We start from the raw sequence: 144179 nt of genomic DNA on the forward strand, positions 1-144179 counted from the left end.
TAGAATGGTGAGTAGCTTATCTACATATAAAAGGCAAATGCATTCTGGCTCTTCAAATGGCTGTGTACAGAAGAAAAAAATGCACAGAAAATGATAAACAAAACATATTGTTCTCTTAATTTGATGCAATTGAATCGAATGTCTTAAGAGTTACTTTTCATTTTATGTAAGTGAAAGTTAAATTTTTCATGATGTACTCTTAGAGCAGAGCCAGTATGCTGAACCAATGTGGATCACTGAATAGCTCTATCAAAGAGTGCCTCATCCAATTTTTTAAAGCTGATTTTGTAATAGGAGATGCCACCAAAGAGCTTTCAAAGTCACATCCAGAAAAACAAAACAAAAACACAATGACTCCAAAGCACTTCTGTCAAATGCATTGAGCTATGGGTGCCTGGTTTGGACATAATGCTTAGCCATACTTTTTTTTTTTTTTAACCATGGCTGGTTGAAACTACCAGGATCTGGTTCACAGATATTCAAACAAACTGCGGTTCCTTTGATCTAATGTTGGTTTGTTGTTCACCCATCTCCTCTGTGAATACCTTGCTGTTATACCTTGCTCTTTGTGTTGCCCAAGGATTGGCATGGTATCACTGAATTATTGATTATTTTATTATTTATTTGTGGTATTTATGTATCGCTGAATATATTAAAATCCCTTAGCAGTTCGCAATAATAAAATACATTTAGTTATAGTATTAAAAACACAACATTAAAAGCACAACACCAGTTTGCTTCCCATTGGCTGCTTGCAGAAACAGAGCAGGGAACATAAACAATTTGTTCCTTAAGGGTATGGACTCGATGGCCTTCTGTGGCTCTATGAATCTGTGATATTCAGCTGCTCTTAGCATGTCCCTATATAATATACAGTCCCAAAGCCCCCTCCCTTCCCCTTTCCTAGACAAGACTTGCTAGCTCTCTTTGTTAACCCTTTCCTTCCAACTCTCCTGAAGAAAAATCCTTCCTGCTCTGGCCAGTCTTTCCCCAGTACAAACTTTTTACTGGTGAGGAAGCAGAAGGTGTTAACAACTACTTGGGTCCTTAGGATCCAAAGGAGTGGGTAGTTGCAGATTAATGGGGTAGTGGAAGTGTTTGTGCACTGTGTTCCCTTTGAAGTGCTAATGTTGTCCTGAGATGCACTTTCGATTAACTCCTTCCAATACACATTTTATTTCTGAGGGATATTGTGGTTGAGGTTTAACTTTAAACTTCATACTGGCTACTAAGGAGGGAGGGTGTGGCCAGACATCTAAAGAGGCTGAGGATCATGTGGGACCAGCTCTTATAGGCTCGGCCACACCCAGACCGAAGGGGCGTGTGTGTGCATGCAATGCATGTGTGCCTCATCTATTTGGCTCCTTCCTGCCTGCAAAAATGATCCCTGCCAAAGTCGTACCAACTGGTCAGGAATAGGACTTGCTTGGGGTGGGAATTCTGCTTGGGGTGGTTAAGACTTTCTTGTTCTAGCAGACACTTAATCTTTAATATAAAATCCTCCAGTTCTTAGCATGACTCAGCCAATATGGTTGGCTGGGGCATGCTGGGAGTTGTAGGAATTTTTATGTCTAAACATGCATAGGATTGTGCCCTTAATGTTTTTAAGGTTTTAATGCTTAGTACTTTGATACTTTCATTGTTGTAGCCATTGCTTTCATTGTTAGTTTATTGTTGATCTGATGGTTTTTGTTTTGTTTTTAATTCTTGTAAAGCATTCTTAGGGCTTTCTAATCCATATGAGCTTGACATTCTTGCAATAATTAAAAGGTAAGTATAGAACTGGATTATTTTAGTACATCACGCTGGAGCATAATGAAAGAAGTATTCTTTGCCATATCTAGCAAATAATGCAAGAAATACATAAGTATGCACTGACATACTCTCGAGGGCACAAGGGGGAAAATTCCTTCATTTCTCCATCCTTCATGCTACTGCTGGAACATCAACATTCGACAAGTAAGCAAATAGGAGGGGAGAAACCACCCTTTGGTGGGCTTAAGCCAAATACTTCTTGAGGGTTATTTTTGTTTGTTTGTTTTTGGAGAAAATACATGAATAATAATAAAAGCAAGTACAGCATTTGGCAGCTGTTTTAGTGGTGATTTGGAAGTTGCATTGCAGATGTACATGAGAATGAAACGATGCTGGGGGATGCAATTGCTATGAACATGTTAGAGTTCAACTCTCAAGATAGCACATTTAGCACATTGCAGTGTTCCCGTCTGTTATGGAATGGAAAACTTGATATATTGTCATGTCGACTTAGTGCAGTCCATTGCCTTTACTACATAGTGTTTCCCATTAATTTTTTGGGTGTGTGGGGGTGAAAAGAAACCAATGTTTCATTGCTTTTAAACATTAAAATGAACAAAACTGTTAAATGCAAAGGCTAGATATTTTCTGTGTTTCCTCGATCAAAAAGGGACAGAAATAACATTTAATATTCTTATTGTAATACTAAAGGGTTAGAATCTGCCTGTGTAGGATAGTAGCTGATGACATCCTATCCCGCTCAGGGACATTGTATAGGGGAAAAGATGGCTGCCCCCATGGATACATTTTTCCGTATGATGTCCCTGTGAGGGACAGGACTTCATCACATACTGTCAGTCCAAGAAGCGTTTTCAGATGCATTTTGAATGTGCTCAGCAGTCGTACTGTGCCTTGTAGCTGCTCCAAGGTGCTAGAAGACAGGGCAGGAAACCTGGCACCCTCTAGGCATTTTGGACTAGAACTCCCTTATTCCCTAACCTTTGGACAAGCTGGGTGGGGCTTATGGGAACTGTAGTCCAAAACACCTGGAGAACATCAGGCTGCCTATCCTGCACTAGAACCTGTAAAAAAAGAAAAGAAATGAAAATGAAAAGGAAGTCCACTTCATAAATGTCTAAGAACCATGGCTTTAGCAAGTTTTACCAGCAATGTAATATCTGCCATTGCTCAGTTTAACCTAAGTGCTCACCTACACCAAGCAGGATATTCCACTATGAAAGCAGTATGAAAGTGGTATATAAAAGGCAGGAGCCACACTGCTGCTTTATAGCGGTATTGAAGTGCACTGCAGGATTTACAGTATTGCTTTATAGTGGTACTGAAGTGCACTGACAACTGTTGGAGCCCATGACACATCTACACCAAGCAAGATATAACACTGTGAAAATGGTACGAAAGTAATATATGGTATGTGTCAACGGGCCCCAACAGTCGTCAGTGCACTTCAATACCACTATAAAGCAGTAGTGTGGCTCCTGGCTTTTATCTACCGCTTTCATGCCACTTTCATAGTGCAGTATCCTGCTTGGTGTAGACTAGACCATAGTCCTGGAATGTGGGGGACAAGAGAACCAAAGGGAAAACAAACGTAAACTGTGCATTTTTAACTGTGCATATTTATTGTTTTATACTGTATGTTTTTATCTGTACGCCGCTCTGAGATTGTAATGATATAGGTTGGGATATAAATGTTTTAAATAAATAAAAATAAATAAATAAATAAATAAATAAATAAAAAGCATGCTCCTCCACCCACCTCCACCCTGATAGTGAGAGCATAAGAAAAGGTGGTTTGTCCAGCTTGAATTTTCCCTTGTTTATGTCCTAGGATGGCTCTGCCTGTCCACTACTTTCAGGCAAATTAGATTTTCCAGTGAGTATTTCCCTTTTGTAACTGAGTGACAGATCTGACCTTTAAGGAAGTGGGGGAAATGTTTGCTGGTCTAGTTTACCAGCAGTAATGGATGTTTTAGAATACTGACAAATGATAGGAAACGTGATATTGACTGTTCTATAATAAAACGTTATGGTGAGGCTTCCCTCTTCTAAATGTTAGTGTGTTGAAAGTGCAAATGCAAGTTTGGTTTTCCTGTTGGCAACTGTATGCAAGGGTGGGAAGAGGAGGGAGAAAACACAGAAGAAACGCGGAAGATAAGGCCCAAGCAGTAACAGAAGTATCTCTCGTAACACAATGATAAACAATACAATAAGGCTTCCATTCACTTTAAATAAAGGGGCTTTCATTCAAAAGTTCCCAACCCGATCCCTATCAGCGCCAGCAACAATTCATCAGTTGCGCTGTGTGGAAATGCCATGTTTTGGTAACACATTTTCCTAAGCCTTTTGCTTTCTTTATTAGCCAACTGAGTACACAATTTCCACAGAGGTCTTCTAAACATGTGTGCCCTACTCTGAGTGCTATCATATTTACCTGCAGGATCACAAAGACGTTCCTGGAATGCACAGATGTTGCTCTGGTTCAGTGCCATGATTCATATCATGGCATCTTAATCACCTGCTTCTAGGCTGCCACTTTCAAAGTTAGTCTGTTGCAAGAAACAACAACAAATAGCCTTGTAGCACCTTAAAATGAGCAAATATGTTATGGCACCAATTTCTTCTAGAGTAAAGTTTGCTTTGTGAGATGCATTCTGCTGGCACTGGAGTTAGGATGGTATTTTGTGAGTAGGGTTTAGGAATAGTGGAGAAATTCATTCAGTTCATATGTTAATATGAATTTACCTAATTTCACAATTTTGAACCACTATGTGAATTGAAACTCAGTTATCCTTTGAAATGGGCACTTCTCCATATTTTGCAATGGAGTTCTCAATCAAAAGATGTGTACCAAATGCATAGTTTGGGGAAATAGCAATAAAATGCATTTTATTAGGAAAATTGCTTGAAAAATGTATATATGTTAGACCAAAAAATAAAATAAAAAATGCATGTTTGAATGCAGGAACATGTTCATGAATTTCCATTTTCATGAAAAAAAATTCTCAAAGTTCAGGATGAATAGAACTTAAGATGGTAGAAATTCCCAGAGTTCAAAATGAACCAAATTTCAGATTGGGAAACTGAAATTGACAGATTCATCCATCCTTAGTAAGGATGGGTGAGAATTTCATTTGGTCCTTTTTTATATATATTAACTTACCAAAATTTAACATTTCTTCATAATCTGGATGGAAAGAATTTAAGATTTATAAACGTTGACTGTGGGAGAAAATGAAATTGGAAAATTGTCCATCCCTGCATGAGTTCCCATATTTGGTCCTGTGACCTGAAGTTCTGCACCCTTGATCTATGCAAATGTCCATGGAATAGGTGGGCAGGCAAGAGAGGAGGGAGGCCACTGGTGTGGGCACTTTGCCCCTTCTATATGTGGCACTCCCTTCATGTGAAAAATGTGTCAACAGTGCTCAAGCATTTCAGCAAAGCCCAGGCCTAATAATGGCTTAGAAATTACTTAAGGTGTAGGGAGTAAAGCAAGAGTCTGTGAGTTTCTGGACCAAGGCCTACTTTACAGTGTATATTTTAATATTTTTGAGACTAGTATCCAAAACAAAGTGAATGTACTAAAAAATAATCCATCAAAATGAATAGGACCGCTTTCCAGGAACTTATATTTAGAATAGGGTGTAGGGGCAAGCATTGTACCTTATGCTTGCTTTGTACATTTATGAGAGATACTGCAAATCACCCCAAAGCATCTAAAAAAAAACAAAAACAAGTTATTAACAGCAAGTCATATAGTATTATTTGGATAGATATAGAAAAACTGAACATTTCAGAAAGAAAAGAAGACCAACAACTTTGTTTATTTATTTATTGCATTTATTGCATTTTTATACTGCTGAAGCTCTCTGGGCGGTTTTTTTAAAAAATATATTTTTAGAATAATGGCAGGTTTTAATAGAGCTGTATTTTGTACTGTATTTTGGCAAGTCTCCCTTATGGTGGACATCACTTAGTTCTGAAGGATTAACATAATTTGTTTGGCCTTTTATGACAATAGGTTTACCCTGCAGTGTTTAATGAAGTTTGAGGAAGACAGAGTAAATTCCATGGACAGTTTATACTGGGCAGAGGAAATCAATGTGGATTTTCAAAAAGGAAGTCAGGCGTACCTAACTTGATTAACTTCAGAGTCAGGGACAATGGCAGAGGGCAGGTTGACACATTAGACACAAACTGTTTGGAACCCAAGACGTCTTTTGATCAGCATAGCATAAAAGACGTTTTGAGTGTGGCGAGGCTTGGTGGATGGCCTAGCTTTTGTCACAGTATTAGAAGTTGAAAGATGTTTGACAAGACGTTTAGATCTCCAGATAAAATTAGGAGGGCTAGTCCACATATAAAAGGGAAGAATTATTGAAATAGAAGGAACTGCTCTTTAATGTACAAAACAAGACTCCCAAGTAATGAGGAAAGTGGTGGTGGAGGAGGAAATTGTGGAGGGATTATGCCTTAAATGGTCACAAAGCTGCAAAACACTGATTAGAAAGATAGTATCAAATGTCTGGCAAAGATGCAGGGAATAAAAGGAGGCTGTTTAAACAATCCAAGGAGTTATAAAGTAACTAAAGCTAGTCCCAGATATTCATTGCTAATAAATTATCTGGAGAGTCTAGCTTTCTCCCACACCCACATCCAGCTAACCGTTACCATGGAAGAAATGGCTAATACAAGATCCCCTTTGCTGTGATAACAGGCTGCTGAATTGAAAACTTCCCAAGCCTTAATAAAGGATATTTCAGTGCAAGAGGAGTGACAATCCAATCGGTTCAAGGTTATGGGGAGGTTAAGATTTAAAGTCACGGATTGTATACAGCTCATTTCCCTCCACTGTCAAAAGGTTCTTTGATCCAGTGGTGGCTACACCAGTTGAATGGGGAGGGAAGTCATTTTTGATTATTGTTCCTTCGCCTGCATCCCCGGCACCACTTACCACACTGTTTTGAAGGTTTTAGTTGCCTGTAGAGGGAGGAGAAGATTTCAAAAATGACCTTGTACTCTTTTCTACTGATGGAAACCTCCAATGGATCAAAGACCCTTCCATTAGCAGAGGGACACCAAATGAAAAGAACCCAATGCTTTTACAAAATGTACAGAACTACTTTTATATGGAGATAATTATAACCTGTACAAAGATGCTTTACTACAGTAAAGAAGATTTTCTTTAGGGTTTTGCTTGCTTGCTTGCTATTGCAAGAACGGAAGAGTGGTTTGCCAGCCGTAGTCCACCAAACTGATAGACCCGCTTCAAGTCTCACCACAGATTCCTTTTGTGTATTTATTTGTTTATTTATTTATTACATTTCTATACCGCCCAATAGCTGGGGGAAATCCCTCTTTTTCAACTAGTTTCACATTTGTAAAATGGAAATGGTGTTCACATAGATGCTGATCCAGCAACAGAAATCGTTATCTATACCTAAATCAGATGCACTTGCAGATCACAATGCTCATCTAGACCCCTCTGAACTGACTGGCAGGACAGGAAGTGCCTTTTCTGATATGCATCGTGTTGTATCTGTTCTATACCAATCAACATAAAAGAAACACTACAAAAGGCCATGTTTGGCAGAAAAAGGAAATATGCTGAATTTATTGAGTACAATCACACACACACACACACATCATATTTACCAAATTGTTGTCTATGAACTATGGGTGGCCAATCCTGTAGCACAGAAAACTGGAGCTGAGTACAGGCTGTCATACTGAGCTGCTGTGATGAAGCAGTGATAAGTTGCTCAATGGCTCTTTGTTTCAGTTGGTCTTTTATACTCATTTTCTTGTCATTTTGGGGTAGATCATAAGGGTTCTTCCATGCTCCTTGTAAACTATTTATCAGAGGTTCCTAGCAATGCACAGACAGATTCAACATCATCAGCAGATAGGATCTTGATTGTCTTTCTTCTTCTGCATAGTGCCAGGATCTTACTTTTCCTCTGAGCTCCTCTTGTATTCCTTACACTGATCTGTAGATTCTCACATGTCTTCTTTCAAGGCCTCTTATCTCTTCTTGTAACTTCCAAATACGTTAGATATGTTTGTCTTACCAGTGCCTTGGGCTTCTACATAGTCAAAATTCTGTACCGGTTCATATTGATAAGTGCCTCATGCCTCTACTTACTCACACATTTTCTCACAATCAAAATTCATAGTTTTATAGGCACCTGTTTTCCTACCACATGTTTATACCCAATTATTGCTAGGGTATGCATCACGATGTGAAGAATGCAGTCATTATGTAACAGAAATATACTGCAACACCAGTCCAGTTGTTGCATGCATTTAATTACAATCTATAGTTGGATTGAGGACGAGGTTGATATCAGTATGGACAAAATTAAGATCATAAACCGAACTAGAGAGCCTTCTATGTTGACATTTCCCTCTCCTTTCCCAATGGTATATTTTTGCATTTTTGTTTTTCCTTGGAAAGAGGGGAGATGGCACAAAGGCAAGCTATCAAGTGCTCACTCAAAGAAGTGCCATTCTGCCATGCCCGGCATCGCCTGGGCATGGGGAGGCCTTTGTGGGTGTGAGTCGTGCCCGCTCGCCATTGGCTGGGCACCATAGGGCCACGAGACAGGGAGGGGATGAAGAAATCTTAAAAGAAAGACTCACCCCTCTCAGCTTGTTCTTTGCAGCGCGGCTCCCTCCCTCCCTCCCTGTAGTCAGTGTGGGCTTGCTGGTTGCCATTTGGGGCTGAGTAGGAATTTTTTACTCATGTACTGACTTGTGCGTAAGTTTTTTTGCCTACCCCACACTGTAAGACAGCTTGGGAGTAATAAATAGGTTAATCTGATTCAATTTGGTCACATTGTGTCTGGCGCTAGGTACAGGCATCCAGAGGGATCGCAAATTGGTGAGCATTCACAGGCTCTGTTCAAGGTGACTGGTAAGATCTGAGGCTCCCAGCTTTGAGCCCTGCAGCCTAGCTAGGGAGATAAGACTTACCTTTGGGGCCAACCCTAGTCAACCACTCTGAACCTTGTGGTCTGAGTTGGGGGTGACAAAGGAAGGTCTCCCTATCCCACAAGGGGCAGGCCCGTGGGAAGGCGAATGGTCCAGTGCCTGCCCATGGGCTACAAATGGCTCGCCCGACCTGAAGGTCCTGCAAGCAGGCCATACTGGATGCCTGATAGGATTTTCACCCCTTTGTAGATTATTAAGTAAATGAGGCCCTGTTTAAACCCAGCTATTGTTGTCTGCCTCATTATTTCTCGACCTATGCACCACAATGCTTGGGATGGGGAGCATCATAATTTTTTTTCAGAGAATTATCTTGTTAGTGTAACTAAATGTACCATTGCACCATGCAAATTGTATTATTCAACCAGCATCTCCTCCCCAATCAACACAGCTTGGGGGGAAAAACAGTTGGAAATAATAAAGAGAATTGAAGCGAATAATGAAGATACTCACAAAGTAAAAGTCTAATTGGTTGAATTGTCTGGTCACGTAGTTCCATTCCGCAGATATCAATGAGAATATCATGAGAAATTTATTAAAGAATAAGAAAAATGTGTAGAAAGCAATTAAGTTTGTAATTCAGTGAGAGTTCCTACAAGAGTTTCATTAAGAGTTTTCTTTACGAGACAGTAAAGTACTCTGGTAAACCTGAACGCCAACTGCACTTGTGTCAACTGTTGTTTTACTATTTTAGCCAAAAAATGAGCTTGAGCTTAATTCATAACATGTCTGCTCATTAAATTAACCTGGGTATTTTTTTCTTCACAGCCAGATAATTACAAGCTCTGTGGTATGATATCATTTTAATATATTGATTGTGATAGATCGATAGAATACACACACACAGCAATGCATTAACATATTTATGGCAATACTTAATTTATTGTATTTTTTCAAATATTTAGTAATTATATTTAATAGCAGCTGTAATGTAAAAGCTGTGAAAGCAATAAAGTGGTTCACATCTGTTTAAGTTTTTTTTTAAAAAAAAAGTTATGATGGGTCTTTGTATCAAACCTCAGGGTATACAAAAACAATCAGTGAGTGAATAAAAGGAAGGCACTGTTATTCTTGAAGTGAAGTTGTTGGATGTCTTTCAAATTATTATGCCAGGCCAGATATTTTTTGCATAATGAGAACATCTTTCATGTGTCAGAACAGGTTTTGATTATAACTAAATAAGCCAAAGCAGGGATATGCTGATAAGGTGACCTTTAATGTAAAGTTTGGGCTGAGTTATCTAAAAGTATTTTTTAGAAGAGATCCACATTTGGCTGGTGATAGAGAGGCACATAAAACAAAAGGCATTTGTAACTCGAGATATGAGTAGGAGAATTCCATTATATCGGTCCTCACAAAATAATGAGGATGGATATAATGGCATTCTAAAAAAAAAAAAAAAGGAAGGATGAATCATAGTGATGAGTCATTGCCAATATCCACAATTCAAAAAAAGAAGAAGTGAATATGACATGAAAACTATTTATTTACAGCACAGTACACAATACACCTGGTCTTCAAGTCCAATGGCATACAGTGGTTTAATCTAACTGCCTAATAGTTTTCATAAAGTATCCTATGAGATAACCTCTATTGTCCTCCGCTCCTTTATTCCTGAACAATTATCTCCAGAATATGGAATGATGCGAAGGTGGTACACCATGCAATTCAGATCCTGATGAAGAAAAGCTTAGAGATGAAAGACAGGAACAGAAAACCCATGTACTTATTGATGGGTTTAAAGAACTAGAATAATTCTGTTACAGAGCTCCTAGCTTTCAGTGGCCTTGGCTCAGTTCTTTTTCTGTTTTGCTTTGTGAAGGTAAAGCCCTTAAATAGGGCTTTAAATTACTTGAAGTAAATACATATCTACACATTCCTTTGTTATGCAGATTACTAAGGTGAGTACTAAGTGCCCTTCCATCTAGTATGGCCAACAAGTAGTTCTAACAATCACTGAGATAAAATTTATATTTCAAGGCCACAATCATATTTCTGGTACTTGGGAATAAGTCCCTTTGAACTCAGTGGGATTTACCTTTGTGTAAAGATGCATGGGGCTCGCTCTGTGTTTTTCCCCTTTCAAATTTATACAGTAGATTTCTTGTATACATGTAATCTAGTCACCTATCTTTCCAACTGAATGCTGTTATTATTATTATTATTATTTATTTATATAGCACCATCAATGTACATGGTGCTGTACAGATAACACAGTAAATAGCAAGACCCTGCCGCATAGGCTTACAATCTAATAAGTTGTAGTAAACAATAATGAATGAAGGAATCCATTTCATTTTTATCTTGTATTTATGGTTTTAATTTATTTCTATACTCCCCAGAGAATGATGGTTATAGGGTAGTTTAAAAATATAATAAAGACATAAATAAAATATTTTCCCCCTTTGGCAAACTTTAAAAAAACAGAGTCTCCCTTTCCATCTCTTAGGCCCTTTCTACACCCAAGGATTATCCCAGGAAAATGGAGGGATCGTCCCTGCCTGCTCCTGGGATCCCCTGTGTGTCATTTGGATGCACAGGGATGATCCTGGGACAATCCCGGGGAGAAAAAGCAGGGGTAGAAACGGTCTTACAGTGCAATCTTAACTACTTAAGCATGTCTACTTAGCAGTAAATCCTATGGAATTTGATGGGGTTTACTCACAGGAAAGTGTGCATAGGATTGCAATCACAAAGAAGTAAAGTTTCAGTTTTTTACCTGTACTATAATCTTGACCATCCTATTTTCTTCACTTGTTATTTATGCAACAGTTTGTGTAGGCTCTGACATTAGTTACTTTCTTCCACTGCCTTTGTCTCAAGTCCACATAGATGGCTGATGCTATCTCAGTTAGAAATTGAATCGTCTGGGAGATTTTATTTCTGCTTCTAATCATTTACTTACAGCTCTGTGGATGGCAGCGTTTGGCAAACATCAATTCTTCTTGTTTTCTCTTCTGTTTGAATGAAAGTAATTATGTTTACAACAAATTAAGCATCATATTTTTCTCCTTTTGGTGTTCAGTAGAGTCTGATTCATCTTCAGCAAGTATTTAGACTGTTCCTGCCTTTCATTCTAGCAGCAGGCATAAAATGGGATATAAAAATAAAAGGAATTCTAGTATATGGGTCTGGTTATGTGTAGTTTGTGGGAATAGCTTTGCTAGACTTGAATGTTCAGAGATCTGATCCATTTGGAATGGCTGGTAAGGACCCGAGCGCCCCTCAGACAACAACAGATATCAACATGTTTTTCATGTGGAAGGTCAGGCATTCAACTCCTGGCTTTCTCCATCATAGGAAGAATCTTGGGTAGCAGAGTTGAAAATAGATCTTGGCTTGAGACAGTGGATTTTGCAGCCAATCACAGCAGATAGCTTTGTGCTAAGTGATGCAATTCTTCAATGGTTCAATACATATTCTTCCCTTTCTCACTTTTCCCTCTGCCCATTTTTTTATTCTAAGCCTTGGGGTTCTGACATGTCAGATCTGTAAAGATAGTGCTACATAAAGAATAAATAATTATCATTATTACCGTAATCAAGCTACTATTCATGATAGCCCCCAAGATCACAGGCATCATGTTTCTGAATGCCAGTCACTGTGGAACAACAGTCATAAAGGGCAACAGACCCTCATATCCCAATGTTGGGCTCCCCATAGGCATATAGTTGTTCACTGTGGGAAGCAGGGCTAGGTAGGTCCTGATTCAGCAGGACTCTTCTTATATGCCTGTATTCAGACTAAAAGTAGCAGGCTAATATTAATAACTCTTGGTGCTCATTCGCTCACAAGACTATCAAAATTGTTAAGATGCTTTTACAACAGAAAGAAAGTTGAAATTTGGTGCACTTAGATCCTAAATGCAGCAGCTAGACTGCTGGCTGGTATATCTTACAGAAACGATAATAACACCGGAATTGGAATTGCGCTGTCTGCCAATATGTTTCCGGTCAGAATTCAAGGTGTTGGTAATGATGTTTAAAGCCCTAATCAGCTTGGGACCTCGATACTTGAGGGACTGCCTCTCCTTATATGTGTCTGCCTGAGACTTGAGATCTGTTGGAGGAGCCCTCCTCTACGTCCAACCAATGTGAGACATACACTATGGTGGGACACGGGAGATGGCTTTCTCTGTTGTGGCACCCCAACTGTGGAATGCCTTTAGAGGCCCGACTGGCACCGTCTCTGGCCTCATTTCGGCACCAAGTTAAAACACAGCTTTTTAATGAAGGCTTTGATAACTAAATTCACCAAGCCTGTACATAGTTTTAATTGTTTTAATTGGTTTTTACTGTTTTAAAATTCTGTATTGGTTTTAGCTTATGAATGGTTTGATTTGTTTTTAGCTGTGTATATTTATTGTTTTATATTGTTTGTATGATTTTATCTGAATGCCTCCCTGAGATCCTTGTGATATACGGCAGGATACAAATGTCTTCATAAATAAATAAATACTTTATTTCACAATGCCATCACTTCCTCTAACATGAAATAAGTGGACTCAAAGTATAAAAATGCCCCTGGCACACTATCCCATCCTTTTATTTATCAGTGGAGGTCAGTCTGACCCTTACTTTAGAAAAACTTGCCCCATGACTGTTTACAGATCTAGTACTCCTCAGTTTTCCAAAATTGTTTCTTGTGCTCTGCCAAAAGTTCGTTGCACATTTTTTCAAGCATTCTTAATCAATTTTAGAGAAAAGATATTGGGGGTGGGAATACTCAAAGGAGCAGACAAAATTGAAGAACATTTCATGGGGGATGGTGTGGGGTTACAGTATTTCTCTTACCTAATTTATGAGGTGGCTGAGGAGTGTGATTGTCCTGCCTTGCGTTGTACATCTATGTCTCCAGCAGCCACCCCAGCTTCCCACAATCAATTAAAGTTCAGGGGAAGCATTGCTAACAGTGACCCCACCTCCAATTTGTTTAAATATATATTTAGGAGAATTTCTCCTCTCCCTGGAGAAATTTGGGTGGAGAATTTCAAAAGGCCATTTGCATTTTTTTAGAAATGCAATATATAAAGAAATAACATAATTATAGAATTCATAGGATAGAGCAAGATAAAAATGGAAAGAAACAAAATGAAAAGGGGGGAAGACTACAGTGATCTATCCTAGAGGTTTTTATATATGGCAGGATTATCTTCAGTATGAAGATTTGTCCCTCTGTATCTCAGCCAGTGTTTCAACTCTTATTATTTCTTACAAGTGGCTTGGTTAAGATCAAGGCAGAAAATGAAAGAGCAGTTCTTGTTGTCATAGCCAGACAGGGAGACTATCTTGCAAGCAGAGCTCCCATGTCATAAACCATGAAGACTGACGTTGTAGAATTTTCTTGAGGTGAAAATGTAGTTTTCCATCTTGGTTGTAAAAATCTGAAAACACTAATTCTATAGCCCTTCAGAGTGTCCAAAATGCAACTCTCTACATCATTTTGTAATCCTATAAGGAATTCCTGTGAGATGGTAAGTTCTGTAAGGCCACCTAGTGAATTCAGAGCAGATGCAAAGAACTGGCTACTTCCTGGTTCCAGCTTAGCTACTATGCTACACTAGGTGTAGCACCTACATGATAAAAATGAACAAGACAGATGCATCATATTTCTGTTTCCTCTTCTAAATCTTTGTGCACTTTTTATAATGGGATATGATAAGAAGTGAAACTTAATCATTTACAACTTTATTTAATGAGGAAGAGGCCATGAGAATTGCTTCTCATTTACCACTGAGATCAGTCCCTTGGTCAATGCCAGCTGTCTAACATAATTTCTTACAGACTCTGGTTTCCTCTTCTGTAAACCTTCCAGGAGAAGTTTCTTTGTGCCAGGAGAAAACAAATGCCTTTCTCTGCTTCAGTGGTGTTTCCAGATGTTCTTCTTGTTGCTACATATGGACAGTGCTTTTCTCTCCCATTAAGTATGTTGCGGAAGGTTGCATATTCCTCTAAACCAAAAACAAAAGCACTAAGAAATGATGGAATAGTTCCAAAGGCTTTTAAACTGTAGATTAAAGTTATTTAAATGAGCATCTTTTTTTAAAAAAAGAAAAAAGCTCATTGAATAATTCCAATTGCAGATGATGATATTACCCAAAATGTAGTTTTCGGAATCAGCATGAAGACAAGGTAGTGTCTTAGGGTGAAGCAATACAGCAGTGAGCATGTGGGGACAGGGATTGCAGGAGGTTAGGAAGGAAAATTTAGGCCTTCCCCCCCCCTCCCCGGCTGTGGTCCTCATGAAAATCCCTCATTTGAATAATAATAATAATAATAATAATAATAATAATAATAATAATAATAATTTGTTACCCACCTCTCCCTCTGTATCGAGGCAGGGTACAACACAAATAAAAACACCATAAAATATATATAAAACTAATTCAAACATTTAAAACCAGTGCATAATTAAAAGCAGCACACCATTAAAAAAGTCATCTTAAAATTCAGCTGGGTAGGCCTGCCGGAAGAGATCAGTCTTTATGGCTTTTTTTAATTTCTGGAAGACTGTTAAATTGGTGAATCTCTCCCGGCAAGCCATTCCACAAACTGGGAGTGGCAGAAGAAAAGGTCCTCTGGGTAATAGTTGTCAGCCTTGTTTTTGTTGGCTGGAGTAAATTCTTCCCAGAGGACCTGAGTGTGCAAGGTGGATTGTACGAGAGAAGGCGATCCCGCAGGTAGCCTGGACCCAAACCATGTAGGGCTTTATTTATTTATTTATTTATATAGCACCAACAATGTACTTGGTGCTGTACAAAATATACAAATAAAACAGCGATACCCTGCCTAGAGGCTTACAACCTAAAATCACATTAAAACATATGAAGGGGGAAAGGGGTTCACAAAACAGAAATAAGAGAATAATCATAGTAATATAAGAACAGTAAATCAAACCAAAATACCAAAAGCTATTGAAAACAAATGAGTTTTCAAATGTGTTTTAAAATCTACAATGGAACTCGTGATACGTAGTTGCTCTGGAAGAGCATTCCAAGCAAACGGGGCAGCCAGAGAGAATGGGCAAAGCCGGGCAAGAGAGATAGAGACTCTTGGGCAGGAGAGCAACATAACATTTGAAGAATGGAGGGTACGAGGGGGATGGTAGAGTGAAATGAGAGAGGAAAGATAAGAAGGTGCAAGACCATGACATGCTTTGAATGCCAGCAAAAGAAGCTTATACTGAATTCTATATGGGATCGGAAGCCAATGAAGAGATTTCAACAAAGGAGAAACATGGTCAAAACGACGAGCCAAGAAAATAATCTTGGCTGCAGAATGATGAAGAGAGACCAAAGAGGAGAGATGAGCATAAGGAAGACCAGTCAAAAGAAGATTACAAAAGTCCAAACGGGAGATAACCAAAGCATGGACAAGGGTCTTAGCAGAAGATTCAGATAAGAACGGACGGATCCTAGCAATGTTATATAGGAAAAAACGGCAGGACTTGGCTACAGCCTCGATATGTGAGGAGAAAGAAAGTGAAGAATCAAATATGAAGCCAAGACTACAAGCTTCTTCCACAGGATAAAGTGTGACATTATTAACAGTAACAAAGAGTGAAGAGCGAGGGAATGGTTTGGGAGGGAAGACAAGCAAAACTGTTTTCACCATGTTTAGTTTTAAGCAAAGCTGAAGCATCCAGGCTGAGATATCAGACAAACAGGCTGAGATCCTAGCCTGAACGTCAGAAGAAAGTTTGGGAGAAGAGAGATACAATTGTGTATCGTCTGCATATAGGTGATATTGGAGGCCATGAGAATGAATAAGATTACCTAACAATAACATGTATAAAGAGAACAACAAAGGGCCAAGTACTGAGCCCTGTGGCACCCCAACTTGTTGGGGAAAAGAAGAAGACAAGTGGCCATTAGCACACACCCTAAATGAGCGACCTGCGAGATAGGAAGCAAACCAGTCATAGACAGATTCACGGAATCCAAGGTCATATAGGGTAGCCAATAGGAGGTCATAATCAACCATATCAAAGGCCGCAGTAAGATCCAAAAGAATAAGAACTGAAAACAGGCCTTTAGATTTGGCAATAAGAAGCTCATTGGTAATCTTAGTAAGAGCTGTCTCAGTAGAATGCAGAGGACGGAAGCCAGACTGAAAAGGATCAAAGGCCAAGGAACTAGAAAGAAAATGAAGACAACGGGAATAAACCACTCATTCCAAGACTTTTGACACGAATGGCAGCAGAGAAATAGGGCGATAATTGGCAAGAGAAAACATATCGAGAGAGGATTTTTTTAGAATGGGGGATACTGAAGCATGCTTAAAGGCAGAAGGACATGTGCCAGAAGACAAAGAAGTGTTAATAATGTGGAGTAGGGAGGGAAGAATGGTAGATGTAAGATTGATAAAGATGCGAGAAGGGATAGCATCAAGAGGGCAGGTGGAGGGCTTCAAAGAATGCATTATACTAGTAAGTTCATCAGCAGCAATCAGAGGAAATGCAGAGAAAATTACAGGGGGAACTGGAAGTTGAGTAGTGAATGTTGGGGGAGAGATAGTAATAGCGAGCTCAGAGCGAATTGTTTGGATTTTGTTGTTGAAAAAAGTAGCAAAACCCTGAGCAGACAAGGAGAGAGGAACGGAGGGTGGGCTGGGTTTCAGAAGGGTGTCAAATGACGTAAAAACCTGCTGAGGGCGCTTGGCTTGAGACTGAATAAGGAGGGGGCGGAGCTGGACGCCATGACGGGTAAGATTTCTCCTTGAGACTCCCGTACGGGGGCGATCTGAGAACTTAATTATCTCATTCAAAAAGGCATGGGTCGTCAATGAAACTGAAGAGAAAGGACTGTGATTTTTAAGTGAGGGTGAAAATCTTGTTTTTAGAAGCAGAATCAGTTTAAGGAGGGAGAAAAGCAGCCCGGTGTCTCTGGCTGTAAATTAGTCAGACGGAATGGAGGGGGGAGCGATGAAAATGAAACTGGCTTTGTGAATGTCAGAGCTCTTCCGTCTCCCAGTCTGATAAAGACGGTGAATTACACCCCTTATCTGAGAAGAATGTCTAATTGGCAGTAAATTCACCCTTTAAAAAGCATTGAAGGAGGAAGTGTTTATCTGCGTAGAAAAAGAGACGGTGCGGATTGTATACGGGACATTAAGTGAGAGTCAAAAATAGATCCATGCCGAATGTTAGAAAATAATAATAAAAAAAAACCCTGGGAAGGCTACAAAACGCCCCTCTACTCATAATTTGGCACGTCTTGAGAAACTGTCTACAGAAGAAGTTACACAAAGTAGTGGAAGTGGAAGCGAGTGGGACAGTTCTGTCAAGATGGCGGAGAAACCTGGCACGGTGCCAACTTCAACTACAATGGAAGATCTGAAGAGGCTGATTTTGAACAGTACAGCAACACTGAGTAAGAAGATGGATGAAAATGCTAAGAAGGCAGATAAGAGGATGGGGGTACTCGCAGACAAGATCGCTCAGAATGATAGAGCTATAAAGATGCTAGATGCTGAAGTAAAATTAGTGGAGAAAAGGCAGGATGTCTTTGAAAAAGGCTGTGAGGTGAAGTTCCAAGAACAAGAATTAAAGCTGATCCAATTGCAAGATCAGGACCGACGTTCCAACGTACGAATTAAACACTTTGTTGAAGAACCAGCAGAGGATTTGAAAAAAATAATACTGAAATGGTTCAATGATATGATGCCTGATCTGGATATAAAAGACTGTGACCTGGAAAGGATCCACAGAGTGGGAGAAGCAAATTACAGAGGAACCAAGGACATTCTTGTGAAATTTGGCAGTTATTACAAAAAGGAGCAAGTGATGAAGAAATTGAGGTCCATGGCTATGATAAAATATAAAGGCAAAGCAGTGCAAGTATTCAACGATCTTTGTCAGCAAACACTCCAATGGAGACGCAGCGTTAAGCAAATAACTGAAACGTTAACAAGAAGCACAATAAAATATGCTTGGGGTTACCCTGTTTTCTTAAAGTTTTCATGTGGTGGGAGTCAATACAGAGTAACCTCTTTGGATCAAGGCAAGGAGTTGCTGAAGAGTCTAGGTTTATCTAAGGAAGCAAGTCTTGGAGCTGAAGCTGGAAACGGAGCTGAAGCGGGGGCGTCTGGGATGGGGTAAAATGTTGAATGGTTATGAGATAATCATACATAAAAGCTGTTAAGTATAGAGATCTTGCCTCTCAGGCGGAGCTCCGCCTCCCCCCCTTAAGGTAGTTAATGGCCGGAGTGGTAGACTTACGGGGATATGGGGGTGGGAAGGAGGTGGGGGGTGGGATGGGAGATTGGGGGGGTTTAATAGGGTGGGAGGGAGGGAGTTGAAGGGGGGTTTAGGGTTTGTGTTTTTTGTTGTTTATGTTTATGAGATGCAGAGCACACGGGATCGGAAGAAGAATCAAAAGAGTAAATATGGATAAAAAAATTAAAGTATCAACGCTTAATGTTAAAGGTCTGGGGGCAGTCGTGAAAAGGAGGAGAATAGAACAAATGTTAAATAAAGAAAGATCTGATATTATTATGATGCAAGAAACACACCAAAAATTTGATGGCGTAAACAAAATACGGACAAAGTGGTCAGTCTATTATGAAAAGTCATTAGGGACTTCAAAAAAAAATGGAGTGGCAATTTTGATTTTTTAAAAAAGTGGATTTATATTAAAAACTATAAAAAAGGATGATAATGGTAGATATCTTATGATAAAGGGACAAATTGAAAATGAATCATATACATTAGTTAATGTTTATGCCCCCAATGAGAGACATGGAGAGTTTTTTATGGAATTATTTAAAGAAATAGAGGAGTTTAGGGAGGGGCATCTTATTTTAGCTGGGGATTTTAATATGGTAATGGATAATAGAGTGGATAGGTCAAACCCCACTAATGCAGAAAAGAGAAATAATATTACTATATTGAATAAACTAGTAAAAGAAAAAGATTATGTAGATTGTTGGCATTTACTGAATGAGTCGAATCCGGGCTTCTCCTACTACTCCTCAGTTCATCATATATACTCTAGAATAGATTATATATTGGTTTCAAAAGAGTTTGCAAGTAAGGTATGTAAAATGGAAATGGGGGTAATAAAGGTAACAGACCATGCATTGCTAAGTTTAGAGTTCACAGTTAGAAAGAATCATAAAGAAGCGTTTAGGTGGAAATTAAACACAAAACTTTTGAAGTACAATAAAGGGGTAGAAAAAATGCAAAGAGAACTGACAGAGACTTGGGAAATTAATGAGAAGGGAGGAACGTCAAGGGCAGTAGTTTGGGATACCATGAAGGCAGTAACAAGAGGGATATGTATTAGAGAAATGTGCAATTTAAGGAGGCAACAAATAGCAGAGCAGGAAAAATTGGAGGAAGAGATTAAGAAATTGGAGAAAGATTATTGGCAATTTAAAAATAAATATAAATTAATAGAAATACAAGCAAAGAAAAAGCAATTAGAAAATTTAAATTTAGAAGAAGTTCAGAAAAATTTAATATATATGAAAAGGGAGTATTTTGAAAACAGCGATAGAAACTCTAGATTGCTTGCCAGACTCACACAAAAGGAAAAAGCCTGGGATGGGATAGGAATTAGGGGTGTGCACGGACCCCCCGCTCTGCTTCACTTGCAGATCCGCCATTTTCCGGATTGGGCCGCTCCGCCCCGCCCCCGCTCCGCCCACTTCCGCTCCGCTCCGCCCGGAGCTCCGGATCCGGATCCGGAGCTCCGTTTCCCCCCCCATAGGCTTGCATTGAAAGCTAAAAAATTATACAACTTTTTTTCTGTTCAAGTTAGAAACCTCATGTTTGGCACCATGACACCTCATGGGGATATACACACGCATGCCAAGTTTCAAAGCAATCCCATCATCCCCTAATTTTTGGCGAATTTTTGAAAATCGGGCACCCCACACACAACATCCCTGCGAGGTGGGCAGGGGAGGAGGGAGGGAAGGCAGGCAGGCATGCAGCTGGCATTTCTGGGGGCATAAGGAAGTGAGCCAAGGATAAGCCAGTAATGCATATAAAATGGAATAAATCAATCAATAAACAAAGGAGGGGTGGAATTAAAAGCAGCAGTGTTGCTCAATAAACAACAAGAAGAACTTTTTTTAAAAGGCTATATCTGTCTTTTACCAGCAATAGGGGGACGTGCCCGGGGGAGGGGGAAGTAGCTGCCAGTTCAAGACACTGACAGCCACAGCTCCGAGAAGAAGTAAAACGCTCACTTCGACTCAGAACAGGCATTGCTCCACCACTGAAAAGTGACCATTCACTTCAACTCATGAGAGGCATTGCTCCACCGTTTTACTCTCTTTGGAAGGCTCTATGGCCTTCCAGTGCAGGAGAGAGTGGGGGCACGTCCACGATGAGATGCCCTAGGGGAGCTCATCCCCTTGCACCACATCGATTCAGTTGTTCACCAAGGTTAGGGTGGGGAGCAGTGCTGTGTTTCTATCTCTTATTCTTGGCTTAGTATATGATTTCAGGTTGTGTTTGTGCATTTGGTGGGGCTACTGTGTTAAAAAACACGGGGAAAAGCCCGTTCAGATGAAGAAAGAGAAGTTTCCCAGAATCCCAAGTTACCTGTTTTGCCTATGCCCTCCTCCAACTTTGGGATCATCATGACCGGGAGCTGACTCTGCCCCTCAGCCCTTTGAAAAAGGTATTTTTCCCGCCGATTTTTTAAAAATGTCTAGCCCGCGACCCGTACGATGCAGAAAGTTGAGAGTGGTCTCAAAATGACCCCCATCCACGACTCTCTGTGCACAAGAATTTTCAGAACGATAGCTTAAACCCCCCCCAGTTATCCCCGATTCTTTCCCTCAATGCAATCCTATGGGCGAAAAGCCGAAAACGCAGTTTGAGCCGCGCGATTGACCCGATTTTCACAAAAACATTGCACGTGAACCACAGCACGCAGAAAGTTGAGAGTAGTCTCAAAATGACCCCCATCCACGACTCTCTGTGCACAAGAATTTTCAGAACGATAGCTTAAACCCCCCCCCCCAGTTATCCCCGATTCTTTCCCTCAATGCAATCCTATGGGCGAAAAGCCGAAAACGCAGTTTGAGCCGCGCGGTTGACCCGATTTTCACAAAAACATTGCACGTGAACCACAGCACGCAGAAAGTTGAGAGTAGTCTCAAAATGACCCCCATCCACGACTCTCTGTGCACAAGAATTTTCAGAACGATAGCTTAAACCCCCCCCCAGTTATCCCCGATTCTTTCCCTCAATGCAATCCTATGGGCGAAAAGCCGAAACACAGTTTGAGCTGCGCGGTTGACCCGATTTTCACAAAAATATAGCACGCGACACGGACAACGCAGAGAGGTGAGAGTGGTCTCAAAATGACCCCCATCCACGACTCTCTGAGCTCAAGAATTTCCAGAGCGATAGCTTCAAAAACAACATAGTTATGCGCGATTATTTGCCGCAATGCAATCCTATGGCGAAATGTTTTCAAGATGGCGACCGGAGCGCTCCGCCTGAACTCGGAGCTCCGAAAAATGGTCGCTTCTCTTCGCCTTGCTTCTAGGGGGTCCACGGTCCGCTCCTACTCCGCCTCTGGGTAAGGCGGAGCAGGCCAATCCGCTACTGCTTCTACGCTCCTAATCGGAGCGGAGCACATCCCTAATAGGAATATTGAAGGATAAACAAGGGAATTATTGTCATACTAGCTGTACCCTGCCACGCGTTGCTGTGGCTAAGTCTGGTTAAATTGAAAAGAAAGAAAAGACAAAGCGGATGTTTCTAATATGTTTAATTTCACAATGCTTGTGGATATACAATATTTTTAGTTGTTCCATTGTCTGTGTAGATATAGAGATTGTCTGGTTTGCCGACTCTAGAACACGCAACGTATAATTGTCCATGTGAGAAGCAATCTGTGTCTAGATCTAAACCGCACAATTCTAAAGATTGGCCCTGAGCTTTGTTGATGGTGATTGCAAACGCCAATCGAATTGGGAATTGCAATCTCTTAAATTGAAATGGCATATCTGTTGGAATCATAGGAATGTGAGGAATGAGGACATCTTCACCTTTGAAAGGTCCTGTCAAGATTGATCTCCGACTATAACAATTGCCACTTCGTCTATAGTTGGAGCATTGAATCTTCACACATGTTCTCCAGCAGGCGTTTTGTCAGCATGAATAACAATCTTGTGTGTATCAGATGGCATCATGTCAATTGCTGTTTTGAACAAATGTACTAAATTTTTTTTTTCGTGAAGTAGCTGTTGCAGTTTTGAAACGATGGACCTTTTTATGCCGGTATAAATTCCGCAGCGTGCATTCAATTCATCATTGCCATCACCAATGAAATACATTTGTAGGAATTTATGTTGACTATCTTGAAACGGAAGGAAGGAGCCGGCTTTATGATAAATTTGTCCTTTGACTTTGAAAGTTGGCATAAATGGAGCTGTGATGATTTCTGCGCCAAACGACATCATTTGGAAGCAAGAGTTGTATTTCCTGATGTTAGATAGGAAATGCTTTGATTCTGCGGTATATCCGGCAAGCAAAGTTTGTAATGGCTCTGGTGGTTCTCCAAGTTGAGGCAGTTTAATTTTTCCAGCAGCGCAACACATTCCTTTTGTTTCTCCATTAAATTTAAGAGCCTTGCAATAAGGACACACTTCAGTCATAGTGCTGATGAGAACATGCCACCTCAAACTATAATCATCAGCTGGGTTGTACCGGAATGCAAGGCGATTGTAATCGTGTGATTGTTTACCACGGAGTCGTGTTTGACGCTGATGTGCTGTTTCTCGTTGACGTCTTTCAGCCACTCTCAGCCTGTCGCGTTCATTCTGTTGAGAACAAAGCAGATCTGAAGCTGTAGAATGTGATTGCTGTGCTCGCAACCGTGCATCCTCAAGTCTGGCTGAACGTTGCTTGGCTGGTTCCTTGGCACGTATTTGAGGCATTCTTTTTCTTTTTTTCTCGTTTACTGATGCCCGTTCTTTCTCAGTCTGATTTGCAATTTCTCGTCGCAGTGCTTCCGCTCTGCGAGTACGACAACCTAAGTGTGATCTTCTGCGAGGCATTATTTGGATGAAGTAAAGCAGATTGTTTGGTTTTTTAAAAAGGATGTTTTTACGGTGAGGAGGTTAGTGGAAACTCCTGGCAGTTACCTTTCTTCAGAACGTGTAACTGTCACAGGTGTGACATCTATATTCACTCAGCCAATTGCGAGAGTACATGCAAATAGGAGAGGAGGCAGAGGCAGCGGATTAGCCTACTGGTTGGTGATGTCACAATGATCAGCAGGACTGGTTTTGAGGAGGCCTATTTCTTCGATTTTAAGACAAACCTTTGACCCCATAGAGAACATAGTTACATAACGCTCGTGTATTCGAACGCAACGCTGTGTCAAAATTTCAAAGCAATCGGTGAAGAACTTTCAGAGATATAATGACAGTAACGAACGGTCTTTTTCATTTTTATTTATATAGATAATGAAGGGTAAAATAAAAATTTTCCAAGAATTTTATCAAGAATTGTATAAGGGTAAGGACACTCAAAAACAGAAGTTGGAAGCTTATATAGAAAAGTATATAAAGAAGGGAATAAAAATAGAACATAAAGAGTTAATGGAGAAGGTAATAACGCAGAGAAGTAGAAGAAGTAATTGAGAATTTGAAAGTGGGTAAATCACCGGGGGTAGATGGTTTAGGCTCAGAATATTATAAGGTTTTTAAGACATTTTTAGTATCGAAATTATTGAAGCTGTACAACTCCATATTGGAAGGAGAAAGAACACCAGAATCATGGGAACATTCATTAATAATTTTAATACCAAAACCAGATAAAGATTTGACTGTCTCTGATTCATATAGACCTATTCCATTAATAAACCAAGATGCTAAAAAAAATTCAATTATTTTAGCAAGGCGGTTGAACAAATTTATAGATGAATACATAGGGGAGGATCAATGTGGATTTATAGCAGGCAGACAAATGCACAATTTAGTGGGAAGAGTTTTAAATTAGGGATGTGCTCCGCTCCGATTAGGAGCGTAGAAGCAGTAGCGGATTGGCCTGCTCCGCCTTACCCAGAGGCGGAGTAGGAGCGGACCGCGGACCCCCTAGAAGCAAGGCGAAGAGAAGCGACCATTTTTCGGAGCTCCGAGTTCAGGCAGAGCGCTCCGGTCGCCATCTTGAAAACATTTCGCCATAGGATTGCATTGCGGCAAATAATCGCGCATAACTACGTTGTTTTTGAAGCTATCATTCTGGAAATTCTTGTGCACAGAGAGTCGTGGATGGGGGTCATTTTGAGACCACTCTCAACTTTCTGCGTTGTCTGGGTCGCGGGCTATATTTTTGTGAAAATCGGGTCAACCGCGCGGCTCAAACTGCGTTTTCGGCTTTTCGCCCATAGGATTGCATTGAGGGAAAGAATCGGGGATAACTGGGGGGGGGGTTTAAGCTATCGTTCTGGAAATTCTTGTGCACAGAGAGTCGTGGATGGGGGTCATTTTGAGACCACTCTCAACTTTCTGCATCGTACGGGTCGCGGGGTATATTTTTGTGAAAATCGGGTCAACCGCGCGGCTCAAACTGCGTTTTCGGCTTTTCGCCCATAGGATTGCATTGAGGGAAAGAATCGGGGATAACTGGGGGGGGGTTTAAGCTATCGTTCTGAAAATTCTTGTGCACAGAGAGTCGTGGATGGGGGTCATTTTGAGACCACTCTCAACTTTCTGCATCGTACGGGTCGCGGGCTAGACGTTTTTAAAAAATCGGCGGGAAAAATACCTTTTTCAAAGGGCTGAGGGGCAGAGTCAGCTCCCGGTCATGATGATCCCAAAGTTGGAGGAGGGCATAGGCAAAACAGGTAACTTGGGATTCTGGGAAACTTCTCTTTCTTCATCTGAACGGGCTTTTCCCCGTGTTTTTTAACACAGTAGCCCCACCAAATGCACAAACACAACCTAAAATCATATACTAAGCCAAGAATAAGAGATAGAAACACAGCACTGCTCCCCACCCTAACCTAGGTGAACAACTGAATCGATGTGGTGCAAGGGGATGAGCTCCCCTAGGGCATCTCATCGTGGACGTGCCCCCACTCTCTCCTGCACTGGAAGGCCATTAGAGCCTTCCAAAGAGAGTAAAACGGTGGAGCAATGCCTATCATGAGTTGAAGTGAATGGTCACTTTTCAGTGGTGGAGCAATGCCTGTTCTGAGTCGAAGTGAGAGTTTTACTTCTTCTCAGAGCTGTGGCTGTCAGTGTCTTGAACTGGCAGCTACTTCCCCCTCCCCCGGGCACGTCCCCCTATTGCTGGTAAAAGACAGATATAGCCTTTTTAAAAAAGTTCTTCTTGTTGTTTATTGAGCAACACTGCTGCTTTTAATTCCACCCCTCCTTTGTTTATTGATTGATTTATTCCATTTTATATGCATTACTGGCTTATCCTTGGCTCACTTCCTTATGCCCCCAGAAATGCCAGCTGCATGCCTGCCTGCCTTCCCTCCCTCCTCCCCTGCCCACCTCGCAGGGATGTTGTGTGTGGGGTGCCCGATTTTCAAAAATTCGCCAAAAATCAGGGGATGATGGGATTGCTTTGAAACTTGGCGTGCGTGTGTATATCCCCATGAGGTGTCATGGTGCCAAACATGAGGTTTCTAACTTGAACAGAAAAAAAGTTGTATAATTTTTTAGCTTTCAATGCAAGCCTATGGGGGGGGAAACGGAGCTCCGGATCCGGATCCGGAGCTCCGGGCGGAGCGGAGCGGAAGTGGGCGGAGCGGGGGCGGGGCGGAGCGGCCCGATCCGGAAAATGGCGGATCTGCAAGTGAAGCGGAGCGGGGGGTCTGTGCACACCCCTATTTTAAATGTAATACAGGTGATAAATAAGTCTAAGGTTAAAGCTGGAATTTTGGCATTCGATATTTTTAAGGCTTTTGACTGTTTGAGCTGGCAAGCTTTAAAGATGGTGTTAAATAAAATGGGATTTGGAAATAAATTTAAAGCTATAATAGAACAGTTGTACTCTCAAAATACAGCTGTAGTGGTAGTGAATGATGGTGTGACGGATAAGATACGACTAGCCAGAGGGACAAGGCAAGGATGTCCACTCTCGCCGGTCCTGTTTGTAATGGTAATGGAATTATTGGCGAATGCAATACGAGAAGATGAGGAGATCGAAGGAATAGGTAGTATGAAAAAAATTAAATTGAATATGTTTGCAGATGACACACTGCTAACCATTAAGAATCCAATAGAAAAGATGGGGAGAATTAAACAGCAATTGAGAGAATTTGAGGATATTACTGGGTTAAGAATAAACTGGTCCAAATCAGAAATGATGTTGTTTAATTATACTAAAAAGGAAGAGAAGGATTGGGAAGAAAAGGGAAGAGAAATGAGAGTTAAGAATCAGATTAAATATTTGGGAATAAAAATTACGCAGAAGTTAGAGAGTTTAGAGGAAGAGAATTTAAATGTGTTAAAAAAAGAAATTTTAGCAAAATTGGAAAAATATAAAAGATTAAATTTATCCTGGTTTGGAAGAATAGCATTAATAAAAATGAAGATTTTAGCAAAGATTAATTTTGTGTTTAGGATGCTACCAATAAAAATTTCAGAATTAGAGATAAAAAGTTGGCAAAGTATTATAAATAATTATTGTAATGGTGATAAGAAAGCGAGGGTAAATAAAAGTAAATGGTATTTAAGTCAAAAAAAGGGAGGATTGGGTCTCCCAAATATTAAACTATATTATGTAGCTAACAGATTAAGACATATTGTGGAGGCAATTACAGGAATAGGAGAATTAGATTGGATGGAGGATAAAACTACAAGTAATATAGAGATTAATTTGGAAAATGTATTTTTTAGGGAAGGGGAAAAAATGGGTAGAAAGTATAGATAACCCGCTTTTGAGGTCTCACTGGGAAATTTGGAGTAAATATAAAGGGGAGCTGCTTCCGAGCAGCTCCCCTTTGTCACCGGTAATAATGTTAAAGAATTTCCCGGAGGAATTAAAGAGTAGATTAAGTAAAGTTTTAATAGAAAAAAATAAAATGAAATTAAGGGAATGGTTAAGAGGAATGAATACAAGAGAGGATCTGGAAGAGGTCCTTAAAGATAAAAAATTAACTTGGTTAAATTATTGGCAATTAGAACAGTGGACTAAAAAGTGGGTAAGAGATAACGGAGATTGTAGGGAATTGACGAAGTTTGAGGAATTAATAGTTAAGTAAGAAAATGATAGGGAGAAAAGAACAGTGTTAAAAGGGTTGATGAGTGAAATATATAGAATACTGGTGGAGAAAGGGTTGATGGATAATTCAGGCAAAATGGTTTGGGAGACAGATTTGAATGTACAAATAGGACAACAGGGCTGGGAGGGACTATGGAAACAAAGAGCGTTGAGAAATATGTCAGTAAGAATAAAAGAGAATTATTTAAAAATTATATGGAGGTGGTACCTAACTCCGGTTAGATTGAATAAGATAAATAATTAGCAATCAGCAAACTGTTGGAGAGGATGTGGGGGTAAAGGAATGTATTTACATATGTGGTAGGAATGTAACTATGTTCAAAGATTTTGGAAGATGGTGTTTTTGGAGATTGAAGAAATTGTGGAAATGAAGATAGAACGAACACCAAAAGTTGCATTACTGTCACTATTTGAAGATTTTAAATGTAAAAAGGAAATCAAGGAATTGGTAACGAATTTGCTGACTGCAGCAAGATTGATTGTAGCTAGGAACTGGAAGATTCAAGGGGATTATTCTATTGAAGAATGGTATAAAGAAGTATGGGATATAGCTATTAATGATAAATTGACATGTAATATTAAATGGAGAAGAGGTTTAGCTAAATCAAATGATTTTGAAGGAATTTGGAAACAGTTCCTAATATTTGTGTTTTCTAAGGGAAGTGGGAAACCACCAGCAGAAGAAAGTATGAGATTTTGGAATCAGGAATGAGATCCCGAGGTGGGGGGTGCACTTGTATGTTAATTTTGATTATGTTATTTAGATAAGATATTATGTATTCAACATTTCAATATTATGTACTATGTTATTTTTTTTAAAATTTCTTTTTGTGATAATGTAAATGTGTATGTTTAAGTATTGTAGGAAAAAAAAATATATATATAAAAAAAGAGAGAGACTGAACGCGAGAAGGTGATAACCAACACTTTAAAGGTGATAACCAACACTTTGTACTTCGCCCGGAAACTAATTGGCAGCCAGTGAAGAGATTTTAAGACTAATGTGATGTGGTCACCCCTAGGTGTACCGGTGACCAACCTGGCTGTCATATCTTGCACTAGTTGAAGTTTCCGGACTAGGCACAAAGGTAGCCCTGTGTAGAGCATATTGCAGAAGTCGAGCCTCAAAGTTACCAGCGCATGCACTACCATCTTTAGGTCTTCTAACTCTAGGAAGGGGCGCAGCTGGCGTATCAGCTGAAGCTGATAGTAGGCACTCCTGGCCGTCGCATCTATCTGGGCTGTCATTTGGAGCGACGGATCCAGGGGGAGTGTAACCCCATCCAGAACTGGTTGACACACCTCCAAACCCAGGTTATGACCTTTGACAGCAAGCACCTCCGTCTTGTCTGGATTCAGCTTCAGTTTGTTTTTCCTCATCCAGCCCATTACCGCATATAAGCATTCATTCAGAGGAGACACACTATCCTTAGCTGACGCTGCTGTCGAAGGCATAGAGAAATATATTTGGGTTTCATCAGCATACTGATGAACCCTGCCCCATGCCTCCGGATGATCTCTCCCAGCAGTTTCATGTAAATATTAAATAGCATTGGGGAAAGGATGGCATCTTGTGGTACACCACATGGCAGCTCCATCTATACATATTAACTAGCAGGTGCAATTTTTAGGCAAATCTCTGCCCTCCATTGCCTTTTTTTTGAGGGGGAGAAGATTCATAAATGGCTATTCTAAGTGATACTCATTCCAAGAAACAACAACCCTCTCAATAAAGAACAAACTGCAAGGCTTACAATAAGTGGTCTCCTATGCCCTCAGTGGCCTAACTAATTTCAAAGAGGGGACATATAAAGGAAGTAAGATTAAGCAATAAAGGGAATCATTTTACAGCTAGAAATGCAAAGTGAAACAGAGTGCTAAACAGAGAGTAACAGACAGCAATTAATTATGGTTGCTCTCTTGCTTTATCTGTCCCAATGCACAGTGTTGAAGGACCTGTGATACTTAACCTGCCGTGTTATATTGCTTTAACTCTTTATGTTCTGAGTTACTGCTTAAACTGCTATAACTCTATTTCTTCTCCTTAGGGAAATGTTTCTCTGCAAGCAAAACATTATTATGGACATGGTAGTAAAACTATGGGGATTAAGCCAAACAATTTGCATGAGCCAGGTGTTTGGGCACTCACATCCAAATGACAATTTTTCTCAGAGAGACAAGCTATTTGGCAACTTAATATATGTTTATGGTTTGATACTTGCTGGCATCCCTGTGTATTTGTTACACACGAATTCTTATTACACAGCTACTCATTAAAGAGAGCCACACATCAGGGTAGCAATCTTTTAAATTGCTTAAGTGTGAGAATGATTCACGGAACTTAAAACAGTCAGCCATTTAATTGTGGGGCAGATGTGCTGATTATTCATTCGATTCTGATAAAAGATCCTGATTAAACCTATTCCTTAACCAGTTAAGGTAGAAAACACTAATTAAATTTAGTTTGATACCTAGGACATTACTGGGACAATCAAACCCAACATTCTTAAATCAAAGTAACACTGCTTTACGGCTCTAGGTTGCAGATAATGATTATTATGACTTTAAGAAAAATGAATGGAGGGTTGTTGTTTTTTATGTGAAGCCAATGAATGAGTTAGGTTTAATCTGAGTGTCACTTCCAGATCCCTAGGGTCCTGTGTGAAGTTCTGGCCCCTGGGGTTCAGTGTGTAAATCAAGCTACCTAGGTATCTAGCCTAGCCTGTCCACTGGTTCCATTTTCACCATAAATGTATCCAATTAACCTGTTGCCACCATGTACTTAACTACAGAGCAGAAGGACTCTCCTTGACCATGCAGATAAAGGCCAAAACAAAGGGTAGGTTATCTGACTATTGAATCTATCAAGACCAGAACACAAGTTTGTTTGTTTGCTTGTTTGTTTAGTATTGTATTTATTTAGGGAAGATAAAGTCACATAATAACACACGGGAAGTAATGTTTCTGCCTACGAAACTGACCCAGATATCTGACTATCTTTTTTTACTAGCTATCTGGACCATGAGTCTTGAACGTATCTCATCCTTTTCAACTCCACTTCTAACTCTTCCAACAGTCCTACCCAACTTTCTCTGCTAACTTTCCCTCGATCCCTCCCCTTGTGATGCTTGCTCTCACTATTCCATCTCACTCTTCTGCTGTCACCTTTGTGTTCCAGTCATATAACTGCAGCACACGTCAGTTTTACCTTATGTTGCTCAGATGGGTTGACAGAATGTGTGAACTGGGCTATCAGAAATGTGGTTGGCAGCAATTTCAGTAATTGTGGTGGGCAGGGGGAAAGTTGATGGCTACTTGCCATGGGTACATGCAAAATAAGTAGACTTACCAAAGGCCACAATGTTGTCCTGTATTTGTCCCTGCTCACACAGTCTTCGTCAAAGCTAAGAAGCTAGTATTTCTGTTAGTTTGAAAATGTATCGATCTATTGTTGGCATAACATTCTTCCTCAGTCTCTTAGCCAAATTTAACAATCCCGAAGTGCAAATAGAATCATGCATTCCCTTTTCCAAGTTCCTACAACATGAATTCCCAGCATTCCTTTGGTGGCTTTAATAGCTGTATTGAGTTAACTATGGTTAACCTTCCCAAGGCTAAAACAGATATTTCTTTACATCTGAACAGACATTACTTCAAATATCTGCATAGCTGCTATGTCTTCCCCCCCATTTTTACTCTAAGTGCAAGGGATCACAACACTAGTATGAGTGGTAGAGGGACTTTTAAGATATATATCAGGGTGCCTGCACCTTCTCTAGAGTAAAAAGAAAAAAAAAGAAAGAAAGAAAAAGATGTAACACAGATTTAAAATTATATTGATTTTTGGCCTCCAGATTTCCTTTTAACCAGGATTAATAATTGTGGTTTCAAATCCTTGTTTAAACTGTGAACTCTCTCTAACTCCAACTATAGTTAAGTATGGATGGATGAGAATTTTGTTTCAGTTCATTTTTTGATAAGAATTTACCACAGTTCACAAATTTCATACTGAGGTGGTCAGATAGAACATGTGTGTGTGTGTGTGTGTGTGTGTGTGTGTGTGTGTGTGTGAGAGAGAGAGAGAGAGAGAGAGAGAGAGAGAGAGAGAGAGAATCAATATGGAAGAAGCCAAAACTGACAGATTCTTCCATTAAGACCCAGGGCTTTGAGTGCTTAGCTCTTAAAATTTTGAGTTAGAATCCTTGTTTATTAAATTGTGTTAATGCTGAATTAGGATTGCCACTTCCTTTTTTCTAAAAGGCTCTTTATCTTTAATAGCTATATGGCAAGCAGGTACAGCATGACCCTCTCCATGCATGGAATACTTGAGATAGTAAATTGGCAAGTGCATGAGTGAAAATTTTGTTTCAGTTCATTTCTGCTAAGAATTTGCTAAAATGCACACATTTGTTTGTATTCCAGATGGAAAGAACTTGAGATTGAAAAAATGCTGAATGTGGGACAAGGCAAAATTGACAGATTTGTCCATCCCTATGGTTAAGGATAGTACAGAAACAATCCTTAAGCATGATCAAAGGTTACCAAAGGTTACTAAGAAGTCAGGACTGCTACATATTACCCTCACTGTTTCCAGAAGGTCACACACCTTGCTGGTCTCTGTCCACCACTCTGCCGCTAAGATCATCTTCTTGGCCCGCCGCTCTGACCATGTCACTCCACTTCTGAAATCTCTTCATTGGCTTCCAATTCACTTCAGAATCCAATATAAACTTCTCCTACTGACCTTCAAAGCTCTTCACTGCCTAGCTCCTGCCTATCTCTCCTCTCTCATCTCACACTATCGCCCCGCTCGGGCTCTCCGCTCCTCCGATGCCATGCTTCTCGCCTGCCCAAGGACCTCCACTTCCCTTACTCGGCTTCGTCCTTTTTCTTCTGCTGCCCCTTACGCCTGGAACGCTCTTCCAGAACACTTGAGAACTACAAACTCAATCACTGCTTTTAAGACTCAGCTCAAAACTTTTCTTTTCCCTATAGCCTTCAAATATTGAGTTTGTTCTGACTTTACACTGTTGGTTTTGCCCTACCCTGTGCCTGTTTACACTTCCCTGTGCCTGTTTGCATTCTCCTTCCCTCTTTATTGTTTACTACAACTTATTAGATTGTAAGCCTATGCGGCAGGGTCTTGCTATTTACTGTGTTATCTGTACAGCACCATGTACATTGATGGTGCTATATAAATAAATAATAATAATAATAATAATAATAATAATAATGACACACATTAACTATAGACCATAATTAAGAAATCAGGACTGTTACATGTTAAACCCACTGTGTCCTGAAGTTCACAGAACTTCATGATTTTCAGTAAATTTGCAATATACATTTTCCCCTTGTGTTTTATTTTCAAACCATACACCATAAAACGTCACCATGAACACAATAAGCAGACGTTTTCAAATGGGTTGTGGTAATGATCTTTGTTTGTTCTTGTCTGATTATTAGGAAAACCAGTTCTGTAGCAGGTTCTAGTTACATGCCTTAACAAACATTACAGGAAATGTCATTCTTAGCTCTCTAATGTCATTACTTTACAGAAAAATGTGTATCTAACCAACTCGGCCTTTTTAAACTGTGTGGTGGCTGCTCCTTGTGAACACAGATGAATGCTTAATTTTTTTTTTTAATGGACAAAACTGCCATAATATTGATAAATTACTCCTTGGGGGGAAATCTGCATATTCTTCAAAACATGGCTAATGACATGTCAGATTCATTGACCTCTGTGATTAGAAGCCAAATTGATGAAAAAGATGTTGGCTTGTCCAGCCGCTACAAATGAAAGCACAATTCTAGAAGCATAAAGAACATTTTCAATTTGTATTCACTTAACTGACCCTCTTTGGTATTTGGTAGGTGTTTCTTCTAAATGAAAGACTGAATACTCTTGTAGGACTGATCAAAATCAAATTCCAATTTGAAGAAATTCTTTCGTGCATTTTATCACTTCCATGTGTTCATAGAACTTGTACTTAGGGCTTGGGACTAGGTACCAAAAAACCACAATTCTCTTATATGAGCCTGCCCAGGTTTTAAGGTCTTCTGGAGAGGTCCTTCTCTTGGTTCTGTTGCCATCAGAAGCACATTTGATGGGAATGAGAGAGAGGGTCTTCTAGGTAGCACTTCCCAGGCTCTGGAATTTCCTGCTGAGGGAGGCTTCCTCTGTCCTTCCATTGGCAGGCAAAGATGTTCTTATTCAAGCAGACCTTTGGCATGTAAGCTGTTGCTGAAATGAGTGCTATTGGGTTGGGTGCTACTTGTTTTATGATTTTTTAAACTCATCCCCCGTATTAACAGCGGTACTTTGGCGCTGCAAGGCCTCGGGCTCCCACATTTGTGCTCCTTCCCGGCATCTGCATGGGAAGCAAAACAAGTGCAGAGTTGCCACTGCCACTGAGCACTGGGGGATGGGGATGGGGAGGAACGAGGCAGCAAGTGGGGGATGAAGAGAGGGACATGTGGCTCCCGAGCCACCTCTCCTCCGTCTGACCTCCCTCGGGCTATCTGTTCCTCCCCCATTTTTAAAAATCTGTATCGGTGCAGCTGAGGTCCGATCCTCTCCTCCCTTATTATTATTATTATTATTATTATTATTATTATTATTATTATTTACAGGGACACCTGACCTGTGGGGCTCTCCTGAGCTCCTGAATGTCCACCCCCTTCCCTGTCCAGCTGATGGCGACCAACCAGGGGGTGTCATCAGCTGTGACATGCCTCAGCAGCCAAAAAAGTCAGGGTAAGTGCCCATCTTTTTTTTTCAGCAGAGTTCTGGGGTTTGCCCCTGGATGGCTTTACAATGGCGGCTGCATCATGTAGATGACATTCCATTAGTGCGGATCCACCCTGGAGCAAACCCTTTGTCAAGACAAGCCCTCAATTTATTTTAAACTTTGTTTTTCTTCCTGTTAGCTGCCTTGAGCACCATTTTGTCTGTTGGAAAGGTGGGTAGGGTGACCATATGAAAAGGAGGACAGGGCTCCTGTATCTTTAACAGTTGTATTGAAAAGAGAATTTCAGCAGGTATCATTTGTATATATAGAGAACCTGGGGGAAATTCCTCTTCATCACAACAGTTAAAGCTGCAGGTGCCCTGCCCTCTTTTAAATCTGGTCACTCTAGTATAGCTCCTGCAGCTTTAACTGTTGTGATGACAAGGGAATTTCACCAGGTTCTCCATATATACGAATGACACCTACTGAAATTCCCTTTTCTATGCAACTGTTAAAGATACAGGAGCCCTGTCCTCCTTTTCATATGGTCACCCTAAAGGTGGGGTACAAATCAAATCAAACCAATCAATCACTATGGTGGCTTAAGGCTTTAGTGCTAAATTGGTAATGTCAGAAACAGCTTCTTTGCACCATCCTGCCATTATTATCAGCAGCAGCTTCAAAAGTGTGGTGGTTATAATGAGAAGCATAAAACCTGCCTGTAGGTTTACAATCAAGTCAAGTCCTTAAAAAGGGAAGACACTCACAAAAGGAGAAAGGTGTTTGTACCTACAATGAACATCTTGTGATACACTGGCTAAAAAAATATTAAAAATAAAGATTTACTCCTGGATTCTATGGGTTGTATGTGCTAAATCAGAACACCCAAGTCCAGGAAAACTTTCTGGATTAAGGTTAGCTACAGTGTTTTTGCTAATGACTTAAAGATGTTTACAAGTTCCCAACAATGAGTCAAAGGCAGGGCACAACCTGTGAGGTCACTGTTTTGCCAGTTGTCATTTACTGATGTTCAAATAATGATGGAATGTACCTGTTATATAAATGTATTGTATTAGTGATCTACAGTACTTGCTCCAGTGTTGGGGGTGGGAAAAGGAGGGCTTAGGCAGGTTCCTCTAAAGTGGCCTCCCCCCACCCCAACACCCCTTAGTGGACCACTCATCTTGCTCACCACCATTTCTGATATCTGCTCACTTGCCAAGAGAAGAGCAAGGGAAGAAGCAGGCAGCAGACATGTCTGCTTCCCATCTTGACCATCATCACAGCTTTCTTGCTCCTTCTGTCTGGATTGAAGGAAACAAATAAGCTGCCACAGAGAGGACAGGGGAAATCAGAAGTGAGCTCCCTACGAGTAGAGGGGCCTTTGCAGGCAGGGAGCCCGACCATGCCAATTCCTGACGTTGGATCATCTGTTATAATTATTGTAATACAATTTGTTCAGAGAACAAAATGATCAGTTTGTCCTTTACATCAGCAAATGGTACCTACTGAACGTTCAGTGCAAAGATATGAGTCAACGTAATAGTAACAGAGGGACTTAAGCACGTAATGGGCATATTGCATTTGCAATATATTATTTTAACTTTTTAGTGAAATATTAGGCACAATCCAGCCAAAACTATATTTTTAACACCCCTTGAATTCATTGCCTACATTTCCCCCATTATAAGCAATGGGACTTTCGCTAGATACAGCCTGCTCTCTCTCTCGCTCTCTCTCGCTCTCTCTCGCTCTCTCTCGCTCTCTCTCTCTCTCTCTCTCTCTGTGTGTGTGTGTGTGTGTGTGTGTGCCTTCTCCCACATTTGATCAAATGGATTTTTTGCAACAGAAATTGCTGGTATGTAGATGGGATGGTTTGTATTGGGAGTACAGTATGAGGTAAAGTGTTAAAACTCCTCTATGCACTCCCCAATCCACACTGGGAGCCCTGTGCTTACTGTTGGGTAAACAAAGAATAAAAGACATATCTGCAGGCTTTGTCTTTACGAAAAGGTGTGCTTTGGTCCTGTGTGTGTGAGAGAGAGAAAGAGAGAGAGAGACAGACAGACAGACAGACAACTCCAACTAAGCACCTCATTCAATTCAGACCCTCCTCAGCAATACATAATTCGTTGGCATTCTTTTTTTGGCTATTTTGAGATTGGTGTGGTGGGATAAAAAATCTCCCCACTTTTAGCTTTTCATATGTCTTCTTTGGGGTTTGGGCTCTTTTTTAAAAGCCTTCTTTGGGACTTGACTTCTGCTTTTATTTAAATGCCTTGCAAACCACTGGTTTTTGTGCCTTGTTGTGGGGTTTGAGTTCTGTGTAAACCAATATGGGGTTTAAACGACTGCTTTAATGTTGCTGCTTGGGTCACAGAGACCTCTTTCCCCAGCCCTCTGCTTTGCCCCAATGATCACTACCTCCTAGATGATGATGATGATTAAATCTTTTTGGAATCCTCTGTGGATGTGGAAAGGTAGATTTTGGGTAGCCTCAGTACATGCTGCCCATACGTACTCCTGAGTAACCCAATTGTTCTTCTAAATAGAAATGTATGTGCTTGATATTTGTACTGTTCCCATTTCAGAGAAGAAAAACAGAAATGCAGAGGGGCAGTTTGGGGAATGTTTTGTGATGGACATTTATGCAATGGAAAGTATGCAATTTCAGGTGCCACCATTGTTGCACTCAATGGAGGCTATGGACGTGGGTGGGCAGCCTTGTGGTTCCTGATGAAGATTATGTATAGTCGAAACAGGAATATTCTGGGTCTGTAGACTAATATGACTGATAAAGTCATGACTGATATGGTTGTTATTACATTGTGCAGAAAAGGGGAACTAAAATGATCAAGGGGCTGGAGCATCTGCTGTATGAGGGAAGGTTACAACAGTTGGGATTGTTCATCTTGGAAAAAAGGAGGCTGAGGGGAGACATGATAGAGATGTACAAAATTATGCTTGGTGTGGAGAATGTTGATAGACATTTTTATCCCTCTCCCATAATACTAGAACCTGGGGTCATCTCATGAAGCTGCTTGGTGGGAGATTCAGGAGAGATAAAAGGAGGTACTACTTCACACAGCACATCATTAAATTAAAGAATTCACTACCACAAGATTTATTTATTTATTTATTACATTTATATACCGCCCCACAGCCAAAGCTCTTTGGGCGGTTCACAAAAATTAAAACAGTAAACATTAAAAGGTATACAAAATTTTAAATCATCAGAAACATAAAAACAACAATATCAAAACAAGAGTATCCATTTAAAAAACAACAGTTCTGGGGTCCATTAAAAACAAACTTAGCATTGTTAAATGCTGTTAAATGCTTGGGAGAAGAGGAAAGTCTTGACCTGGAGCTTGAAAGATAACAGTGGCCAGGTGAGCCTCATCAGGGAGATCATTCCACAGTCTGGGGGCCATCACTGAAAAGGCCCTCTCCCTTGTTGCCATCCTCTGAGCTTCCCTCGAAGTAGGCACTTGGAGGAGGTCCTTAGATGTTGAGCGCAGTGTACGGGTAGGTTCATGTTGGGAGAGGCGTTCCATGATGTATTGCAGTCCCAAGCCATGAAGGGCTTTACACGTTAAAACCAGGACCTTGAATTGGGCTCGGAAACGAATAGGCAGTCAATGCAAGCGGGCCAGAATCGGTGTTATATGCTCAAACCTCCCTGTTCCAGCTATCAATCTGGCCGCCGCATTCTGCACTAGCTTCAGCTTTCGAACCATCTTCAAAGGCTGCCCCATGTAGAGGGCATTGCAGTAATCTAATTTGGAGGTTACCAGAGTATGGGCAACTGAAGCTAGGTTATCCCTGTCCAGATAGGGGTGTAGCTGGGCCACCAACTGGAGTTGGTAAAAAGCACTCCGTAGTGATGGCCACCAATTTGGATGGCTTTAAAAGGGCCTTTGATAAATTCCTGGAGGAGAAGGCTCTCAATTGCTATTTGTTCTGATGGTTATGTGCTCCCTTCAGTATCAGAGGCAGTAAGCCTGTATACACTAGTTGCTGGGAAACATGGGTGGGAGGGTGCTGTTGCACCTATGTTCTGCTTGTAGGCCACTGCTGGTTGGCCACTCTGGGCCTGTTCAGTCAGCACACTAAGCCATGATTAGGCTGCTAACCCCTTTGCAGCAAATGGTTAGTGAGTGTGTTTAAACCATGGTTATGTAGCCACCATGGTTAGGAATGGTTCACATGACACGCTAAGTCATAATGTTTAGCCCAACATGCTTAACCATTGTGGCCAGAGTGCTGGACTAGATGGACCCTTGACTCTTCTTATGTTCTTACATTAATATGATTGTTTACAAATGCAGGTATTAATTTTCCTTATATTTTGATGTGTTCCATCAATTGTGATTCATTTGTCATATATGTTATGTGATTATGACTGATGGCTATTATAACATTGATATGACTAAATGATATGCAGGCATTGGAAATATTTACTTTGCAATGTGATGTGTGCCATCAAGTGCTCTATTTATAAACACTGTATATAATTATCATTGCTCTAGTGTTGTTCTGTTAGGTCTTTTCCACCTTGTGTGTTTGTTTTGAGCTGTGATTCATAGTCCAACATATCTAGAGGGCACCACGTTGGGAAGAGCTGATGTAAATGATAACCTTTTCTATATGAGCATGATCAACATATACAAAATGGAGCCTGGAGTCACGTATTCTTTTCTCAATTTACATATTTCAAATAATGTAGAGCACATGCCTGGTGTTTTTGTCAGTGTTCCACGTTCGCATCAGCAGTTCAGCCTTAGTCAGACCAAGTCAAAATGTTATTCACCATGCTTAACATCACACTCCTTCTGACATGGATGTCAATGTCTGGAGGAATGGGCAAAAAATAAAGAAGAAAACCTTCCAAAGCCTTAGTGGATATTTGCTTGTTTTAATTTTCCAATGAAATTTAAGCCACCCAAATAACTTGAAAGCTAAGAAGCTGTCAAGGAGATCAGAAATAACTGATTGTGATTGGCAACTTATAGTTGTTTCTCCCGCAAATGCAAGACACCCCAGTTTGATTGTAAATTGGTTTTACAGCTAACCTTCTTGGATGAATCAAGGAAATCAAGGAATTATTGATTGCATTATGAAGTCTCTCATTGTATCCCATTCCTCTCTTACTAAAATGACCTTTAAGCTGGTCTGATTACAGTGGTTTGCTTGAAAATTCTCCTCATTTACCCCAATGTCAGGGGCAGCATCAAAAATCCCATTACCAGTGATATATTCACCGAGCAAGACTCAGCTGATATTTGCCAACTGTTACAGGTTCTGGGTAGCTTTATTTTGAGTACCTCTTAATGTGCAAGGGCTTGTCTATCTTCAGCAGTGACTTTGTCTTTCATTAAATATTAGCGTGACTAAGATTAAGTTGGTAAACAAGTGACATTTTGAAGCCAGCTATGTCTGGACAAACCTGGCTATTTTTAATTGTTAAAAAGCCGAAGTTGGGGGAAGAAATAGAGAACCCCCTATTAAAATATCACTGGGAAATATGGCGGGTGTAGAAAAAGGATTTACTTCCAAGTATTTCCCCAATAACACCAGTGATAATGTTAGGAAATTTTCCAGGAAATTTAAAAGATAAGTTGAGGAAAATTTTAATAGAGAGGAATATAATGAAGCTAAAAAATTGGTTAAGGAGGATGAACACTTGAGAAGAATTAGAAGAGGTATTAAAGGAGAAGAATTTAACATGGCTAAATTACTATCAGTTAGAACAATGGACAAAGAAATGGTTAAAGGACAATGGAGAGTGTAGAGAAATGACGAAATTTGAGGAGTTGATCTTCGAGAAAGAAACTGAGAAAGGAGAAAATAAAATGATAAAAGGTCTAACGAGTGAAATATATAGAATATTGGTTGAGAAGGGGGAGACAGAAAATATGGGTAAGATGGTGTGGGAAACTGATTTGAAGGTACAAATAGGGCAACAGAGTTGGGAGGGAATATGGAGACAAAGAGTGTTGAGAAATACGTCAGTGAGGATAAAAGAGAATTATTATAAGATTATATGGAGGTGGTATCTAACCCCGGTGAGATTAAATAAAATAAACAAGCTGCACTCAGCAAATGGTTGGAGAGGATGTCAAAAAAAAGGAACGTATTTACATATGTGGTGGGAATGTGAATTTGTTCAAAAATTGTGGAAAATGGTGTTTAAAGAGATTAAAGAAATTGTTGGAATGGAGATTGAAGAGATACCTACAGTAGCATCGCTATCATTATATGGAGAATTAAATTGTAATAAAGAAACAAAAGAATTGATAACGAATTTGCTGACAGCAGCAAGGTTAATCATATCTAGGAACTGGGAGGTTCAAGGAGATTATCATGTCGAAGATTGGTATAAAGAGATTTGGGATATTGCTGTTAATGATAAATTGACATGTAATGTAAAAGTAAGAAGAGGGACAACAAAAACGAATGAATTTGAGGGAATTTGGCAACAGTTCTTAGAATATGTCTTTTCTAAGGGGAGTGGAAAACCACCTCCAGAAGAAACAATGAGATTCTGGAAACAGGAATGATCCCGGGGTGGGGGGGGGTGCACTTATATTATATGATGATGTTAAAATATTAAATTAGAAATGTTATAAGGTAATTCAATTTTATGTATTATGTTTTTATTTGTTTTGTATTGATGTATGCTTAAGTTCAAGGGGAAAAAAAGGGGGAAAAAGCTGAAGTTCGCAACACTTCTACATGCAATTCTGAAATCTGGGAGTAACAAGAACAGTGTATGTTTGAAGTTGTGTCAGTTTTGTTCACAGAAAAAGGAGCTATTCAATTATAGTTATAACATGTGTGTGTGTGTTAAAAATCCAGTACAGGAATTTCCCAAGACCAGATAAAATCCAAGCACTGCCCCTCTATTACGTTTCACTAGATGATAGATAGATAGATAGATAGATAGATAGATAGATAGATAGATAGATAGATAGAATATGCCACTTTTCTACAGTGGACTGTGCCTAAAGCAGCTCAAAATTCATTAGAATATCTCAGGGGGTTGAGTCTGCAATTGTTTGCCATTTTGTAATTCTCTTGATATGAAGAGTGCTTTCATTAAGTCTATTAATAGCACAATCCTATGTATCTTACGTGGGAGTAAGAACTATTAAACAGAATGGGAATTAATTCTGAATAGACATGCATAGTAAATGTATGTGAGCAGAACTCAGGAATGGTGTAGATAATTTTTAAAAGAGCTTTGTTAATATTGTAATAGCCCTCCTTTAAAAAACAGCAACACAACACTTCATACTCCAAAGCAAGAAATTCAGAGTTAGATTCCATCAGGTTGTAGAAAACCTTTGAGTTACCATGACAGTCTAGGACGTCTCAGGGCTCTGCGGTTATCTTCAGGAGTGTTGACATTTAAACAAGTTCTGTCTCATACTTCTAAAGTACTGCAGGTGTACCTGGCCTTCAAATAAATAGCTGCCTTGCTTCAGAAACAAACACAATGTTGGCACTGCTAAATTATGTTAGGCTATATTTTCTCCGGGTTTTCTTGATTTCTTTCACTACTTTTGGGGGGTCTTTTCTTTTTAATTTTAACATCTTTCAGATTTTATCAGAGACCAGTAAAATGTGCCAATTGCATAAACAAGGAGCATGGAGTAAATTAGATTTTCATTTTTCTTGACTTAATTTAGTCTCCTGTAAGCTCTCCATCTGTATGTCCCAAGTTATTTCTTTTCCACAAGTTATCACACTATTTATATTGAGATCTCTCTTGACCTCCACTGTTGGCTGGATTATGCATGGGGCCATTCGCAGATGCTGTTGTGCAGTGAAGTTTCCCAGAAAAGGCAGATTTAAAGCCTGCTTGACATCATTCCACATTTTTTCCTGAAATGTAACCTCTGTCCTTGTGCCCTATCTACATCTGTTTGAATCATTATTTTCCTGGATGATATTTCTTCTGAATTTTCCATCAAACAATTATACATGAATACATTTTCCCAACTAACTCTCTGCAAAGCAAAATGGTACTCTATAAAATAATAGTTATTTATGAATTGTGATGTCCGATTTTTCACTCTGTAATCATTCACACCAGACTTTGATTATCTATTTCTCATCAGTGACCCTTATGCTTGCTTTTTTCAACTCCTTCTGTAAGCTGCATGGATTCCTTTCCCTTACCTTTCAATCTCTCCATGATCTTACTCCATCCTGTTGCTCTGTTCATATCTCCCATTATGCCTGTATCTATCATCTTGCTCTCTCAACTCTGTACTCTTCCCTTTGGGGGAAGGATCACAGCTCAGTGGTAGAGTGCAAACTTTGCTTGTAAGGGCCCTGGCATCTCCAGGTAGGGCTTGGAAACTTGTAGTCCAAAACATCTCTAGGACCACAAGTTCCCCACTGCTTCTTAAAGGAGAAAAGGGAAGTATAATAACTGTCACTGCATTTTCCATCTACCCCCCCCCCCCCAAACCTATGAAGGAAAGTTGCAGAACACTCAAGTGGCACAATTCACTCTCCTCTCTCACTCTTTCACAAGCACCTACTGTGCAACCAGGCTGTTGTCTATTCCTCATTACACTCCCTGGGCTTGCTGTTGCTTTCCGCAGGGCCATTCTTCACAAGCCAAACATGATTTTATTTATTGATTTTTATTTATTTATTTATTACATTTCTATGCCGCCCAATAGCCGGAGCTCTCTGGGCGGTTCACAAAAATTAAAACTATTCAAAGTATAAAACAACAGTCTAAAACCGTAATATAAAATACAATATAAAAGCTCAACCAGATAAAAACAGCAGCAATGCAAAATTACAAATTTAAAACACCAAGTTAAAATTTATTTATAGACTGTTAAAATGCTGGGAAAATAAAAATGATGGGAGATTGCATGTGCAACATGACTCTTTGTTGAGCCACACAAGATACCATCCATTTCTACACCAGCCCAAAAATGAAGGCAGGTCACAGCCAAGTCCCTGTGTGTCCAGGAAGAAGGAGGGATGAAACGGGTTTTCCCAGGGATAAGTACTCCTTGGTAAAATCCAATTCTTTCTGCGGTTTTGGGATCATCCTGAGACAGTGGGATGTGTGGCCGCCTGTCCTGGCTTCTTCCCTCCTTCCCGCGAGTGGGGGGAGCAGTAGAGGGAAGGAACTGGGCCGGGAGGAATTGGGGGTGGGGGTGAGTGTGGTCAGGGCTTTTTTTTAAAAAAAAACACCCTCACGATTCATTGGAGCACACATCTGCTCAGCTCCTTTAAAAAAATGGTGGTTGTGACATCCTCCTTCCTCCAAGGATGTCACACCCGCATGTGGACTAAGGGGAGGATCTCGTGAACAGGATCTCCTCCCTCTACACCAGGCTGGTGTAGAAATGGCCACCATGCCCAATTTCAGGTGATTCCCCCTTCCTTCAGCAGCCCACCAGCCCTCATCTCCTGCTGTTTAGGAGGTGTTACAAGAGGAGATAGGAGCAGAAATTCTTCTTCCATGGACTATCTTCATGGTACTCATGATCAAAGCTTAGTATTTTTTTATTCCTAGAGCCTGACTATGAGAAGCTTACAAACTATGCGCATGCACCTATTCCTAAATGGGTAGAGAACTCAATGCACAAATAAATGTTGTGTACATAGGTCTTGTTTGTTATCCAACAACTGGGACTATATGCACACTGTATACACAGAACCCTTTCCAAAAAGCCATGAGACTACAGGACTTGTTCAGTCCCACAGTCTTGTTTTCCACCAAATCACTGATATAAAGAAATTTTATCTTTCTTTTTGTTAAGAAATCCATCTCCTGCACAGTCTCAGCTCCTTTGTATATGCTACTTTGAATCAAGGCATTTATGAGTTCTCCCCCACTTTGTTTTTTGAACATAGGGTATGTCTACACCAGGCAGTTATCTCAGGGTCATCTCTCGGTCATCCCTGTGCATCCAAGTGATGCACAGGGGATCCCGGGGGGCGACCACAGACTTTCCCGTGGATAACTGAAACCGGGAATGTCCTGGTTTTTCTGCAGTCCTGGGACAACCCTGAGGATCATGGCTGGTGTGACGGCTCCATGGCCACGGGGGGGAGGGGAGGAGAAATTTCATCATCCCTGGGATGGTGGGGGGTTGGGCATGAACTTTAGTGGTGGTGGGGGTACCTTACTTTTTTGCCACGTGTGGCTCCTCTTTAAAAAAATAGAACCTGCGATGTCCTTCTTTCCTTCCGGGATGTCACACAACTGTATAGATGCCGGGGAAGCAGGTAAGTTCACGATCCTCCCCTAAGTTCAGCTTAGATGAACCCTAAGTTGCTAATTAATTCTTTATGGCTATAGGCTTGTGAATAAACAAAGGTAAGAACTATAATTCCTTTCTTCCTCCTCCTCCTCCTCCTCCTCCTCTTCTTCTTCTTCTTCTTCTTCTTCTTCTTCTTCTTCTTCTTCTTCTTCTTCTTCTTCTTCTTCTTCAAACAGAATCCCATTCTTTAATGAATATTTCAGGCACTCCAAAAACACATTTTTAATAATAAAATGAAAACAGAGTTTAGATTGTAGTAACCAGCTATGGATGGGAAGTAGCAGTGGCAGAAGAATACTGCAGATGTATGATATAGCTACTATTATAAACAGCCAAGAACGTAGAGCAGATGGTGTTATCAGACACCAGAATTCCCACCTGGATCAATGAAAGCCTAAGGATTATGGAAAATTCCAAGATCGCTTACACTCAAAATGATGAAAAAATAAAAATATGAAGTAAGTTTGACAAGTCATCTATGATTAAATATTGATTTTATGTGCACTATTTATATTTTCTTATTTCAGTTCTAAATGAACATTGTTCAAATACACTGATGGTATTTCTATGTTTCGCCTTAGCAAAAAATAGGGACCAGAAATGAAGACCAGCCAACCTTCAAGAAGCATGTCTGCTGTACCCCAAAGCTACTCCTCCAAACCCCAAGGGGATGGATTTTCTGAATCTTGATCAAGAGAGCTTAGGTGAACCCCTTGAGTTGCTCTGAAAAGCTGCACATTATCTGGTTTTCTATTCTATGCTCATCTGCTGAATGGTGGATGTTGATCCTGTTTACATGCTCAGATTTCCAAGCGTTCATGGATACACTAAATAAATGGGAGTAAATTTGATGAATAGGATTAACCTGGATATTGTCTGAACTGCAGAACATAGGGCCCATGAGCCAAATCTGGAGCTTCCCAGGTCCCAATCCATCCCTCCAGGATTCCCAGATGGCCTTACCCACACCCACCATTCCCCTGATCACCAATTGGTAGATTCCCAGCTTTAGTGCAGGTTTTTCCTCATTCTGAAATGTTGAAATGGCTTAGTTCTAAGGCTTAGTTGCTGGCAGTAAAAAGCTTATGCTAAAATATGCAGGTATTCTGATCCTGCCCCTTGCTTTGGCACTGCTGCTGGTGCCATTGGCTCCGCCCACTACTGAAAGGTAGCTTCTCTGAAATAGAATCCAACCCTCAGGTTTAAAGAGGTTCAACAGCTCTGACCTATACAGTAGTAAACATATTTTGGAATCTCTATCATTTTTTTCCTACGTTACATCATAAATTATATCTAAATTCTTACAGACCCTACAAAGTAAATCAGTGTTTCTATTCCCATATTATATAACAGGGCATGCAGTTGAGAGATAGTGGCTTGCCTAAAGCACAGATTTAAAGGCTAGGAACAGACAAATCAGTCTATTTATGATTCAAATCATTTTCACATGCAGTCACTCATATATATATATGATTTCCATATTAATCTGTAATCTGTTTTTAGAATTGGCACACAAATTTACATACATATGTATTTAAATAGTAATATTAAACATATTTCTCTTGCACAATACATATTTTTAAATGTTTTTTTACCTCTTCTTTGAGCTGAGCTGAGAAGAGCAGTAGTAGATTACAAAGTTCCAGACTATGCATGTGTCTACGAGGTGTGGATCTAGTCAGTTTGTGCTGGAATCCACCAAGATTGAATTTTTCAAGCATCCTTAATGAAGACTTACAGTTTATAGCTGCTTAAAAATTATAATGTATTAGTTATCCAAATGCTGTTAAGGGCCTAACACCATACTCTATGTTATGGATCAATCCAAAACCTCAGTTACATCTGCATAAACCCAAGCAAAATTGAGAAATTTTTCTTTTGGGGGGGGTCATGTGATTATTTATTTATTTTAGCATTTTATCCCGCCCTTTAGCCAAAAAGGCTCTCAAGGCGGCTTACAAAAATATTTCTTAAGACAGTCCCTGCCCACAGGCTTACAATCTAAAAACCATGACACAAAAGGAAAGGGGATTGGTAGGGAGGAGGGAGGGGAAGAAAAGCAAACTCAGGCAGATTCTTAGTTGCAAAGTTCAGCAGTGACAGTTGGCAGCAGGAGGGAGGGGGCTCTGAGCTGGAGCCTCTCAACACTGATGTGTTGATTATACAATCAGAAATAATGCATTTTACGATCAGCTGAGGGAAAACGGCTGTTTTTCTTACTGTCATTTCTAGAAATGCATATGTCCAGTTGGACTTCTGGTTGCAGGAGAAGGGCTATGACAGCAGAGGAAAGGTGAAAGTCACAGACGGTCTACACTGTAAGTTGGATACTTGGCAGGGATGGCAACATTCCAGGCATTCTATTGATTTATATTTAAATATTCATATGCTGCCTTTCTGGACCAAGTCCACCCTAAGGTGGCAAACAAAATACAAGCATAAAGAAAGACAATAATATAATATGATAATAAAACTTTACAATTCAAAACAACGCAAAATAAAAATTAAACCCACCATACCTCAGAATATTTTAAAACATATTTTAGCCTGCACAAGAAACCATTTCCAGAGCCACAGCAATAAAACATCGATAAAACAGCAGCATGACCAATCAAACACATCAGTTGAAAGCCATTTGAAAGAGGTGGGTTTTCAAAGCCTTTTTCATTACTGCAACCAAGGGGGCCAACCACACATCCCTAATTTATGCATCCCAGGCATAAAATAGATGCTTCCATGAGATACAGCAAAGCAGTTGCTGCAACCCTCATCAGAGCTTATCTGACATGAAGAAAATTCCACTTGCCTCCTGTTCTTGCTCGTTGCTATAGAGATGTTTAAGGGTAGACCACTAGCTGCCAGCCAAGCTCTGCTGTGGTGATATCCCAGCTCAGCAAGAATTCAAGAAGTGATGAGAGTCAGGGGATGGGAATTACCTTGGGCTAGTTCTGGATTATATTTATTTATTATTTAGATGCACACTGCAACCCTTCATATATTTGATCAGATATATGATGCTTAAAAACACCATAAAAGATTAAAAACACTGTAGAATAACAAACACATTAAAATAAGCTAGAAACACTAAACAACACAAGTGAAAATGGTAAAGTCTGGGGAAATTTAAAAGCTATTTACCTGCCAATTCTCCAGGGAGATGACTTCATGACACTGGGTTGGGAGCGACAGCAATGTGTCCTAATGAGGGGAGGCTGCACAGGCTTTTGGGTGGCCATTAGGCTCACCATGCCCACCCCTTCCCCTCCCATGGCTTCCGGCGACCAATAGGATATTGCTTTCAACCCAGGAACACACCCAGGGTGGCTCCGAGGGAGGACATACCAGTGGAAGAGCCAGGCTGACCTCACTCTGGCTGGAAAAGTTGAGGAAAGTCCCCGACTTTTCAGCCATGCATCTTCACATCTTTGCCCCAGAGTGGCTTCAAATTTGCGGCTGTGTCATATAACTGATTCAACACTGCAGATTCGGAGCCACCCCTGGGAAAAGACAATGTCAAGGCAACCCTCAGGTGTTGTCTGAACCTGTTTTTTCCCATGGGGAAGGAGGCATGGAACTCTCGTGCCTATCTCTGCAGGAAGAAAGGAAAAATAGATGGGGTGGGTAGAAGTGGTACCCCCTTCCTTTGCCCTGCTTCTGGAGGTCAGGCAGGCACCAACTTTGTATTCCTTCCGGCGCCTCCTGAGAACATTGTCATCTCAGGAAGCCTTCCCTTAATGACTAGTCGTGGTTTTATTTGCACTTTTTTTCTTTAAAAAATGTATTTTAATGTGTTTGTATTATTTTCCTTATTTGTTCACCGCTCTGAGGTCCTTGGATAGGGAGCGGTATAGAAATATTGTAAATAAAATAAATACATTAATGAAATTATGGGCATGTCTAGATGAGGGCTTATCCCGGGGCTCACCCTGGGATCATCCCTCTGCATCCACATAACACAAAGGGGATCCCGGGGGCAGGGAAGGATGATCCCTCCCTTTCCTGAGGATAACTGGGACAGCTTTAATCCCAACTTTTCCCACATTCTCGGGATTGTCCCGAGACCATGGGATATGTGGGCAGCGGTCCCTGTTTTATCTCAGCACCTCGCGAATAAATGTGAGGAGCCTGGAACCGGGCATGGGGCACAGAGCTGTTCAGGAACTCTGTGCCCATTAGGGGTGGGAGGGGGGAGCGGGATTTTTTTTTAAAAAAAACTCACACACCCTTACCTTAGTGATGGAGCGCTTGTGTGCTCATCTTCAATTTAAAAAATGGTGGGCGCGATGTCCTCCTTCCTCCCGGGACGTCACGTTCCATGTGTGGACTGAGGGGGAGGATCTCATGAGCACAATACCGTGAGATGCTCCCCCTCCCTCCCGGAATGCTAGGAGGTCTAGACATGCCCTATATCAGGGGGTGAGATGGCCTGGCTCCATCCACTAATGTTATCCAGCCCACCTCATTGGTCTGGCGGGGAGGCAATTCAGCTCGAAAACCAAAATAGGTTCTGCACCCATTGTGAATAGGGTAGATTCTGCACCAGCATTCCCCAACTGAGTTTCCTCCAGAAGTTTAAGAATACAACTCCCACCATCCCTGACAATGGAACATTCTAGCTGGAGCTGATAGGAGCTGTAAGTCATACACAGCAGCTGGAATTGGCAGCTTATGCATCACATCTAAGCTAAGCACATTGTTCCAATTTCAGCATGAGTGTGAAGTGGGCATTAATGCAGAGATCTCATTTGTTGGATCAGGACGAGGGACTTTAAAACACATGAACACACAAACACACCAAAGAGTCTGCTATATTTAGCATCTGTACACCATAAAGATATGAAGTTTTGCAGCAAATCCGTTGCTCTCGTTTCCACGCACACAAACAACATCTAATATGCAAGAGAAAAGAAAGAAATGAAAACAGGTTGATCAAATAGGCTGCATAACAAACCTAGAAGAATGAGACCTAGCAGGAAGGAAGATTAGTGTCATCATAACTTTTCAAATGAAAAATGGAAGATAAATGATGACAGAGAAAGAACTTTTTTTGAGAACCTGCCAGAAGCAACTTCATTAATAATAAATAAAAGCTGAGAAACATATTTAGAGTCATAACACATTTCTGAACAATTAAGAAGAACCAACATTGAACTATTGAGGGGGGAAAAGTAATGGAATATTCATGATTTCTAGAGTAGCTCTGTACTTTACTATATTAGGCATATGGAGAGGGGGGACCCTGTCTGGGGAAAACAGCTTGGAAATACCAGAACTGCAGAAAAATGACAGACAGGCCTACTGTGAACTTAGAAACAATAGCAAAGCCCACCAATCAAGGATGTAGCTGGCAATGGCCACCACATGGCACCCACACAGAGAAGGAACCAATGGACTCCAGATGTGTGCCCAGCTAGGGATGCTTGTGGGGTTTGTTTGGTTCAGTCCACAGCTGGACTAGTGGCATTCCACTAATGCAGATTACATTGTGCTAGTGAAAGGGACCTCTAGTGCTACAATAATAGCAGTTATCCCATCACACAAGCTAATGCTATTAGTGTTGCACTAGCGGACCCTTGAGCTAGAACAATGTCATTTGCATTAGCGGAATGACACCGTAAGATGCTGTCCCTGATCTGCACCTCCGGGACTAATGTGTGGACTGGAGCATAGTTTTTCTTTCAAATCCACATTTGAACATTTTTTACAATTTGGATGAATTTACATCCATCTCTGACTTTGTAAGCACGTTAGCATGGATATTATTTTAATTTATTTATTTGTTACATTTTCCTGCTGCTCAATAGCCAAGGCTCTCATCATTGTTCTACTTCATGTATTATCTTAAGCATTCTTTTTCTATAGTCAAACATTTGTTCGGCGAAAATAAACCTTGCTTCATTCTTGTCAATGAGTTTGTAGTTTTATGATTGTTCTATATGTAGAGTTCTCTGCTTTCTTTGATTTTGGGAAAATCTGAGTCTAAAGTAATCTACAAGTGAATCCCTTATTAATGCATTGAAGATATTTAGTTGTGTGGAGAAGATCAAGCAAGGTTCATCTGAAGTCAATAACTTTCTTATTATCAGCATCCCACACAGCCCAATCCTATGTATGTTTCTTTGGTAATAAATCCTACTGATTAAGTGAGAATTACTCACAAGTAAAAATGCATAAGGCTGCAGCCTTAGAATCATAAAAACTTCATGTTCTGGGAAGGAACATCAACAAGATGTGCAGCAGACAGACTTTCTATCTAGACATCCTCTTGCATTGCAAAGCTGGCTTCCTATACAAATAAATGTTCTTTATATTTGAATGGTAAATCTAGCAGGATAACTGTTCTCTCAGAATAAGCATGCATATAATTTTCTGTACATATCATGGTCTTATATCTTCCTGGTTTTATATATGTGGCTTCTAATAGTGACTCATGAATACTTCTGTTCTCTGTGCCCGCAGATAATACAAAAGAATTTCCATGGAAATATTATGAGACATTCTGCTTCTGGTTATCATTATTTTCAAAACATTGTGCAGTATACTTCTCCATGGAAATCTTTTGTGAATTAGCAGTGAACTACATCAGAGGAGTCCTTTAAATTACACATGTGATAACTCCTGAGGGCTTGCCATCAGAGCTGAAGATGGTCTCTTGAATGATCCATTATACTAATAAGAAGTAAACCTAAAATGAAAAAGTCATGACTGAACAACTTGCTGCAATGATCCAGATGAAAAAAGGAAGCACATGAGTAATCCAGAAATTACTTTCAGCCAATATAGATTATAGCAACTTCTCTTGTTGGCTGTTGTGCCATTTGGATGAAAACTTTAAAAAAGAAAAGAAAAAAAAGTCAACACTTATAAGCAACAATATGACTACCCAAGTTCACTAATCATAGTTTGATGAAAGAAAGAATATTAGGTCTGAATTATAAGCAAGGTGGATAAATTTTTTTACAGTTCGGCATGCGTATCTTAACAGGCATAAAACCTTTTTCAGAAGAAGAAGAAGAAGAAGAAGTGCCACGAAATAGTTTTTCCTGCTGTCACTATGTGTATGTATGATGTAGGCCCCATGCTATAAGGAAATGTTGGCAATTGGGAGGGGAATGGATTCCATTAATAATATCTTTGCTTACCTTTGGGGGAAGGAGCTATGAGCTGATTTGTACATGCCTAAAACCAAGGCCCTTTCTACACCTAAGGGCTATCCCAGGAAAATGGAGGGATCATCCCTGCCTGCTCCCAGGATCCCATTTGGCATTTGGATGCCCAGGAACAATCCTGGGATGATCTTGGGATATAGGGCTGGTGTAGACATGCCCCAAGAGTAGGGTGACCATATGAAAAGGAGGACAGGGCTCCTGTATTTTTAACAGTTGCATAGAAAAGGGAATTTCAGCAGGTGTTATTTGTATATATGGAGAACCTGGTGAAATTTCCTCTTCATCACACCAGTTAAAGCTGCAGGTTTCCTGCCCTCTTTTAAATCTGGTCACTCTAGTGTAGCTCCTGCAGCTTTAACTGTGGTGATGAAGAGGGAATTTCACCAGGTTCTCCATATATACAAATGACACCTGCTGAAATTCCCTTTTCTATGCAACCCTTAAAGATACAGGAGCCCATTTCATATGGTCACCCTACCCAAGAGAACACTATTTTCAGAACAGCCATAAGTAGTTGTGGACTGAATGTGTCCATGATGGATACTGAGCTGTTCACTGTTGGCCTCAGAGAAAGGCTTTGTTTTCAATCTGAAGTAAATATCCTGTATACTAATCAGAATTTTCAAAGTATTGATACTTAGGTAGTCAAAATGGCACCATGAATGCACAAGAGGGAGGCATTAACAGGTTTGGGAGAAACCCAAGGTCTGTTGAAATAAAACCAACCAACAATGTTTTTTAATGGGTTTTTTTTAAGAGAACAAGTTACAGGAAGGTGGGGACTTCAAAAGGAGCCCAATGAGGACTGAGCATGCTCAGTAGCCACAGGATATTGAGTATCTGTTGGTTGGGATGGGAAAATTGGGGTGGGAGGAATGGAATGGAGAAGTCTGGAAAAGAGTCTGGCTAGAACCTTAAACAGGAGCAGGGACTCCAAGCTACAAATGTTTTGCAGGCCCCACTTGTATACATTTAAAATAGACATGAACATCTACTACATTAACTATAAACATATAAATGAGGGGAATGCAATGGGAAATGTTTACCTTATCTGTTTTTCTTTTCGTTTCAGACCCATATTCATTTCATTTTTACCTTACTTTTAATTGTGTGCCTTTTTCATTTTATCTTTGATTACATTTTCTATTGATTTCAGTGGAGACCCATCCTCATTTCTGCTGCCTTTTCCGTTTGGTGTTTTCAGTCCAAATAGCATGGAATATACAGGCGTTATACTAGCCTCTGATTATATCACACCTGCCTAATTGACAAAGGTTCCTCATTTTAGATGCCATTTAAAAGGGCCTGACGTCCTATAACACCTTCCCCAACACAATGCCCTCCAGATGGTTTGGACTACAACTCCCAACATTCCTGACCATTGGCCGATCTGGCTGGGGCTGATGGAGGGCTCCAGGTTAGGGAAGACTGTCCTATAAGCTTCCCAGTACTTTCAGCTGAGAGTCATCCTGCCTTCTATGGCCTATAACATTAGCATTTTCCTGACCAATGACATGATATATCTAGACATTTTAATATTTCCTAGGGGCATCATACCTGCCAAATTCCAGTCATATTGTACAAAATAAAGGTGGGAATGAAATGCACTCACATTTGGTTTTCACATTTGGTTTGTTTCTTAAATTAATTTCATGTGTAATTAATTTTTTAAACAAAATCACATACTTAGGCCAGATCTACACCTTGTGCTGAACCATTATGAATGTGGAATAAAAAGCAGAATATAGCACTATGGAAGCAGTATAGAGAATGTGTAACGTGTCCCAAGAGTTAGCAGTGTACTTCAATACCTCTATAAAGCAGTAGTGTAGATCTAGCCTTAATTTGAAGCTCCCTTGTAGCGTGTTTGCCCATTGGTCCATTTAGCTTAGTATTGACTTTCAGCAATTTTCCAAAATCTCTGGCAGTACCTTTTCCAGGATTTGAATCTGCAAAGCATGCGCAATACCCCCTCTGGAAAACTGTAAAATAACAACAACAACAACAACAACACACACACACACCCAAAAACCTGGCCATTTTGTTTCATAGCAGATATTTGAGGAGTTTATTATTTATTTATTTATTTGTTGCATTTCTATACCGCCCAATAGCCGAAGCTCTCTGGGCAGTTCAGTTGAGCAAGTTTGACAACAAGAGACAAATTAAATGTTTTTTAGGTTTGGCTGACAACTTAGTGTTGTTTTTAGATGTATGTTGTCGTTGTGTTTTATGTTTTTATGGTTTTAAATTTTGAATATTGTTTTTAGTGTTTAATCTTTTGTAAACCAACCAGACAGCTTTGGCTATTGGGCAGTATGGAAATGTAAATAATAATAACAACAACTGGGTAGTGTTCCCACATAGCTGCTGATTTAGAGTTCAAGATGTGTTAGAGGTGGCAAATGATTACCATTGGGGTATGGTTCAACTTATACGTGAACAGAGATGGAGAGAAGACTGTTTCTTATGCAGAAACTCTTTCAATGTTTCTTTTGTTGATTTGTAAATGCCCTTTGCTATTAAAGATATGCTGCTTCTCTGTAGAGCAACAGGCACCAATAATTTGACTTGGGGGGGGGCTAGAAATTGTCTATTATGATGGCATACTCTCCATGATGAGCTCTAATTAGTGGACAATAAATTTGGGGAGACATTTCCATGAATGGGGTTTCATTTTGGATTTTCTTAAAATCCATCTTATTCATAACAGAAAAGTTGATTTCTACTGAACCTAAGGGCCCGAACATAAACTTTCATCAATGTGATGGAACAAAGCACATTTTTATTTGCTAATTTAACATAGCACAAATCATAGCCAAAAAGCACTCAAAATTTAGACATAGCTTGAAAAAAGATTCAACGAAAGAAAATAACAAGTATCTCCACATCTAAGAGATCCATTCTGTCTGAACTGAAATGGTTTGAAATGTACTGTCTGGATGTAATTACACAGAACACGGAAATAATGACATTACCGTTCGTTCATCCATTCTTTCTTTCCCATTTTCCCCTGATGTTCATTATATAATTTGTATATATAAATATAGTTTTCCTAGTGGCTGACAGTCTTAACAAAATAGGAATATGCTCGGCAGTTTATATGGCTTGTCATTGCTAGAACTTCAAAACCATCTTTCTTTCTTTCTGTCCTTCTTTCATTTATTCATTTTAATGGAGGGGGTGAGTACTTTCATAGAGGATTAGCTGTTGTTGTTTTTAATTACCATATGAATATTCACTTAACTCCATTTGCTGTATACTCCAAAAGGTTTTGCAGATGCCTTCTGAAAACAAACGAACAACAGCATGTGTACATTTGAAAAATGAATGAAGAAAAATGTGTACATTTGTAAAATGTGTGTGCGCACGCATGTGCGCACATACACACACATGCACACTTTAATCAATGAATGCATGCTTCCAAAAATGAGTACAATTGAAAAATGCAAATACACAAAAATGTAAGAATTTATCTGCAGAAAAGGAAAGCCCATATAGAATGGAGTACCGGAATGGGATAATAAGTTTGACAGTGGAAAATCAAGAACCTTGATGGGCTTCAGCTTGACAGATTCACCCATCTCTACTTGAAACAGTCATTTCTTCATGCTAGTGCAGCTGGCCTGGACATTACAACCTATGTTTCTCCTTTTTAAAACAGCACTTTTGGGGTATGTGTTTCAAGGTATTCAGGAAGGAAGGAAGGAAAGAAGGAAATTACTGAAGCACAACACAGCAAATAATGTATTAAGTACTTTACCCTTTAATTTTGCTGATAAAAGAGTTCTCGTACATAATCCCCATGATGATAACCAGAGTTATTAGAAATCTAATTATCTATTAAGGCTGGTTTTGTGCATGTGTGTTTTGCAAGGAAATTGTTTGTGCGATACAAAACTGCAAACTCTTAATATAAAATATAATTTAGTCAAAGGAAATTGTGTTTATTAAGTGAGAAGTGGTCAAATCCACAAAGCAAACCAGTTAGGTGAAAAGAAAAAACAACAACTCTGAAGTTTCAGAAAATGGAATGTCTTGAAGCAGTGGGGCACATGTTTTATATGCACAAAGTCACAGATTTCAATCCTGGACCTGTCCAACTGAAAGACTGCAGGGGTTGTCTACATTGAAGCAAAACTCCTGCATCCTTACCTAGGGCTAGATGGACTCACACATGCCTGATTTTGCTGGGTGCTCATTGAGCCATGGCCGCCACTGCTGCCACCCACTTGCTGTGTTGCCTATGCCCCTGGATGACTCAGCAAGCACCACGGGGCTGCCCCTCTTTTTAGAAAGCCTCTATTTTGCATAAAAATGGAGGGTCGGGATTTACAGCAATTTAATATCGCATAAATGGAGGGGGCAATTTAAGCAACATTACAGGCGTGGATGGTCCACTCACGCCAGCAGTGTTACAAAGATGGCCCCTTTACCACTGCCATTTACACAACATTAGATTTCCAAAAATTGCCAAGCTGCCATTTTTACACAAAATGGCAACTCATTATGGGGACAGATGGCCACCGGGTACTCATGGACCACACCATGATCAGTAAGTGGATACGTGAGTACCTGCAGATTTGATGAGCAGGGTCCGAGAGGTTGTGCTACAGGCTGTCTTGGCATCACCATCATCATCACCACCTCTTCATTGCTCATTTAAGCCCAGGAGAAGGAAGCCACTTGCTCTCCTTCACGTTTTAACATGTGCCCTATTGTCATGATAATGTGCTGTTTTGTGCAACTAAAATTACATATAATTAAAATACTTAAAAGAAATTGAAACACGGGTGAGATTACTTACTGGGTGCTCCTGAAGCTGCAACAATAGAAAAGAGCTGCTTTGGCACGAATGCGTTGCCATTTAGTGCATAAATCAAGATACGGCAGACTTGGCTCCCTGACACAGGGAATATGAGATAGCCGTAATATGAATGTTTTTGTTACTTCAAATGCTATTTCAGATTGTTGTCAATTGCTGTGATAAGTGGCTGAATTAATCCTCCTAACCTACAATATATTTTCAGAAACCTGGATATTATGAAGCATCTGAGCCTCTGGATGTTTTTATAAACCCATGTAGAAAAACCTATTATATTGTGTTCATCAGTGACACATGGAGCACATTAAAATGAAACATTTTTATATTGTTTTACTTTTTGCAAATTGAAAAAAGCTAGATCTTATCTCTATGGAAATGCCTCTGCTTACAAGCCTGTGCAGCAGGCAGTTATTTTCAATTTCGACATCCTTTTCCACTTTTGCTCAGTCGTGACCAAAAGAAGAACATGCACAAAGTATGACCCCTTTCTGAAATGGTGACATTAGAAATGATCGTGATGAAAATGGGAAATGGCTAGGTCTGGCATTTCACTTTACAGCAATAGCTTGCCCATTAAGCAGGCCAGCACCGCTTGTAATGACCAAACAGAATGCAGCCCGGCCTATCCCAAAGCGATGTCTGGCATTGGGGATTCTTGTCTGACTTCCATGGCACAGCCGACCTGACTTGCATTTGCAAGGCAAGCCAGGCATTTCCCCTGAATCCCAGGGACTGTTGAAGGGTTGTTGTTGTTGTTGTTATATTTGTTTTGTTTGTTTGTTTGACTTGGTCATGGCAAATTGTGCATATTTGGGTAATTTGTACAAATTATGGCCAAAATTTGCGTGATATGCAGCCATATTTTGCACAAATTTCAGCTGTAATTTATGCAAATTCAAAAACACTGAAAACCTGCTAACTGGCTCAAGTTGCTGCAGGCTGAGAAGGACTTGCTAGCAGAAGACGGAACAAGGTCTGGGGGGCTGACTTGATGAAAGCTCGTCTAGGTCCACCCCCAACCGGATTCCTCCAACATCCCTATTTTCCCACCCTAGGGCCTTCTAGATGTGTTGGACTAAAACTCCCGGAATCCCATAGCCAGCAAGGCCCATTAGCTATGCCTTGGGGACTGCCAAGTGGCAACTGCCTGTCAATATCTCTATTTGGGCAGATCCAGGAAAACAGCAGAACCAGAAGGTTTATCAAGGTATGGAACTGCCATATATGACCTGTACAGCTTTAAATAGAAAGAACCAGTGAATTTGTGCTTTTGCTTTCCATCAAAATTTACAGCTGCTAAAAGAAGCACCTTGTGGATCCTCCATGCACAAAGACATGGTGTTTAAGGCTTCATGCTTTAGCTGTTAGACTGACTGGGGCCAGATCTACACCAAGCAGGATATGACACTTTGAAAATGATTTGAAAACTGCATATGGAGTGTGTCCTGGGCCCCAATACAATAGTTGTCACTACTGTTATAAATTGTTTTAAAGCAGTAGTGTAGATCCTGCCTTTATCTGGAAACAACAGACAATCTGAAGCAAGAAAAGCCGCATGTGTCTACTCTAAGTAGGACTAATATTGAATAGTGCCCTTGGCTTGCGAAAAGGATGAATAGGTGGTGGAGGGCACTTGTGGGCACAGGAAAGACCCTGTGGAACATTCTTTCAGTGGTACATCATATAGTAAACATCATTTCTTGCCAGGAATCAATATGTGCACCACCTGCCACTGAAGAGAAGCTCCATGGAGCTGTTCCCATGTCTACAGGGCCTCCCCGCTGCTCCTTCCCTAAGGTAAGGCTTTCATGGCTCATGGGAGGGGGAGGGGCTGGGAAGGGAAAGGAGCAGCTCAACATCTCTTTGAGGCTTTTCAAGTATCCTGTGTGAGTACTTAAAAAGCACAGCATGTTCTTTGGATGAGCAGTGGGATTATTATCATCCATCCCTCTTAGTTGTAGCACACAGAGCTGCACAGTGCACACAACCAGGAAGTTGCCTCTTAAAGATACAGCAAACTTGGTATTTTGACAAAAGAGGCCCCATTCCTCTTTAAGTAGTGAGATGGAACGTGCAAGTTGAGACTCAACCTATGGTGAGACTCAACAGTAGCACTGCTACCATTTGTGTGTGCGTTCCTTTGGAGGGTTTACTTTTTATTTACTTTTCAAGGAGTCGGAGGAGAGAGAGGGGGGTGACCAGATGTAAATGAAGATTTTGTTCCTTTATTTGTACTAGTCATGTAGAAGAGGATTCTGTGGTGGTGGGCACAGCTTTTTTTTAACCCTGCGGGACAAGCTGCACTGGGGATTGGAAACCCATTACAATTCTTAAAAATTAAGGAACCTTGGCCTCCTTTATATTTGGTTGCCCTGAAGAAAGAAGGACAAAAGCAGACACTTATGGTAAATAATAATCATAATAATCCCATGTTGTATGTTTTGATTAAAGTGGAGTCCTGAATCTGAAAAGGCTGTAGTCTATTACCATAAACCACAGAAGATATGGGAGCTCTAAGCGCCTTTGTGCATAAGCACTAATTGGCTTCTCAACTCTCAGGGCTACGAGATGCTTTCTCAACATTATTCAGGCATAGCAGCGCTTCCCTAGCTGAACTTAGAAGCTCATGCACTGCTTTAGAAGAGTTAACGTGTTTTCAAAATGGATTCTGGTATGTATATATGTAATGTAGTTGCACCTTAACTTTGATTTGTTTGGGCATCCATGCTTGCATTGCAGATTAACTTCATTTTAACCAAAAGGATTTTGATGCTATTTGTATAATATAAACAGGAAACCTTTGTTATGGAAGTGGTGCAGCATTTGATCCAGTTAAATTAAGTAAAACATTGCTCTTTTGGCAGGCTTGTATCTGACCAGGGCACTGATGTTTTATCTCATGTTCTGCCCCTTGCTTTTTGCAGATGTGTATGTGTAGATCTTGCTGTAGATGGGGCTTGTGGAGCAGTATATGTGCCAAACATAGTTAGTAAAGTTAACCTCTAGACATGCCTATATATGGTTACTGCTTCTCTGACTTCTGTGAGCTCCTGTCTAAGAATTTAATCTAGAACAGGTGTCCTCAGCATATCTCTGCCACCATAATGATGCAGAGAAACATATATCCTTTTTCATAACTATCATCATTTAAGGTGTAAATCATCATCCTAATGAGGTCTTGTATTAGAAACAGCTCTGTGTGAAATTAGCTCTGTGTGATATAGATAGCTGGTATTCCTAAGGAAACCATCTTCTTCTAAATGAAGATGCCAAAACCTTTCATCCTGATGCTTGAAGAATTCAATAGTTAGTTAGTATATTATTCATTTGTTACATTTACATCCCACCTTTTGTCCTCTTTGAAGGAACCCAAGGTGACTTACGTAGACTTCCTCCTCTCCATTTAACCTCAAACCAACCCTGTGAGGTAGGTTAGGCTGAAAATCAGTGACTGGCCCAAAGTCACCAGCCATAGCTAGATGGGGCAAAATCCTGGTGTGATCCCTGGGATCGTCCCTGTGCATCCACATGATGCACAGGGGATCCCGGGATCAGGGAGGGATGATCCCTCCCTTGACCCCGGACCTCAGCCTCCCCTTTAGGGCCAGTTTTCTGCGGTCTCGGGCGGAACGTGAGACCGGGCACAATGGTTTGTCCTGGCTCCTCACGATTCTTCATGAGGAGCCGGGACCGTGCACAGGGCACAGAGCTCCTCAGTAGCTCTGAGCCCATCGTTGGTGGGGTGGGGGAGTAGGGAAAGTAATTATTTTTTAAAAAAATCACTCACCTTTTGTGCACGAGCATTCATGCACTGCTGGCCCTTTAACACACACACACACACAAAAATGGCGAGCGAGATGCCTCTCCATCTGAGGTCTTTGCACACCACGTGTGAACTGAGGGGGAGATCTCATGATGAAAAAAACATGAGATCTTCACCCCTCCAATCCGCTAGACGGCTAGGTCTAGCTAAGGCCACCAAGTGCACTTCATGGTCAAGTGGAGCCTTGAACCCATGCCTCCCCAGTCCAACATTCTAACTACTATACCACACTGGCTCATTTGCATATTCTGATATGAATTGACATGATCTGCAGCCCCTGGACTTGCATGCAGATTTGAACTGGCTCTCACACTTCCCAAATGTTTATATGGTCTTGTTTAGACAACACGCTAAACCATACGGTTAAGCATTTTGAGCTAAATATTATGGCTTAGTGTGTTGTGCGATCCTTGACTTAGTGTGTCATGTGAACCATTGCTAACCTTGGTGGCTACATAACCACAGTTTAAACATGCTTACTAACCACTTACTGCAAAAAACTTAGCGACCTAGTGTGTTGTCTGAACAGGCTCAATGCAGTTCTTGGCTCAGAAAAAGAAAGAAAAAAAGGGGGGGGGAGAAAGACAAACAAAATAAATTTCTGTATGCATATCTGGAAAGAACATACATTTAGACATTTGGTTTTTTAAAAAATGTATTTTAATCCCAATTTTGGTCCAATGTGGAATTGGAAGGAATAGACTTATGGATGAAGTAAAAGTGCCAAGGACCAGAAACAGAGTGATCTCTACATTCTTAGTTTATCTGAAGTTCTGTGACCATCCACTGTTCATGTTTGGCGTGTGATGACCAGAGAAACAGCCTTCTTGGCCATAGCATTTCATATGTACAATGCCCCTCACCCACAAGGTGCTCACCTGGTAAGTAATTTTAGAAACTGGAGTTAATTATCCGGGGAGGGGGGGGGATTAGCCGGCCATGTTTATTATTACAGTTGTGAAGGTCACAATTAATCATTTCTCTTCTCTTTTCCACCCCACCCCGACATAACATGTTTTACTACTGCTTTCCCCCCCCCCCCGATATGTTGGGGGGAGAGAGAGAGACAGAGAGAGAGAGAGAGAATGTTGGCTAACCTCTGATTAAAAAAGAAAGAAATATTCTGAGCACGTGCAATTTCACATTTTAAACTCACTTAAATCAAAGCACCATCATGACTGCAGTAATAAAATGGAGTTTGTTTCTGCTGACCTGGTGCTAAAACATATTTACTTGGGAATAAGCAATGTTTTGTTGTCAAAAGGGATAATATATTTTAAAAGTAAAAGAGAGAGGGAAGGGGGGGGGAGAGAGAGAGAGAAAGTATCTTTAATGATACAAAATATGTGCTCAGCTGGCTGTTCCCATACTATAAAATGTTTTTAAGAACAAAGGATGCTATGGCAAATTATGTCAGCCCTGACATGCTCATGACAGTCTTACTGGGCCTAGTTGCCAGTGCCCCCATCACCACCTGCTGTACTCAGGGTGGACATTTGGGGGTAGGGATGTATGAGAAATTCATTCCAGTTCATTTTTGATCAGGATTTACCCAGTTTGCACCTTTCAGACCAAACCAGACTCAGACGCGTTCTGCAATCAAAGTCCATACTATTCCAAGCTTGCAATATGATTTGTGGACCAGGACAAATGCATTCAATAGCATGTGTACCTTTGGAAAATGCAGGTGAGAAATGTGTACTTTTGAAAAATGCACAAAAATATGCTTCAGTCAATGGGAGAGGAAAGCATGCATGTCAAAGATACACACAACTGAGGCATAGTTTTGGAAAAATACACACAAAAATACTCAGGGATTTTTATGCAGAAAAAAAATGTGATACGGATTTGAGTCAGAATTAGCTTTGAAATAGAATTGGGAGAACTTCAACAAACTTTGGTTTTGCTGATTCACACATTCCCGGGGGGGGGGGGGGAGGGCTCTGAGTTCCAGCCCTAGCTGCACTTGGTGTCGACTTTCATGGGATTTGGATGCTGGATGCAAACTTTCTATTTGCTTAGATATTTTAGCATGTTTTGCTGCTGGCTGATTTCAATGTTGTTTTACAGCTTATAGTTTTAATGAATTTAGTGGGATTTACAATGATTTTTTGTGATTTTATCCCAATTTTGTTTATGGTTTTGTTTGTATTTGTTTTAAAAATGGCACACTGCCCCGAAAGACCTGATGCTGATGAGTGGCTGATGAATGTGCTAAATCAGCAAATTTGTGCAAAGCAGTTGGGAAACAAATACAGACAGGCAGAGGAAAGGCAGTGTCTGCTTGAAACAAATGCTGAAATTGAAGAAGGCTGTTTTTATTCCATCTGCCATGGACGACATGTGGGGCAAGGCAGAGCTTTCAATACTATATGAAAATTCAATCATAAAAAAAAAGAAAAGGAAAAATCTTCCAGAGTGAAAGACAAGACAATAAGTCTTTCTCAACAAAGCCAGGAAATTGGAAGCTCTGGCTGATGCCTTATCCAACATGCCCCATGATCAGTCATGAAGTTGTGCAATGTCACAAACTGTGGTTTGATGGGGAAGGTTCCCTGTTAATTGCCTTTTCTCCCTCAATCTTTAACCAATCTTCCTGAGATTTTCAAGTTATGTAAATCAGGCATTTCTTTCTGGCATGTGCAATTTTCAGGGAGATTGATGAAACCCTTTCAATTGTAGTAAGTTATAACAACCCACCCCCTGATTTCCACTTAAACTTATTTTGCGGATCACCTTATCTATTGGAGGCACTACAGTGCCACCAATAATGATTCTGTACAGCAATAGTAGCATAATAACCACATAAGTAACTCACTTGCCAAAAGTAGAATTGTTGCTACAGCTCCCATTTTCCCTAAAACTCCTCGTTGCCTTCTCTCCCACTCTCCCACCTGCATCCTCCAACTGACATAACTGTCCAGATGTTCCTGGAAGCATGTTGCTACAACACCCAGGAGGGAGCGCACCAGCTCCAGCTGTCTACAGAGTTGTTTCCATCACCTTCTACTTCTGGAGGGTGTCTGTCTGAAGCTGAGAGCCTCGTCTCTCAATGCGGGCTTGCCACATGGTTGACAATCCTGGTTTTCCATCATTCTCAATTGCATGGCAAGCCCCCATAGCTAGAGGAGGCTCTACTCTTCAGACAATAGTGCCCTTCACAAGTAGAGTGTAATGAATGCGATGAGGGAGAGGGGAGGGGCTGGAGTGCTCCCTCCACTAGAGCGGCCAAGGAGGACAGGGCTCCTGTATCGTGAACAGTTGCATAGAAAAGGGAATTTCAGCAGGTGTCATTGTTATGCATGCAGCAACTCGTGAAATTCCCTCTTCATCACAACAGTTAAAGCTGCACAAGCCCTGCCCTTTTTTGTATCTGGTCACTGTTAAAGATACAGAACCCCTGTCTTCCCTTTTATATGGTCACCCTTACATATTGATTTTAACCCCTTTTGAAGGACTGAATGGGGTTAGTGTGTTAGATGCTTTGTATGATCAATCTCAGTGTCATGTCAAATGTGTGGCTGTCACTTTAGTGATTGATAGTTAAAAGCAGGGGTGCAGCAGCACCACAGTCTCAAACAGAGGCCAAATCTGGCCCTCCTGGTGTCCCAATCCGGCCCTGTGGTGCCTCCTCCAATGGCCATGCCCCTTTCTCCTGGCCCAGCCCCCTTTCCTCCAAACTCTGATACCTTGGGGCATGTCTACACCATGCCTTATCTCAGGGATCATCCCTGTGTGACCACATGACTCACAGGGGATCCCGGGGGCAGGGAGGGATGATCCCTCCATTTCCCCAGGATAACTGGGATGTCTTTTAGCCTGATTTTTCCCATGGTCTCCTTGCATTTACTCATGAGGAGCCATGATGAAACTGGGTCACATTCAATGATAGGAAGGTATGTGCGGGCATCTTGAGCGGGTTAGGGTTGGTTAGCATTCAGAGGCACCGTTGTGGTGATCAGTAATTTCTGAGGCTCCCCAGCTGTGAGCCCCATGGCCCAGCTAGCGGTGATAAGGGTTACCGTTGAGGCCAACCTTCCTCACTGACTCGGAGCCCCCGTCACGAGGGGCGGTTGACGTGGAAGGCCTCCCTACCCCAAAAGGGGAAACCTGGGAGATGGTGAACGTTGCGGCGCCACTCTCAGGCTGTAAATGTCTCACCTGATAAAACCATGGCATGAGGCCAGGCATGGGGCAAGGAGCTCTTCAGGTGCTCTGTGCCCATTGGGGGTGGAGTGGGGGGAGCAGGAGTGGGTGTTTTTATTTATTTGTTCTTACTTTTGGTGGAGGAGTACACTTGAGCTCCGCTCCTAGTTTTTTAAAAAAATGGCGGCTGTGACATCCTTCCAGGACGTCGCGCGGCCGACTGGACATCCAGAGAGGATCACGGAAGCCAGTAAGTCTGCAATCCTCTCCCTACCCCCTTGTGGTGTAGACATGCCCTTGGTCACTTCCTGGCTTTTTCCAGAGTTTTTCTCCATTCTAAAAGGTTGCAATTGCCTCTGCTAAGGCTTAGTTACAGGCAGTTAAAACTTTAAGGTAACATGTGCCGCTATTTTGGGCATTTGGGCCTACCTCTTTTGCATTTGGCTCTGCCCACTGCTGAAATGTGGTCCTGAGGCTGAAAGAAGTCATGCTTTCAAGTAAGTGATATCTCTCAGGAAGAGGAGATAGAGCTGAAAACGTGGGGTGAATTGGAAGGAATCAAAAGCTGTAGCGAGCTGAGCATGCACCTATTCCAGGGCTGCCATCTCTCCCCCCACTACATTTTGACATTATGTCATTCCAACTGAGGAAGGTACCTAGTTGGCCAACCAACAAGATAACCCAGCTGGCCAACAACAACTGCAGCTATCTCTTGAAGTGGGAAAAAGCTTCCTGCTAAGCAATTGAAGATGCCCGCATAGGTTTTCCCTTTCTGCAGATCTATTAATAAATGTGGCCCTGTTTAAATCCCAATGTTGCGTCCGCCTCGTTATTTCCCACACTCCACATTCCCCAAAAACATCCCTCGTCCCCTGAGAGCCACCCATTTGCAGTTGTACAGGATGCTTATTATAGTGGACTTACAATGCAATCCCGTTATTTTATTTTACTCCAGTGTAAATATCATTAAGTTCAATGGGCCTTACTCCCAGGTAACTGAGTATGTATCCTTACACTTTACTCTACAGAGATCTTTCGAAGGGTATGGCAAGATCATGTTTACCAGTTTTCATTTCAGTCCTCTTACCACCTCACTTTACTTGAAACTCGGAGCTTCTCTCCATGAACAATTTATTGCATGCTCATGATTGGCCATTCACAGAAGTTGGCAGATCCTGTCAACCTCCAGGATGTTTCCCATGCTTTCCCCTGGTAATCTTGCTTTTTAAAAAAAGAGATAACTCAATATTTAAAATAAACATGGAATTCATTCTGGCATTAGATGGCGCTTTTCTATTGAACGTTATGGATCACTGTCCAGAGGGGAAGTTTTCAATTACAAATCACATAGTCCCCATTGGTCGACATTTAAATGAGCATGTAGTGAACATGGAAAGACCCAGGGATGGGGGGAAGCCTGGTAAGGATGATGGATTTTTCCTTAATGTGGAGACAAGACGTTCTCTCTCTTCCTTAGGAAAAGCATTAGAAAATTCATAGGTGCATTTGAAATGGTGTAAAGTTTATCTGAGATTTTTCTGATGATATTATTTCACAAAGTTTGGGGTCAACCTGCACAGTAGTATTCATATAATTAGTTTTTTTAAAAAAACAAACAAACAAAAAACAACAACACGCAATAGTATTTAATGACTTAATTAAAGAGATGCTTAAACACAAATATCTCTATACAGTGGTGCTTTTTGTTTTGTTTTTTTTGCATGCTTGGAAGTGTTGATGTGCCAAGAAAATAATTGATGGTCTTTAAAAAAAAGTGTTTACCAATATTTTAATTTTGAAAATTATAGCTTTACCCAGGGGATGCCCTTTAAAATGCTGCCTTCATTATTCCTTGAAGAAGGAAGTTGTTAATCCTGTTCAGCGATGAGTGGATTGTGTTGAACTCATGTGTTCTGTTTGTTTATTTGCTCTCAATTAAATTAATGCAAGCATATATTTTTTCATATTTTTTTTGCTGGTATTTCTTACTGGCCATAAGTGGTTGGTTGGTCATATTTAATTTCAAAACAGATACATTTAGAACATGAGTAACCTTTTGAAATAGACATTCAGGCATAGGGTGGTATTTTATAAGTGTGGTCTACAAAGAATAGAAGTGGGCAACTTGTTCAACAGTTTGAACCTCTTCAGAAATATGTAAACTCTGCCCAAAGGCCCATTATTAAAATGGTAGATATATAATTGATGCAGCACCACTGCACAGCTACCCCAGGGCTTTCGGTGCATATAGACAGCCCCAGGAAGTGCTTAAGAAAGTTTAAGGTGATCAGTGGAGCTGCCTTAGACTTAGCCTGATTATTCATCTATCAGGTCTAGTAACCTCTCCTCTCTGACAAGCAGCAGCCCTCTAAGGTATCAGGCAGAGGTATTTCCTATCACCTTAGGGACATAGGACACTGCCTTATACTGAGCCTTGATCCATCTAGCCCAGTATTGTCAACACTGACTAGCAGCAGCTCTCCAAGGGTCCAGGCAGGATTCTTTCCTCGCCCTACCTGGAGACGTCAGGGATTGAACCTGCGACCTTCTGTATGCAAAACATGTGCTCTTCCATCAAGCTATGGCCTGTCACCTGCTACCATTTTAACTGGATGGAACAGGCTCTGAACCTGGGACCATTTACATACAAACCATGAAGTCTACCTCTGAAGTATGGCACCCCATCTGTCAAGATGGCAGGGCAGAGACATTGAGCATGTCTACACCAGCCCTATATCCCAGGCTAGTCCTTGGATTGTCCCTGTGTGTCCACATGACACACAGGGGATCCTGGGGGCAACCCAAGATGAGCAAGGACTTTCCATGGAATACAGGGAACCATAGAAAACCTGACTATTTCACAGTCCCATGACCATCCTGTGGAGTGCAGGCCGTGTTGGCACTGCTCCCAAGTCGTCCCATCCTCCCTGCCAGTAGTGGGGCACTTGAAATGGTCACGGCAGTCCGTGCCCATTGGGGGTGGGGGGTGGGGAGCTGGGTCGGATTTATTTATTTTTAAAAAAACTTACTTTTGCATTGGAACGCAAATACTCTCCTCTCCATTGTTGTTGTTTTAAAAAATGGCAGCCGCAACGTCCTTCTGGGACGCTGTATGGCTGTTTAGATGCTGGGGAAGGATCACGGAAGCCGGTAAGTCTGTGATCCCCCTGCCTCCCTCCCTCTACACCCTATGGTGTAGTCAAGCCCCACTGTGTTCAAGTGGTCTCTCTCTCACTCACTCTCTTTGCACTATAAACAATACGAAAATCATTTACTAGAAGGGATAGTTGGATGAACACCACTAAGTAGGCTTGTGGTGGCTCTTTTGTGCCATCTTCAACTAGCTGAAAAATCCATTCTCTGTCTCAAGCCTTAGAAAATAATTTGGAAACATAATAAATGTAGACTTCTTTTATTTATTTATTTTAAAGAATTCATTGTTTTGTTTATGAGCATTTAAGCCCTATATCCAAGACCACCAAGTGTGTCAATGAAAGAAATGTGATTAAACCCAGTCTTGGATGAATCATTCTCAGCTGTTAGGAAGAATTAGTCTGACCAATTGCAGCAGTTATGGCTGCTGGGCAATACGATATTCAGGATTCTGCGTTTGCTTGGGGTATTCCAGTGCCTGGCTGCCCAAGCTGGCATGACAGGATGGAGAGGGTTGGCAGGGTTTTGGAACTAATTACCTTCATTTTCTAGCACTGATTTGAGCTGTTTTAGTTTTAGCCTACTAAAGTAAAACAACTCCAGATGATGGAGATCGCTGGAGATTCAAAAAGGAGAGAATTATTATCTATTCCTCAGGAAAGTTCATCAACTACCTGTAAAAGCTTAAAAGATTGTACTTGTTTGTGTTTGCTTTTAATTATGGAGGTTTTTTTGTTTTTGTTTTTTGCCTGCTCTTTCCACATGAGGAGGATTACAGTTTTCAACTAATTAAAAGACATAAAGATTGGAATATGCACCACACATTTGGCAAACTATGTCAATATAAAAAAAATACTTGGAGAAATATTCATTTATTCATTTATAAACATCCATGATGATTTCAGTCGGAAAACTCCCAGGGTGGCTAGCAGCATCTCAAAAAGCAAAATAGAATACAGTGGTATTTAATAGTGTTGAGCTGAATCTTGCCCCTTATTTTTGTGAACTTTCTCTCTCACTGCAAAAGAGGCATTGTTTTTTCTGACTCTTTCATGGGGTGGGGTGGGGATTCAGAGAATTTTCTCCTTGGGGAGAGGGCTACAAAGCTTTGTTAAGTGTAGCCAGTTGGTGACAGGGCTTCTTATTTATTTAGTTGTTGTTGTTTTTTAAAAAAACACCTCCACTTTCCTCAGCATTTGGAGGCACCCAGCAGTTCTAAGTGAATGCTATTAGAGACAATGTGACTTTGTCCTCTCCAATAAGTACTCAGGAAAAATTCCTGGGCTCCTTAAAATCCTGGAGATGTTTTGAAAAAAATAAAAAGTAAGACGACCCCTCAAAAACTGGCTACATTTAAAAAAAGTATGTGGAAAGCCTACCCTCCTCCCCAAGGAGAAAAATTCTCTGAAATTCTCACTCTCCCAACCTCTTTTGCCTGAGTTTTCAATTTCCCCCCACGAAATGCTGAGAAAATGGAATGAAATGTTTGGCTCAGCACTAGTATTTAATGTGGAAAGTCAATGTTCAAACTGCAAAAAGAGGCACAATAATAGAATGATGAAATTCTACAGAGCCAAAACCATCAATTAGGCATCCATTAGGTGACATGCTTGGAAGAAGATCAGATTTGGCATGAAATAAGCCTCCCTCAGAAGGGTTGAAAAGGGCCTCTCTCATGACCCCCTAAATTTAGAAAGTGGGAGGAGTCAGATGAGGACCTCTGATGTAGGGATGTATGAACCTGCAAAAACTGAGATTGCTCAAGTTGGAAGCTCATTCCAAATTGTGTCTGTATCAGATAATTGTTTTCTTTTCACATAAAAATCCGTGCATATTTTTGTGTGAATTTCCCTAAATACTACATACTCTTGCACCTTTGCAGTACAGCATCAGAAGAGCTTGCAAAAGCGGTCTGCAAATGATAGATGAGCCTGGCAAAACCCTATGCCATGAAATAATTACGACAGTTTGTTTGTTTTTTAAAAAAGATTTGTAACAGTGACTCATATGTTAGCAGAGGTAATTTATAGCAGTTTTTGAAACTCCTGTTTAAATACTAAGTCACATCTAATACAGCATCCTGCACCAGATACCTAACAAATGTCACACCAGGAGTTTTACTGTTCTTACAACACAAAGCCTCCTGAGGCTTTTTTAATTAGAGCTGCAGTGAACCTTTTCACCGGTGTTACAAACACTGATAAACAATCCCCTCAGAACTTTTAAAGCTTTAGATATGGGCAGGGCCCTCTTCACTGTGAGCTTGAATGCATTCCCTCTGGCACTACAGGGAGGCCTGAGCCTAAAACATTCTGAAAATTGCACCAAGCCGGTGGGAAATTTATTCTGCTCCAAGTGTTCGAACCAATTGAGCTTCTGAACTGTCAGGCAGCTGGCAGAGTGGGAGCACTATGTTAAGTTGTTAACTGTATCAGTCTACATGCATTTATTAGAGAGGGGTTTTAAAAACAGACCAGAGGTTGCACTAGGACTTGCTGGGGTAAGAAAATAAAGGCAAGTTTTGATGAGTTAAGTATCACTGGGCACATCGGAAGCTGTAAAATAATAATTTTTAAGGCAATAAAAATGAAAGCAACAGCCCTGTGTCTGAACTATTCCTTCAGTGTAAGGCACAGTCATGTAGGTGGGCCTTGGGGTGGGAGAAGGAAGTTGGCAGCACACACTGAACTTGTGTTGGAAGAAAAGGACACTCTCTGATTTAATTAGGGAGCTATGAATATAACAATAATAACGTGACTCTATGAATCCACTGGAGTGCAAAAAGAGAATACCTTCAACTGCAGTGTTTTAAACCTCAGGGGGCTATTTAAATATGAATATTTTAAAACCCAAACATAGCAAGAACAAGGCTGAGGAGGGAGAGAGGATATGGAGGCTTATTTTGCTGAACAATAAAATGCCCACATAAAATATTGAATAATTTCAGAGTTGAGCCAGGTTTAGTGAAGACTGAATTATGGCTTTCAGTTTTTCTTCTCCTGCCCCCTTTAAGATAGGTTCAATTTTGCAAGATAAAAGAAAGAAAAACCTTATGATTCTAGTTTGTGTAAAGCTATGTTTTCCCCCTCCTACCTATATAGATAGATATAGATATTACTTTAAATACCATCAAGTCAGATCCCAATGCAATGTTATCTTGTCAGGTAATATGGGACTCAAACTGGGAAGTTCAGGGCATGATTGTGTGAACTAGCCTACTACCTGGTTCCTTCAGGGCCCTTTTCAGGCATAGAAGGTTTGTGTAGCCACCAAGACACCAATTTGCATACAAATTTAGGCACAAATTTAGAAGCAGTAACTATAATTTAAATAGAAGTACACTGTATCTCATCTTAGTTGAGAAGACCAGCCAGGTGACCTGGGTACTTGCTCAGCCTGCTGTTTGGGTGGAAACTGTTGATGGGCAACTTCAAGATCTCTGCTCTTCCTCCTCATGTTTCTTTGACTTTAAATTGATCAAACTTGGGCCACAGCTAGACCTAAGGTTTATCCTGGGATCATCCAGGGTTCACCCCTACCTGAGCACTGGATCCCCTGTGTGTCACCTAGATGAACAGGTTTGACCCCTGGATGATCCAAGGATAAACCTTAGGTCTAGCTATGGCCTCAGAGTGGACAGTCCATCAAGTACAGGATATCTTCAAATAGACAACTATCCTCTGCCAACTCTTCAAAATAGAGCACTGCCCTCTGTGAATTAGGGAGTCTGGCCATCCTACCTGGGAGATGGCCTAAGGCCATCCAGTGACCATTTCTGCTGACTAGGGATTTGATTCCAGACTCCACATCGATCTAAATGTATACTCTGTATTATGCCAACTATAATTAATTCAAGCTACTTTTTAAAACATTGGCTTGTCATTTAAAGGTTCTTCGATTGCTTATAAGCACATCATGATAACAGTAGGTCAGGCCAATGGTCTCCCAGCTCATGATTCCTCCCACTGACCCCTTTTCAATCAGATGCTTTATGCAGTTGTGGAAAGGCACAATGAGAAAATGATCATTGATGGGTTCATTGATTGTGAGGGTGAAGAATATTGTGATACACAGCAGGACAAAGAGATCTTTTAGTGTTAGCACAAGTGATCTACGAGGATTTCATTTCTGTTCGCAAACTACTCAAACATGTCCTTTTTGCAATCCCAAGTGTGAACATGACAAAGAGTGGGGCAGTTTCTGAGAAAAGTTTGCAAATTCCCAAATTTGCATTCACATTTGGATAGTATGTGTGTGTATTTTAAAGTGCATTTTGAAAAGTGCATTTTTTAAAAAAAAATTACAGATTTTCACCATTTAGTCAATGGAAGGGGAGTTCACGCTTTTGAAAAATATGTACAGACGTCTAAACATTTCCCATTCAAAATGCACATTTTCCCATTTGAATGAGCTGAAAAATGGAAGTGAGCCAAAATGAGCATTGAGGTGATTCTCAAAGATTATTGTTGGTTCTCTTATCCCTAATTATTACTATAGTTCTGCAAGGCCCTTAATAAAATAATTCATTCCAAAATCTGTTCAGCTGAATTAGCATGAGTTGAAATGGCCAAGTCACATTTTTCTTTTATCCTGCAAATGGCCTTACAATTTCTTAAAACAAATATGCAACCAAATAATAAAAAAGAATGCTTCTCCTTGGTGGTCTAAAGCCTTGATCTGCATGTAATGGTTAAGTGAAGAAACTATATAAATGGTTTCTGTTTCTTGTTTATCATTCTTATGCTTACCATAACTGTTTGGATGAGACTATAAAAGATACATGCATAAATGCATAATGGAAAGACCCAGCATTTAAACATTTTAACACAAAATACACAACAGAAATCCTTTCCCTATGATAGGGCCTTTTTTCTTGATAACTACCATATAATAAGAAATAGCCAATACCACATCCTGACAGAACATGCTTTACTCAGACCAAACACAGCGGTTAAGAAAAAATGTGCAACAATTACTCTCATCTTTCTCGGCCCCAGGGAAGTTTGGAATTTACATCAGAATGAAATGTCACATAGCAGATGGGGGGAAAATAGATGGACAGATTTGCCAAAGAACAAGTTTTCCCAGATAGAAGCCCAGCACAATATATTCAAATGTGACTGAAAATGTAGCTAGGGTGGCCTGCAATTCATGTAGGCACCTCACACTTAACAGTCTTTCACAAACAATTGAACAGAATTCTTGTACCTTTAGGAGGATTACAATGAATGTAGGAAATACAATGAAGTACTGGCAAATGCCACAACTTCAGGTAGTGGCAATAAGGATGTCCTCTTTCACCACCACTAGTCTCTCCTGAATCAGCATTCAGGGGAGATATTTGGGGAGGGGGCATCACATGTGAATTAGCGTACTGGAGTTATCATTTGAGGATGCTCAGATCAGCTAAATTCTCCACCTTTTTCAACCCCCCCCCCAAAAAAGGGAGGAGAGCTGTCTATGTTCCCATATTATACATCTGTGCCACTTTTGTGACTAGACTACTGGTTTTTTCAGTTACATAATTTCATAATGAGAGAGAGAGAATTTTGCTTTCTCTCTCTCTCTCTCTCTCTCTCTCTCTTTGTGTGTGTGTGTGTGTGTGTGTGTGTGTGATGGAAGGCAGTGTTTTCCCATCTCACACTCCCCTTGACTCTGCTTCCTGTACATTTCATTCCCACCTCTTCTTCATTTAATTTGCCTGCCTTTGCTCCCATTGCAATAACAAAATTATGCACTTCCCTTATCCTCTCCTGCAGTTTGTTTGTTTATGTATAAACCCTAAGATCATCCTCAGAGGCCCTTCTCTGGGTGCCCCTACTGAATGAGGTGAGCCACGTGGCTACTAAGGAAAGGGTATTTTCAGTGGTGGCACCCTGGTTGTGGAATGACCTTCCCAGAAAGATTCATGTGACACCAAGGTTGTGGTCTTTTTGGCACCAGATGAAGACCTTATTTTGCCAGGCCTTTTAGTCCTTCAGTTTTAAAAACTGTGTAAGTGTGTTTTTAGATCTTTGCTTTGCTGCTGGATTTTATGTTGGTTATTACTTTGGTTGTATTCTGTTTCAAACTTATGAGGTATTTTTTAAATGATATTATTGTATTTTATGGTTTTAAGCATTATCAGGCAAACCTCCCAAAGAGCTTCGAGTAATGGGTGGTATAGAAATGTAATTAATAAATAATAATAAATATATGTTCATAATAATACATATATAATATTTATTTAAAGCATTTTTATTCCACAGTTCAATCAAAAGTCTCTCAGAGTGGCTTGCAAGAATCAATAACTAACAGAAAGGTGAAATAACTCCATTCTTAAAGGACCACTTGCTCCCATATGAATGTGTTCATCATTTAAGATTTGGAACTGAGATGTTTTCCAGGGTCTTCCCCCCACCCAGCAGCCAAAGTTGGGGCAGGGGGAATTACTGGGGAAAGGGCTATTTCTGTCTTGGTTCTTTGGTGTTGGAATTTCTTACCTGGGTAAGTTCCCTTTGTGGCTTTATTATGTGTTTCAGACTCCAAATGAAGATCATTATAATTCCCTGAACTTTTAAGCCTTTTCTTTAGTTTTTATCCCACCACCCACTCACCCATCCCTTGTGGCAGTCGAGTTCTGAGATGCTTTTCTATTTAAACTTTTTTTTCTATTTTATTTTTAGTACGTGTTTCCATGTTAGTGCATATTGTTTTTACAAAGTTCTGTAAAAGCCTTTTGGTTGCTACAAATGGAAAGTTCTGCTAAATTTCTATAGATATGTGAAGATACAAATAAAGCTAGTCCAACTAATTCCCCCTCCCCAATGAACCAATGGGGTGAAGGGGAATAAAGGAGAAACAAACAGTTCAGGGCAAATAATGAGTCCCCCCAACACACACACACACACACACCTTGCACCCTGACCAAACTGAGCTGGCAGGGCTTAGGAAGTTGTGAACGATCTACCACTTTGACCCCACCAACACCACTTTGGATTGAACACTTAGCCATTACTTCAGCTAATAATGGGCAAGATGTATCTCATGGCTGAATGTAAGAGACCAATACTTGGAGGACCCCCTGTTATATAGGCTTCTATGGCAATATATTGCTAGGTTCCAAATCACACTGAGGGAAAGAAAAAAATAAATTATTGCAGTCTGCAACCTATAAGGTTATATGAGGATTTTTTCGTATTTGTATTCAGTGTGAATGAAGATTGTATCTTCTATTTTTTAATCAAATGATTTTATCAGCCTGAATTGCAATCTTGGTTTTGTTGGACACAAAGGATCAGCAATTTTTTAAAAAACTGACATGAGGAAAAGGACTGGCATTCAGATATCCATTATATTTTCCCATCGTTTGACCTAGATTGGAATATGAAATGTTGTTTAGTTTCAAGCAACCAGAAAGCCATTAATTATGTAAAGTGTCTAGTTAATTTCCTTATTATGTTTCCATAAAATGCTTGGAAAGATTTTTAACAATAATGAGGAAGTATAATAGTGGTGGTCTAAATGAATAACATTCAGTAAGGGTTCTTAGACAAACTGCGGTTTTAGGCAAGTCATTTCCCTAACCTCCCAAGGGGCCAGTTATGAATTTTGGTGCAATACTGAATCTCATAGGGTCTGTTCAGACAACACTCTAAGCAATGGTTAGGCCATTAACCTTTTTGCATCAAGTGATTAGTGATTGTGTTTAAAGCATGGTTATGTAATCACCGTAGTTAGGAATGGTACACACGACATGCTAAATCATGGTTCACACAATACACTAAGCCATAATGTTTAGCTCAAAATGCTTAACCATCTTGGTTTAACATGTTGTCTGAACAGGGCCATAGAGAAACCTACCCCCTTTCCCCTACCCCCTCTCGCTCACACACACAGGGTTTTCATTTATGTTGGTAAAAATATGGATATAAGTGAAAAAGTTGCAAAGCTACATTTGTGTCACACATTTTAAAGTTTGTTTAAAAACAAAACAACAACAACACCATCCTCCCTCTTGTTACAGTGTGCCTCACTGTTATAACTGTTAAGGATCCAAAATTACATAAGCAGACTTCCATTCACACAATCAGACTTTTCCTTCCTCTCTTCCTGCCGCTAGACCCCCTCACCCCATCCCACAAAATCTGCTCCAGAGGGTTCCCAAGCCTTCAGAGCAGATTTTGAGAGAATACAGGGGACCCCAGTTATCTCACTAGCAGAAGAAGTAAATTACTTCTGTGTCACAACTTTGCTATCCTCACCCACTCCTTGATAATGAATCAGTCAGGACATTTTTCTTTTCTTTTACAGGAGAAACAAATGATTAATACTGATTGGCTCCTTGTTAAACTCTACACAGGAATTGCTGTTCAGCAAGTAGCTCCTCAAATATGCAGCACTTCTAAGATGGGAGTTCTCCATCTATGTAGCAATGGGTAAAATTCTTCATTCAAAATCAGTTCAGTAACCAGGAGATGTTCTGGTGAGCATTGGGAAAAAAACAACTCATTCATCCATTGCCAAAACTTCATCCCCAGTTCATAAAGTTGGAATGATCATAGTGATGGTGCATTGAGATATGCTCTCTTATATTGCTCAATTAAAATTTCCAGCATCAACCATGGCTAAGAGCAGGGATTGGGGAGAAATTTGTTAGAAATGCATATTTACCAAAATTTGCACATTTAAAACTATACAGGAACCAAAATTCAGAGTGTCATCACACGGGGGAATATCATGTTTCCTTACCATCACGTCTCTGCCTGTGCTTTTGTCCCTCATTACTTCCTCTTTCAAAAGAGTAAGGAAACAACATGCACGTGGCCTATCCAATGGGCCATTTTGATCACGCTGCTTCTCCTGCACACAGCAAGAGATAATGGCAACTTCCATCTCAAAAACTAAGTCGGACTTCCTGGGGTGTTTTTGTGTCACGCGAAGAAGGCTTGAAGGGGCAGGAAGTGTGCAGGATGCAGACATCATGAGAGGGACCTGCGGAAATCCATGAGTGCCTAGCAATGAGCGTGCAATAAAACACTCATCTCATAATGCCTTCAGTTACCCTTTGAAATTTGCACTGCTCCAAATTTTGCAATGGAGTTCTACAATTAAAAAAACATACAGATAAACATAGGGGAAAGTGTGTACAAAAATTCATCTGTTAGTAAAAGATAATGGTCCAAAATATTTATATTAGATGAAATTGTTTGGAAAAAAATGTATACATTATGCAAAATTGTATACAGAAATGTGGGAGAAATGCACAAAAATACATTCACATTTTTTCATGAAAATGCCCCTCCCCCAAAATAATTAAATCTGAAGATTCTTTTGAGGTCTTTTGGTCCATCCCTAGAAGATACTCACCAAACAAAAAGGTGCTTGATTCACTGTTCTAATTATACATTTCACATCAACGAAAGTTTCATCAAGAGTAAAGGAACTTCTGCACATAGATCTACAAAAGAACTGGTTTGGGGTGCCTGGACTGCTGAATGCTGACCTGGCAAGTTCAGAACCACATTTAGCATTCCAAACTTTGGGAAATGGTTTTCATTCTGGAATATATTTTATGAGCTGCATAAATGCATATACCATATTTCATTGTCTCAAAGTTTAAAACTAGAGATGATCCCACCTCAAAATCTCATGATCCTTCAGACCACTCCCCTGTGGAGGTCTGTAGTATCTGCCGTACTGTCTCAGACACTGAGAGCAGCTCCTGCATGTCCCCATCATGCAGCAACACGATTTCCATCATGGATTTTAATATCAGGTAAAGTTGAACTTTTTCATGCATGCGGCTTTGTATTTCTGCATTAAAATGTTTTTGGTAAATGGTAAATAAGGTTCATGTCGAGAAGCCTTTACTGGTTTTCCATGTCATTCACTTTCATTTCTCCTGTGAATCCTGTTCCACATCACAGTCGTATAGTGGTCTCTTTAGTCTACAATGCCCTTAAATAAGCTCATAACGAGAAATTCTGTTAGATCATCACGAGAATGATCTCCCTGATGAGGACCACCTGGTGCCAGCATTGTCATCTTTTTGGTGCCAGGTTACAACTGTCTTCTTATCTCGGGCATTTGGCAGCTTATAACAGAACTTTTGATCAAGTTCTGGCTTGCCTCTGGCTGATAGTTTTTCTGTTTTATCCATCTTTATGTGAATGGTTTCTTTACTTTATAGAATGTGTTTTAATGGTTTTTAATTTTTGTGAACCCCCTCCCGAGAGCTTTGGCAATATAGAAATATAATAAATGAAATTAAATTTAGTCTGTTCAGGAATGGGATCTGTTTATAAACAGCACACATTTATTTTACATACAAGCCTTCTCTTTCAGGGGTCTATAGTGCTACCACCTCACATCTTTCCATAGCTGTAGCTGTACCACTTACCAGATTTTATCTCTCTATGACCCTTTGTCTCTACTAATCAGGTCTGGTATTATTGATCATTTTCATGCTAATAATTGGTATAAAATAGGGATGGGTGAGAATTTTGTTTCTATTCAATTTTGATAAGAATTTCTTCAAACTGAAGTCCCATTGATTTCAATGGCTGTACTCTAAGTATGACTAAATCCGGATCCAATTCTTGATCTTTTGTTCATTTATATATTTATTGGTTGTACTTTCGTTGCACTTTGTAGTCTTCACAGTGTAGCATATGTATAAGAACTTCTTTGTCCCCAAATACTTTGCAAAAAAATAATAATAACCCTCACATGTACTGCTGCTGCTGCTGCTGCTGGCTTTGTTGATGTGAACAGTGTTGCTTTAAATAAAATGTCTGAAATAACTGGAGGAGCAGATGGAGACATTTATAGGCTGCTATAAATTACAATAAATAAAGACTCGGTTCTATGGGCAAATGCTGCATTTATAGTAACAGCGGACTCTTCATAAACACAAAAATCTCTCTTGTAACTCTGCACTTTCCCCAATAGTTTCTCTAAATCATGGTCACATTAACTTTTCTTCGTTGTATTGTAGGAGTGTAATTTTGAAAGAGATTTCACCAACTCTTCGATGCAACCGGATACAGAAGATGTGGAATTGGCACAACTGCTTTTAATTCCCCCTCATTCACTGAAGTTTTTAAAAGTGTGCACACTGCAAGTGGATTTAAAGCATTTGAACTGTAATTACTCTCCTTGCAGCTGTACCATCTGCATCATTCAGGAACCAGCAAATTGAACTAATCACCAATAATTGTCTCCAAGATATTTAGCATATCTTATATTTAAACAGCACTGCATAACAAAAGTTTATATTTAGACATTCATCTTTCCTCTTTCATGTTCCAGCATCCAAAGTCTCCACTAGGGGGCTAGTTTGAAGCAGCTGATTAAAGTATCTTATCCATGGCTGCCTCCAAAAATACTGTTTTGATTGCTCATTTACGAAGTGTTTGCAAGTCTCAGCTCTTACCCTTCCCAATAACCTTCCAGAGTTGACAAATTATAGCAAAAATTGGCAAATGTTTTGAACTAATAATTCTGGGATGAGTACATGAGAACAGAATTCTTTTCTAAGATAAAGATGAGTTTTGTCTTGGATTAGTTCTGAAGCAGTTAAAGTAGAATTGAAAAGTTTCTTCCTGCAAAGTTTAGCTGCAGTTGCTGCCAAAATATAACAACTCCCTGTTATAACCCAGTTGTCCTCATATAAAGCTGGTGTGTTAAGAGGACAAGATGTGAGCTTGCCGATCCCCAGCTGAAAGCTGAGCTCATAAATTACCTGGCTTTTCAGCAAGTCATTGTCAGGCTTCAATCCTCTTCCACCCTGTGATACGGGATAATAAGATTACTTTCCTTACAGGTTTGTTGTGACTATTATGAATATAGTGGCAATGAAGTGCATTGAACATGTAGGAAATTGCATAGAAATGTCAAATAACAAAGGAATACTCCATTCCTTAAGCTTTGTACTTTATTTGTTGGATCCAGGCTTACTCAGACTTAAAAATAAACACATTGAAATAAATGGGGCTTAAATTAATCACTAACTTAAATCACATTGATTTCAATTGGTCTACTTGAAGTGTGTCTAAATTTGAATTCAGCACAATGTATTTTTCCCCTTGTCCTAAGAAACATGCTTTTTGAACCTTTTGTGTTACTCATCTGTGGCACTACCCAGAGCTGATCTTTCAATTTCAGAATTACTACACAATCCTATGCATGACTATTCAGATGTTAGTCCTACTACATTCAATGAGTCAGTCTCTCTAGGATGGGAGTGAGGAATGATTTTCAGCCTGAGGGTCAGTTCCAATCTGGGAAAGTTCCTAGGGCTGCATTCCATTTGTGGGTGTGGCCATAGGGATATGGGAGTGTCCAGAGGCAGAATGGGTTGGGCCAACGTGTGATTATTACCAATTTTAAGCATATTCAGAAGTAAGCAGGACATGTTTTCTGCAAGTCTATTACATTCAGTGTGGTTTGTTTTAAAAAATTGAAAGTTCTTTCTCTCAGGGGTGTTGCTAGGAGACCCTGGCCCTGGATCTGTTTCACAGGGCTCCTAATCTATTCCACAGTCCTGAGTATCCACTGATGTAAAAGGGAAAGTTTCTCTCTCTGCTTAATTGCCAGATAATTCTCTCCTTCCCACATACCCCTTAAAAATTTCCCAACGCAAGGCAATTAAACTTAAGGGGGGCACTTTTATCCCCCTTGGACATTGGAATGGGCTTCCAGTCAATGTCGAAACATTTACATTAATAAACACTTGCTCAAATCCCAACCCTCTCCCCTCCAAGTAAAAAAACAACAATACATAAAGCTGTGGAATCCACACAACTCAGGAAAAAATGGTCCATTGTATAGGGTGACCGTATGAAAAGGAGGACAGGGCTCCTGTATCTTTAACAGTTGTATTGAAAAGGAAATTTCAGCAGGTGTCATTTGTATATATGGGGAACCTGGTGAAATTTCCTCTTCATCACACCAATTAAAGCTGCAGGTGCCCTGCCCTCTTTTAAATCTGGTCACTCTATAGCTCCTGCAGCTTTTAACTGTTGACTCAGTGCTTGCAGGAGAGGTTCCTTTCCTTTCCCCATATATACAAATGACACCTGCTAGAATTCTCTTTTCTATGCAGCTGTTAAAGATACAGGAGCCCTGTCCTCCTTTCCATATGGTCACCCTACCATTGTGGAATCTGCAAGTCAGACTCAAAGAAATCCAATCTCATTTGCATCAATTGCGGATTTCTCTGACGTTCCTGGCTCCCACCCAACTTGCACCTCCATCCTATCCAGAATCAGTGCATGCGTGGCTCCCTGTTCCCAGATGTTACCTGTAGCATTAGCTGGATTTCACCGACATCAGACTTTTCATAATAACACCTCTCTTTAGGGTTAATAATTATCATAATCTCCCATTAAAAAAACCAACAAAATCCCTTTCTTCATTCAAAATAAGCCTACTTAATTCACAGTTGCTGATAAGGTTATTTATAAACCCCTTTTAATACAAACATTCTTACAACAAAGCCACCGCCTTTAATTTGATATTTAATAATAAAAAAAGTAAGTTATCTCGGTAGTCTGAATTAATAGGTAGGATTTTCCATTGAAATCTGACTTGTGTGATGTGTCTCCCTTGACCATACATGGGAAGAATCTGTAGGGCGTGACCTCAAATCATAAACTACCCCAAGTAACTGCTGTTGTCGATGCGTGACTGAGGAAAGGAGTCATTTGAATCTATCCTTAAACCTCACCATGTGATAAAATAAACAAACATGGCTGCCCTTAGAAATAAGCAGTATCACAATTATGCTAAGCAAGGTTCAATTACATGCATGAAGCTATGTGTCAAAGCTATCTTGAGCCTGACCTATTCTGTTAGGAAGACTTGAACAGACCTCCTGTCTTTTACTGTATAATTCACAGAACGACTGAACTGCTGCTTTTCACAGGCTTTTAGCAATCATTGATAGTTTCAAGGCAACTCTCTTTAATAGACTAGCTGATATACCTGGCATTGCTCGGGGCCCCATAAGATATGTGTCTGCGAGGTAATCATCTTAAAGTAGTAGGCCGTTGCTAGGCCTATGAGTTAACTTTAATTGAATTATACTGATTTTTTTTCCTCTCTCACCCTCATGGCAACCCTAGAAGGTAGGCTGATGCTAGGCCAGTGAGGTAACTTTAAAACGAATTAAATTTGTTTTTCTCTCACACACAACCCTGACACATGGGTGTGTGAGAGAGAGCCTTGAAGCCACTGCCATGATTTTCCTTGTCCCCATAGAAAATGCAAACTACAACTCCCGGCATGATTTTCAATGCAGTGCCCAACTTGTCCAATGAGAATCCTGTGGTTGAACCACTTCACACTGCACTGTGCAATTGGTGCCTCTAGGTAGGCTGTGAGGGAGCCGGCTGACTGATTGACAGCTTGGTCGTTGCTATCAGCGATGGACCCAGATCTGTGCCCTCCTTCCCACCTGCTTCCAATGGTGCTTAGTGGCTCCAAGTGTTCTCCAGGCTCAGGATAGTGAGCCACTACCAGATGATGGCTGCCAAACCATGATAAGTCTTCCACCCACCCAAGTCATGCTTGGAGTTGTAGGCATAAGCATAAGCCGCTGAATAACTGGATAATCTTTGAACACCATCTGAGGTCTGGTGGGAGACAACTGGAGAGTGGGCCTTCTTAGTTGTGGCACCCTACTTATGGATTTCTTTTCCCCAGGCAGGCTGGCCTAGTGACTACTTTAATGGATTTCCAGTGCCAAGTGAAAATTTTATATTTTCCCAAGGCATTTTAACTTGATGAGATTTGTTATGCTGCCATAAAATCTCTCCCCCCCCCCTCATAACTAAACCACAACATTCCAAGACAAATGCAGGAATTACTGAATATAGTTTATGATTTTTATGTAAAAGCCTGACTATATCATTGGAACAGAAGAGTGAATGGAGGAATTACTGACAGCTGAGGCTAGAATGGAATGGCAGGGTTAGTGTAGTAGTTGGAGAAAGTCATGTAGAAGTGGGGGCTGAGTTAGGATTGGGAGATAATGATCTGGCTTGCACATAGTGACCTGGTTTGCTGACCCATGCTTTATTTAAAATCAGCCATTCTACATGCCAGTACTACATTTCCCAGCATGCCTTTGGCAGCCTGCAGGGGCCCGTGTCCTCTGAGAGGTGCTTCCCTCCTCTCGTTGCTGATACTGCTCATTGATAAGTGCATTGAAGAGTAGCATCACCAAGGAGGGGAAGTAAGCGGCTGTCAATAGACATGACCAGCAATGGCCAAGTCCTGTGGGGACTGCCTTGACCCATGCTTTTCATCCACCAAGTGCTCCATCAGGAGCTTCTCGTCCACCAGGACTGGGCCAGGCACTCCCCCCCCTTATTGGGCCCCCTCCCTCCCTCTGAAGGGTGAAGGCTGTGTACGCACTTTCCCCAGATTCTGAGAAACCAGCAATATGAGGATGGGGGTGCCTTTGAGCATGTTCAGAGTTTGGCCTGTCAAAGTCACACTGTTCTATCTAGTTATGGTTTTAAAACCATGCACAGCAGGTGGAAGGAGGAACCATAAGGCATGCTGGGAGTTCCACCCAAGGTATACTGGGAGTTTTAGGCATAAGCCTAGTTTTTTTTCCATTAAATTCTTTCAAAAATACTTAAACCCCAATTTTTTGTGTGTTTTTAGATTTTTTCCCCCTGGTACATTGTAAAGCTAGACCTACAAGTTTGCCAGATTTCAAGTTTTTAACTCATCTGGAAGTGGGTAATCATTTCCGGGCATACATCCCACACACATACTTTCAGAGAATGGGTTATCCAGTATTATGTCATCTTCATAGGTTCCCAATTTGTTTCCTGCTCAATTTAAAATCCTGGTTTTGACCTGTGATGCACTTTAAGGCTTCATGGGTCAAAAGAGTTTCTGAAAGACCACTCTCCCCCCATATATGCCTACCCATTCCCTGCGTTCATCATCTGTTCCAAGTGTACCCACATACTGAGATTCACTGGGTGACTACTCATGAGCCAGCCTTTCCAGTAGTAGCCTTCCAATTGTGGAATGCACTACCTAGAGAAGTATGCCTGGCACTTTCATTGTTGACTTTTCATGACTATTTTAACCTCACAGGCCTTTTAACTTACTATACGCAACTTGTTTTTATCCTTTCACTGCCCAGGAGTCCTAGTTTAGGGTTGATAAACCTTCTTGGGCATTTTAGTTCCTCTGGTACCGAGGTGCCAAACCTCTTTCAGCCTTAGGGTAAAATTCAATTTGGGAGAAGGTGCTGGGGTCCACATTCCAGAGGTAGGTGGGGCAAAAAGCCAAAAGGGGTGGAGCCTTAGGAGAGGCCTTCCAGCCCTTTGGAATGGGAATAAACTGTGCCAAAAATGAGAAACCACAACACTAACTCCAGTCAGGAGAAAGAAGGCAGGCCAGAGAAAGGGACACCGCTCTTTGGGGAACCCCATAGGGCTGGTTTGGTACCCCAGGCGGGTCATATTCTACCAGCAGCCTGAAGGCTCAAAGGAGCCTTCTTTAATATCTGCTGCCTTTGGTGTTTCAGTGACCACAAATGTATATTGTGCTTTTGTTGCTGCCATTGACTTTTCTTGATTTCACTGGGTTTTATTGATCGTACTGTCTTATTTTATATCTGCTAGATTTGGCAATAGAATGACTCCTCAGTCGAGTAAATATAAATAAATTCAATGTTAGGTCTGGTATCTTTCTTTCTTTCTTTTAAATTGATTATACAGAACTGTCGTTCAGCTTGACGGTAACAACAGCGCTGTTCTGCATCTATTATGCTAGCCACATGGATGGAGGCCAGCTAAACTAGCTTCCACAGAGCAACTGCTTGAGGCCGCAGGCTTAATGTGCAACATTGCTTGCCATGTGATTCATCTGCATCTCATGGAGAGTTGTCACACCACTGCCAAATATTTCATGATGATATCATGGAGACTCTTGTTTGAGAAAGGCAGCTTTTCTGAAGTTGAAATCATATCTATATATTTTTTTAAGCAGCATAGATGTGGCATCCTGAGCATGTGGTTTTTCTGCAGTGATAGCTTCCCTGAGAGTGTCTTCTTAGGGAGTCTAAGGCTAGCAATTCATTAACTCTTAGAAGGCAAGAATATGTTCTAGATCCTATTATTGTGCTTGTTTCATCATCATCATCTTCATCATCATTATAAATTTCATCATTTTACCTGCTGGTTCTGTTATTAATTGGGTTGATATTTTGAACTGTGTGTTTTTAAATGATATTTTAAATTGGGTTATTTTGTTCTAAGTTGCTTAGAGTGCCTATGGCAGAAAAAAAGTCTCATAAATATTATAAATGAATAAAGGGGAAATTGGCTTTCTACATTTCTTTGCAGTTTTCAAGTAGAGTCTTTCCTAATCACTCATCCACACTATGTAAGCATATCATAGGAATAATGTGGTTACATTACATTGAATATTCCTCACATATTATTACACAGCAAGAAAAGAGAATGGAAGCAGCCTTAGAAGGGAATCACCAATTGGAATGGCACTGAACACCCCAGGTATGACAGGACTAGGTATTTCCATGAACAGCATGGAGTAAGTGTTCAGACATGCGAAGTGACCATGTGCATGCAATTCCAAGCCATGTCCATTGTAATGTATTAAAGATTCTGAAGCTTATGTAGATCCTATGTGGCTATTCTCTAGATCCCTACTGTATGCTAACTCCCATTGAAGCCTGCTTTTGGGTCTTTTGACAGCATTGCCTCCTGCCACCCAAACTGTAAGTTGCTCATATGGGAATGATGTATGGCAATGTCTGAGTAAACGTCTGAGCACGCACAATGTAAATGGGTTGTTTCCACAAGCTTTGGCATAGGCAAGGCTCAGCTTTGTGAATCCTGCTGCTAGGAATTATGTCTCCTCTCAAAACAACTTGAAACCTAAGGTCTAAAAGCTTTATGGAGCTAAATCATAGAAACCTGTAAATGAACTTAACTATTAAGGAAGGGAATATGGACACATGTACATTATCTAGTGTACCCTAACACTTCTTGATTTTCTTAAGTCATTTGGTTCTTTGGGGTGTGTGTGTTTTAACCCTCTTTCTAGAATCTTCAACTTTGCTCATGTTACTTTAGATTCCTATTATGGGCTTGCCCTTCTGTGGATAAGCATTTCCCTTAAGAACCTTGGGCAGTTGAATAAAGGATCCTTGAAATTCTGCACCTGTTGCTTTGCTATTCAACAAAAGAAATGGGACTCTCCCTACCAGAGAAACTTTTTTCTTATGAACAACCTTTATTGGAGTCATAGTTGTGACACACTTCAGTAATTTTCTTCAGGTAGGCACTTTTAGGAGTAAGAAGTGCATGGAAAATACTGGTTTTAATTAATTCTATTCCTTTGTTGTTTTGACAGATGGAACATTGCTTTGGACCCTGAGGGAGTACCTTCTCACAAATCTTCTTTGACAGCCCTCCTCTGGGTGCTCCCACCATCTGAGATGAGGGAAGTGGTAAGGCTTTATCAGTTGTGGCCTACTACTTGGGAAACTCAGTTCTCAGTTTGAGTACCCTAACTTTAGACACCAGGCCAATTTTTATTTTATTTTACAAGCATTTAATGAGTAAGCAATTTTCTGTATGAGCTTATTAATCTGCTCTATCTACTTTTGGTTTTGTCACAGTATTGAGATCTGAGCTATACACAAAGAATGTTTCCTTTCCTGCTTTTCTGCTGTACAACCTCTAGTGGCACTGTGGTATAGCAGAATAGTGAAATTACAAGTGCTGAAATTCATTTTGTTTCACTGTCACAAATAACACTGCATTCCCCCTGCTCTACCCCCCCCTACCCCCGCAAAAGTGTTCTTTAAAAACAGAAGTGAACCTGGAAGGCCAGGGCTTGCCTAAAGAGCTGGTAAGCAACTGTGAGTAAAGTATGACATAGCTCTTGGATAGCATGGATCAAGGAAGATTGTGCACTACTCTGCTCATGCAACAGGATATTCTTCCCTCCCTCTCCCCATTCCAGCCACTTGGATCTCTGTCATAGTAACTTTTGAAGGTGGATATACTCTGAGGAATGGTGTGGCAAAGGACATAGGTGGGTGGGGATTCAACTGGATGGGAAAATTGGAGGAATTTAGCATGTCTACCTTGTGCAAGTGGAAATGCTTTTCTATTCACAAGACACATCTCAATGCAAGCCCATGACAGAAAAAAAAACCCTAAAAGGAAAGGATAGGTACTATTCTGTAAATAGTAAAGACCTTTCCAACATTACTGTGGCATCACTACCCTCGGTGGTGCTATCCACCACTTCCCTTTTGCTGCCACCACCCTCTTCTTTATTTTTAAAGTCCTTCTTTTTATTTACTTTTGTGTAAGAGTGTGGGTGTATGTCACCAATCTACGGCAACAACAAAGACTGAGTAAGGGTGGTTAAAATAACAAAACAAGATTGGAAACTTCGTTTATAAATACACCTCCTACTTAACCATTGCCTGTAGTAAAAAGAATTGGCCAAAGCAAATCAAGCCCTGAACCAAACATTCAAAAATATACATATAAACAATATAAAAGAAGCTACCATTTCATCACAATTACCATTCCAAAACACTTGTATATGTTACTTTATTTAAATTATTTATTTAAACATCTTCATATTGTCCTTGAGTTTAAAAAGTTTCCAGTGTGCTTTACAACAGGCCTTGAAGCAGTACAACAATGATTGCTTAAAGAGTTGACAAACAGTGAAGGTAAAAAGTTCACAATGGGCCTGTTCAGAAGACACCTTAAACCCTGCTGGTTAAGACTTCTGCTTAAGCAGCAGAGTTGTAGGTGTCTTGTGCGATGCGTTTTGCTAAACCTTGCTCACTCACTAACCCCAGTCGGACGGTCTGCAGCAGGGTTAGTAGCTCAAACCGTGGCTTAAAGTGTTGTGCATGACAGCACAGCTTGTGGTTAGTGCTAACCCCAGAGAACCACAGTGTTCCTAACCACAGATCCTGAAGTGTCATCTGAACAGGCCCATTTTGTGTTAAAAACATTCTCGGGGCCAGATAGTGCAGGGTGAAGAGACCTGCTTGAAGTGAGTGGTACTAGTGGGGAGGCATATATGAAGGCAAGAGTTGGTCTCTGAATGGTGCAGCAAGTGTTGGCCCTAGCAGGGTAGTGAGGGTGGCATTTTGTTTTGATTTCAGGCAGCAAAATGTCTTGTGCCAGCACTGACCTTTCCAGCACAGTACAGGATGTGAACTCTTGCTTATTTTCATGTCTTTTTCAAAGTTTCCAAATGTTACCTCACCATTATCAGAGTTTTTACTCAAAGCTGCATCCTTATTGGATTTATTTCTGTCTTTGCAGCAAATAAAAATCATTTAAATTTGAATTCTCTGTTGCACAATGGGCTATAAGAGCAGCCCGTCAACACTTGATGACTTTGGCCCAATTGATAAAGACTGCTGAGTCTGCCATTATCCAAAATTATCTGAATTTTGCACTGTTACAAAGGAAGTATAGGCCTTCTGTCATTTCCTTTCTTGGGACATTTCCCCCCCTTAAAATAATAATGAATTTACCATAAACTTTAACTCTTGAAATGCTTGACTGGCATACAGATGTGAAGAGTATTAATGTTTTTTATTGCTTAATGTGGGTTATAGTCCTTTCAAGGAAAAAAAAAAGCTAAAGCAGAAGAATTCCCTTTTGTGTGTCTTTAATGATTTTCTACATGAAATATATACATTTCAAAAATCACTACACATATATATCTAAAAATCATTACTTTTAATCCATAAGTGCCGGTGTGTATTTAAAGAAAACAAAATAAACGTAGAACAGCAGAAACACCAGGGTTTTAAAACAGCTGCAGGGCATAAGCAATAACTGCTGTTCACTAGACACTGTAACACACATTTAATAGCTATTTAGCTTATAAAATGCAGATTAAAAACAAACACAGTTGTTGTTGTATTTGCTTAAAAAAAAAAGACATAACTGTCCAGTATTTCCAGAGGCCATTGAGTCTCTCAAAACATGACAGGAAAAGGTCTTAACACTACAACGTTTACACAACTTTATGAAAATATCAACTGGAATTTCCACAAATTGCTCTTGCGCATGTTTATTCAGATATAAGTCTTACATGTCAATGGCTCTTGCTCCCAAGTAAGTGTGCCTGTGATTGAAGTTTTGGAACATTTTACTTTGTCATCGGTATCATTTCTTACCTACTTTTGTCCTATTGGAAGTTCTAACTTCCATGAATTTACTATCCACAAAAGTCATAATCCCTTGTAACTTTCTGTTCTGACATCCAAACCACCATATTTTGAAAGTCAAGTAAAGTCTGCTATCCTAAATTTAGGAAAAGGAATGTATGATACCTTTCATATTTTTCCATAATTATGAGAGCCAGTGTGGTGTAGTGGCTAAGGTGTTGGACTGGAAGTCGGGAGACCTGGGTTCTAGTCCCCACTCGGCCATGGAAACCCACTGGGTGACTTTGTGCCAGTCACAGACTCTCAGCCCAACCTACCTCACAGGATTGTTGTTGTGAGGATAAAATAGAGAGGAGGAGGATTGTGTATGCCGCCTTGGGTTCCTTGGAGGAAAATAGGTGGGATATAAATGTAATAAATAAATAAATAAATAAATAAACCGCCCAGAGAGCTTTGGCTATGGGGTGGTATATAAATGTAATAAATAAATAAATAAATAAATAAATAATAAAATATTTTGATACACATCCCATACTGCTTTGCAGAGTAATGAAAAATGCAGTTTCAGAGTGTGACTGCATGGATTGATTCTAAAGTATATGTCTAGTCCAATGTTGATATCAACAGTGATTCACCGCTCTTGTTTTAAAGGTACCGGCACTGAAAGACACACATCAGAAGGACCCTAGCATAATCCAATTGTTATTATCAAGGTTTTCTTACATGATTCATTCTTCATTTTTTTAAAAAAAGAAAGGATCCATTTTCTTTCAAAGCCGAGATGGAAGAATGGGAAATACATGACCCAGGAAAGCATTGAAGGTATCAACTGAATTACAGGCCAGCCATTCTTATCAAGTGTCATGAGTGAGAGAAAGACTTTAGTTTCTTACAGACACTTAGGATATAAGTTGGTGTCACAGCATGAGAATTCTTTTGTTATGTTAGCTTGTATTCATGATCTGTGAGGAGGTTTGGAATTCTTCACCAGGCAGAGAGATTCACATTCTCTTGTGCTATTTTTTCCTTCTAAATTATTATAAAAGCTTTTAAAAATGGCAAAGTCAAGATATACACAAGAAGAAAAGAGAAGAAATCCTCTGCAACTGAATAAAATGAAATAATGTATGGTTGAATACTGCCCAAACATTGCAAATAAAGTCCATCTTTCAGTACTCTTATTCGTCTATTGTGCTCTCTTGCTCTCTCTGTGTTTTAATATCATATTCTATTTTATTCTGCTCGTTATTCTCTCTATATATACAGTAAGAACTGATGAGGATGAAGATGATGCATGAAATACAACTTTTTTTAATGACATTTGCAAAAAACAAGGCATACATGCTGATGAATTATACCCAAGGGTCACCAATGCGCAAGGGAACAAACATAGCCAGGTAGAACCACCCTGAGAGTAATTCCTGTGCAAAAACAATTGTGTCAATATACTTTGTTATTGTAGGGGTTCTGTTGTTGTTGTCATTGTTGTTGTTTTTGTACTTACTATATATTGCTAGTAAGCATTAACCTCTTAAATTTAATCACTGCTGAGAGTTCAAGTTTTTTATATGTGCTATGACCTTTATGATCAACCAAAACCTTCTCTTAAGTATCCTGAATACTAATAGTGAACTGTTTTTCTCAAAACCAATGCTAATGCAGCCAAAATGATCCTATCCATGCACAAGACAGATGTATCAGCAGGCTTGGGGGATTCCCAAGGTACACAAAAGTATATTAAAAAAAAACTTGAGAGAGAGAGAGAGGTGGGTGGGAGACCTGAACAGCCCAATGAGGACTGAGTATGCTGAGTAGCCACAGAATACTATGCCTACTGGGAGAGGGGGGGGGAATGGAAAACCAGGGGCAAGCCATTGGAATCAAGTATCGTGGAAAAAGTAATGGATGGAACTGTGAACAGGTACACTCCACACTGCAACATTTTGTTGCAGTCCCCTGTTGTAAAATCTATGCATTGAACCAGGTTCTCAAGAATGTGCAGGGAGGCCGGATGTGTAGCTGCCACTCACTTTTGGAATTCTCTTCTTTAGAGATTCACCAAAGCCTAAACCGATACGTCTTCTGAAAATGTCATTGAGACCTAAAAATCCAAACTGGTAGCCATGGCTAGGGCATGATAATTAGCATACTGTTGTAACCTGCTCTGGATCCTTTGGATGGGGATGGATAGGCATACATTAAATGAAATAAATAATTTTATGTTGATCATAACCCTTATTTCCTGTCCCAGAGATAAGCAACATGCATTGTTTCCCTCTCCCACCCACCAGCTCAAATGTGTGGACTTCATTTTGTGTAAGTTCTTTGTCAATGTATTATTATTATTATTATTATTATTATTATTATTATTTATTTATTTATTTATTTATTTATATAGCACCATCAATGTACATGGTGCTGTACAGAGTAAAACAGTAAATAGCAATGTGCACAGGAAGCCAATATGCCACTGTGTTATAACTTTTGAGCTTTCCATATCATTTTCTGACATAGGAATTAAATTCCAGAAGTCAGTCTTTTGAGAGTTTACAGATATTAGCAAGATAACTGTTGTAATGCAGCCTGTCTATGTACCATGGGGTACTGCCACTAAATGTGCTGCTGATACTGCCACTTTATCATGAATTACTATAGTTAGGGACTTCATGTTGTTTTTAAGGAGGCAAAAGTGCCTCTCTCTAGATAATTAAAGTAAAAAAGTAAATGTCATAGATAGGTCCAGGTTAAGCCATAGTTGTGATATTGTAAAAACTATCTGAAATTTATTTATTTATTTATTTATTTATTTATTTATTCATTCATTCATTCATTCATTCAAACAGTTGAATCCTGCCCTATATCCTTGGGATCTCAGAGTGGTGTACAGATAAAATCAAACAGTATAAAACAATAAATAATGTACACAGCTAAAAATGTATATTTTTAAAATCAGTTTAAAATCAATTTCTAAATTCAAAAGAGAGATCGTTTTTGAAAGATGTAAAAACTAGTTACACTGTTTTCTCTTTGTAACAGAGTGTCCCTTTGCATGAACCTTGGCTGGGTTGGGGTAGGGAAGAAAAGAAATCTTGTCTTGAACGTGCTCTGAAAAAGAAGACTAGGGGTGAGGCAATGTAAATGACTGAACCTGAAAGAGCTCATAGCCCCACGGTAGACACATGCTTCACAAAGAGAAGGGCCCAGTTTCTATTCTTGACATCTCTGGCTAAAAGGATCTCTGTTAGCAGGACTCGGAAGGACACTTTGGATAACTGTTCTCAGTTGAAAGACCGATATTGGGTGACATGAGCCAAATCAATTAATATGACTGCTTCATATGTTCAGCAGTGTCCACCCCTTATCTCAACTGGAGTAACAACATGCTACCTCTTCCTCATTTTAGGAGTTTGAGCCTGTTGCCAGTGGCTTATGAGAAGGTTTACTGGTCAATCTAAGCTTCTTCTGCTTAGCATCTTTAAATGGAGGAAGGAGCCAGGCTGGCTGTGATTTCAGATGAGTCCATTGGACTCACTGGACTTACCGCCCTCTCCCTCCCTGACCTTCTCATCCTCCCAGGTCATCTCCTGCCACTCCTGCCACTAAGACTTACCTGTAAATCGTGTCCTCCTCCCAGAGAACTGAGCTGCAATTTAGAGTTAAGATCATGGTGGCTCTCTGTGTTTACTATATCTATGGCCTCAAAGTACAGCAGCCATAAAGGGCCGTTCCCATTTATGGCCACTGTAGTTTTTAGCCATAGATATAGTAAAAACAGAGAGCCACTTTATGGCTTATCTCTCTGGGAGGAGAGCATGATTTACAGCTAAGTCTTGAGGGCAGTGGCTCTGGCTTTGGGGGAAGGGCTGTGAACAGGAAGTGGGGAAGCACCATAGGTCGAATCGGGGCTATTTCAGATGCTCTGAAATGCATTTTGAGGTGAGTCAGAGGGCAGTGCACAGCCCTACTATTAATGAAAACCAAGCAACAGCCATGTGCATTAACAACCATGCCAGGAATTCTGATCTGTTCAGTGTACCTGTGTGGTGCTGAAGTACCAGTACCAAGGTCTCCGCAAGTGAAGCAACTTTTTTCCAGTGGTACAACAAGCTGGGGGACTAGATGAAGGCAGGAACTGGTGTCTGAATTGTAGGACTGGATGAATCAATCAATTTTGGTTTTTCTCAGTTTCTCATGATTCCAATTAGTTTGTACTGAAATTTGAGATTTATATTTTAAGTATGCATGTACATTTCCCCGTGCATTTCTCCTAATACCTGCATTTTTAATGCAATATTGTCTAATATACACTTTTTTTGCAAGCCATCTCCCTAATATAATGTACTTTTTAATATTACTTTCCCTAATATAGCATTTCCATGTGCATTTTTAATTGGAAAATTCAGAGAAGTGTGAATTTCATAGAATCATAGAATCATAGAATAGCAGAGTTGGAAGGGGCCTACAAGGCCATCGAGTCCAACCCCCTGCTCAATGCAGGAATCCACCCTAAAGCATCCCTGACAGATGGTTGTCTAGCTGCCTCTTGAATGCCTCTAGTGTGGGAGAGCCCACAACCTCCCTAGGTAGCTGATTCCACCGTCGCACTGCTCTAACAGTCAGGAAGTTTTTCCTGATGTCCAGCCGGAATCTGGCTTCCTTTAACTTGAGCCCGTTATTCCGTGTCCTGCACTCTGGGAGGATCGAGAAGAGAATTTCAAGGAATAACAATAAGTTTGCATCAAAATGAATTTCTCTCCCATCCCTACTGAGTGAAGCATGATTTAAGTTTTGTCCTAGGTAGGGTTGGCAGCGCCATTTGGACTCTGCTTCAGGCAGTAGAATGACTGGGGCTGTATCTACTACTGTTTTGCAGCAGTATTGAAGTGCACTGATAACTGTGTCCCCTCACCCATTCAGCATTGTTGAGTGGCAAAAGGTGGTGATGTGCTAGATAAATGCTTTACAAACCACTTCTGATTATTTTTTATATTTATTAGTTGCCTTTATGCAGGGGAGAAAATCAGTACAAGTGGTGAAAACACAATGAAACAAGAAAATAAAAGATTACAAGCATTGCATAAAATACTTGCTCATGTCTCAGTTATTCACAGCTTACTATAGAACCAATGCAAGCAGGAATGTAATAGTAGCAGCTAACTGAATGGTCTCTTTTATCTTGGTGCAGTCCCAAGGAGTCTTGAAGGTTTTGGAAAAGCCGATTTACTAGATTCAGCAACCCAATGCTCTGGTGGCAGGGGAGTGGATAAGGAGCAGTTCAGTTTGTTAGAGATGTGTCAGGAATGAGTGCCAGTCTCAGTCTTTATTCTGAGCCAAGTTGGAATCATCATGGGAACGAATGTCCAGGACCATTTCCTACCATTTTAAAGTAAGAACAGTACCATTAATGTGGGGTTCCCCCCCCATTCCCCCCTGAAATGCACTGGGGGGGAATTCCATTGCCCTAAATTAGTAGAGGTCTGGATTAACTTGTAAAACTATTATTTTTCTTGTCATATTAATATATCTGAAAAGTTTTCCCAACAGCCTAAGGGAGCTGAACTGAAATATTTGATTAGGGCAGAGAAAATAGAGTGCACTTAGGCTGCAATCCTAGATGTGTCTATTCAGAAGTATGTCCCATTGACTTTAATAATACTTCAAGGTAGGTGTGCATAGGGTTGCAGCCTTGGTGTAAATATTATATTCAGAGGAATTCAAAGCTTTACTTGAAAATTAATTTATTTGGATATTTAAGGACAGCTCAATAGCACACACTTCTCTTACATTGTATTTAGATATGAAGGGGGAAATGTGAAAGCACTAAAAACTATTAACGTTTTTTCCCCACATGCCTGAAGACCTCGGTGCATAAATATATTTGCTAACTGGTAGTTACCTGCAAGGAGGAGATGCTGGAAAAGCCTACTCAGCCAACATCGGGTGTAGATATTGGATCAATATCCTCTGAAAAATGTTGCTAACCTTATCAACCTCTCCCCCCCCCCTTTCCTTTGACTTCCTTGGATGTTTCACTCAAGCAGGCACCTCCAAATTCAGCCCAGAGAATTTTGTTTGGGTCGAACATGGTGATAAAGTCCCACTCCCCTAAGGCTTTTCACTGGTTTTATCAATCCTCTTTGTTTCCTCAAAATTCCTTGGATAGTTTTCCTCAGCTGGAATTCCCAAATCTGCCTTGAAATTTTGCTTCAGAAGAAATACAGTGGCATTTCTGTAGAATTTGCTTTCAACCACTGGATACAGTTGTGGATTCTTTAAATGAATAATACATTTCAGGCCAGCTACATCCAATTTGTTGTCTTCTACCCATTTGCAGGGTATGGGGTCTGTATAAGGTATGTCTCAAGCTTTCCTTAAAAGAATAATAAATAGGATGGGATTAGTTGATGAAATAATGGCCACAGCTAGACCTAAGGTTTATCCTGGGATCATCCCGGGTTCGCCCCTGCCTGAGCACTGGATCCGCTGTGTGTCACCTAGATGAACAGGTTTGACCCCTGGATGATCCAGGGATAAACCTTAGGTCTGGCTGTGGCCAACGTCTGGGAACTGTTGTTGTTTTAATATGAGTGAAAAACATATAAATATTCATCCTTTCTCTCCCCCTACCCCCATCAATGAGGTATCCTTTTAACAGGCTTCACTTGTAACAACTACAATGAAACCATATGGACGGAATAAACAAGAGCTGCTATTGAGTTCCCCAGTGGCCCATTCACATCAGCCTCTGTTTCTAAATGACATGAAATAAAATTCAGATGCTTGAAACGTATAAGCAAAGGGAGCCAAGAAGGAGAGAAGGAGCCATTTATAAAATATATACGAATAAGAATGTGTATTATAACACTATACACTGTCTGCTGTTCACGCTTTATGACAACTTTGTGGGCAAATAGTAATCTGATTCTGTTTATTAGGCCTTGAATGTTGAGAAAGTAGTTCACATGGCATGTTTTGGTACAAATCTCCAACTAAACATAGCTGTGTTGCTCTGGGTGCAGAATACAACTAGCAGAGATAGCATTAGAGGAAAAAGTTAATACTAGAATTTTGTTCTCATAGGGTGACCATATGAAAAGGAGGACAGGGCTCCTGTATCTTTAACAGTTGTATTGAAAAGGGGATTTCAGCAGGGGTCATTTGTATATATGGGGAACCTGGTGAAATTTCCTCTTCATCACAACAGTTAAACTTGCAGGTGCCCTGCCCGCTTTTAAATCTGGTCACTCTAGTATAGCTCCTGCACCTTTAACTGCTATGATGAAGAGGGAATTTCACCAGGTTCTCCATATACACAAATGATACCTGCTGAAATTCCCTTTTCTATAAAACTGTTAAAGATACAGGAGCCCTGTCCTCCTTTTCATATGGTCACCCTATGTTCTCAGCTCAAACACTTTAAAATACACTTACATTCAGCTCAAGAGGTTGTGGTAGTTTTGAAAACCCAAAGACTTTCATTTTACTCTCTAAAATGCATAATTTGCCATTGTCATTTCTCAGTATAAAATGTCTGTTCAAAGACTGCTGTGGAAAAGTGATAAAAAATAGTTCAAGAGATGAGGCTTCAAATCCTAAATATGATTTCCTTTAGCTTCACATACAGCCTATACAAGCTTTTCCTATGGTGACCATATGGAAAGGAGGACAGGGGGCTCCTGTACCTTTAACAGTTGCATAGAAAAGGGAATTTCAGCAGGTGTCATGTGTATGCATACAGCACCTGGTGAAATTCCCTCTTCATCACAACAGTTAAAGCTGCAGGAGCCCTGCCTTCTTTTGTAGAGTGATCCTGCTTTTCTTTTACACCAGATTATAGAAGTCTGATTTGTATTCCTATACCATATTCTGTCTTCCCTATCCCACTTGCAGATGTTTGTTCCAACAGATGTCTACCAGGTCCCATCATTACAGGCCTTCAAGTGGGCTGAAAATAAAAACTTATTTATTTATCTTGGCCTATAACTGAGTCAGGACTTTATTATGTGCTACTGGATATATGGTATTATCTGGTTTTAATTGTTCCTTGTTAATTTTATTCTTGTTATCTTTCAGTATTAAATTTTGAACATCACCTTGGGAAGGTTTTCCCTAAATGAGCTTATAGGTCTTTAAAATACATATTATATTTAATACATTAAAATGAACTCATTCCATTGCACCTGCAGGGCCTGCCACTAGCGCAACAGGAATTAATGTTTCTAAAGCAATCCTGGAAATGACTGGAAACACTTTTTAGAATAGGTCAGGTCAGTGGAGCTCCCTTTGATGAATTTCACTCACCTGCCCCATTCTGGAAATCAGCATTTCCATTTGCTTCAGGAACTGCTAGCTTCCCGTGGCATTAATGGTTGGTCCCACTGGTGTGCAGGCAGCATTGGATACTGCCCTTTATTTTTCTTTTATTTTTATACGGAGTATGCAGAATTCTGATTATGTTACTAACAATTTCTTTAATCCAAAGGTGTTGCAAGGAGGGCTCTCCAATTTTCAGCAAGTGCAACAAATGATGTTACTAATGGATCAGTACGTTTTTCTTCTGTCAGTTTTGCATGTGTTCATTCATAAGTCCATTTCATCCAGTTTCTGAATTAGTCAGATTTTCTTTTTTGAAAATCTGCATTAAAATTAGTACTTAAATATGCATTGGAGGTGTTCCCCAAGTACATTGTTGGTGCTATATAAATAAATAAATAAATAATAATAATAATAATAATAATAATAATAATTTATTCTGAAATACACCATTTTTATATGCATTTTGGTACCATTTTTGAGTTAAGAACTGCATTGCAGAAGGGCTAAATTTGAAGGATAAGTTCTTTGAACTGCAAATTAGTACAGAAGGTGCAGATCACATCAGTTCACTTTGAAATTTGGACCAAACAAAACCCTTGAGGAGCCCTGTATCCCCCTACACCATATGAAAAATTTCAAACAAAGGAGTTTGCTTTGGGGTTATGTAGATGGCTGCTAAGAGAAGTGGAAAATAGGAAAATCCCATGCTATGAATGCAGCTCTGTTTTCTTACAGAATGGAAAGCAGGTCTAAGCCATTGTTATCTCAACATTAAAAACAGCTGAAATGCATCTTTGCTATCTCTTTTAAATGAAACAGCCTTCCAGAATTTTTGAATGATGCCACCCCTCTGGAAGATTCCTGCAATCAGTAGGGGGTTGGACTCAATGGCCCTATAGGCCCCTTCTGACAGTACTGTTCTGTGATCCTATGAATTAATTCGTTCAAACCATTTCTCAAAATTGCCCTTTCTCATGAAAAAATTGTGTTGGATGCCTTCTTTTGCCATTGGCTGCCCACAGCCGAGAGTGGAGAAAGGCCTGATTTGGCTGATGGGAGCCCTATCAAGATGTGGCCTCTAATGAGCTCCATTAAAGGAAATTAAGGCCATGGCTAGACCTATGGGTTTAGCATGACAGAGGAGGGAGGATCTTGTGATATGGTTATTGCAAGATCTCCCCCTTCTGTCTACACGTGGTGCACGGTGTCCTAGGAGGAAGAAGATGTCACGCCCACCATTTTTTTCTCAAAGGAGATGGAGCGCACGAGCGCTTGATCGCCTTATGTGAGTATTTTTTTTAAAAAAAACCGCTCCCTCCACCCCACCCCCAATGGGCCCCGGGACAACCTGCGACAGCCACCCACATGTTCTGTGGTCTCGGGATCATCCCAAGACTGTGGAAAAAGTGGGATTAAAGGCTATGCCAATATCCTAGGGCTATGCCAATATCCTGGGGCAAGGAGGGATCATCCCTCCCTGCTCCCGGGATCCCTTGTGCATCATGTAGATGTGCAGGGATGATCTCGGGGCAATCCCCGGGATATCAGCAGGTCTAGCCATAGCCTAAGAGAGCCTGAGGAGAAGGACTAGGGTGTATTGTAATTATCCCACAAAGCTGCTACCTTCCATACAGTAGTTTACTATAGAATTTTGGTTGCATAAGTAGCTCCATAAACCTCTGCATACATTTATTGCCATATAGAAATGAACAGGTAAAGGAGACAATCAGCATTCATTCACCGAGCTACAACCTCCATGTGTTCAAGCTGCCATTCATGTATGAAACTATACATATATGACAAAACATGCATATACACTTCCCTATACACCCCAGTCCTTACCAAGTATGTTGGGAGACTATGCACATTTGGCTGTGTATGTGCCACTTTGTGTGCAAATGGTACACTGAATGCATGGCAGGGCCATGCGTTCATCTCTATACAGACAAGAATGACTGCCAGGTTAAATCATAATAAGTTGGATCCAGACTAAGTTAGCTGAACTTAGTTCCCATTCAAATTAATAGGATATAGTTTAATTCATGACTATTTTGTCCCACTGATGTCAATGGAACCCAAGTTTAAACAACCTGGTTTGGATAAAACTCAATGTAATGTAAGACTTGAGCCAAGAGGTATATCAATGCAAAAGTTTTAAATTGGTTCTTTTCTGAGTAAAAACTCACATGGAATTTGATTAATTCCATTTAATAAATGGGAGTATACAACTCCAACCATGCTTTCAAGTTGAGAAGAGAAGAGTCTGTAAACAATACGTTTCAGGCAATCTACCAATTCACAAGCCGTCTGTAATTATTAAGTCTTTGCCTCTTTTAATAAACCATTTAAGAAGAACCAAAACAAAGAAAGAAAAATAAACAAGACGCCATACCATGCAGATGTAATCATAGGGTAGGTCATGGTCTTCATACTGGAGCAGCAGGGAAAGCTACCCTTGTGGCTTCATGACCTCTGATTGGGAACTTTGCTTTCTAGAAAGAAGCCTAAATGTACTTATTAGGAGTACTTAAGGATGGTTTTGTGTATCCAGTGTGGACGATATAAAAAGTACAGGGACACATTGCATTATGAGCACTACTATTCAGATGAGCCTGAATGAAGTAGTTACCCTTTATTAGACTCCATAACAGTAATTAAGTAATAGTTTTTGAAGTTTAAATAGTTTTAGAGTTTATTAGTATGTTCCCAAACCAATTACTATCTTGTAGCATTTCTTGTATAAATACGGTAGTGTGCGGCACACATGTCAAATATATAATTACATTTAGTAAATTTTACATTTAGTAATGCACAAATATTACATTACAGCTACTAATATCCTACCATACTGCTATTATTACTATTGCCGTTTAGCATTTATTTAGTGCCAGCATTGCACAAGAGGCTGTAAGCGATGCAGTTCCTCTCCAGGGGGCTTTCAATCTACAGTAGATTGATAATACAAAATGGCCAGTTTCTTTTACAGTAAAAATCAGCTAAACCGCTTCTATTCTTTACTTAACCACAAGACGGATTAGTGCATTCACAGTACAAGTGTAACTATTAGCGTTAAAGGCTGTGATTATAATTTATTGTGACCTTACCCCCAAATCTCATAAATGGGGTGAGCTGAAAATACTAAGAAAGCATTCTTCTTAAAAGGAGCAGGCATCCTCCTTGGTACATCAGGAACTAATAGCTGAAGCTATCATTTGAGATCTGGGAATACACCACCAGGGCATGGCACAGAGTAATGGGCTAGAGGGGTTAGGGATACTTAAGAGGACAGCTGCACCATAGGAATTCTTGCCAAAGCTGGGTGGAGCCTGTGAGCATCATTCACCTTCCACCAAGGACATTCTTTTTGCTGCTGCTGCTGCTGCTTCAATCTCTGCCACTCGAATTACTAGGCAGGATGGAAGAAGTACGAGTGGCCCAGCTGCCAGAAGTTCCTTCTTCCACAGGAGCATCTGCCACCTGCAAGTAGAAATTTCCAGCAGTTGCCAACAGCTCAATCAAATATTGACACAGCTGCTCTCTGCTGCCTCTCTTTCTCCCTAGCAGTTACCTGAGACTGCCATCGCTAATCCTTTCTCACAGCTGCCCAAATTTGGCTAAGATATGGCCTGTTTTGACCTCTGATGGACATGCCTCCTTTCCTGGGATGCTAATGTGTATCAAGAAGCTTCCTTCTGGGTCATTGTTGAAAACAAGAGAGCCAGGAATGGTGCCAAATGCATAATACTGAGAAATGTTACACTAGCAAGAAGCAGGATAGGACGGATCAGTTACAGAAGAGCACATTTCAAACAGAGATTTCTGTATTACCTCAGATCTTTGCAATGTTCTGGGGAAAATCTGCAAGGAATATGCAGTGCAATCGTATGTGTGTTTACTTCAACCTATATTGTGTTCTATGGGGCGTAGTTCCTGGTAAGTGTGTTTAGGATTGTAGCCTACCAGAGCAATCCTGTTGTGGTGGGGAGAGCCCATGGCAGAGGAACCACCACTTCCTAAGGCCATCAGGGCTCATGCTGCCAAGGCAGCAGATAGTGGGGTTGGAGGGTCCATGACACAGTGGTAGAGCATCTGCTTTGCATGCAGAAGGTCCCAGGTTCGATCCCTGGTATCTCCAGATAGGGCAGGAAAAATTCTTGCCTGAAACCCTGGGGAGCCTCCGCCAGTCAGAGTCAACAATACTGGGCTAGATGGACCAATAGCCTGACTCAGTAAGAGGCAGCTTCCTACATTCCTAATCCCCCTTTTCCTTGCCTATTGCCCACCAGTTGTCCTTGTTTAATTTCCTGACATTGGTTTCAATAGGAGGGAAAAAGTAGACAAGCTTCAGCATGGCGTATCTATTCACAATTTCTGAGACATGTAAGGAGCATGATAAGGCATATCCAAGGTCTTAAGAACATACGAAGAGCCATTCTGGGTCAGATCCATATTGGGTCAGACCAAACGTTCATCTAGTTCAGCACTCCATTCTAACAGCAGCCAACCAACTGTCGACCAGGAACGGTTCCAAGGAAGGTAGGGCGAAGCCCGAGGTGCGCCAAAGCCAGTTGGCTTCAAAGCTTCGGGGCGCCTTGGCACTTCGGAGTGGCCCTTGCCAGTCCTTTACCTTCTACCTCTGCAGCCGCCACTGCTGCCAGCTGCTGCCTCTGTCATTCTGTCTGGCAGCTTCCACTGCCACTGATGCATATGACCGGAAGTAGGCCACAGCGGCCTACTTCCGGTCATATGTGGCGATGGCAGTGGCGGATGATGGCAGAGGCAGTAGGTAAGGGACTGCCTCCATCTGGCGCCGCCCCCGTCCTTCCATCTGGCAGCTTCCGCTGCCGCCGCCGCCTACTTCTGGTCATATGCAGTGGCGGCAGCACAAACTGCCAGTGCAAGGATAGAGGTGGTGGCAGCAGATGGCGGTGGAGGCAGCAGGTGACGAACCATTGCCATCCATCACTGCCACTGTCCTTGCATCTGGCTGCTTCCGCTGCAGACAACGCATATGACTGGAAGTGGGCTGCACGCGGCTTACTTCTGGTCATATTTGTCGGCGGCAGCGGAAGCTGCCAGATGCAAGGACGGAGGCGGTGGATGGCAGACGGCAACATTGGGTGGCAGCAGATGGCAGCAGTAGGTCAGTATGGAAAGGGAGCCAGAAAATGCTGGATGCAGCTGGCACCCAGAAAATCTGAGTCACCTCGGAGGGTCCAAATCTCGCCTCAGCTTCAGCACCGAGGCAGGTCGGGCAACTGCCGAAGCACTCCCGAGCCAAACCGGGGCTACTTCTGGGGCTTCAAGATGGCCTCTGAGGCAGATCGGGGGTGGGTGCAAAGCCCTAGTTAACACCCCACCCCAAGTTCGAGTATAACCTAATGGGATCTGAGCTGGCAGTGACCGAACAAGAAAGAGATCTTGGGATTGTGGTGGACAGCTCGATGAAAATATCCACCCATTGTACGGCCTTTGTAAAGAAGGCAAACTCCATGTTAGGCATGATAAGAAAAGGAATTGAGAATAAATAGCCAGTATCATACTGCCCTTAAACAAATCTATGGTGTGACCACAATTAGAATACTGTGTACACTTCTGGTCACCACACCAAAAAAAGAATATTATAGAGCTGGAAAAAGTGTAGAAAAGGGCAACTAAAATGATTAAGGGAATGGAGCATCTCCCCCATGAGGGAAGGCTACATCAATTGGGATTGTTTAGCTTGAAAAGAGGAGGCTATGGGGGACATGATAGAGGTGTACAAAATTATGCATGGAATGGAGAATGTGGATAGGGAGACATTTCTCTTTCTCTCTCAAAATACTAGAACTTGGGGTCATCCAATGAAGCTGATTGGTAGGAGATCCAGGACAAATAAAAGGAAGTACTTCTTCACACAGCACATAGTTAAATTATGGAACTCACTACCACAGCTTGTAGTGATGACTACCAATTTGGATGGATTTAAAGGGGGGTTGGATAAATTCCTGGAGGCGAAGGCCATCAATGGCCACTAGCCCTGATGGTTTATGCTATCTCCAGTATCCGAGGCAGTAAGCCTGTGTGCACTAGTTGCTGGGGAACATCGGTGGGAGGGTGCTGTTGCACCATGTTGTTTGTTCATCCCTGGCCAATGGCTGGTTGGCCGCTGTGTGAACAGAGTGCTGGACTAGATGGACCCTTGGTCTGATCCAGCATGGCACTTTTTATGTTCTTAATATCCAAGGGCCACTCAACCACCATCCTGGGGAATTTTATACTGGTCCTTTAGAGAAGCAATAATATATTTTCCCTCCAGTTTAATTCTGCTTTTCATAGTAATCTGTTGAATGGGGAAAAGTAGAAAGCAAGGATACAAAAAATAAAATAAAATGGTACAATAATAGAAAAAAAATATTTTGGCAGAGGTGAAATAAGCAGGGTATTTCAAGCTTCCAAATAAAAGTAGTAGTTGTTTCTGGCAAAGAATGTAATGAGTCATGACTAATTCTACATACCAATCTTTAAACTTTGCCAGTTTCAAAGTTATCTGAGTTGAATGATTAATAATGCTGTTCAAATTCACCAAATATATTTGAATACTAGTTTACTTAGACAGCTAACTACATCTGAAACTTTGGCCAATAAACTTTGTGGAAGTGTTCAAAACCTGAATAGTCTTCTTATTTATAAGTAAATTTCACTGTGATCAACAGGACGTGTTCCCAGATAATTAGAGTTTGGATTGCAGTCAAAGTATGTAGAGCTAAGCCATAAGATGCACTGCATGTACTTCCTGCAAGAATTTATTTCCTACAAAATTATATTCCAGAGAACTCATCGAGTTGACTTCCATTGTAACCATTTCTAGAGGGGTAGCTGTGTTAGTACATTGCAGCAAAAGCAACAAAGAATTTTGTGGCACCTCAGAGATTAGCACATTTACTGTGGCATAAAATTTCATAGATTTGAGTCCACTTCATCGAATACATCTAATGAAGTAGAGTCTAGTTAATGAAAGCTTATGGCATAATATATATTTTGGTCATTAAAGTGCCACAAGACTTTGTTGCTCATGTTGACTGAAATCTATGGTTAGGTCATTTTTCCTGCAATAACTATGTCCTAAACTGATTTCAGCAACTATGGTCCCATGCTTAAGTCCATGGGAACATACTGTGGGACTTAAGCGCAATTAACGTTCTTCAGATAATGGCCATGCACTGAATAGAAGACAATCTATATATTGAGCTAATATCTGTCCAAGAAATGTCTTTAATTTAATAGCAAAAATATTTAGCCTGAAGATTGTAAACTATTTCAAAATCTGCTTAGTGAATAAAGAGAGTGAATTGCATGGATCTGTGGGATTATGTATCTTATTTATTTTAATAATACATTCATTTATTACAACAAGAAAGATAAAGACAATAAAAAATAAAACCCCACAGCAATAAGGCAATGCAAGAATAATAGAGTGAGGTGGTGGTGGGGAAGCTAGCAATAATAAAATATCACAAATTAAAAGGTGGAGAAAAAGAAAGGGACTTCACCTGCCACCAAAAGAAAACAAAATAGGTACCAAGCAAGCCTTCCTTGGGAAGGCTTATAATTGGAACTCTTCCTTTTATCACTTTCTCCACAGATTCCTATCTAAGCAATTTACTGGTCCAGCTCTGCTTTACCTCTACAGGAACTGTAGATAAATATTTACCACTAATTTTTAACAAAAACTATAATTTTTGTTATCATTTGTCTGTGTGTTTAATATTCCCATTGGTTTGAAAATGGATGCCTGAATAGTTTAATTTACATGTGTTGCTGGGAACCCAAAGAGGGAATTGTAGTAGTAGTAGTGGTGGTGGTGGTAGTGGTAGTAGTAGTAGTAGTACAGCTAGTTAATTGACATTGACACCATGAAATCATGGTTTGGATTACTCAGTTCCTTATCATTATGAAATAAAACTTTTATTTGCACGCTATTTAAAAAAGATCCTAGCAGATAACCAAAGTACATTTGTTCAATCTAATTGCACACAATTTAAGCATTTGCTGCTAGGTAAATCCTGATCATAGCAATCCATTTCAGTACAATAAGGAAACACAGTTTGAATTGATTTGATGGAAGATGTGTGTTTTTATTACCAAAAACAGTTGGACAGTGAAAACCTCTTTTCTAATTTAACTACAAACAATGTCTGTGCATGAGCTGGTTTTGACTATTCTGATGAAGTTGGTGATTGGAATGGGATTTAGAATGGATTACTATCTTATCATAGTATATGTGTGTGTGTGTGTGTGTGTGTGTGTGTGTGTGTGTGTGTATATATATATATATACATATATATATATATATATCCAGCCTGGTTGGAGATAAATAGAATTCTCCAAAGTGCAATATCTATTTTTGGCTGAAGGAACAGCATCACATCAGTTAAGGAAAACATTAGGTTACAATAGGCCCAGCAAAAACTATATTCTAACTCCCAGTTGTGACTTACATGAGAGCATCATTTCAAAACAAAGGAACAGAAACATTATGGATGAAATTTATCACTTTTTCTCTCATATTTCTATATATTGTGGAGACCAGTTCTCTTTAATACAGCACTGGAAGCTGCATTTCCATGCAATTCGATGTGTTGGAAAGTAATGTCTTTATAAAGATAGGTAACAAGTGGAAATCCAAGTAAACTCACTGTAATTGGTCTATTGCCATCGGTTAGAGAAAAAGGAGAATGTCTTGCAGGAAACAAAAAGAACTTTTTTTGCTCTGCCAGGGAGAAATATGTTTTTTGTTTTACCCTGCACATTCTCCTATCTAGTAGCTTTAAAAAACAAACAAAAGTAAATAAGAATAAACATTCCAGAGATCAGAAGCCAGATTTCCTCCTCATTCCCTGTCCTGCATTCCGGATGGTCGCAGTTCCTTTGCCTAATGAACTTGATTCCTTCTCTGCCATAAACCCCACTGGCAGGAGCGCTGCTTATATGGACATGGTATTCCTTTTGCCTTGGCAGTGGATTTCACTGGATGAATTGGATAATGGCAAAGTATGACAAGACACAGCAATTGGATGGAATTAGGGTGACCATATGGAAAGGAGGACAGGGCTTCTGTGTCTTTAACAGTTGTAAAGAAAAGGAAATTCCAGCAGGTGTCATTTGTATGCCTGCAGCACCTGGTGAAATTCCGTCTTCATCACGACAGGTAAAACTGCAGGAGCCCTGCCTTCTTTTGTATCTGGTCAAGAGGGCAGCACTCCTGCAGCTTTAACTGTTGCTAGGAGCAGACAGTGGTAGTATTTTTGGCTGCTTTTGCTGAGAAGTTCTGTAGGAGATCTCTGTAACCCGCTCTGTGTGACAGATGGCATGCTAACCCATTGTGCATAAATAGACCTTGCTATAGATTGTGGGTTACCAGAGTGGCTTATTTACCCAAAATAACTTTGATCGGGTTCAGGCAACATGATGGGTTGTGTAAACCACAATGGTTTACTTACCTCCTGATGACCACCATGGTCACAAAAAGAGCTTAGATGTCCCACTAAGCCATCAGGAGGTAAATAGACCATTGTGGTTTACACAACCCATCATGTTGCCTGAACTTGATCAAAGTTTCTTGAGAGAGAGAGAAAATACACACACACACACACACACACACACACACTTCCTTGTACAGAAAGTAGAATTAGAAATAAGGATGCCTACACAAGACATTGGAGAAAAGAAGCATCAAAAGAAAACTGAAATAGATTGATTATGTTAGGAGGAGTGACACTGTGCATGAATTGTTCCGGAAACACACACATACACCCACACACACAATATGATAAGAAGGGGATGAAGGAATACAGTGACTGGCACTGTCGGAAGAGAAGATTAATGTCATGATGGTGGCAGTGGTATTGATGTAGACATTTGAACTTAACCAGATGTAGATCACTGGAGAACTTTAATAAGGCAGTTTCAGTAGAACAATATGTGGCCCTATTAAGGATACCTGGAACCTACTGATTTCACTAATATTTGCTCCATTATTCCATTGTTCATTTCTGTCATTCCTTACACCCCCATATTGCTGCCTATACTTTATGTATGCCAAATTTAATGCTTGTGGTCTCTTTCATATAATATCCTGGGAAATGTAGGTTCAATTGTGGTGCACTTGAATGCAAATATATCCATCACATTATATCATGAGTTTATATATGTCGATGACCACTTTATAGAAATAGAAATGGAATAGCTTCTCCAACTGACTTCAGAGCCAACATCATATATACTAGCCTTCCCCAACCTATACCTTCCAGATGTTTTGGACTACAACTTCCAGCATTCCTAACCATTGGGCATACTGGCTGGAGCTGATAGGAGTTGATGTCACAAACATCTGGAGGGCACCGGGTTGGGGAAGGCTGATGTTTACAAATACTACATTCTGAGTGTGCCTGTATTCATTTATTTGTTTAGTAGATTTATATCCCAATTTTCGATTAGAGCCCTCAATGTGGCTTACAATATTTATTGTAAATATACAGATACAGATACAGATACAGATGCAGGAAGAAGTACATGTGCAAAGAACATAACTGAAGAACACAACCAGCAGGAGGCACCATCTGATGTCCCTTCCTACAAGGGAGTTGATGTCCACTGGCCCTGTGTGGTGGGGCTAGTCCAACTGGAGCAAGCCCTGATGTTCCCTTGGCTGCTCCCATTTCCCCCACTCCTTCTTACCCACAAGGCAGTTGATGTCAGTTAAACCTGGGGTGGGGCGAATCCAATTGGAGCAGGCCCTGATGTTCCCTTTGCCTGCTCCTGTCTCCATCACTCCTCCTTCTTTCCCACGGCACAATTCTACCAAATTCTCTTTGTCATAGACTTTACTCATAAGCCCTCTTCATTTGTTCTCGAGAACATGTGAGTGCTAAAACCCAGAATAGGGCCCACCCCCAACATCCCTGTGCACACCAGGCCTGACCCCCTCAGATTCCTGACCTTGCCCTGTTTTCTACCCAAGCTGTCACTTTCCATGCAGAAGAGAGAGGCATAAGGAAGAAAGAGGCAACTTTGGGAAACCCAACATTTGAAGAAGTACAAAAACAACCTTTAGAAAATAAAAGGCCACACCTAATGGGAGGGGCAAAAAGAAGCTCAGTGAGCATTCTCAGTGGGCATGGGCTGTGGGGTGGCTGGGGCGTATGTAGAAAATCTGTGGGAGTGGGAATGGAATAGACCTGCTGGAAACCTGAACAGGAGCACTCCAGGCAGTGGTACTCTGTTGCTGGTCCCCCCGCCCCCCGCTGAACTGTAAAACATTGTTCTAAACTTTAAAAAAGAAAGAAAAAAGTGGTGGGATGTGACCACTGCATCTCAAAGGCACAGAAACCCTTTGCTGAGGCATGCTGGAAAAGGCATGCTGTCTCCAATGTAGTGCATAATGCATTGATGTCCATGTATTTTCCATTGTATGGAAGAAAAAGAATAGCTGCACCTTGATCAGATTTGCTCAGACAACAACTGTGAAATGAACATGCTTTATCATGCACAGTACAGTTTGCTGTTCCGGGCTGAAATTGCATAGCCTGAGGAAAAGAAGACAGCTGGCAGCCATGATCCTGATTCACTAGCCCCTGTCACCCTGTCACCATTTCTTTCTGCAACAGAAGAAAATGGCAAGATCCTCGAGGATGTTTTTTCATGAGCAACTGCAAGTGTTCTTTTCATGTGTGTTTCAGTCATAATCACAACAAAGTTTGATGAGGTGAAACTGCCAAGTCACCAGCCTCTGTGGAAACAACGTCCAGACTATTTTCTCCTCTGATCCTCTCAGGCCGCATCCTGACAGTGAGCTGTGGATTCATGGCTGAGGTGAGGAGCACATGCATGCAGTTATGGATATTTGTGGGTGGCAGTGGGTGCTAAGTAATTACAGAATGTGGCCAATGTGTGTGTGTATGTGTGTGAGGATGCTTGCCTGTTGCGACAGATGAAACGGCAAATGCATTTTTACTATTTTAGTGCTTATCATGTAGAAGAGGAAAAGAACATTTAAAACTGTTTTTACATTATGTTCTATTACGTTATTGTATTTTAGGGCTTAAAATCTTGTTTTGTAAACCATCTAAAGAGCTTTGGCTATTGGGCAGTATAGGAATGTAACCAAGGCTAGATCTACATGAGTGCTTTTTATTAGTGCACCGATAACTGTTGGGGCACATCACACATTCCATATACTGCTTTTCTAGTGTTATATCCTGCTTTATATTCTGCATTACTCCAAACACCGTGACAGATTTCACTGTGTGTGCTACAAGAGGGATGTAGCATAACCATGATTGGAACATATCAATATGATATGATGTCTGGTTAAATAAATAAATAAATAAATAAATAAATGAAGCAAGGCCTGAAAGGATCAAGAGGCAAGATGCATCTCCTCCCGACCTTGCTTGTTACAAGAGTGATGCTATACCTAGTGTGGGACCAAGGTTTTTGAGGGCCCTTGAGAAGGCACCCTCAATGAGCCCCCTCTCTCAGTCAGTCTATCTTCTCATCACCATTGCCACCAATTACTATTGCTCTTCCTCCTCTTTGTTATCATTGCTACCACTTGCTTGCTTGACTGGAAGCGAGCCAATGAACCAGTAGGCCATGGCATATCCTCCTCCTCCTTCTCACTGCCACAGTTGTCTTGGCCAGAGGAAGAGGCAGGTCATTCTAGAAATGGGATGAACCTATTGCTTCTCGCTGCTCACCTAACCTTCACTGGTCGCCTGACTGCTTGTCTCCCCCTTTCCTGAGCTGAGCTACCATTTTGTATAAAAATGGCAGCCCAGCCTTCTTCATAAAGGGCCATTTGTGTAAATGGCAGATGTACAGGGGCCATTTACATGAAATTACAGTTGTAAATGATCTATTTATGTATCAGCCTGAAAGAAAGGATGGAGTGTGGCTTTCTAAAAGTGTACATTTTGTAAAGTACAAAGAAAATTCCCCTGAGTGTATGAAGAATTCATTTCCCTCACTACTAAGGAAGTGTCACCTTCACTCTGCCTAGATGCTTAATGGAATGCGGCATATGTGTTTGTTGCTTGCGTGCCTCTGTACAAGTTGGTGTACATTTGTGTGAAAGATTGCAAGAGAATGGTGTGTGCACTATGTGCCCTTTCCTCTTTTTTTGATCACTCCTCCACTCCCCTTCCCTTCCCGCCACTCACCAAATGTATTGCTTGTACCAACTTGTTGATTTCCACTTTCTGATCAAAATTGCATCATTCCTGCTCCTTAAGCCTGGTCCAAAATCCAACCCACACAAAGAAGGATGAAATCCCATAGACTTTAAAATTGCACTCAAATTGTATAGAAAACGAATTTAAGAATGGTGTGATGGGTCAGTGCTGCTCAGAAATTTGTAGTATGTGCTTGTCTGAGGAGAGTGTGTGTGGCAGAACTTCCATATGTTTTATTTGATTGGGGAAGGGTTGTTACGAATTGAAAAAAATGCTTAATAAAAATTATTTAAAAACAACCACCATCTGTAGTTGGAGACCTATAATTCAAAATCTGCCCTTAAAATAATAATAGTGAAAATGCTTAATAGTGAAAATGGCAGGAGTTGCAGGTTTTAAACATCCTGGTAATGCAAACCAAAATAGTTACATAAAACACACACACTTCTTGGATCTTCTGGCAGCTGGAACATCTATTTCAGAACCACATATGCCATTGGGGTAATTAGAAGGGGGAGGATTATTTATTTATTTATTTATTTATTTATTTATTACATTTCTATACCACCAAATAGCCAGAGCTCTCTGGTTTTGATTTTAGAAACAACCTTAAAACAATCCAATAAGATTGCAGTCTTGAACCAATGCCAGACTAGAGGGGATCAAGAAGAAAATCAGAAGAAACTGCCAGCATTGACAATAGTCCTGTTGTGATGTTTATGAATAGGGCTACCAGTCTGTCACTCACTTAACCCCTTCTATCTGTGAATATGTTTTTCTGGCATGTGGGTGCTTATTATAGGAGCTGAGATCCCATTTTGTAGCAGGCAGCTGCCATGTTAGATTCCCCAAAATGCAATGCCAACATTGGGCATTGCATTTGGGGGAATATGACCTGCAACAGATCTTTGGTTCCCAAAGTAAATGTCTCCATGCCAGATAAACACATCTGGGGATGAGGAAAGGGTGAGGTGGTTGATTTGCCATTGGTGCAGGAAGGAGCAGCAATGCTGTTTCTACATCTCTAACGTTGATAAGAGTGGCAGGAGTATGCAACAGGGGTCTCAGTGGTGTTGCTACAGTTGGTCCTGGAATATCAGTAGTTACAAAAAGAGCAAGGAGAGGAGCTTAGATCATATATCTCAGTAGTAGAAGACAAAATGCTCAGTCTGTTTGGAGAGAAACAAAAGAAGGGAGATGGAATGGTAGTTAGCGGGCTAAGAGATTACTTTTTCAACCCAAAAGAAGCAGCTTTGTGACTTGCTTGAGGCAAGTCAGGAAGGTGTCAGAGGAGAAGGGAAATTAAAGAAGTGAAATCAAAAATAATAGACAGGGCAATCTGGACCAGGAGACATGTGATTGGATTAAGAGAAGAGGTTACTCATTTAGAAGAAAATAAAAGACAAGACGCATCATGATCAACGACTGGAGAAAGGAGAACTAGGATGATGAAGGAGAAGTAACTTCTGGTATAGTGTTTGAACTCTAGTGGTGGGTTAAACTGTCTTGTTACAGAGTCATGTATTGATTTTGTTTTAGAGCCCAAAATATTTCAAACCATTCTGAATCGGGTTGAAGAAAAACAAAAACAAAACACGTTTGAATAAGCCAGTATGGCCATAATCCCATCATCAGTTATTTCTCTTTTTCAAGAAGAATGATGTTACATCCACTGAAGCATGTAAAGAACATTTTCGCTAAATGTGTGCTACACATCTCACTTCAATATTCTATATTTCCATAAGGCTAGGATGGATGATCCATTCATCTATTTCTGGTCCCTTTCACTTTTGCATGTGTTCATTCCTGAGTCTATTCCATTCCATTTCTGCACTAACTGGTGATTTAAAAGAAAAATCTGCATGAAAATTCATATTTAAATACATAGTGTTGAGGATATTTTGCCCCCAAATATATTTTCTCTCTATGTATCCATTTCTAAATGTGCATTACCCTAAAATGTGCAGTTTAAAATGCATATTTGAACCAAAATGCATATTTGAACCAAAGGAGCATTTGAAACATGTGGAGAAGTATGGTATCTGAAGAATACACTACAATCTGAACATTTGCCTGGAAGGGGCGGATCAAGTCAGTTCATATTGGAATTTGTAGAGATTGAATTCCTTAAGCAACCATGCATAAAGGGGGCAGTTAAGCACATTATATATTAATTAGCATTGCTCATTAATCGTTTACTTCATGGCAGAATTGCACATTACGCTGACTGCAGCCAGGAAATCAGGAGACGTTTACTTCTTGGGAGGAGAGCAATGACAAATCTTGATAAAATAGTTAAGAGCAGAGACACCACACTGACAACAAAGGTCCACATAGTTAAAGCAATGGAATTCCCCGTAGTAACCTATGGCTGCGAGAGCTGGACCATAAGGAAGGCTGAGCGAAGGAAGATAGATGCTTTTGAACTGTGGTGTTGGTGGAAAATTCTGAGAGTGCCTTGGACTGCAAGAAGATCAAACCAGTCCATACTCCAGGAAATAAAGCCAGACTGCTCACTTGAGGGAATGGTATTAAAGGCAAAACTGAAGTACTTTGGCCACATAATGAGAAGACAGGATACCCTGGAGAAGAGGCTGATGATAGGGAAAGTGGAAGGCAAAAGGAAGAGGGGCCGACCAAGGGCAAGATGGATGGATGATATTCTGGAGGTGACAGACTTGACCTTGGGGAAGCTGGGGGTGGCGACAGCCGACAGAAAGCTCTGGCGTGGGCTGGTCCATGAAGTCACGAAGAGTCGGAAGCGACTGAATGAATAAACAACAAAACACATACACACCCAGACAGACACTGCAGCTCTTGAAGCTGCAATTGTAGGGAAAGAGTGGTGCAGGGAGAAAGGGATTTCTTAACCCTTTCTCCATTCAATTTCCCCCACTGAAAATGAGTTTCCCAAAATCTGCATTTACCTTACTGGAAAACCACAAACATAAAAGGGCATATACCTGGCTGGGAATTATGGGAGTTACAGTCTGATACATTTGGAGGGAGGCACATTGGAGAAGTCTGAGTTACATATTGAATTTAACAGGATAAAGACTGGACAACTGGACAGATAAAATTTATGCAAGGGAAAGATTTTCAAAGTCGTGGACACTCATCAGCTATAAACAAACCATTGCTTAATGCTTGAAGCATTCTAAGTTTAACTATGAGGTTGTGTTGAATTGAAGAGCACAACAAACTATCAGAAATCAGAAAGGAGTCTCAAATCTTACAAATTCCATGAAGTCTATGTTTTCCTGGTCAATGCAGCCTAGCACTGTCAATTCTGCTTCCCTTTATTTATTTATTTATTTATTACATTTCTATACCGCCCAATAGCCAAAGCTCTCTGGGCGGTTCACAAAAATTAAAATCATAGTAAGACAACCAACAGGTTAAAAGCACAAATGCACAATACAATATAAAAAGCACAACCAGAATAAAAACCACGCAGCAAAATTGATATAAAATTAAAATACAGAGTTAAAACAGTAAAATTTAAATTTAAGTTAAAATTAAGCGTTAAAATACTGGGAGAATAATCATCATTAACTTATGCATAAATATTCAATTCCTATTATGAACCATAATGATGTTTCCATATCATAAAAGGAAAAAAAAGTATGCACTCCATGAATCATTATTTTGCATAGTATTTTTAGAATTCACAAGCTTTAATCATAAATAAAGATATCACATTGTAACCTTCTGAACTGGCCCTAAAAAAAGATATCATTTACAAATGCCATCACATGTGAGTTTGGGTGTCTGATGCACTTTTCTTTGCCAAAAAGCAAGAGGAGGAGGAGGACTGCTGCTACATTATAATATTTTTTCTCAAAAAGTTATCCTAATAGTCTTCCTATGGTTTAATGCACATCTTCTGAATGTGGCAATGAGTTTTCAGAAGTGACTAACATTTGCCAGTAACAAAGTAATGTATGACTTTAGCCGGCTCAGGAATCTGTCTGAACTCATGAGGGTGAAAAGCGTGTAGAGGGACAGGGCTGCAGACGTTCGTCACAGTAAGTGTTGGGCCTACCCCCTCAGTTCGCAACCTTGCGACATTGAGCGGCAAGGTCTGAGGAGGAGCAGAACTCAGCCTTGTGGGATCAGAGAGTCCTCTTCAGACTCCTTACTGTGAGGAGGTTGGGAACAGCAAGGTGGGGCTCAGCACCCATAGGCCTGGTTCAGACAACATGCTAAACCATGCTGCTTAATCACAAAATGGTTAACGGAATGCATTGACCTTAATGGATTCCATTAACCATTTTGTGGTTAAGCAGCATGGTTTAGCATGTAGTCTGAACTAGGCCATAGGGATATTGAGCGTGGGACCAGTGTGCATGGACCTAACCTTCTACACTTTTCTAACCCATATGAATTCAAGTGAATGCCTGAAAGGGCTTTTGTGAAATGTATTTGCTTGGCATGGCAATTAGAACCAGTAGAAATACATAAATATAAAGTTGTGTATTTCAATCTAGCAAGGGAAATCCATGATTTAGGTTTCCATAAACACAAGAGATGTGGATACAGATACTAGTTTGGGCACTGTTGACCTGGACAGGATGCTGTGGATAATGGTCTATATTCAAGGCTCTCATTGCTGTGCATGACTAGAGTTGGATCAGACCCACATTCATTCCATTAATTAAATTTCTATACCGCCCAATAGCCAAAGTTCTCTGAGCAGTTTACAGAGAGTAGAAATTTAAAAATACAATATTGTACATAATATAAATCAGTTTACATACAAACTTATAAACAAACAGCACACGCATACACACAGAGAGAGAGACCTAAAAATCCCAAACAATTTTAACAATCAAGAAGAAATCCCACAACCTGATTAAAAAGTGGGATCAAGAGGAAAACAACACTTTTGTTACATTCTTTAATATAAGAGCTCGTTTAGATTTCCTTTGTACACATAGGATTTATGTAATTCCAGGGAATCTATGGCCATAGCTAGATGGGGTAAAATCCCGGGGTGATCCCCGGGATCGTCCCTGTGCATCCACATGACGTACAGGGGGTCCTGGGATCAGGGAGGGATGATCCCTCCCTTGCCCCAGGATCTTGCCTTCTGCTTTAGGCCCATTTTTCCACGGTCTCGGGCTAAGCCTGAGCCCGCAGAATGTGTGGCCGGGCACCACGGTTTGTCCTCGCGAGGAGCTGGGAGCCACGCAGGGGACACAGCGCTCCTCAGGAGTGCTGCGCCCACTGGGGTGGGTTGGGGGGAGCAGGGAAAGTAATTTTTTTAAAAAAAACCTCACCTTTGCGTACGAGTGTTTGTGCGCTGCTGGCCCTTTAACTAAAAAAAATGGTGGGCACAATGCCTCTCCATCTGAGGTCATTGCACACTGTGTGTGAATTGAGGGGGAGATCTCGCAATGAAATATCGCTATGCGATATTGGAGCATAGATTACAACACCTTCTTCATTAAGTTATTTGTGAATTGCTATAACTGGCTTATCATTTGCAAGTACTCTGTGATGTGTAGACTTGCTTTTTATTGGGGGGGAAAAGGCACCAACACCCACCTTCAGAACCTAATTATGGTTGCGGAGCCGGAGAATAGATTGCATTCCCTGTACATTACTAATGCTCTTCAATTCCTCATTTGTCATGTTCAAGGTTATGTAGAGATGATGTAAAAGAAACCCAAACACGTTTACAGCAATCATTCACACAGGTCCTGTCTATAGCAGACAAATGTCTTAAACCGCTGGATAATGTCAAAATTAAAGTACCATTCAGATGGGATTATAACAGCAAGTCTAAAGTCTGAAAGGAAAATCCTGGTGATAAAAATGGAACGCCGAACCATAAATAATAATTTCATAAAATCTCTCTTAACCAGACACAAATTAGTAGTACCTCAGTATGAACCATCACATATCCACCATCACTGATCCATCCCCAGAGTCTAGTAAAATTTGGCATAGTTGGACAAAAGTGCAAAAGTCAAGCAATGGGCCTCTTTAGATCCTGAGAGAAAATAGTGAGGACCAATCGTTTAATTATTTATTTCATTTCTATAATGCACAATAGACGAAGCTCTCTGTAGGCCTCTGCAGACCTTTCCCGACATTCGTCCTTTAAAATGCTTAAAGCTAGGACATCTGTTCTAGTCTTTGGACACTGGAATTGGAATACCTCCACAATTTAGGATAATGTGCGTGCTCGTGAAGGGGGAGAAATTAATCTGGTTTGCATTTTAATGCTAACTGTCCTAATTGCACACTGTCGAATCAATAGGCAACCCAAAATGTAGTTATTCTTCAAAATTTGCCCTTCTCCAAATTTTGCAATAAAGTTCTCTAATACGGTATATGATAGAGTTATCTAATGAATACAAAGTACATAATAAATGCATACAAAAATCTGCATATTAGTGAAACTAGCATTCCAAAGTACATTTTAGGAAAATGGTTTGCCAAAATTTGAGTTGGATCCAGGGTCTACCTTCCACAAGAGGAAGGGTTCCACTTCTGCCTGATTTTGGGGGATTCTCACTCCCCCTACACCACAGCTCACTCCATTCAGCATGGTCTTCTGACTGTGAAGTGTAGTCGGGGGACTGGAAGGGCTGCTGTGGAAGAAGGGGCCAGGGAAGTACACTTCCTTCAGTGCAGTTGATCCAGCATAAACCTGGATAGAACCCAATGTGTATATTAGGCAAAACTGCACACCAGCATGCATGTATTGTGAGAAACATTTTATTTATTTATTTATTTATTTATTTATTTATTTATTACATTTTTATACCTCCCAATAGCCGAAGCTCTCTGTACAGAAATGCCTATACATTTTCATGCAAACTTTAAAAAAAACTAATTCTCAAAGTTTGGCGTGAACCAAACTTGAGGCAGGAATAATGACAAAATGAGATTGTGACCTCAGAATGAGATTGGTTCTTGGGCCTGAAATGCTGAGTTAAGTTGACTCCCAGGCCTGAGGCTATTAAGTGAAGCAGCTTTAAAACTCAGTCAGTGGTAAGTAGGGCTGTGCACAAACCCCACAAACTGCATTGGAGACCAATTTGGAACTTCTGAAGTGGCCCCAATCTGTCTTGGCCTGATTCTGACTAGATCCGGCCTGCTTTGGATCTGAATCTGAATCGGGCGTTGGACAACTGAATTATCCAGATGGAGGTTTACCTGGTCATCTGCTGAGCAGCTGCCCCTGCTCACACACCCTGGACGTGCCCAGTGAGCCACCCGCTGACCCATGCAAGCCCTTTGTTCCTTATCCCCCCCCAAAAAAAAATGTTGCATAAATGGCTGCTTTACAGACTCTATTTGCACAGGATTTGTTTTATGGGAAAACGTCGCCATTTTAAAAGAAAATGGTGGCTCCCTTGAAGAAGTGGATTGCTGTGGGTGCTCAATGGATCTGGGTCAAGAGCAGGGGGCTCGTGCTGCTTGGTGGGCAGCTTGCGTGGTTGTTGGGTACACCCAGGGGGCAAAAGTGGAGCAGCTCCTCAGCAGGCATCCAGGAAAGCTGGGTCCACGGCCAGCCATCTAAGACTCTGAATCGTCCAGACTGGTGTGATGCGACCCAAGCAGTTTTGGTTGATCCATCCCGCTTCAGACCACTTTGGTCCAAATCTTCTGGCTTCAACTCGGAATTTGGATCCAGATCTGAAGCGGTGCACAGCCCTAGTGGTAAGTATGCTCTGACAATCAGTTGCAAGTTATAGAACCATCTTGTATTATTGTCCTTTGCTATGCTCTCTACTTCTAAACATTAGCTTCCATCCCTGCCCCCTCAATGGTAAAGAATTGAACAAAGAAAAACTAGTCAATAAAAGGAGGTAAATTAAGAAACACAATTCATCCCCTTTGGAAAAACAACAACAGGTGAATATATTTCAAATATTAACACATTTCCTGTGTTAATTACGAATGAGGACAATAGAATTCAGTGGCTGTCCTTCAGCGAAGACAAAAGGCATGCTTCCTTTCTCAGTACTGGTAGTCTTTTGCCTAGCACTGCAAAATGATTATGCTGCTCTCATGAATTTGAGCATCCATTGGATTTCTCATCACCAGTGTAAACCTTACCTCTCATCCACCATTGAAGAAGCTAAAGCAATTAGCTGAAAAAACCACGATAGTAAATTAAATTAATTGGAATTTTTAAATCTTTGAAAAGATAAATAGCTACAAAGGACAGCAAATCAATACAGAAGACACACTGCTGAGAAGAAATGAATAATCTTTCAGAAGGGAAAGTCGTGGTGATAGCTTGTAGCTAACAAAACAGCTTTCCATTACATTTTAAGGATTGCATCATTTAAAAATATAATTCAGACATTTGCTTGATATTAATTTGCTCTCATGCTCAAGAGAACAAAGAGCAAGGATATGGGTTATGGATTAACTGATCAGTTATAACCTTAGGTATACACAAAAAATTGCCAATGACTCAAGTAGAGCAAAACTGAACCTGCCCCCCATGCTCATCTGCCTTATAGGATTTTGAACTTTTAGTAAGACGTTCCAAAAAAGGGTTCTGCATGCACATTCAGCTGAAAACACTTACAAAGCGCCCCCACAGTTCTCACATCTTAGTGCAAAACAATGTTTTATAAGGAAACACTGGGAGATTGGATGTACTCATCTCCTCCCAGTTTGGGTCTATTTGTGTTGAAAGCGAATGCATGCATGGTTGTTTTATTACTTCTGTTCAGCAATATTATATAAGGTGGTTAAGACCAACTAACCCTTCACTCAGTGTGAGCATGCTTCACACCAAAGCGAATACTCAGAAAACACATTTCCTGCAATCCCAACCCATCTCCATGCAGAGGATCGGTAGTGTCACTAGTCTCTCCTTTTCTTAACTGAATGGTGTGCCAAGGAAGCCCTTTTAGCACCATCAGCCTTGATCTAGTCAGAACTGGGGTCAAAATAAGGCCATCATGGTCTAATGGTTGGCTTACTGAACCAAGGAAGCTGCCTTCTTCCAACTCAGCATCATCTATACTGACTGGTAGTGGCTCAGAAAACTTTGCCAGCTCTGCCTAGGGATGTATGAGAATTCCATTTTGGGGGTAACATCACAATGGATTGTTCTGGTTCAGCCCTGGCAGATTTCATTCCATTCCCCCCACCCAATGGGGGATTCTTTTTGTTTTGTTTTGTTTTTTAATGGCAACAATTTGCACAAATTTGGGTCTTTGTTCTTTTTGGGGGGAAGGGGATCTTGAAAGTTCTGCAAATGGCTCGTGTTTTTATTTTAAACAAATTGGGTGAGCTTGTGCAAGTGTGCATGATCCCAAGTCCACCTGTCTGCTATGTAGCCGCACAGAGGCATATTCCCCTCTTGTAAATATCCTTGTCAGTTTCATCCTCTCCACACACCACTTGGTTTAGCTGAGCAGAGCCATATTCCATACTTGTCAAAGAACTTGTCAATATCATTCTCCACTTCGGTGCTTCCCGAGAAAGAGGGGTGGGGTGGGAATTGTCAAGTTGCTTGACAAGTATGGAACCTTGGCTAAATGAAGTATATAAGTGCTATTTGGGAATAATGACCAAGTAGAGCTGATGTTATTCTTTCAAACAGAACATCTAGGCTGAAGAAAACTTCTGGGGAGCTCAAAAGCTTTCTCACTCCTTCAGGACACTTTGTCGATCCTTATAAAATACTTTTATACCCCTGTCTGGTGAACTTCCCTAGTAAGAAGTTTAGTGCTTAAAAGTATCATGTTCTTTTCCTTGATGTGCTACCAGTCCCAAACTTAAAATTAGGAATAGTTGAGGATTTTTTTTCCCAGTCTGAATTTTTATAAGAACATACTCAATCTGCACCTCCCAAATGTATACATGAACCAGAATGCACTTTCACACTGAAATCTGCATTTTTCAGAAGTTTGCATTACAATTTGCAACTCAAAAAATGCAAACAAAAATGTGTACATTAAAAAATGTACAAAAATTCATATATTGGGGGCATAAAATACATTACATTATAGTAACATTGGTAGTAAAAGTGTGCACACTAGGAAAAGTGCATTGAAAAATGTGTTCATTAGAATAAATGTGCATAAATGTAAAATCCATATGACTTTCCGCGCAGACTTTTTTCTTTTTTTGCTGAATTTCCAAACTGTAAAAATGGGCTGAAACAAATTTATGGATGGGAAAATGTGAAAATAAGCAAAACTGTAATTGACAGATTCATCCATACTTAAAATTAATTCTCTGGGAAGATATTACAACAACTACTGTTTTGGGGGCAGTAACTTCTTATATTGGATGTATGGATTCCACAAACATATAAAGGGTGTTGGAAGGACAACAGCTGTAGCTTTAGAAGTCAACTGTACATTTTAAAGAATAGTTCTGTCTCCTAGGCAGGGGAATACAACATCCATCACATTGAATTTTATTTTAGAATATTGTTGGTAGCTTGTACAAATAATCCATCAAGATTTTGTTAGATTTCTAAAGTTGATTCTTTTTTCTCTTCCTCCCCGCCCTTGCCACACACACATGCTGCCAACCTAACCCCTCCAAGAGCCAGTTTGGTTTGGTAGTTTTAAATAAATATGTTCAATTCTCATTTAGCCAGATGTTATCATTCCAACCTGTCCTATATATTATGAATATTAGGTTTTAGTGTTTTATAGTTCTGTCTCTCTCTCTCTCTCTCTCTCTCTCTCTCTCTCTCTCTCTCTCTCTCTCTCTCTCTCTCTCTCACACACACACACACACACACACACACACACAGAGAGAGAGAGAGAGAGAGAGAGAGAGAGAGAGAGGGGAGGGAGAGAAAGGGAAATGTTCCTTAGCTCGTCACTTCAGTGAAAAAGGATACTGCTGTCTAATGGAAAAGGTGAGCATTTTTAGGCCTTTGACAAGAATAACAAGAGACAAAATGGATTATAAAAGCAAACGTTATCAAAACCATCTGAAATGAGTAACGTTGATTAGCCAACATGTGCATTTGCTGAAGAAAAACATCTGCAAAGGAAACTATATAGCAGTTGAGCTTCTGACACATGGTTGGTGGTCACTTGCCACAGTTAAACCAACACCAGTCGTTTACACGTTTATAGTACTTCATCACATTGATCCATCGCAAAGTACTTTTCAATATACCATTAAAGCTGTAGGTTAATCCATTTTGCAGAGCGGTTGTTTTGTTCAGTTCTGATAAAATCTGCAGGACTAAATTCATCTTTAAAATAACTTACCTGAATGAATCCAGCTACAGCAAGGATGTAATTCGTCTGCTAAAAGCAAATGTATCTTATGCTTTGCCCGAACATAGCATTTTGGAACGGTATGTATATGAGGAACAAAATGTAATGATTTCGATTTGGCAACTGTCTGTTTGCAGCTATTTTCACTATGTGGCTCAGAGTAAGGACTTGCTGTTTCTTCAAGACATCTGCTACTACATCAACTTTATCTTGCTCCAAAATTAAACGTCCATGTGCTTGCATCTGTGAGGGAGCATAAAAACAAACATAATTTGTTCTCTCAATAAAGCCTCATGCTAGAGATGGGCAAATTTAGTCCGAATTGATTTATTTACTCAAAAAGTAACAAATTTGTCCATGTGTGCTAGGATGAGAGTTCTCCTTTAATATGTAAGTTCATTCTATGTGTATATGAGTTTGTGTGCACATGTAATATCATGGTGCAACTTGGGAGTTGTAATTTGGAACCACAGAGTGTGGCACGACATCATGTATCACCATGTTATGCCCCCTTTCTTATTGGTTGTTTCCACATGGCCTGCTGCATCATGATGTAATGTTACTTGCCATCACCAAGTCCTCCTCACAGAGTCCTCCGCCTCCTCTCTTCCTCTTTGAAGCCAGAGCAGCAGCAACAAGGAGGCGGGAAGCACCTAAGGAGACTTCACATAAGCTTTTTTTAGTGGTCTAGGTGGCAGGATAACTGAAAAACTAGGTGCGGGAAAATCTGTGTACTACCTTGCATGCTCTGAACCTTGCAATCAATTCTGAATGCAATAGCAAATTCATAATACATCAATCCAGGCTTGCTACAAAAATGGCATTATGAACAAATGAGTGTTGATCAACAAGCAACTCATTATAAAAATAGGCAGCATCACTACTTCAGTCATGGAACTCTCTGTTTGATACTTTAGATTGTTTTTGGAAGCTTTTCTCTGAGTGCCCCTACAATTAGAAAGCTGGGGGTCAGGGATGATGATTGGGGAGAGGACCTTAGCTCAGGTAACACTCCAACTCTGAAATGGTCTCCCCAGTGAAGATGAATGCCACCATGTTTGCTGAGATTTGAGCACCAGATACTACCTTGTTCTCTCTTGTTCCTGAGGATGGACTAGAACCAATATGTGGAATTTCGGAGAAGTAGATTTCAGCTGAACATTAGGAGAACTGCTGGAAAGTGGAACAGATTGCCTTGGGAAGTGGTGGACTCTCTTTTGTTGAATGTATTTAAACACAGGCTGGGTGGCCGTCTGTCCGAAAAGCTGTAGATGCAGTTTGCATTGCAAATTCGGCATTGCGCAGAGGGTGGACTAGATGATCTCTAAGGGGAGGGGCCATAGCTCAGTAGTAAAGCACATGTTCTGCATGCAGAAGGTCCTGGGTTCAATCCCTGGCTTCTGCAAATAGGGCTAGGAAAGAATCCTTCCTGAATCCTTGGAGAGATGCTGCCAGTCATTGTCGACAATACTGGGCTAGATGGACCAATGCCCTGGCAGCTTCCTATGTTCCTAAGTTTTCTACCAAATGTGTGATCTATTATTCAACTATCAGGTTGAATAATGGAATTATTATTCAATAATTCTAACTCCTCCCCCATAATGGTTGCTTTTAAAATAAAATAAAATAAAATAGATGAGCGATCTAATCATGACCCCCAACACCTCATCTTGTTTAGTCCTGAATAACATTGCTTTTCTAACAGGGAATGGGGTTACTTAAAGGATGAATGAAGAAGAGACTTACTTTCCTAGCCTCGAGCAAGTCCTAATGTCCAGGGGTAAGCCTATATTATGGTAGTCCCATAATAGCTCAAGCCTCATACGACTTGAGGCAAGAAACAGAGCAGGATTTTGGAGATCAGAAGAAGGTGTTGCAAACTCAAAACTATTTCTAGGCACACACACACACACACACACACACACACACACACACACACATATATATATATATATATATATATATATATATATATATATAATCTGCTGACTTTCCAACCATGTTTTATTATTTTTATTATGCATAACAATCCCATCCCTAATATGTGGTTAGAAGCTATTGGTTAATACATGCAAGTCTGCATGAGAAATCATTCATATAATAGCAATTTTTGTGGCTCACAACCTGAACTCTATTTGTATGGGCAGCACTTAATTGGGTTTGGTTGGTGAAGAGAACAAGTAGACACACATGCATAGCTATGATAATAAATTGGTCACAACTTTATTGACTCACTTGAAAAGGCTTGGCAGAGGCCTAGGGTGTGGATCTGGTCATTGACCAGCCCACCTGCTGACATTCTTGGCCAACATGCCAGGAGCAGTGGTGGTGGATGGAACGACCAGGGGCATACTATGGCATGGACTGCTAATGTGAATGCCTTTTCCACTACCCCAGACGTGGCTAGCTCCCATAGCGGTTTGGTCTTGGTGCCACGTCCCTGAGATCCCTTATGGGAGTCCTTACCATGAGAGGAGAAGAGTAGGGAGCCCAATCCTGCTCCCCTTCACCAATGGATCCAGCTCAATGCTTATCATGCCTACGTAAGTTGTGACAACTGTTATAAAATGAAGCATCCACAAAGAATTTAGTGATAGTCCTGATCAACTTATTTAAAATGGAATTAATATTGCAATGGAGAAGGCAAAAACCCTGCACTGTCTTTGCCAATTCATGTGCAGCTACAATTCCTTCCCAGCCCTTTTAACTGGCATCTACTTTTGCCACTGCAAGACATGGGAAAGTCAGCAACTACAATCCTGGAGCTGCATGGGAGGTCAGGCTGAACTGGAGTGAGAACAAAGGAGAGATCTCACTCTGCTGGGTCCACTTCTTTATTCCCACCCCATCAATGCACTGATTGGCTCAGCAGTCCCTTCCTGGTGAGGAGATGCTGCTGCTGAAGTTATGCAAGTTATGAAGTTATTTAACTTTTGTGAACCGCCCAGAGAGCTTCGGCTATTAGGCGGTATAAAAATGTAATAAATAAATACATAAATACATCCACTCCTCACCAGCCTTTCTCCCTTCACTGCTGGCCTGTGCACCTCCACAAATCACAGCTCCCCATTAAGAACTAGGCTTCAATCTATAATCTTCAGGTGAAATGTTCACACATTCTGTTAACAGTGTTGGTAGTGTAGAATGTATTTTAATTAATTCTGGTTTGTTTTGTAGCTATTCCATTTCATTTCATGACCACACACACACACACGAGTACTCACAACAGGAATCAGATTTAATTCTTTAAACTCCAAGATTGATTACTGCAGGTTTTTTTATATCTCAGTGGAATGCAACATTTTATTAATGATTCGGAAGAAGGGATAAACAGTGCATTAATTACATTTACAGATGATACTAAATTAAGAGCCGCTTGACTCACCAGTGAAAAATGAGAAATAGAAAGGGATCTAAGAAGGTGAGAAAACTTATGAGCAGGAAATAACAAAAATTGGCCTGCAAAATAGCAAAGAAATGCATTGGGAATTAGTAATCCAAAACACAGATATAGTCAATAGGTGTGAGATCCTTGGAATTTAGGAACACAGGGCTTGAAATATATAGAAAATTGGCATGCATGTGTCAGTAGTGGTGGTGATGATGATAATGATGATAATCACTTGAAAACAAACAGGTGATTCTGAATATGACTCATATGCACATAACTCAACAAGTCAATACCTCCCTCTCTATTTTTCAATGTTAGATTGTATACCTAGAATACTCAAGCAGCTCTGGGCACCTCATTATCAAGAGGACATCAAAAGTTGGATGGGATTCAAAGAAGGCCAATATAAGTGATTAAGCTGCTGGGAGAAGTGATTTATGAGGGAGATTAAAAGGACATAAATGTTCCAGATATACCATATAGCAAAATTATGACTAAAGCTGTGATCTGTAATGCATGTGCTCCTGAGACCCACCCATAGATTATGTATTCTATAGCAAAGGGTTTTTCATAGGCCAGTGGCACAGGGCTTTCCCGAGGTATTCAACTCAAATGAATTACTTGATTTCAGATGTGCCTGTTCCTCACTACATGGCCGCAACTACAAGCAGGTGCCAGACCCAATCTACTTGAATTCATGAGAATGTCCTGCTGATACAGGATTCCCAATTATGTAGAGAGACCACCTGATGTGTACAGCTGCAGAGCCAGGTGTAACTAATGTATGTAGGCTGGGGCAGTTTTAAGCAATCCTCCCTTCAAACACACATGCTCTCATTGTACCCTGCTGAATGCATGAAAAGGGGTTGAGTGTTGAGTAGCATGTACAAAGAACCAGCCAGTACAGATCAAACAACAGAATGTCATGTCACCATACATAATTTTAATCATACTAGTTTTGTGAGAAGGTCTTGCAGGGTCTTGACTCAACATACACTCAACTCCTAATGCATAGGATACTATGAACAGCTTGCCTTAATCCAGGGGCCTAATGGCCATCGAGTCCAATCCTCCTTTACCAGGGGCCATGTTGGCTGGGGCTGATGGAAATTGTAATCCAAAACATCTGGAGGACACATCTTTAGGGAAGACTACCCAAATGTGTGAATTCCAGGCTGGGCCACAGCCCCACACTTGCAAGGATGTGATGCCGATGCGAGAAAATTCATGCGACCTTGTAATGCCTCTTTCCTGGGAATGCTTCCTACATTAGTTCTTATTTAAAAAAAAAAAAAAAAGCAAATAGGGTTTTATGGAAATGTCAGGCATCCGCCCAGCGAGTGCTTGAGGCCCTGTGAGCCCTTAGTAACTGTCCCTCCCCATTTTCCATCCACCATGCTAAGGAAGTAAGGCAGGCGGCTACCAGAAGGAGGGCCTTCTCTGCTGTGACACCCCGGATGTGGAATGAGCTCCCTAAGGAGGTTCGCCTGGCATCTACACTATATTCTTTCAGACACCTTTTTATTCTCCCAGCATTTTAACAGTCTATAAATTTAATTTTAACTTTGCTGTTTTAAATTTGTATTTCTGCACTGCTGCTGATTTTATCCTGGTTGTGCTTTTATATTGTATTTTATATCGTGTTTTTATACTGTTTGTTTTATACTGATTGGTTTTAATTTTTGTGAACCACCCAGGGAGCTTCGGCTATTGGGCGGTATAAAAATGAAATAAATAAATAAATAAATAAATAAATAAATAAATAAATAAATGGCACTGACCATTCACGTGCCTGGAGAAATGCTCACTTCCTGGGGGCTCCAGAAAGCCTGCTTTCCCCTCCTCTGCTCCAATCGGGGCCTTAGAAGTCCTCTTAATGCAAGGCTACCCTGCATTTAGAGGGCCGTTAAGGGCCTAATTGGAGCAGGAGGGGGCAGAAAAGCAGGCTTTCTGGAGCCCCCAGGAAGTGCACATTTTCCTCCTCCATGCTGAGGGTGCAGCACCATGAGCGTGGAGTGGGAAAGGGCAGGCGGGTGCTGAAGGCTCACTGGGGTCACACGAGCCTTGCTAGCACTGGGCAGAGTCTCGCACGGCCCGGCTGATCATGTGATGTGTTCATAAAATGCTATTTATTTATTTATTTCATTTTTATACCGCTCAATAGCCAAAGCTCTCTGGGTGGTTTCTTTATAAGAACTCACTAAAACTGTAAACTGTTTTCATACGTAGGATTGATAAAACATAATTTTTTAAAAAAGTGGGAAAAACCAAAACTGATCGATTCATCCAACTAGGCCATGGCCCAATGGATTTCGGAAGTTCCCCAGACTTTCATTTATGCAAAATTCAGCCGCAAATTGTGCTAATTATGCAAATTACACCCACTATTTATGTGAATTATAGCCAAAATTGTATAACCTGCATAAATTGCAGCTACCATTTGTGCAAATTGCTTTACACATTTTTTTTTTTAAAAAAAAGAAATCCACAAGCTGCCCCAAGTCAACGCAGATCAAATTGGGCTACGGTGTGAGAAAGCAAGCTAACTTGTGGGAAAGCAAGTGAGCTCAACGAAATTAAACACCTAGATGGATTATTCCGACATCCATAAACCAGGCCCAGCTCTTAAAATGTGTTTGAATCCCCATGCACTCAACCATGTCTGTGATGCCAATATTTTTACAGGTTCCTCATCTTTAACAGCAACATAGTAGTCAGGTACAACTTGCAGGGAATCAGTGCTAGCTTCCAGTTTTTGAGAGCTCTTTGACCAGACATAGGAATGTCGTGAGCACCCGACTGAATTCAGGAGTCCTATGGACTCCCCCATGCCTGCCCCCTTCTACCCAGTCAGGCGCCTAGGGTGTGAGCGCAGACTTATGCGCACAGGTGTGCAAGACCCCAGCAAGTGCTTGGCAGTCAGAAAGTGTGCGATTTCCGGAGCTTTCATTGTACTAAGGGGGCTATTACCCCCCCACACACACACACGTGGTCAGAACTGGATTATATTTGCAGGCATAGTAGCTATTTAAGAGAGAATATACCTGCCAAATTCTAGCGAAGGGGGAAAATAAGTTTAAGGGTCTTTGTGCTACATGTCTTTTATTTTGATTTCCTTTTAAGGTGGCTGCTAACGACTTCTTTATTTCTTGGCAGAATTGAATGGCAATTGCAAGCATAGCTGCCCATTCTGAAGAGATCAACCCTGCCAAATTCACAATGATAGCTACAGGGAAAGCTTTGTGAATGAGCAGCCTTGACCTTTTGAGGATATCCAAAAGATGACATGCTTATCCTCCCATGTTCCTTGTGGACAAGTGTTGAAGAGTTGTCCCTACACAAGAAACTGCAAAGTTTTAGAAGGATAGGTGCAGCAGTTCATGTGGAAGGCGAGTCTTCAAATTTTGGGGGAGGGTAAAGGAAGTGATTATCTTCTTGTGCCCCCTTCCATCATGGATAGCACATACCTTCAGATTAGGAGGTGGATCTGTCACATACTCAATTGCAGTCCCTCCCTCCCTGCTCAGTCCACCTGCTCAGCATTTTATAGAAAACAAATGATACTGTTTGCAGGAATCATAAAGTTTCTGCACGTCCAAAACACAAGTTGGTAATGTAGCCTAATTGAGTTCTGGCTTCAATTCTGGTGTCTTTGAAGGAAAGCCCACCTCACCTTGGAATGCACCAGAACTGGACCAATTCTGCTCATGCTTCAGGCTTCATCCAAATCCATTTGTTATGGTTCACATTTATGCTGTGCTGTCTGTTCCTTGAAAAATATGTGAAAAATCATGTAAAACCATTTACAGAATATATATATATATATATATATATATATATATATATATGCTATCCAGATGAAAGCACATTGCTTCTTCTTTCTTTCTTTGTAGTTTTTATCCATATTGCATCCATATTGTCACTCTTATAGTGTAAGGAAAACAAGTCAATTCCCATTTTGGTGCGAACAACAAATGGTTGGTAACCAAATGCTTGCAGCAAAGTCTCCTGCTTGACAAGCTTGGTGCAATAAATCACTGTCAACAAATTATACTGCCAAGCATCATTTGCCATGAATTAATATCGCTCCTACAGACAGCCTTTCATCATTTCGAATTATACGATTGCAGGTTTCCCTGGAACTGAGTTCTTCTTGTTTTCTTTCTACGTGAAATCATAACTTTGGAAATTTCAGTTCAGTCCCAGCCATGCTAGAAAGTGTTTTAAAAATCCTATACTTTCAGATTGGCTTGTCATGCATCCTGGGGGCCAATGTAGTCAGTGGTGGTGCAAGCTGCAGGGAAGATCTATAGGCCCCATCATACTCCTGATAGAACCCAGTCCCAGCCCAGCAGTGGGCTCTACAGTTTATAGTCCAAATCTGCTCAGAAGTCATCTGGAAGGGTTTGGAGCCCGGTTCAGTAGCGAGAAGCTGAGTTTGGCTGTGCCTAGTTATTCACATAATGGCAAGAGGAATAGCATGGACCAAATCATCCTGTGGAATGTCAGAACAATTGTGAGTTTATCTCTGTCAGTTTTCAAAGAGAAAAGCAGGGGAGAGTTGAGTCACTCCTGTGCAGCTGTTTGTTTTCGACCTTGAATGTCATACTTATAGTTAAGAAAGCAAACAGCCTCTCCATCAGAAACTAGCAGAAGGAACAGGGGAGGGATTCAATGGTGTCAGGTTGATACATCAAAAATGCCCGGTTTGGTATATGGCTTGTTTATAGACTAAGATCTCCTGTCCATTAGATCATTAGGAAGTGTGTTATTGCAGCCCCACCCTTGCTTCATAGCAGATGTTGAGGATGGGAACATATTCTGGGAACATCATCTTTAATGTCCATCTTTTATCTTCCATTGTTTACTGCCTATAACGCTTCATGTTTGGGACATACCTCCATCTCAGCTGCAAGAAACACGTCTCACCCGGACATAATCTGTTTCACCTGCAATGTCTTTCCTTGAAACCTGAATGTGTGTTGAGCTGCCACAGTAAGAACATGCCAGGGAGGGTATTCGTATACTTTTCATAGACTGTGAATTCTTGTTTGCTATGGATAGTATATCTTTGTCTTTGATAGCCCAGAGGACCTGTTGACCTTGGATTTTTCTGTGCCTTGACCCATGTGGTATGGAGATACCAAAGCAGAAGTTATGGCCATCAAAATCTGTTGATGAGAGAGTTTACCTTGGACTAATGCTTGAACCTAGGTTTTGACTCTTGGATTTGATAGGCTATGACCCATGTAGCATGGATGTACCAATGAAGATTTAAAGGTTACACTAAATCTCTGCAGGTATGGATTTACTTAGGTCTTTTTATAGAACCCTTGCTTTTTTATTACCTAGGATTGTTTAGGCCAGGAATCATGGAAGTTCCTTGTCCTGTACTCTGAACCACAGAGTTTGCAACAGGGGAACCAAGTTATATTGGTATTTGACACAGAAATTTTTGACTGTTCTTTGAACTAAGTTATGAGCCTATTATTATTATTATTATTATTTATTTATATAGCACCATCAATGTACATGGTTAATTACCTATGGTTAATTACCTATGGTTAATTACCATCAGCTATATGATTTCTGGAGAGTTGCAAACATCAAGCTTTTGCTGAGAGAACTAAGAAGCTCATCTATGAAACTTGATTTTGCTCCCAATAAATGTTCTTATTGTTTCTGATGTTTTGTGTTACCTTGCCAGAATTTGTTTGTGCCGAAAGATGGACACAGCACAAACTCTCAAAGAGACCTTGCCAATCTAGAATTAATGATTTGTTATAAAATTTGGGTATCCAGTGAATTCATCTTTAATGGATCATTTCCTAACTGGACACAACAGGGTGCTGGGTATCTGATCATTCCACCTCCTCTTGTGGGTTAATTCCTTTTTCCCCCTATTACTGTTATGTCTAATAGAATCCGTTACATGGACATTTAAATATATTTTCTTCTTGAGCTCTCTTCTGAGTTACTATGAATTAGCAGAAAAAAGGGATTCTTTATATCTACAGATTGAATCTAAGCTCTGCCCCTATGACCAGGATGCTGTGCTACTCAGTCATGAACTAAGCAAGATAGCGGTGGTATCACACGGCCTCCATGCCAGCAGCAGCTATCCTCTACTAGTTGCCTTTTATTTTGCCTAGGGATATACAAGGCTTGGCCAGTAGACTACCTGGTGGAAATGACTCAGAACTTATTGGTCGCATTTGGCAAGCATAGCAGTTTTCAAAATGTCCCTAGGGCATGCTTATGGCATGGAAAGATAAACCTCATTACACGTATACAGGGATGTTCAGTTTGGCATTATTGAGCAGTCCACATATATGAACTGGACTCAAGGCAGCACACAGCAGGATGAATCTGTAAACCGCCCAGAGAGCCCTGGCTATGGGAGCGGTATATAAGTGAAATAAATAAATAAATAAATAAATAAATAAAATACTCCCCTTGCTTGGGATACTTCATTGGTCACATAATAATGGGTAGACTCTTACTGTTAGGATGTTAGTTATGTGCATGGCACCTGTAGCACTAATATATAGCTTAATAAATATAGCATCCTATTGCCTCCAGTAATTTGCAAGTACTAAATAATTGTGGTGTAGTAGTTGTATCAATAGATAGAACTAAGTGAGACACACAGGAAGTTAGATGGAAGAGGAAGTCAGGGACACAGACTTTGATTGAAGGAATACTCGCCCAATCAGGAGGTGACACAGCAGTCAGTGACTCAGCACTCTCAGGAGTCAGTCAGGGCTGGAGAGAAGTTAGTTAGAAGCCATATTTGATTGAGGCAATAAAAGTTTTATTTTTATATAATACTGCATTCCTCATTTGCAACAAACCTATCTTTGAAACAGTAGTAGTACTAGTATTCACAGCAACACTAGCTTTAGCAAATAGCTAAAACTGAATACACTGGATTTTATATCTCAGTCAAGGGATTTTCCAGTTCTCATTGACTCGTAATACAATAAAACACAAGATTGGGAAATTCACTAATAGCTGATAGGCCTTCACTAGAGCAGATTACTATGAAACATATGTATTATCACAGATGCCTATTTAATTCCACTATAAAATATTCAGGAGAAATAATTATGATACGACACTTTCCTACAAATCAACATTTGTCTGTCACACATCAGCACCCTTAATTGACAAGGCTGTGAGAACAGCAAGCACCCCCAAAGAGGGAGTTTTCAATCACTGCTGTTGAAAACTTATGGCTCCTTGAGCTAACTGAAATTGTGCAACTGAAGTGTGCTGTGTCACAGGACTTCCTTCTACAAAAGCTGTCAAGGAGGCCTTAAGAAGATATTTCTTTTCTTATTTGGAAATTGGCAAGGCATGGAAGGTTTTAAAAATACTTCTTCCCCACTGAGCTGAAGATGGTGGTACAGAGAGGTTCATGTAAATTATTCTCTCTTGACTATTATTGCCAGTATTCGGAGAAGATTCATAAAATTCCTCCTCAGCCCCTTTGCTCAGTGCAGCAGCTATCACCACTTTTTTATTATTATTATTTAATCCATTGCAGGCCTGGATTTAGACCCCACAGAACAAGCACAGCAGGGGCAATTTTAATATATCCTACCATAGCAAAGATATTACACCTACAGCTTCTGGTAAATATTAGTTTATACAGAAAAGAACAAAAAAATCCATATTCTTTTCATTCATGACTTGCTCTCTACATGTCTGGCAACCAGCTGCATACAGCATTTGGTCAAATATACTCAACAAGATGTCACCTACAGAAGTGTGTGTGGGGGGAAACAAAAGCTTCTTTTGTAATATTTGTAAAGGAGTAGGCTTCTCTTGCAGAGATAGGCAACGTAAAGCCTGAGGATCATATCTGGCCCAGTAATGCATTATCCCAGAAAAGCCTCCCTGCATCTCAGTTCTGCTTAGTTTCTCATTTATCATGGTTTTCACATACAAAGTCAATTAAGTTAACTTGACCAAATACTGAACTTTCCGAGTCAAAGAAAAATAGTATTTTCAGATCTCCCACAGGGCCTGCTCTACCATTTGACAGAGTGAGGCAATTGCAGATCCTGGGGGGAACCTCAAGGTGATGGAGGACAGATCTGTGGACCATGTGGCCTCCCAGAGCTATCCTTCTGCATTCAGGTGCAGTCGAGGATGCCGTCTCATAGCTAGTGTTGAAGAGAGATAAAACTACCTGTCCAGTTGGCTTTTGTAAATGGAATCAGAGTGCCATCCTGTTCTTCACCTCAGGCAGAAAAATGTCTTGGGCTAGCCCCCGTCTCTCATATAGATGTGTAAATTTTATACCTTGTATTTGCATGTTAGTTAACATCCTTTTCATATAATCATAGAATAGTAGATTTTGAAAGGACCTATAAGGCCACCAAGTCCAACCCTCTGTTGAATGCAGGAATCCACATTAAAGCACACCTGACAGATGGTTGTCCAGCTGCCTTTTGAATCCCTTTAGAGACAGAGAGCCCACAACCTCCCTACTTAATTGGTTCCATTGTCATACTGCTCTAACAGTTAGGAAGTTTTTCCTGATGTCTTGCCGGAATCTGGCTTCTTGTAATTTCAGCCCATTATTCTGTGTCCTGCACTCTGGGCTTTTAATCAATCTGGTGTTATAAAGCTTATGGGAGGGAGCTTGTATGTGTAAACCTCTTGGGTTGGATCCAGGATCTGCCTTTTGTGCATGGAAAGGCTCTCTGGTCATAAAAGATGCCCCCACCTGAATTTTGGGGATCTCCCTCCCTTTGAACTACAGCAGGAGGATGGAGGGGCTACAGCGGAGAGAGGGGGCCATGAATTGCATTTCTGCCAGCCCAGTTGCATGCACCTTATTTTTGATCCAACCCTTTATGGATCCTGTTTTGGGCCCTGTGTGTTCAGGTAGCTTTTAAAATTGCTTTTGTCTCCTTTTGTGTTGCCTGGAGAACCTCTTCTTCTTCCCATGACCCCTGCCCCAAGGGATGGGATCTATGCTATGGGTGTGAAAGAAGATGCACATTTGGCTGTAAAGCACTGAAACTAGTTTTTATCAAGTGTAAGGATTAGTTAGAGATTTCTCTTTCTTTTATGTTTACCTTTCTTGGGGCTTGTGGTGAAATTTCCCACCCCAGCTGAGCTTCCGTTGAAAAATACTCATAAGTTGGTAGCCCTATTGCCTGATGCATGATATAGTCAAAGGAAAATAAGCTACTATTAACTATTTCCTTCCTATGATGGGGGGGCACAAGTTTACTCTTTGTTTTCTTAATTAGTTTAGCACTGGCAACTTTGTTTCTTTACAACTGAGGTTCTGTTCTTACATTTCATTTCTTCCAGTTAAAAAGTAGCTTAAAGAACTAATAATTTTCTCTCTTTTTTTTCAAATGCAAACCGTGTGAAGGGATAATCCAAAATGATCTGCATTAAGAGGGGTATTCTGGTTGTTTAAACTTTCCACATTGAAGAGCTTACACCTTCAAATGACAATGTTTGTCATGCAGCTATAGGAAGGGTATATATTCCAGGGGAAGAACACACCGTGAACGAGCAGGTCATAACTTTCAATGGGTTCTGTTCCTCTGGCAGTCTATGCCAAACAACCCCCAAACCTATGGAATCAAGATCTGGTGGTGCTGTGGTGCAAAGCCATTGGTTAAGTTTACCTTCGCACACAACCAGGTGCTCCATAGGAAACCTAGTTGATCCATCATACAATTCTAGGAGAGACAATCTTTTAAGGAGCCTTGAACTGGCCAGAACTCTTCTCTACAAGAGCATGGCCTGTATTGGGACATTCTGTAAGAACTAGCCAGATATACCTGCAGAGATGCAGCCACATCATGACAGGGAGCCTTGGCTTTCACCATTTTGTTTTGTTTTGTTCCAGTATCCTATGTAATTTGTATCGTATATGCCCCAAAAGAGCAAAACTGTTTCCACCACACCATGACATTGCAGTGGCAGGACAAGAAAGAAAACCTCACATAATCTCACACTACAATTCTATTAAGTGGAGGGTAGATTAGCAGGACCATTTGGTCTGTTTGTACAACTGTAAATATGAGGTAAATAGATAGTCAATGTCCCTGTTTGCATACATGTTAGTTGTTGGTGCCATTGTTGCTTTCATTGTTTGGCAGTCACACAATTAAATATGGAATGAGAAAAGTGTCTAAATAATAAGGCACCTGCTCCTGGTCTGTCTTGGCCAAGAGCTGGTTGATAGTCAAATAAAAGGAGACAACAAGATGGCACCCCACCCAGTCTAGCCAGTCAGTATCTTTGCCCGCAGCCACAAGCTGCCATCTATCCTCAAACCCACAGCAACAGCAAAAAGTGCTCATTGCTCACTTTGCCCACAACTGTCTCTGCAGAGGCCTTCAGTGGGAAGGAAGTAGCAGCCAGGAACCTCTTCATCATGCCTAGGTCTATCTCCAGCTGAGAGACCCCTCCGTCCTGCTACCAACTGTCACTGTTGAGGCCATCAGAGGGAAAGGAAGCAGCTGCCGAACTTTACAACTAAGAATGAAGCGCCTGAATTTGCTTCCCCCCCCCCCTTTTTCTTTTTTCTCCTCCTTCTCCCGATCCCCTTTCCTTTTGTGTCATGTTTTTTAGATTGAAAGCCTGTGGGCAGGGACTGTCCTAAGAAATATTTTTGTAAGCCGCCTTGAGAGACTTTTTGGCTAAAGGGTGGGATAAAAATGCTAAAATAGATAAATAAATAACAGAAGCATCACAAATGCTGCAAGTAGTGTGAGAGCTCTGGTCAGTGCATTTGCAACGAACACTCCATTTCCATGCTCTTATTTATTATTTATTTATTTATTGCATTTCTATACCGCCCAATAGCCGGAGATCTCTGGGCGGTTCACAAAAATTAAAAACATTCAAAGTATAAAACAACAGTATAAAACCATAGTATAAAATACAATATAAAAGCTCAACCAGATAAAAACAGCAGCAATGCAAAATTACAAATTTAAAACACCAAGTTAAAATTTATTTATAGACTGTTAAAATGCTGGGAGAATAAAAAGGTCTTCACCTGGCATCTAAAAGCATATAATGTAGGTGCCAAGCGAACCTCCTTAGGGAGCTCATTCCACAGCCGGGGTGCCATAGCAGAGAAGGCCCTCTTCCTGGTAGCCACCTGCCTCACTTCCTTTGGCAGGGGCTCGCGGAGAAGGACCCCTGAGGATGACCTTAGGGTCCAGGCAGGTACATATGGGAGGAGGCGTTCCTTCAGATAACCTGGCCCCTAGCTGTGCAATAACTGCATCTAGGCACTCAAAACTGGCATGGACATGAAACCCTGCTGAATGATTTTTCAAGTGTTTCAGTAACCTACCTCACAGGCTTGTTGTGAGGATAAAATTTATTTATTTATTTATTAAATTTTTATATCGCCCAATAGCCAAAGCTCTCTGGGTGGTTCACAAAAATTAAAATCATGAAGAGCATAAAAAAAAAGAGTTTCAGTAACCTACCTCACAGGGTTGTTGTGAGGATAAAATAGAGAGGAGGAAGATCAGGTACGCTGCCCTGGGTTTCTTGTAGGCAAGGTGGGATATAAATGTAATGGAGAAATGAAGAAATGTTGACTTCAGCAAAGCTTTTGACAAAGTGCCCCATTATATTCTGATTAACAAACTAGCTAAAAGTGGGCTAGATGGGACAACTATTAGGTGGATTCACAGTTGGCTACAGAATCTGACTCAAAGAGTGCTTATCAATGGTACCTTCTCAAACTGGGGTGAGGCAACGAGTGGGGTACCGCAGGGCTCAGTCCTGGGCCCAGTGCTCTTCAACATTTTTATTAATGATTTGGATGAGGAGGTGCAGGGAACGCTTATCAAATTTGCAGATGACACAAAATTGGGTGGGATAGCTAATACCCTGGAAGTCAGAAGCAAACTTCAAAGTGATCTTGATAGGCTGGAGTGCTGGGCTGAAAGCAACAGAATGAAATTCTATAGGGATAAATGCCAAGTTCTACATCTAGGAAATAGAAACCAAATACACAGCTAAAAGATGGGGGATACTTGGCTCAGCAATACTACAAGTGAGAAGGATCTTGGAATTGTTGTAGATCACAAGCTGAATATGAACAACAGTGCGATATGGCTGCAAGAAAGGCAAACGCTATTTTGGGCTGCATTAGTAGAAGTATAGCTTCAAAACCACGTGAGGTACTGGTTCCTCTCTATTCAGCCCTGGTTAGGCCTCATCTAGAGTATTGTGTTCAGTTCTGGGCACCACACTTCAAGAAGGATGCAGACAAGCTGGAGTGTGTTCAGAGGAGGGCAACCAGGATGATCAGGGGTCTGGAAACAAAGCCCTATGAAGAGAGACTGAAAGAACTGTGCATAGTCTGGCAAAGAGAAGATTGAGGGGAGACATGATAGCACTCTTCAAATACTTAAAAGGTTGTCACACAGAGGAGGGCCAGGATATCGTCTCGATCAACCCAGAGTGCAGGACACGGAATAACGGGCTCAAGTTACAGGAAGTCAGATTCTGGCTGGACATCAGGAAAAACTTCCTGACTGTTAGAGCAGTACAACAATGGAACCAGTTACCTAGGGAGGTTGTGGGCTCTCCCACACTAGAGGCATTCAAGAGGCAGCTGGACAACCGCCTGTCAGATATGCTTAGGGTAGGGGGGTTGGACTCGATGGCCTTATAGGCCCCTTCCAACTCTACTATTCCATGATTCTATGAATAAATACCTTTCAAATTGTCATAAAGCATTACCAACTGTTTTTCAAAGCATGGAACAGCATTGTATACAGGTTTTCTGGTTTTTTCCATCCTTTCTCCACCCCCCATCCTTATATGACAGTATCAAACAAGGGATATTCTTTCCCTATTAATGACTATACTGCTGACTATACTGAAATACTATCCATGTGTGGATCTACTCAAGTATCACAAACTAAGTTTCCTTAATGAATGTTCATATGGTATCACCCCGAGTTAAGAACTCATTTCAGTTCTCTCTCACTCATTGGAATTTCAATTAAGCCACACCTTTTAAGACTACTAAACTGCTTTAAATCAATAGCACAGTGAGACTTCATTTATTCCCAAATACTGTTTCAACCTTTATTTAGCTTGGTGACTCATTACATAGGTTGGTGCAGTGTCTCCCATTGAAAATGTGGAACTATTGATTTTTGTATGTTTATCGGTCTAAGCGTTTGCTACCAGTGTCAAGAGAACTAAGAACATGCAAATGTTTGGGGTTTTTTCTTTTTCTTTAATTCTTTTTTTAATGTGATGCTACTTTGGACAGTTTACTTTATATTCAGCTGTTTAACACAGTTGAGAACAAAATGCATTCATCACATCCACCAACACATAGATTTGTGCTATAAAGCTCTGAGGTTTCAGGGCAGTTAGTTGCAGCCATTATATTTAATGTCCAAACAGATTTATTCAACTGGCTAGTGAAAAGTTGCAGTCATTAAGCTTGTTTTCTTTGGAATCAAAAGCTAATCTTGTTAGCTATTATGTCCCCATAGAGAACTGGAACAACGTGAATATTCAATATGCTAGACAGGTATCCAGGATCTATCTCGACCTGGTTTTGAATCATGTAGGTGGAAAAAGAAACATCACATTTGCTCTGGCAATGAAACCACATGGAAATGGGCAAATTTGGAAAGATATAATATGATGAAAATGCCAATTTTTGGGGTGTGGGTGTGTGCAGAGTGTGTCTGCTCCGCTCCGAAATTCGAAGCAGAGCTCCATTGATCGGCTTCTCCATTTGATTTTCCGAGTGGCTCAATTGTTCTACTTTGTCAGATTATCCGTCAGAGCTCCTCTCTGTTTTCGGATAACCAATCCATTGTAGTCTATGGAAAGTAACAAAAATGCTTACATCTCCATCATTTTTAAAGATATAGAGATAAAACTTGGCACTATGATCACTCTTAAGTAGGGATTTAGCCATGCCAAGTTAGAAACAGATGCATTCATGCCTTGATTTCTAGGAATTTTTAAAGTTCAAACTCAGGTTGCAAAACCACCTCTTTGGGGTATAGCACTTTGAGCAGTACACAATTATTATTATTTTGAATGAAATTTAAAAATAAAAAGCCAGCCAGCAGGCAGCATATTACAAACAACAATGAGAGGTCAGAAAAGAACAAACATAAATATAAATACGTTATATATATTTGTGACTCTTGTCTTCAAAACAGGAGATGCACAGTTTTTCAAGAATGTGCAGGAACATGCTTCAGCCAATGGGGAAAAAATGCACACATTTTATTATTAGAAAAGGAATTAAGAATAAAACTGCCAGCATCATACTGCCTTTATACAAAGCTATGGTGCGACCACACTTAGAATACTGTGTTCAGTTCTGGTTTCCACACCTAAAAAAAGGTATCATAGAGTTGGGGAAAAAATACAGAAAAAGGGCAACTAAAATGATCAAGAGGCTGGAGCAATTCCCCTATGAGAGAAGGTTACATCAAGTGCGATTGTTTAGCTTGGGAAAAAGGAGGCTAAGGGGAGATATCATAGAGGTGTACAAAATTAAGCATGATGTGGAGAATGTGGATAGGAGACATTTTTCTTCCTCTCTCAAAATACTAGAACCCAGGGTCATCCCATGAAGCTGATTGATGGGAGATCCATAACAAATAAAAGGAAGTACTTCTTCACACAGCGCATAATTAAATTATGGAATTCGCTACCACAGGAGGTAGTGGTGGCCACCAATTGGGATGGCTTCAAAAGGGTGTTGGATAAATTCCTGGAGGTGAAGGCTATCAATGGCTACTAGCCCTGATGGTTGTGTGCTACCCCCAGCATCCAAGACAGTAAGTCTATATACATCAGACGCTGGGGAACATGGGTGGGAGAGTCCTGCTTGTGGGTCACTGGTCAACAGCTGGTTGGCCACTGTGTGAACAGAGTGCTGGACTAGATGGACCTTTGGTCTGATCCAGCATTGCTCTTCTTATGTTCTTAGTTTCAGAGTAGCTTTTGGGGGGCATATTCAAGTGGTGGGAGGGGGCAAAGGCAAAAGGGGTGGTGCTAAACATCCCACCCCACCCCACCCCACACTCCAAAATGCACAGTATATTGTAAAGGTTCAATTAAGCCATTGAAAAGGCAGTTTAATCTTTTAGAATGTGGGGAAATCTTCAAAAATAAGCAAGAAAACCACTAAACAAACAGTGGAAAAGGGGTGGAGACATGGAAATGGGATTTGGCTGAGGACCAGAATGGGACCTAAAGAAGGCTGGATCTGGCCCCCAGACCTGATTTCCTCATGGCTGCAGTAGTCAAACCCTTGGTATGTACAGCTAGGGATGGGCGAACTCACCTTTATGCAAATGTCATCCATAAAGGGACCATTTATGCAACACCACAGGGAGTAAATTGACCACTTATCCCTGTAATGTGAGATAAATGGCCCCTTCATGGCTGCCATTTGTGTAAATAGCCCTTCACAAAAAAAGGCTGAGCTGCCATTTTTACCCAAAATGCCAGCTGCGAGGGATTGCAAACTTCTGTGCTTGCCAAATTGGCATGCACCAAGTCAGTCAAGTGTGGGAGTCCGCGGACTGGTATCTGGGGTATCTTCAAGCCCCAACTAGATGCCAATGACATCCATATGTATAATTGAAGGGATATGTAATATAAAAAAAGAACTGACAGCAGACCCCTGAAACTTGGAGTGATTCAAAAATAGCCCAATCTGGGTCCAGGATCCGGATCTACACTATTGCTTTAAAGCGCTTTATAACAGTTTTATAGCGCTTTAAAGCAGTAGTGTAGATCCGGCCCAGGAGCTGGCAGGAATGCTACTGCTGTGAATAAGCAGAAACAACAATTGCTTCCAGCACCTAAACTGAGGGCCTTACTAGACCTGCCGGCTTACGCCGGCAGGGAGGCGGGGCCGAGGCGCGCTAACGTTAGCGCGCCTCCCCCAGGCTTCCAGACGGCGGAGACGCAGGCCCTGTGTCGTCCGCCATTTTTTGGTTTTGTTTAAAGGGGCCGCGTGTAAGGGTGTAAAGGTAAGGGTTTTTTAAACTTTTTTTAAAAAAAACGGGGGGGGGCGAAGGATGGCAGGGTGGGTGGCACGGGGGAGGGCGGGTGAGATCGCGCCGTGCGCCGCCCGAGCAAGCAGCCGAGCGGCGCTTGCCCGGCAAGCGCCGCTCGGCTGCTTGCTCGGGCGGCGCGCGGCGCGATCTCACCCGCCCTCCCCGTGCCACCCACCCTGCCATCCTTCACCCTCCCCTCTCTTCCCCCCCTGCCGATGGGCACAGCGCTCCTATGAGTGCTGTGCCAGGCAGGTCCGCGGCTTTTCGCGGCTCCTCGTGAGTAAGCGAGGAGCCGCGGAAGTCGCTAGACGTTCCCCAGCCCCGGCCTGAGGCCGGAGCTGGGGAAAAAACACGCCATAAGCGCATTGGCTTATGGCGCGTTGGAGGAGGCCTCAGCGCGGCCTGCCTCCGGATTCCCCTGTGCGTCATCTGGACGCACAGCAGGGAAACCGGGTCAGAAGGCGCGCTAAGGCCTCGTCTAGTAAGGCCCTGGGTTTGAGGCTTGCCTTTATGCTGAGGCTGATGGATGAGTGAGGCCAGCTGGGTCGAGCTACAGCTATCTTCTGCTTGCCCCTGTGCAGGGCCTCTCCCCAAACCCAATCAAACTCAGCTCTTCTGTGTCCTCCTCTATCCCAAATGGACTCCCAACAGCACCAGTGAATCTGGCAGTGGTTGAACTATTGGTCTTGCCACTTTCCCTATCCTTTATATGACTGTTCATCTTGAATAAAATAAACACAGCATGGCATTTATCTCTTCATCCCACATGAGGAAACTTTAAAAAATGAAAAACAGTTCTGGTAGTTGGAATACAGAGGAGAGAGGATTGTTGTGACATCATAGCAATCAGACTCTCACAGACCAGCTACTGCTGCCAACTTGCAGAATATTCCCCCTCCTCTCCGCTGCCCCATGTTCAACCCTGGAGAGGAAAGGTATGTTGGACAGAATGCAGTTTTGGTGCTCTAAATATATTATGCCTGTCTTTAGTCAGCCTTAACTAGTTTGATATCAGACAGACCAGGCAATACCTTAAATGCCAGAGTGGTGGCTTAAATTATTCAGGAATCATGAGTACTTTTGAAATCATACAGAAGAAGTAGCAAACAATTCCCTATGAATCCCCCTTTTTGTCCTTTCAGATGCGACTGCTGCAGTGGCATCCGTTCCTATACTTGTCTGCCACAACAGCTTAGCAATGGAAAAGATGCCTTTGAGACCTCTGGAAACAGCAAGCTGATAGTCATAGCGGCATAATACAGTTGTGGTCCTTTCCAGTGGCAGATGCAATCCTGTGACATCTTTCATCCTCCGTGGTTGCCTTTCACTGGCAGAATCCATCCACAGTCTCTTCCACCAGACACTGCTATTCTTTTCTGTACCAAGTGAAATTTTGAGCATGCATACAGGACTGGATGGAGTGCATCTTTAAAGCTCAACCGTACACTAAAGGTCTTCTGCACATGCAGTGGGAATTTCTCTTCTTTTCTTCCTCTCTGCAGGCCCCTGCATGGCCCCAATCTGTTCGAGAGCCCCCACCCCAAATCTCCAAAGCATATTGGGGATGGACAGGGAGAGGAGGTAACAAGTAGCATCTGTTCCACTGGTGGAAGATCACCATTGAGAACAACCTAGTAGCTATAGGTTAGATTTCATATGAATCTATGGAAAATATAAACTGTGCTTACAGCAGGGTTGAGAATTTGCTGCCTTCCCTTTATTACAGCTGAGAGAGAGATTAAGAAACCCGCCCAGTGAGCTAGGCTGTTTCCTTTAAAAGGAAAAGTTCATCAAACTCGAGGGAAGTGGTGTGAGTTTATAATTAAAGTCAATGAAGAATTTGGAAGGTGGCAGGGAAATTAGACAGCAAGGGCTGAATACAAATTCTAAACCGAGTGTCTTTGCAGCAGTCCTGCAGAAATGAGAAGATTAAGGCATCGATTCCACAAAGGCCATAAGCATGCGTTCAGCTCTAAATATGTAAGTCTGTCTCTATTTAGGAAAGCACTTAGGCATGTGTAAAGGATATTTGGGTGCTTAATACTAATTGTGTGCTTAAGTATGCTGCTGAACAAGGATCTACGATGCTAAGAACTGGCAGAATTGATCTTATTGCCCAGGACTTAGAAAGACTTTGGACATTATAAATAAGGACTGCCAGCTGTCTGTGCAATCATTTTCCAGTTGGCTGGTGGTGCTTATTTGTAAAATCCAAAAAGGATCATCTTGCATACGGAGGAAAGTTGGGCAGATGCAAAGGGAGAATAGAGTTCCTAGCAAGCTAGTTCTGCTTACTCTGGCTTATTATTCATACAGTCCCTTTGGCAATACATGGCGCTTTGCAGAGTATCATAAGCAAAAAAAAGAAGAAAAAAAGACAGGTCCCAATTTTGACTGTGGAAGAGACAACCGTGGGCAGATGGAAGGGACACCAGAGGATAACAGAGGATGACTATAAGGAGATGAGTTTCTTGAGTTTCACTTTTCCATGGGGATGAACAATGAAGAGGATTGAACCAAAAGCTTCCCAGATGAGTTTGGACTTGGGGTAGGGGTTTGAAAGAAGAGATGGATATGGCACCATATAAGTGATGAGGGAGGCAGGTCCAGACAGACAAGGCAGCAAGATTGAAGGGACATAGTT

The sequence above is a fragment of the Elgaria multicarinata genome, chromosome 4 (genome assembly GCF_023053635.1).
Source record: "Elgaria multicarinata webbii isolate HBS135686 ecotype San Diego chromosome 4, rElgMul1.1.pri, whole genome shotgun sequence".
In the NCBI taxonomy this organism is placed as follows: Eukaryota; Metazoa; Chordata; class Lepidosauria; order Squamata; family Anguidae; genus Elgaria; species Elgaria multicarinata.